Genomic DNA, 144,179 nt, shown 5'->3' with positions numbered 1-144,179 from the left:
GTCTATCTTTTAAACGAATGATTAATTAAGTATGGAACTGATGCCATTGGCTAGAGGGCTTAAAGAGCTTCATGTGGACACTTGAACCATTCAAATCGGACGACGGATGGCAAAATGGCGCACTCTGGAAGTTTGAAAGGCTGTCATGATAGCAATCTACTATCATGATAGTCGGTGCGCACCGCGGTGCATGGTTGTTGCACCGCAGCGCATTGGGCCTTCGAGGGACTTGTCCCTCTATGCCATCCGCCGCAGCAGATGGACCAGTATTTACTGGAAAATGGCTATTTTTGCCTAATTTTGATGTGGTTTGTTTCCCATGCTTCTATACTTGTTCTTAATTAATTTTTAACCATGGTTTGAGCTCAAACAATATTTTAGAAAAGGGTTTTCTTGGGATCCCAATGTTTTAAACTAATTATCTTTAAACCCTTGAGTTGTGCTAACTTCTTTAGAGGATTTTATTTAATCCTAGTTATCACAACAATGTGTGAGTGTTATCCTGGTAATGTCAAGGCGGATATTACATAATTAATATGATCACAAAAGAGAAATTCATTAAATAATAATGTGCATAATATAATAATTGGCCCTAAGGCACAATTTCCAACATTTTAAAGCTAGAAACACTTAAGGTAAGTATGCTAAACCGTATTCCTCCCCATCTCTTCCATATTTATGAGTTTTTGGTTTGATAGTGGGAAATGATTTTTGATTCATATAAGTTATGGATTCGAATTTATTAACTTAAATGAAGTTAAAGGGATTAGATTGTAGTATCTAAACCTAAAAATAATGAGTTTTTGAATTTTTGGTTAGTTACCCTCATAAATATCTGAAACTTTCATTAATAATGGTTGTTGGGGGAGTTGTGATGCCATAAATAAGAGTTTAATCATTCATTAATGTAATTAGGGACTAGAGAATCTAATGGGTAAGCCCAAAGGTGAAAATTAAGAATATTGGATATTTTAGAAGTAGAAGATAAAAGTTAAAATGTGTATGCTTAACCATATTGATGAATCTAATAATTTGTAGATTGTAGATTGAGCTCTTAAACACTAATTGAGCTTGGAAATTTAAGCTTGAAAGCTATAATATTGAAGGGTAAACCTTTGACCTTTCAAAGGTTTAAAGTAACTAGGGGAACTCTATTTTAGATAATTATATATTAATTGTATTGTGATGTAAGTGTTTGGAATGATAATGGTGTTTTATGAATGTGTATGACATGTTATGAATCTGTGTGTTTATGTGATTGTTTCAATTTAAACTACAAATGCAAAGAGATTACGAAATGAGCTTTGAGTTTATAATTATGATTAATTGATGTTGATAATGATTGAGAATGATGATGATAAATGTTTTATGATTGAAAATGAGAATACAAGTTTATGTGAAATGAGACTTGATGCTCACTTAGGTAGTGCATGGTCGTGAGCCCAACGTGTTGATTTATAATAATGAAATAATAAGATTGTGAAAAAAGTGAGCATCGAACATGGCATAATCAGTGGGTGGGAGTTTGCCTAGAGATTAGGAGTAGAAAAAAATCCTTAAGGAGCAATATGGGCTTTTTTCACTTTGGCACGAATAGACATACTTTTTACTGAAACAACAACACATCATTCGAGGGACCTAGAGACCTCCGATTCATGCGATCATGATAAGGATGGGAGTTTATCTATAGGAAGGAGTAGTAGAAGTCCATACGACATTTATTTCCTTAGTGCCTAGTAAGGTACAGCATTGGAGATTATCTCCCTAGTGCTTATGTGGGGTATAGTGTTAGAGATTTATGCTCTTTACCATCAATGTAATGTGGTGTTGGAGTAATGACACCTCGAATCTTGTGTGATAAGGGGAAAACATAGTTCAAAAGTGGCATAGGACACCTTTGGTAGAGTGATCTTACTACTGAAGGTGAGTACAGGCCATTGTGTATGTGCCCTTTATCCAATAAAGCCTTTGGTTTCAGTTGGGGTGATATAAAGGCTTAGATAGTAGAATGATCATGCTAGAGTGAAAATGACCTATGATTATGGGAATGTTTATGTCTGAATATTTTAAAATAGTGTTTTTACATATATAAACTTTACTTGCTTTTAGTTGTGCGTGTTAATTGATAGTTGTGAATTGTTCTCTTATTGAATTTTTGTCTCATCCCGTGGTTACATTTAATAGGTGGAGGCTTCGATAGGGGCAAAGGGAAGGAAGGGACTATTAAGGATTGAAGAGCATAGTTTGCATAGCTCTTCCCATTTCTTTTTTTGGTATGGTAATAAATTTTTTTGTTAATTATGTCAACTTAGGATCATATGTCATTTTGTAGTCACTTGCATGAGAATTTGTATAAGTGTATGTATCTCAGCCTAGAGCGTTGTATTTGTGATGAAATGATTGTGAGAGGTTGAGATATTAGTGTAAGTGGCATGTTTGTATTGTTTATATGTTGAATTGGCCAAAATGATATTTATGGTGAATTATAGACCCCCTTTGAATTTATTATGGAATTAGGGTTTTAGTGGCCAATTTGTGTTTAGATTGTTATTGATATGATATAATTAGTCTATCATGTGGTGTGTGGTCAATTTGAGTTGGTCCAAGTAATTCCAAAGCTATTGGCACTAGGTTGAAAATCTTGGACACTCTTGTGTGTGTTTTAAATTGGAAACGGACCAATTTGAGTTCGGGTGTCCAACTTTTAAATGGTTGAGTATTTAAGTGTGAGACCAGTACCGATAGTTAGAAGGCTCAAAGAGCCATGTGTGGATACTTGAACTGCTTGAATTGGATGTCTAATAGCAAAATGACGTACTCTGGAAGTAGGCTGGAGGAACTGTAATGACAATTGCTATCATGACAATAGGAGCGTGCCATAACGCGCTGCGCAAAGAGGATAGGGTTCCTCTATGCCATCCACTATGGCAGATGATACATTTTTGGAGATTTTCTAAAATATTCTTTTAATGTTTTAAATGATTGTTTTTAGTCTCTGTACTTTCGATACATTGTTTAAATTATTTTAAACTATTGTTTGAACTCAAATGTATTTTCAAAAAGGGTTTTCTTATCCAATTATTTAAACTAGTTATTTCTAAACACTTGGATTGTGATTACTTTACTTATGAATTTTAATTAATCCTGGTTATCATAGTAGTGTCATTAGAGTGTTGTTCTGGTAATGTTAAAGCAGACATTACACTAATCCTGAGGTCTAGCATGGTCTTTGTAATCAAAATCTTTAGAATTATGGTTTCTCGAAATTGCCCTTCACAATTAGGTCCTATCGAGCATGCCAAAAACTATGTTAGCTCAGTTTACGAGGAATAGATCGAAGCATTAAGCTCCTTAGAGGTATGTCAGGCATGTCAAATGAGTGTGTCCTCAAAAAATGTGATTTGGATTAAATGATCAAGTGGATTCCTAAGGTCCTTTACCACAATTTCCTCAAAGAGTCAAGTGCATACAAGAAATAAAGAGTACGCCAAGTGACGCGAAAGACTTGAGTATATTAGTGATGAATTAATACAATGGGTGCCCTATGGAGACAGATGCAAACTAGCCTAAGAAGATGAGGTTGCATAGATAAAGTAATTTACACTGAGTAAAGTTGGTTGATGTAAGGCTAGGATTGGTGTTTTGTGTTGGGCAAGTCTTACATTAGTTTGGCAGAGGGTCAAGCCTCTTTTTGTCATGCACTCATCACTTATTTATAGAAAAATGATAATGGCACTCTCCTTTGAATTTGAGTCTAGGTGTCAAAAGGAGAAAATAACTGTTCACGCCATTAAATCACCAAAGGTATGCTGAGAAACTCAGAGAAAGGACATAGGCCCTGTTTGGTACAAAGAAATGAGACGGTGGAATTGGGATTGAGACTGAGACTAAATAATCCCACTTTTTTATGTTTGGTATGAAGTAATGCATGATCCAATGCCAATACCAATCCCACCTTTCATGGGATTACCTAATACCACCTCCCTTATGGTATTGCAAAATCAATCTCGGGTTTAATTTTTACAAGACAAAAATGCCCTCCAACCTCACTAGCTATTCATCGGTTATCCCCCTCTCTTTCGATTTGCTATGCCATTCCCTCCTCCGTTCTTAACATGCCTTCAAATCTAGATCACATCTCTGCCCCTTCTGATCCAAATCTAGATCACATCTTCGACCCTGCTTATGCATATATGTAGATCGCGTCTTCGTCCCATCAAATCCAGATCCAAATCAAGTCTCTGGCCCTGCTTGCACAAATATCTAGATTGTGTGGCAGAACGAGAGGCAGAGATGGAGCGACCCTCTAGGGAGTCAGAGACAGAGGGAGTTTGATGATGATGTTGCAAAGGCTCAGACTTGTTCATCGCATATGGTGTTAGCAACAGAGATGAAGGGAGTTTGAGTACGATATGCAGATGCTCGGATTTGTTTATTAAATATACCATGGAGACAGAGACAGAGGGGGTTCAAGCTGCCCTGCTCATGCTCGAATTCGTGGTTCGTGCATATATCCAAATCGCACATGGGTAAAGTGGAAGGAAGAAGAAGAGGATATTTGTGTCTTTTTAGCAATTTTTTTGTTTAATCCCAGTTTTATTTTTTTTAATCTTATGACATACCAAACATCATTTTAAAATTTATTCCCCTCCCAAACCCATATTTAATCCCAATCCCAATTCCATTCTTATTCCCTTAAAATGCAATACCTTGTACCAAACAAGGCCATAATGGACAAGACTGCATCATTGAATACCTAAATGTGACATTCTACTTACAATAGAGAAATCAGTTTGCTATTAGGTTGCATCCCTCTTCAGATTAGACTGGGCTTCGACTACTTACCTCCTTAAGTCCAATATCCTACTTTTGGTCCAAACACCTCTCATGTCTATTTCTGAGTAATTTTGTTAGGTCTTTAGACTATGGTTTCTTATTTAGGGTGACTTTAGCCTTTAGATCCAAATTGTGTTGGTGTTTTGATGTTATATAAGTGTTGTCTTGATTGTTTTGATGTTGTTTATGGCAATAGGATGGTTAATCTGAAAATCCTAGACTAAAGGGTTTATGATTAATGATAATTTGGATTTTTAGGGTTTAAATTCATGATTTAGAAGATTAATGAGGTTCAGTATGACTAAGTTTGATGATCAAATTATAAGGAAAGTATTTAGGTTAATGAGATTAATTAACCTAACCCTAGGATTAGAGTGTGATTAGCATTTAAGAACTTGTATTGGCAATAATTAGAATTTTATTAATGATAATTATTATTGTATAATGTATAGATTGTGGTGTTGGCACCGTTTGAGGTGAGAAATTGCTTGTTTGTGGAAATCTACTTGCTAAGGGCAAAGCTAACCATTACTTTTATGTTGTGATGTGTGTTGTGTTATTAGTTATGTGTGATTTTTCATGGAAAATAATTGTTTTTTTGGAAATATATGTTTTTAAAAGGTGTATAATAATTGTTTAGAAAATATATTGCTAAAAGGATAAAAAATTATATATGATTATATTTAGTATGAAATAAATTGTTTAGAAGCATGATAAATTGTCTGGATTCATATTTGTTTGGAAAAATTCTTATACGTTCTATTTGGATATTATTTAGGAATTTTATTGTCTGGAAATGCATTGTGCCATGTGATTCACCCTCATTGGACCTAATATATGGCTTGTCAAGGCTTAAAATAGTGATCCTTTAGCCGAGTGAATGGTACCAAAAATAGACTACAATCTAGAGAAGGGAGGATATAAGGTTGGCATCATGCATTATTATATGATTTGTTGAATTGTTTAGAATACATGTTTGGAAATTGTTTTACATGCCTCACTTAACAATCCATGATTAGTTGCATGACATGCATCATTGCACATTAGTATTAGTTACCAGGATCTCTGTGTTTCATTCCCTATTGTTAACAATTTTTTAGGGAAGGGTTCAACTAGAGAAGCACCAAAGGCATAGTTGTAAAAGTGCCTAAGAGGGGGGATGAATTGAGCTAAATAATATTTAAAAAATTTTGCATAATAAAAGAAATGAGTTTGGGAACAATATCACCAAATATATAGAGAGGGAAAGAGAGAATCTTTGTATGAGTGTATATCCTGAATCAACTCCAATTACATAAGCCTACATCCAATCCTCAAGTCACATTTGAAATTTTCTTCACTTACTTTACCAAGATAATTCTTACTCTATCAAGATTAATTTAAGCTCTTAGTTACCTCACTATAATCCAAGCTCCCTCTTACAAAGGTAATGTGATAACCTTCTTAAGCTCTTTAAGCTTAAGTTCTTTATTTCAAGTATGAAAAATATGAATACAACTCTTGTCATAAACTCTCTCTAAGAGTGAATATACAATGAATGAAGCTCACAAATAATGAATATGATCATAGTAGGTAGGTAACAAATTAAATGCCTAAGATCGTGCAATTACTACTTTTTTGTGTACGTCTTTACAAATATGCCTATCTATAGTTGGAGATAATTAAAAATCTATTAGACACATTTAATTAGACATTAGACTCTTTGTCTTCTTTCCTGACGAGCTTCTCTAGAAATAAGACAATAAAATATTGCTTTACAGTAGAGTTGCATGCTCACAACAAGTAAAGAAAATAATGGCTATATGCATTTAATGCTCTGACAAAAGGTAAGGAGGTTAATATCAGTAGAGCTAAATGTAATGAGGTAGAATTGATAAATGTTCAATCTTTATCTAAGGTTATGTTTAAAACATTTTTAGATAGGTAATATGTCAATCATAGCACTTAAAAATTGAAAAGAATAGGAAATAAGTGAGACTCGAAGCTCACAAGTTGTGAAACCTCAAACGGAGCATGTTTCTCTATGGTAGTACCTATTTAGGTATTCACAATACTTAGAAATGAAAATCTAATAATGAATGCTCAAATTAACATGGGTGTTAGAAGAAATAGCACCAGAAAAAGGAACGAGTAAACTTAAGGTTCAATGCTAATAAGCAAGGTCAATACCTATAAAGAGGTCAAGTAAAAAATAAAGATTAGTATGGGTATTGTCAATCATAATATTGGTATTAATGATAAAGAGAGACAAACTAAGGTAGTGCCGATGTAAATAGAATTCTAAAAGGGTATAGAGATAATGGTACTGATATTAAGGAGAATAGTACTAGTGTAAAAGAACAAAAATGCTTCTAAGAGTCTTATACTAATGTAGAAGGTTAGTATCCTAAAAATAAGACCATAACCATGAAAGCAACTAAATAACTTCTTAAGTAACCAATATATGAAATGAGATAATCTCAAGAATGATTTTGAGAAAAATCAAATGCTTAACTTAAAGGGAATCTCATAAAAATAGAACTTAGAAGATTTGGAGTTTCATACTTATACCGGTATAGGCAAAATAGCATGGATATAAGAACATAGAAGAATTAGAAGTCAGAGTTTAATGCATATAAGTCTAATTACCCTATAAATTCCTTAATTGCCATTAAATTTCCCTATTAAATAAAATCTTTTCTATTTTTCAATTATCAAAACTAGGGTTCAATAATAGTTTGATGTATGTGGAAACCATTATGTCAATTTACACATTAAAACTATAATGACTTCTATCATTATTTGACTCTAAACCTTACTGACCAACTAGCTTTTACAATTAAGGATCAATTGGCTACAAATAAATAAACCAAATTCTAGAAAAAATTTATATGGATTGTGAGATCTGAAAAATCATTTGGAAGAGATAATACTCAAATATAATTAAAACCAAAGAAAGATATGAAGAAATGTAGATACAAAGTTAAGCATTTAAAACAAATTCAAACTACGGTAAAATAGACACTTTAAAAGTCTAGGTGTATCTGCTATGGTTAAAAGTACATTCCACCAAGGCTAACTAACACATAAACCACAGCCAACCACATTATACAATCTGCTATAGCTAAATGCATATTTGCCACAACCCAAGGCATAAAGGCCTTTCAATCATCGCCAGTAGCCACTTCCGCTGCAGCACGCAAGTGATGATTACACAAAATATGTTGCAGTAAGCTTAAACTTCCTAGGAACCTAATTGATTACTCAAACCCCTAATTATGGTAATTCAAATGCCTACATGCAAATAAATTAAAGATTTATCTAATGGTATTGGTTACAACGCATACCGACACCAAACGAGGATCCTATAACACTTAGTACTAATAAGCCTTAATTCAAAGACAGCTACCAAGTGTCTCCCCTTAAACCATTAACTCTACCAGTCAACAAACATAATTTCTCATGCATAACATACTATGATAATAATCCATATGCCAAAGTATATAAATTAATCATGTCATGCATTTGCATGTTAGGCCTCTTTCAAAAAATGTAAGGCCACCAACAAAAATGCCCAAGTCTCACAAACAAGGCTCTCATACAAATGAAATCATAGTTTAGACATACAATTATCCTATATTGGCAAAACATAATCCATCATTACACAAAATCAAGTACTAGAGATTATACAATAGAGTCTTTAGTGTTTGGCCTTTAAGGCTTCCCCTTTTCCCTTAGCCTTCTCATTTCTTGAAAAACATTAAGTAACAAAAGTGAGATTAAATAATCTCAATAACCAAGAAATCTAATCAAAGTACATTAAAGTGTGGCAAAAAATGCATGTAGGCAATTTATATTACATAAGTCAAACAAGACATTAACAATAATATATCACAAGATAGCATGTCACATGATCAATGCAACAGCCTTATATCCCTCTATCTATCTTTTGACTAAACCAATGGGCTAATAACTTGCATAGGTCTAGTCTATATGACTAGATTAGCCTCACTCTTCAATTATGAGGAGTCACCTAAGTAAAGGCTCTCGCACTCACTCTTGGATTAAGTTTCCCTTACTTGAATTTCAGGGTGTGATAAGTGTCCAACCCACATTGTCCAATCTAGGATCGGTGATATTGAGTATCATGCTTGATCCATGCCATACCCATAGGTTGTTAATAATACTAAGCACATTAATAATGAAATCATGCCATATAACTATGTGCAAACTCAGTAAAGGCCACACTGTGTGGATTTACTATTTTAACCTTTTACTTCTCTAAGGTGAACTCCTACCTTTTATGTTCATGCAAGTTCAATCCTCATATGTAAATCTAAACCCATGCATATCATAACAATTCGTCATCGTCATCGTCATCATCATCATCATCATCATAATTTCCAAAACTTACATGCCCATTATAATTCATATGATAGCATAATCAAAACAATTCATCATATTAATATAACCAACTCAGCCAATCCAAGCCTACAAATCATCAATATTGCATGGCATCTATATAATCATAATCATCAAACATGTGATCACAATTAGGCATGCTTAACATTCATATAATTCATAATTCATAAATTCATTGGCAAGTCCATGTTACTCATTTCAAGCCATTGATAACATAGCATAAATTGTGGTTGTAGACATTATGATATATAATAGTTAAATTTTCAGTCACCTCGACTCCTAAGTTTACCACCCAAAGAGTGTAACCTTAGATTTTGAAGGGAGCTTCCCACTGAATCAAGCTTTAGAACATTATGGTCTACACGCAAGCGTCATAAAATAACATTGATGACTAGTCATCATTGATTAATCCTTAATCATGATTAAGGCCTAAGAATCCCATTATTCATGATTAAGCATAATCGATCCTAAAATTAACTTTTATCAATTTATCTAACTTTCATGAAGTTTAATAGTCATTGCAAGCTACCCTCATTAACTTAAACTTACTTATTTAAGATTAGGGTTAACTCTAAACCCCTTATTAATGGCATTTAAAGCTACCAACTACCAAAAGTCAAGTGAAAGAGCATTAGTTAACCCCCCATACACTGCATTTAAGTCATTAAAGTGACTGTAACATAACCCTAAAGTTTGAATAGCACTTTCCCATCATCAAAAATATGACATAGATGCAATAAGAGTTAGGAGGAGAGAAAAAGCCATCACAATGATCTAGAGGCCCCAAAATACTCCAACAATGCCTCCTATGTGAAACCCTAGTAGAGTACCACCTAGACTTTTAGATTCTCGCTCAAAAAATCTTCTCTTCTGTGTTTTCAAACCATAGATAAGAGATTTAAATTTTTGACACATCTACCATGACGAACTACACCATTTGCCACCATGGATGGCCTAAAATGAGCAGCTTCACTTAAGCCCATTAATTTGGGCTTAAAACAGCCCAATAACTCCCTAAGCTGTATTTCACACCTTATATAAGGCCCAATAAGCCCAAATGGCCATCCAAACTCTATACTTTATTTCTAATTACCCTAATTAACTAATTAATTTTTTAATTAATTAGTCTACCCTTGAATTAAAGGTTGGGATGTTATAAAAACACTAATCAATCAATTACAAGTCCCAATATGCACATCTCTAACTAAAATTAGCTAGTTCTAGCCAACCCTAACTCATCCTTCTCATTATCTTCATAACCCAACCATTACCAACTTTTATTAACTCTATCTAACTTCTATTAAGTTAAATAATGTCAATTTATGGTCCATTTCACTTCCAAACATCCATTTAATACGTAGGGTTTGCATAAATTCGAACACCCAACCATCTAACACCATAAAATCTCTAATCTTAGGTTTGGAAACTTAAATTAACTATCTATAGCTCCATTAAGGCTAATGGGGTCAGTTGTAACCTTAGAAGAGGTGAAATCATCATCTTCCACTTCCCAAGAATGCAAAAGAACATATGAGAAGGAAAGAGAGTAGTTAGGAGAAGCATTCCAGGTGATTTCAAGCTTAGATGGCCTCTTAGATAGTAAAAATCTAAAACCCTAGCAGAGAAATGCTATTATTCCTACTTTTCTCCCATTTTCCCTTTTTGTTTTTAGCTCTCAATCACATAACTTAAATTCTGATTTTTGTCTCGTCCGCCATGTCGTATGGTGTGTCCACCTCGGCAGATGACAAGGTGGTCTCAAATCTGAGTTTTCATCCTCTAATTAGGCTTGGTTTGCCCAATCCACTTCTTAGCCTCAATCCCAAGGTTGCCAATCCGGAAATACCTTTAACTTAATTAATTCAAAATTTATTACTTTACCCCTCATTATTATAATTAATCCCAAATTAAATTTGTTGAGATGTTACACATGAGGCAAATAAAAACATATTTCTAGAAGCAAAAAAGACAAAATTTTCCTTTAAGTAACTTGATGATTCTGAGTTGGGCTTTTCAGGAAAAAAAATATACCATTTTATTTCAAAAATTTATATACTTGATTAATTTTCAAAATAGGATGACAAATTTTGAAGAAAAAATAATCAACCCAAAAAGCCTGATGCATCTAATTTTGAATTTTTAGGAAAAATGTACCTTGTTATTTTGAAACTTACATGCTTAGTTAATTTTCAGAATAGAAAAACAAGTTTTTCATAAAAACTAGTTAGCCAAGGGCGTAATGCACCTGATTTTGGTTTTTAAGGAAAAATGTACCATTTTATACTAAAAACTATACATGCTTGGTTAGTTTTTAAAATAGGTTGACAAGTTTTCAAGAAAATTCTCCAACGATATTCAAATAGTGAAATGATGACAATGGAAGCATATTGCAAACTATTGAAGAGAATTGAAGTCTCAAAAAGAACCAGAGATGGAAGACTTTTGCACATACTTGCAAACTTGTGGAAAAAAGTCGCGCAAATCGTGGAAGATTTTTATGAAGACAATGGAAGACTATTGCAAACTATTAAAGCCTGTTGAAAACTCTCGAAGAGAATCAAGGATGAAAGACTTTAGCATATAATTGCAAACTCATAAAAGAAAGTTGCAAATACATGCAAATACTGGAATATTTTTGAAGACAATGGAAGGCTATTGCAGACTATTCAAGAGTGTTAAATATTCTTGAACAGGACTAGGGATAGAAGACCTTTACAAATATTTGCAAACTCATGGAAAAAAGATGCAAATACGTGTAGAACATGGATGATTTTTTAAGACAACGAAAGATTATTGCAAACGATTGAGGTGTTAAACACTCTCAAAGTGCGAACCAAGAATAAAAGACGTTTGTGGATTTTCAAGAAAATCAAAACTTCCATTCGAAAAATTCATGTCACCTATGCCATTTTTAGAATAAAAGCTAATCATTTCTTGAAAAATTATCCATTATTGAGGACATTTATGTCTTTTTCTCTTCTTATTTTATTTTTTCTATACAAGCTAGCAAAATGCAAAATAACTAATACTCCCACAGATTAATGAAGAGACCAAAAAATAATGAGGCATCTGGACCCAAAATGAATGAAATGCAAAATGAAAAAAGAATCAGCCATTGAACTTGTATCCACACAAATCTATTTATAATAAGTATTTGGCTGATATTGAAGGGATTTCTGAATTTAAACTTTAAATCAAATGAAAATCTAAATTAAAACTCAAACTAAATAATCGATTGAAAAATCTTGATATAATATAAATTCAAATTCAAATATGAATAGATTTTATACCATTTTTATAAGTAGATTTTTTATTCTTTATTATCTAACTATATATAATAGAATAATATGGTTAATTCATATTTTTGGTTTATATAATATATTTCCGGAATATAGATGAGATGAATTCAAGAAAGATAATATATATATATATATATATAATATCAATTAATTTTATTTTCCAAACCAAACCTATCAAAAAATAAATTAATTACTCCCTCCGTTCAAAAGTGTAAGGCATTTTTAATCAAATCTCATTTTCCAATAAAGTAGTTACCTATTTTCAAACTAACCCTATCTTTTCATATTTATTCCTATTAAATACCCTACAACAAATATAAAGTCATTTATTAATATGGGCACTTTTAAAAAAAAAGGTAATGATTATACCTCAAATGACTAAAAATATCTTACATTTTTTAACAGAGAGAGTATATTTTATTACTATGGAAAAATGTAAAATAAAATAATTTGATTACTCCTTTTTAAATAATTCGATATGAATTTCAAGGAGATAGTTAGAGAAAAATAATATATATATATATATATATATAGCTAGTAACCACTCATTTATTATATGTGTATGTGTGAGAATGTATTTTAGTTGACAATATAATTTTTAAACTCAAATAAATATAGAAAGGAGAATATTCCTTTTCAATATTTTAGTTAACAATATAATTTTTTAACTCCAAGAAATGTAGAAAGAAGAATGTTCCTTTCCAAGCCCAGAATCTTTTGTCTAACTGAAAAAATGCATGACTTTTGGCCAAAAAAAAAACGAAAGAAAAAAATGTATGATTTATTGTAGAGGGATAATGCTACTTTTAGTCCTAATACTTCGCTTGAATTTTATTATAGGATTAATATATAATTCAAACTCTAAACTATAGGTCTATAAGAAATTTGAATCCTATGCTAGCAATTAATACATTTTGAATCTTGAACAATTAAACTTGGGGCGTCCTTGCCTCCACTATTAATTTGGTCCTAATGTCAATTAATAAAAGGATTAAATGGCAATTTATACCCTAAACTATAGATTCAAAGAGAATTTCAACCCTAAACTCATATTTGGTATAGTTTGAACTGTCAATAATTAAATTTGGATCAATCTCACCCCACCGTTAATTCAGAATTAATGTATGTTTGCTTTAAGCATAGGGTGACCCATGCTTCTTTATATCTAATACCATTAATCTTGCCCTTATCTTGCTTCTTCTCTTTCTCTCTATCTCTAACACATGCTTCTTGTTCATAGCTAATGGTAAATCGTGAAATCCATAAGGAGCTGGAAGTGTATATATAAGATTCTTAACTATTAATCGAACTTCACAACAAATTAAATTAAAATCAGCACAAACACTTATGATTCAAACTACCAATATTAGAAATCAATCTCTGGTTGCTAAATTAAGAGAAAATAAATTATAAAAAAACCTCTCATAGGTATCTATGAACTCGGCTCCTTTCAAAGCAATCAAAATGTCACAAGCTAGTGCAATCATAGATCCAACCATCATACCAAATCCTCTAACGTCACCCTTAAAGACATCTTCCATCATGGTTACCCAAGCCAGACAATATGATTACTTGCACCAAATCATCCCCGTCCATCCTCTTGAATGCTTGGGATAGGTTAGCCATCATTAACCTAGGCAATGAGTTTAGAGAACCAGGTTAATTGATCATGATCAAAGCAATAATGTTTGGCTTCCATTAGATGAGTATTAGCTTCTTCTTTGTTGATGAAGACACTAGCAAGCCTTGAATTCATACATTCAAAAGTGTTCAAAAGAGTGTGAATCAAGATTATTGTTGGAGGATTTTTCCATGAGGTTGTTGTGAGGGAGGAATTTCCACATAAGGGTCTCATAGAGAAAGGGAGAGGAGGAAGACGCCACTTGGGAATGTAAAGAGGCATAGATGCGCGTGCGTGCGCGCACACACACAAAGAGAGAGAGAGAGAGAGAGAGAGAGAGATCAAATGCCACTTATCTAGGCCCACAATTAAATTAATGAGTGTTTGTACCATTTTAATAGTTGAGACCAAATTGTCCCAAGTTTAATTGTTTAGGGTTTAAAATATACCAAAATGAGTTTAAAGTTCGAATTGCCTTTGGACCTAAAATTTAGGGTTCAAATTGCCATTAGGCAAAGATCTTGTTAACAAATGTTAGAACCAAATTAATGATGGGGGTGAGGATGCCCCCCAAATTTGATTGTTCATGGCCCAAATATATTCATTACAAATATAAAGTTCAAATCACTTCTGGACCTATAATTCAAGGTGCAAATTGCATGCTAACCCTTTATTATAAATCCCTTTACTTTCTCTATAACTAATGACAGAGCTATGTACAATTAAGGGGGCAAATGCACCTCCTCACATGGAGAAAAATTACATGATGATATGTAAAAACTATAATCTTGCACCCCTAGTTTTAGAATTTTGAACCCTCTAAACTTATTTAAAAAATATTTTGGTTCAAAAACTTTTTAAATAAATAACATTTTACCTCAAATTCCATAAATTTAAACAAAAAAATTTTATACTCATTATACATATTTAAAATAATGGATCTAAAAGTTGTTTATTTTATAGTAAAAATCCAAGCACAACAAATTAAGTTGTTCTTTTGGGTAATAGTTTTTTTATTTTATTTTTCAAACTTTTTTTTATTTTATTTTTCAAACTAAGCTCTATATCAGCATTCTCAACACATTTTTTCCCAAATAAAAATATGCATAATTTTACTCATGTTTTTTTGGCCTAATGTAAATATTTTTTAAAATTATTATATTATTTTTAAATTGAGTTGCCTCGCACGCTTGTCCTGGCTCCACCACTATTTGTAACCAAGGTTGGTCCCTATAGTTTTAAAGGGACATTGATGTAACACAAATGGTGTTAATATTGTTAATGTGTCCACTAGTACCTCAAGAAATTCTTAAGTATACTGGGTGCGCCATATTATTTATAATCTATCCAATAAAAATAATTAATTTTAATATTAATGATAGTAGAAAGAGAAAAAAAATTGAATATACATTCTGGTATAAGAATAAAAATTAATTAAAATAATATCACATAAGGTTTTATTTGAATGATTTAAGAAATTTTAATTGGATAGACATGGCATCGATGTTACTAAGGGCATTATGATATATTAAATGGGTCTTAAGTTGAACTTTTGAATAAGCAAAATAAAAATTAAAAAAGTCACATTAGATTAAAAAAAATGCTTAGCTTAAACACTCAACAAAAGTATTGTATTATAGATTATACATTAAATTTTTTAAACAGATTATTTATATTCGAAAAAGGGACACATAGTACAATTTGAAGTATTCAAAAAGGATGTGATTGAAATTTTTTGAAATCATCAAAAGATCTAAATATTTAAACACAGATTCTATTTTATAAATTTTTAAATAAATAAATATTAATTTAAATTCAAATATATATATATATATATTAATACTTTATTATATCAAGCTTAATTTTTAGAAATCATTAGGATAGATCAAAATTTTCAGAAATCAATGGGAGAAATTGAAAATTTTAAACACAATTTTTTTAAAATTTTTAAGTAGATAGATATTAATTTAAATTTAAATAAATAGATATTTTTAGAAAATATCTTCCACAACACATCATATTATATTAATAAAATATAATTTTAGAACTGTAGGAAAATATAAAATTATTTAATTAGTCCCTTTTAAATGATTTGATTTGAATTTCAAGAAGATTTTATATATATATATATATATATTTAAATGTATGCATATATTCCGATAACTATGCCTTTATATTATATATATATATATAAAATTTTATTTTTCAAATCAAACTTATCAAGAAATAATTAAAATTAATTTTTTATGTGAAAAATAATAAACCATTTCGAACCTAACTCCAAATTTAAATACTCTATTACGCACGCGCATATATAATAAATCATCTTGAATCTAATTCCAAACCTAAATTTAAAACATAAAATCACTAGAAAATTATTCTGAAACACATAATTGTAACATTTTTAAAAATTCACGTGGCATTTATAAGTAACATTTTACCCTACTTTTATATGTATATATATAATGATAATTAATTTTTATATTTAATGCGATAAAAAAGTTATCATTAAAGTTAATCAATTTTCTTGACATATTCCATCAATATTAATAAATTGTATAATCTGATAAAAAATATTTTTCATCTAAAATGAAAACGTTAAAAAATACGGTATGTTTGTTTTGTCTTCACATGCTTGTATAGACTTTAAAAAGTTACTGGATGGTTGAAATTATGTCCAGAGAAGCCTTTCAGTTCAAAAAAGTTAAATTAGATAGGTTAACAGTTTTTTTTTTTAATTGCATGATTCGGATGCTAAATATTATATATTTAATATATTTTTATTCAATTAAATCAGGACAAGTAAAAATGAATAGAATTAATAATATTAATAATAGAGCTTGTTATATAAGAAATAATTTATAAAAAATTCACATGTCCTGATTTAATTAGAAATAAGTATATTAAATATTTATATTAAGCATATAAATTTTTTTTTCTATTTTTTAATGTAACATCTAATTTTGAAGAAGGCTTATATGATTTTTAAATAGTGAAAAGATAACTAGAATTGAAACAAACGTATTCTAATTTTATCAAAAAAGAATCTTAATGACTAAATTTTTTAACCAAATCGTCTGGACTAAATTACAAAAATTATAACTATAATAACTCAATACTTTAAATGTTAAAATTCATTTCAATCAGTATAAGAATAAAGTGTTTTAGTCAGTCAAAGGAAGGATAAATTAGTTTTATTATTATTTTTTTCGAAGTTATATCATTCACTGACTTTAATTTTTGTTTAGCATTTATAAAATATTTTTACCAAAATTTTTCAAATCCTTGCAATTTCACCAAACCAATTCTTAAAAAAAAAACTGCATTATTCTCAAGAAAAGAAATCATTTTATATTAAAAAAAGAACTAGGGTACCAAGAAAAACGCATAAATAACAATAATAATAACATTAGCTTTATTTATTAAGACCAAAAAGCGTCACCCCCCTCCTCGCTCCCGCATATCACGTGCGGTGCACGTGGGAGTGCATTATTCTGGCTGGACTTGCTGTTTCATCATCACCATCTCCTTCTGCCTCCGGAGCTCCAGCACCTTTCGGTGAGAGTTCGAGTGCTGACTCAGCACGAACGTCGGGCTAGCTGCGGGTCGGTATTCGGGTACCAACCGACCCGACTTATACCTCACTCCGCACGCGTTGCACAGCGTCTTGGGTCCTAGTGGTCCGCTTCGCCATTGCGGGGTTTTCTCTGATGCACAGTGGGTGCACCTGCGCACACCTGATCCCTCTCCCGACGACGACGACCCGCCGTTTGCCTCGGCTGCTTTGAGTCTTGATTTCCCACGGGCTGCTCTCGAACGCTTGCTTTGATTAGCTTTTCCGCTAAACGACGTGTCGGAATGCAGAACACAGGAACCCACCACCGTCTCATCCGTCGTAACCGGTAAGTCATGAAAGTAATTGTCCGAGAATTGCGAGAGCCATTCCAGCTCCGCTACGTCATTGTTCTGAGAACAAGGAAAGAGAGTTAAGACACAATGCAAAAGAAATCCAGAAACTCATCCATTCCAGACTCAATAGATCAGACAAAGGAGTTTCAGTTTCCATCAAATGAGTTTATCATTGAATTCTAATTACTAAATTGATCATCCACAGAGCGATAAAAACTAGAACTGAGAATTGTGTTGTACATACGGGGATACATAGATCGACGGCGGGGTCGACGGAAGGGAGGGGAGGGAAATCGTTGAAGTAGGTGGAGGAGGAGGGGGAGAAGGACGAGGGTTGGTGGTGGTGGTGGTGGTGAAATGGGTTTTGTGGTGAAGAGAGCAGTGGCTGGTGGCGGAGAAAACTAGCGGCGGCGGAGAAGGAGGAGGAGGACGTGAGGTCTACGTCGGAGAGGTAGAGAAGGTCGTCGATGGAAAGGGAGTTCGAAACATACATATCCATAGACGGCCGTCCGACGAAGAAATCTGAGAGGGCGTGTGGTGTGAGTCTTGCTCCTCTGTGTGGCTTTCTCAGATCTCAAAGCACCGAGAAGAAGAGAGAGGAAGAGAGGCGGAGGCGTGGAGGGTTTTAAATTAATAACGCAAACGAGCATGGGATGGGGACGAGAGCACGTGCGAGGAGAGAGAGTGAAGTGGACTTTTGGAAAGGATAGAGAAGGGAGGATGAATGAATGACAAAGCAAATTTTGAAGGGAGAATCACACCTAATACTCCCATAATTGATAAAATGACACCTAAAATTCAATATAATCTAAATTTATACAGGTTCAAAAGCCTCAAATACAAATATATTTTTTTCTGAAAAGGCGCATTTACTCTCAAGTATGGATCATGTAAAACATTGTATTGTTCATGTAGATATATTGTCATGTTCTTTAATGATATTGTGTTAACCCATACATTATTGTTGCTCTTCACCACACGGATTATATATATAGTAAATAGATATTGTATTGTTTATATATGAATTTTTTCATGTTCTTTATGAATATTCTATTAGACATATACTTAAAAAATCTATACATTATTGTTCAGCTTAACCATATAAATTATACTCCCTCCATTAAAAAATGTAAAACATTTTTTGAGGAGTTGAATGTTCAAAAATGTAAGGTATTTTTAATCTTTTGAGGTATAATCATTGCCTTTTTTTCAAAAATATCCCCATTAATGGTGACTTTATATTTATTATAGGGTAGTTAATAGGGATAAATATAAAAAGATATGATTAGTTTAAAAATAAATAAAAACTTTATTGAAAAATGAGATTCGATTAAAAATAATTTATATTTTTAAACAGAGAGAATATATAATAAATGAACATTGTGTGATTTGCACATAGACATTGACATGTTTTTTTACAGACATTATGTTACATATACAACTGCAAAACTTATATATTTGGGAAAAATGCGTCTTTTCTCGAAAAGACGTATTTGCATTTGGGATTAGGTCTCCTAAAATTTTGAGTCTTAAGTGCAATTTTTTCCATTTTGTAGCCCTTAGGTGCGATTGTCTCTATTTTGAATCTAAAATAAAAAGATTAAATTAATATATATATATATATATATATTTTCTAAAATACCATTTAAGGGTGAGAGGATTTTTAAATCTTAACTGATTATTATTTGTTAAATATTCTTAGTAATTTTTTTAATTTTCATTGAAAAGATTTATTGCCTCTGATAAGATATAATGACATCATATAATAATTCATATAGCCAATCTCATTATATTATTCACAAATACTCTTTCAGCAATGATTGTAAATTTGAAAAAAATTATTGAGTGTCAAATTTCTGTAAATAAATAAATTCACAAGTTTGTTTTGCAAGATAAAATTGATAAGTTTGTTTTTTAATATTTCATGTTCAATTCTAAAAATTTTGTCACAAATCATTGTAAAGTTAATGGCAGATTTTAGAAAATGAATGTTAAATCCCTACAACTAGATGGCTCTAGATTTTTCTTTTCGATCTTTCAAATTTATAATGATTCATTGTATAGAATGATTTCAATTTGTATTTACCAAATTTAACATGAAATATTAAAACAACCAATTGTTATTTTGTTAATTCATTCATCAATAATTGCAAAGATTTAAAACACAACACACACACACACACATTCATAAATCTATAAGTAACAATAAAACAGCTTGTAATTAATCTTCGAAAAATATTCTAAAACACCAATCATTGGTGGAAAAAACTTTATTAGCAAGTATTTCAGTAATTAGAATTCCATTAATTTGGTTGTTTTTAGTCCCCAGGTAACTCTCCCAAGAGATAGTTGCAAAGTGGAGGGGGTGGAGAGTCTTCCATTTTCAATATAAAGATGTTAGCTTTCAACTCAACATATTTCTTTGGAAAAATTACATTTAATTAAGGACTATTGGAGCTCGTTAATTAAGAAGAAAGACTAAATAATTCTGAATTTATTTTGCAAAGCCAAAGAACCTAAATTAAATTTTGCCAGTGACGATGGGAAAAAATGAATATTTTTAGTAGATAAAATATAATGGATATTTTGATCTTTTTAAAATAAATTAAGTTTAATTACATTCACATTCGATGATCCTGCAGAGCAAATTTAGAATTGTAAAGTCCTTTTTCAAAATTAATGAGCTCAAATAATCCTTAGATGCAATCTGCCCTATTTCTTTTATGCTTTGAGAATAAATATAAATACAACTAATTCTCCTGGATATTTTATAATTCATTTACATTAATTTAAAATCAATATGCGTCTATGATGTACAATAACAAATCAAATAGGAAAAACTTATATATTTGGTCTGCTTATTTTTAATCAAATTTAAGGTGTGAATTTTTTATATATTATTTATTATATAAAAATTTGTTATTAATATTATTGACCACTTTAAAATACACTTATTTTAATTTAATTAGATACAAGTGTATTATACAAATATATAAGATTAAGTACCTAGATCTTTTCATATGATATAATGTGTTGGAAATGACATAATTTTAAAATTTTAGGATTAGTAAAGGAAATATATTATTTAAAAAAATAATATAAATATATTCATAAATAACATTAAAAAGTCTATAATTATAAGTTGATGAATTGTCTCGGAACATCCTAGAAAACAAATTAAGGATACAAATATGTTAGGATCACTTTATCAAAACAAATGTTAGGGTATGAATTCAATACATATAATACACATATCTCACACACACGCATGCATGCATTTATGTATAATGTTTTGAATGAAAGATATTTTCAATAAATATAATACGCGTATCTCATATATGTGCATATACAAATGTTAAAACACAAATATCCTTTTTTCAGGTTTAGGAGGTTTGATTACGAAAGATATTTTCAGAAATTATTAAAACATTTTTTTGGAATGAAAAATTATAAAAACATTTGAAAACTACGACTTTCTATGATTTTACTTTGGAACTTATACATCCTAAGTTTTCTTGAGAGGTCATACTATTTTTTGAACCATGTAAAAATAACTCAGTTTCCAGAAAGTTCTTTTTTTCTTCTTATCTCTACTTTCTCAATACAAATCGATATCTTAATTAAAAGCTAGAAAGACAGTTGTAAGTTAGTAATATTTTGCTTAATTGTAATATATTGCTTAATTGAGATAAGTGTTAAATCTCTACAGTTGTTTGAAATATTAAATAAATCTTTTTAATTTTTCACGTTAAAAATTAAAAACATCGGTTACGTGCTTTTTGTAAAAATTAGATGAGTCAACCTAAATAGAATAGAAAATTACAATAAATAAAAATCATAAATAAATTATAAACGATTAGATCATATTGAACACCTTCCTTCAAACTCAAGATGTCCTTGAATTTATAACAGCTTGTAGCAAATATGAATAAGTGATTGTTAAATATAATCTAATTATAATCAGATAACACTTAACACTTTTTATATATCAATGTCAAATAATTTTATAAGTTCTGCGTAAAATTTCTAAACGTACATATATTAGTTAAATATTTTTTTATCATTCTTTTATGTTAAAATTGAAATATCGTTTCTACTAATTTTTATATATGTGACAAAATTTAGGTCAGCATGAAATTTGTGTGTGTCTATACACGTGCATGTACATGCAGTAGTCTAGTAGTTAAACAAATGTTTTCAATATTCCTTGTTTCAAGTTGAAAAGTTGTCAACAATGTAGTGGTTATGCTATGGTTTCTTATCTCATAAAAAAAAAAAAATTATACTTCAGTTTTAAATTTCAAAAATAATGAAAAAAACAACTTGTTCAATAATGTCTATTCTTATTGGGAGTTCACGCTTATTTTTCGCAGTTTACTATTGATTATATAGTAACTTGCAACGAGTCTTCTTGATTTAACATTAGACATTTTGTGGAGAAGGGTAATTAAGTAATTTGATTTATACGTTTAATTATTAAGGACATTTTTACATAGGAAAATTGAATAACATCTATTATTTATACATAAGCAGAGTTAGCTGTGATCAATGTTGTTCCTGCGATTCTACAATTTAGGATGTCCTCCTTATGATTATATAAAGAAATAGTAAAAAAAGATAAGAAAAATTATAAATCATTTATAATTTATTTGCAAGAATAAAAATATATAAAGTAGGTTTCATCCTTCCATTTTTTTGCGGGCATGAATAACATAAATATTTTCATAAATATCAAATAACACTCGATAATATTAATTTAAAATTGATTTCAAAACCATTATCTTAAACCAACGATCTTGATCCGTTAGACGTAGAGGGGAAGTACCATTAGTGGACGTAGGCATTCAGGTTCGCTTCAAAAGGTTTGGTAATCGCTAATTGATTAGAAGATTATGGGATTAATTTAAAAAATTTATTCTATGTATTTTGTTTTGAAAAGGTTGTAGTTACTTAAGATACTAATATCGAAATATATTAATATAACTATTTTGTTTTACATGATTATAACTTAATTATTAAGATTAAATAAATATTAAGATTAATATTTCATGTAACTAATTAAGAATTTTGTTAGTATTTTGTACTTTCAATTTGTATAATTCCATTACATGTTTTTAGAGTCAATAATCTTCTATTTTAAATTAGAATTTTTTATGATAAACCTTTGGTTAAAGCATATTTTTGAAATAATAGCTTACTCAACCACAATGACCAAACTTTACCATGATAATTAGAAAGTAACCAATCTCAGTTATCTAACCATAATAGGGAAAACTTAACTGCACTTGAAAATAACTAACCATAGTAGAAAAGAAAAGAACTTAGTTTAAAAGTCTATTATAGTTAACGAGATTTAATTTACAATATTAAAACCAAAATTTATAAACGCTGGTATGACATAAAAAGTTAAACCGATCTTTCAAAAGATACTATGGTTGAAAAGTATACAAGTAACACCTTTTTAAAAGAGAAAGTGAAAATCTAGGATCCCAAATTTAGAAATTCATTTTCTAAATCCAAACATTTATTAAATAACATCTTATTAGAGTTTACAAGCAATTGGAATATGAGGTACTATCACAATTCAAAAATATTGAAAAATAGAGTTTAAAAGATCATTTTTCAAGAAAATGGCACATCCAAGATGGCTTACTAGATATATGCCATGGCTGACAGTATAGAGGTTGTCTACTATGGCCAAGACTTAGTGTGTCGTGGCTAGTGAGGATTTGTGCTATGTAACATCCAACAAAACTTAACCCTTAATTAGCTAAGTAAATGAGGTTAATTAAATAAATTAATATGGTGTGTGATTATATAGAGCTAATGAATGTTATGTGTTGTAATATCAGCCCTGAGATTGAGTTCGGAGTGAAGTCGAACTACCCGAACATCAAAAAGTGAGAAAAACAAAGGGAAATGACTGTGTTTCACATGCTGAGGTGCATGAGCCATCAAAGCACGAAGATCCCTCTCTGTACTACATGCCATGGCTCATGGTACATACGCCACAGTACGTGGTTGCATTTCTGTAGAGATAAGTACGCAAAACAAATATAAAATAGAGGAGAAACAAAAGAGGAAATAAGGAGCAAGTGAAAACCTTTACTAGGGCTTGAGATTTGGAAGCATTTGGAGTATTTTGAGACTTTCAAACATTAAAGGTAAGATTACTAAGCTCTTTCCCCCTCTTCCTCTTTGCAATTTCTTAATGTTGGGAGTTAGGGTTTGTTTGAGAAAGATAATTTTTGATCCATAAAGGGTATGAATTCGAACCCATTGACTTTTGTTTAGATTATTTAAACTTAGCATTTATGGTATTGTGAATTTTGATAGTTAAGGACTAATAAATACTCAAAATTCCACCATAAATGAGGTGGTTGGAGTAATGTGAAGCCATTAATGGCTAGTTGGAAGTTTAATAAAGTTAATGTGAGTTAAAGGAAGCTAATAAACCCTATAAATACTCTTGTATATGAGGACATTAAGTTGTGAGAGTTGAAAATGTTGATTTAGATAATAAAAATTATCCTAGAAAGTAAGGCTGCACAAAGACCGAATAGGACCAGGTTTATAGCAAACTCGATGCCTGATCTTGACCAAAACTGTAATGTCTGCCTTGACATTACTAAGATAACACTAACACGCTATTGTGATAACCCGGATTAATTAAAATCTCAAGTAAAAGTCATCACAATCCAAGGGTTTAAAAGTAATTAATTTAAAATATTGGGATCCCAAAAAAACCCTCTTTGAAAAATCATTTGAGCTCAAACTATGATTAAAAATAAATCAAATAAGATAACGGAAGCATGGGAATCAAACCACATTTGAAAATAAGAAGAAGAAAATTGAAATTTCTTCATAAACTAGCTCATGTGCCATGGCACAGGCCATACCCGCTGTAGTGGAAGGCACAGAGGGACGAGTCCCTCAGAAAGCATTGTTGCACCGCGGCGTGCGCCTACTATCATGACAGTAAATTGCTATCATGATAACACTCTAAACTTTTAGAGTTCACCGTTTCATCATCCGACATCTAATTTGAGTGATTCAAGTATCCACACGAAGCTTTATGAGCCCTCTAACTAATGACACCGGTCTCACACCCAAATGATCATCCATTAAAAATATGAACACCCAAACCCAAGATGATTTGTTTTCACCTTAAAACACAATCAAGGGTGTCCAATCGACACCACTAAGTGCCACTAGCCCTGGAGTCACTTTGACAACCTCAAATGAACCACACACAACATATATGGCTAGTCATATCACACAAATAACCATTAACACTCAAAATGACCACCAAACCCCTATTTTCAACAATATAAAAGGGTGGATAAAATTCAACATAAATCTCATTTGGTCATTCAACATATAGTTAATGCAATAAATCACTTGTATAAGTATCTTGGCCATTTACACTTAATCACAAGCATCACAATTTTAGGCCGGGATATGCACACATCACATAGAGTTTCATACAAGTGATAGTGAAACAATGTAATGATCCTGAGTTGGAATAACATCATAACATATTCATTACAAAACCTAAAAAGAGGAAAGAGAAGAGCTATACAATGATGCTCTTCACTCTTTAGTCACCCATTTCTTTCCCTTGCTCCTACTGGAGCCCTCACCTATAAAATATAACTATAGGGTGAAATAAACATCTCAGTAATAGAATAATTCTCTACTATTAATTAATGTGCACAACCAAAAGCGAGAAAAGCTTATATACTTTCAAAATACTCTTTTAGCATATTCAATATATCCTTTCTATAAACACAAGTCATCTACCACTAACATGATTATTCGACCATCTAAATTTTATACTATACACTAATATTTTTTAAATTATATTAAATTAATTCATTATCTCAATCCCCTGAAAGACAAGTAAAACAAGTAATTGAGTCATCTACTCAAACTCCTGATTCATTATTCCAGCCTTATAGTCCAAAAAAAATCGGTCTAATAATTCCTTTTACTGAAATAGTAAAAGAAGCCCGAAAGTCTAAAGCCCAAATAGTAACAAGAACACCTCAAAATGGTACTTTCACTTCTACCTTTTCTAGGAGAAGAAGTCCAAACCTAGTAACTTCACCATCCTTTAAGATGTTAGACTAGTATAATTATTTTAAACTTCTCATCAATAAGACCAACCATTTGCTCTTCCTAATACCAATAACATTAAATATGTTTCTCATTATTCTTTCAACAAAGTCATTGTTTATCCAAACACTAACCCTGATCTTGTAAAAACCTTGTACAATTATAGCCTTATTCACTCTATATATCCTTCTAATGATATGTCAGAAATATCAAAACTCCCAGAGTCAATTAAGGAAGCTGCCAAAGATTATTTTGAAATAGTAACTCAATACTGAGTCTTCATTCGGTGTTATTCAACTATAGCAGAAATAACTCCTGACAAATTCTATCATCCAATTAATTTGATTAAGTTCGGAATAACAAGAAAACCATTTGAGTATGAGCAAGAAGAAAAAGAAGATATTATTAATGATGAAGATATCAGATACAAGATCTCCATTATCAGAGCCCAAGAAGTACATATAATTTTCTAGGAGCTCAATAGGACAGCAATGGCAGAAGAAGAACAATGGACATATTTCACTGGCCCAACATGTATTTTCTCAGTAGGAAAAAATAGCAAAAATTCAAGAAGCTTCAACAATTGGTACCAAAGACTGAAAAATAATTTGATGGATAATGATGAAGGGACAGAAGAAAATATGTCAAGTATTGTCAGAATATGCTATCCATAAATGTAAATATTGTGATGAAAAAAGAGAAGCTGACAGAGACTATGAAGATCCTTCTATCAACATGAATATTCTAAATTAGCTTGCTGACAAGCAAAAGAAGACTGAAGAGGATGGAAGAAGAAAAAGTCAAAAAGACTAAGAGCTAAAAAGAAGCCTAAACCTATATTGTATCTTATAATAATTACTTTGACTTTCCATTTTGTCAAAAAGTCTAAGAAGTCTAAGTCTACCTTTCTCATTTTGTCAAAAGTAGTTTTGTTTTCTTGTAATTATTAGAGTTAAAATTAACCAAGGTTATGTAACCATGGTTGAAATGCCAACTCTATATAAAACCATGTAATCTCTGAAGCAACACACAGCTGAGAACCTTAGAGCTTTCTTGAGCACTTGAGTTCTCTGCCTTCTTGTAACCTTGCCCTCTTACCATTAATAAAAGAATTATGTTCATTTATTTCCTCCTTTGCAAGTATTGAAGATTAAAAGGTATGGCTGAGTAATTTCTTTTTAGGGGTTAAGGGGGATTATTATCTAATACTTAACAAAAGTTTTGGATTTCCGTAATGATCCTGTAAGGGGAATTACTGGTTATATGGTGCTATGGTTACACCTCCAGTAGGAAACGAAGGAAGGCTATGCTATGCTAGTTTGAAGGAAGTAAATCTGTAAAAGGTCTATAGCTAGGCTTTAGAAATTGTCCACTTGTTAATCTCAGTATGAAAGAGGACTGAGAACCTTTCATGTTCTACTATGACCCGGATCAATATCGGTCAAACCCTGTAGCAATACATAGTCAGCTGTTTCAGTTATGGTAGGGGATTGGGATAATGGACCCTTAGATTTCTCTAAGTCCTCCACTTTACTTGTCAAAATATTCACCTCATTTTTAAGATGAGAAACTGATTTAGATAATAATTGCATATTTGCATTTAGTTGTCCGGCAAGAAGAGTCATATTCATCTCCAGAATATTTACCTTCATAATTACTTGGTCTAGTGGGGTCATCATTGGTCCTGTAAGTGAACCACCACCACTACTATTTGTCATCATATTGGTCTCTCTTCTATTTGGCTCCATCTAGACAAATAATCAGCAATAATATTATTTTTTCCTTTAATATATTCAATTTCATAATCATAATAAGACATATCTGATTGTCATTTTATTAACATCTTATTACATAATTGAGTTGTCTTTATTCCTTTATTTAACCAATGTTTTACTTAAGTATTATCAGTTCTTATAATGAATCTAGTATTAATAATAAATAATTCAAACTTTTGTACAGCTTTTACTATTGCTAAAAATTCTTTCCAGTTTGAATAATATCTAGTTTGAGAATCGTTAAATTTTCCACTTGCTATCTAGTTATTACTTCTTCTTCCTTTTCATTAATGTGATATAAAGCTACCCCACAATAATTTTCACTAGCATCTGTATATCTCATCCATATTACATTATTATTTATTGGAATAGTTAATTTAGGTAGATTTTGACATAAAGTTTTATCTGGTTCACTATTTTTTCTTTTTCTTTATCCCATATCCATATTGTCTTTTCTCCAGCTAATTTACTTATTTTTGCTGTTAATTTTGATAAGTTTAGAATATAGTTTCTAGCCTGATTTACTAGTCCTAAAAATGATTGAAGTTCTTTTTTATTTTTAATTTCCTCAAATTTCAATATTTTCTTACTAATATGTTCTTGTAATTCTATTCTATTATTAGTTATGTACTGTCCTAAAAATCATATTCTTTCTTTTCTTAATTCAGCTTTTTTAGGTGATATGTTTAATCCTTTTTCTTCCATAAGATTTATAAATTGTTCTAAATGTTTTTCATGTTCTTCTTTATCCTTTGAGAATATCAAAATATCGTCTATATATATGACAGCAAAATTTTTTATTAGTAATAATAATTTTGTCACATATTCTTGAAATATACTAGGGCTATTATGAAATCTCATAGGTAATACATTCCATTCATACAGTCCTTCAGATGTACTAAAAGCAATATATTTTTTATTCTCTTCTAATTTTATTTGAAAAAATCCAGATTTGCAATCAAACTTACTAAATATATTTTTCCTCTTATTAGATTAAATAACAAATCTATTTTTGGTATTGGATATCTATTTCTTATTGCTAATTTATTTAATTTTTTATAGTTTATGACTAATCTTGATTTTTCTCTTTTTTCTTCATTATGTTTTACTACAATCACAACAGGTGATGAATATTCAAATCTACTTTCTCTTGTTAAATCATATTGTTTCATTTCATTAATGTGCATTATGAATTCTTTTTTATCATTTTCTGTCCATGGGTATAGTTTACAATTTATTTCTTTACTGTAATCTCTTAATTCTATTTTTGCCAAAGGTTTAGATTTTTTCCCAATGAACTAAAGGATTATCACTATAATTTTCCATTAATCTTTGTTCAATTGTTTTAATTTCTTTTGCAGTATTTAACAGTTTTATTGAATTTATAACTTTATTATTATACAAAGGTTTTTTATTTGGTAGAAATTGCACTTCATATCATTCTGCTTTCTTTTGAAATTTTTCATCTCTTCTACTATAAGATTTAGTTACTCTTACTCCCCATGCTTAGTGTTTACAAAGTATTATTAATATTATTGCTTTTTCAAACATATGTAAAAGATAATATTGTTCAATAAAATCTATTCCTAATATTACATCACATGAATTACCATTATATTGATTTAATTTTCTTATTTTTAATTCATATTCTCCTATTTGTACCATAATTTCTCTTGCTTCTAATTCAATACAATTAATTTCTTGTCCTACCCCTTGCATTCTTAATACTTTATTTTTCTTTTTCCATAATTCATTTGTTAATACATTTGCTTTTGCTATTGAAATATTTGCTCCTGTGTCGACTAAAGCATGATATTTTTTAAATCTATATTTGTGATAATTAAATTTTACCAATATGTAATATAATTGTCATATCAATTTTATTTTTTGGATTACTATTATTTGATGATTAATATTTATCATAATTTTTTCTTCTTGTATTCTCCATGATTTTACTTGTTCAAAAAAATCTTTTCCTAGGATTATTTTACATTGATTATTATTATCATCTATTACCTAGAATTTTACAGTTAAAACATCTCTTTCATTTATTCTTATTGAAGATATTATTTTATTTCCTTCATTTGTTACTTCAAGATTATTATTTGTTAATCCTAATTGTATTGTACTTTTTTGCTCTCTTGGGTCTACTAAGGACATTACATCTATCCAATTAGCATTTTGTTTACTTGTATAACTATATAGTTATTGTTTTCTATTGGTGTCTTTGGTCTTATTGATTCTAAGTCTGAACTTATAGGTCTTTCAGTTCTAAATCTTAACAATAATCTTTCTTGTCTAGACATTCCCCTACTTGTATTGGGTCTTGGCTCAAAACTAAAACTTCTTCTAATAGTAGGTTGATTTATATTTATATTTAATGTTAATGTACTTATTCTTAATGTTCTTTGTCCTATATTGTCATTGGTTATCAGGCTCCTTGAATTATTTTCATTTTCATAATATCCTATTGTATTATCTAATTTTAATCTTAATTATTCAGGTATTGTTATTCTGGTTGGGTCTAATTCTATTTCTTATAATACAGGCATAAAATGTTTGTCAACTTACCTTCATTTCTTTTATAAATCTTATGTTCATTTGTAAATACTAATCCTATCATAGCAGTTATACTTATTGTTCTTGATCCTGATAATAATTTTATTCTTCCTAATTTATGATATATTAATAAAGTCTTATTTATATTTTCATCAGCTCTTGAAATACAAAAGTTAATGTTTACTGTAAATTTTAGTTTTTGATATATTAAATTTTCAATTAATATCTTTAAAATACTATCTTCAACACTACTTATTATTCTTCCATCAATTATTAATAATTATATTGGTGAATTTCTTCATTCTTGAAAATAAGCTTTTACTAATAATTGTACTCCAACAATATATATTTCTGTTACTTCATCTTTAAATAATAATTTATTAATTTCAGCATCTATTAAAGCTTTACTTATTAAAGATATTCTCCATATTCCTTCAATTTACTTATTAAAGGTATTCTCAATACTTCTTCAATTAATGTTAATTCTATAGGGTGTTTTTTTTCTAATACTACACATGCATATTTTTCTTGTTTCTTAGACTTCACAAGTTTTCCTACTTTATTCATAAAACTTTCATTTTTTAATTCTTCATGTTTTAAATTTAATTTTGAATCTGTTATTTTTTTATATTGTTTTTGATTAAAAGTCATTCTTTTTTGAACTATTCCTTCCTTTGCACGTACAACTTCTTCATATTCATTTTGATTACTACTTTCAAGTTCATCTTTTAATCTATTCATCATATACATATAACTTATTTCTTCTTCTTCAAATTCACTTTCACTGACTATTTTTAATTTATAAATTTTTATTTTTAAATTATCTAATTCATTTTCTATTTCAGATAATTCTTCATCATATCCTATAAGTTCTAAATTTTCTTTATATGCTTCTTCCATTATTTTCATAATTTTCTTATCTTTTTTATTTGGACAGTTAGGTGATATGTGTCCTAATTCTCCACAATTATAACATTTACATTTTTAAGGTCTTTTATTATAATTTATTCTTATTTTTCCTTTTCTCTTAAAGAATTTTCTTGATTTATATTTATTATGTTTTTTATAATATTTTTCTTTAGGATATCTTTTGAATTTTATTTTGAATTTTATTTTCTTCTTTTTCTTTCCATATTTTTCTGGTTTATATCCCCATTTATGTCCTTTCATTATTTCTCCACATCTTAATATTGTTTTGCTAGTTTTATGATATTTCATATTTCTCCATACAGTTCTACATTTATCGGCTATATATTTTCTTAAAAATAATTCTCTTCTTCCTGTAGTATTTATCTTATTTAAAACATTTATTGGACCTTGTCTTGTATCATCTATTATTTCATCTCCTTCTGAGGTTACTTTATAAGTGTCATAATAATCTTCTAATATTGTATCTGATATTAATTTTGGTAGTTTTCTATAAAATAAATCTAAATAGAATTTTTCTTCTTTTAAATCTTCTAATCATGCTTCATAATAATATTTTTATATTCACATATAAAAGCATTTAAATATTCTGGTTCTAATGAACATAATTCTATTTCATGTAATATTTTTATTGCTTGTTTTTGTTGACTCATTTCATTTATATCCATACTTATTCCTCCAAATTTATTTAATAATGTTTTTATATATTTATCTATTAACATAGCATAATATTCTCTTTTACTATGATAACTTTTATCTAATCTTCTAAATTTTTCTCTATATTCTTGAGTTTTTTTTCCACCAATTTTTTACATTTTCTAAAAATGTTGCTTCTATCAACATATTTACAGTATTTATATCTACATTTTTTCCTATTAATGCTATTAATGTATCTTTTCCCCATTCTTCTATTACTTCAATATTGTTTAAATTATAATCTAAATTTAACCATATTCTTGAATTTGATATTTATTTACTTTCATATTGTGCTAAAGGTGTGGGTGTAAATTCATTATTTTTGAGTATCTTGAATGTAGCCTGAAAAGGTATATTATTACATTATTTTTTTATTTAAATTTATAAAATCTATTTCATAATATTGTTCTCTTTCATCTAATTCCATCATCCTTTCATCTCTATGTTCTTCAGATATTTTACTTGATTCTACATTTCTATTATTATAAGATGGATCATCTAAATTTGGTGCTACAAAATTTTGATGTATTCCATATGGTTATTGGTCATGAATTACTATTTGTGAATTTTGCATATTTATAAATCCTTCTTCAAAATTATTATTTATCATATGTTTATATTCTTATTTTATTTTTTCTAATTCTTCTCTTTCTTCTATTTCTTCAATTTGTAATAATTTTTAAAATTCTATTTTCAATTCTTCAGATTGACTTTCTAATTCACTTTCTGTGTCATTTATTGTTTGTGCCATATTTATTTTTGCATTATTTTTAAGTTTTGGTTTATTTTTCTTTCTGGATTTATAATTATAATTTCCTAACATTATTTCTGTAGCTTTATTTGTACTCTCTCATTCTTCTTCATCTATTTCATTTTCTCCTCTTAATTCTCTTTCTATTTCTTCTTCTAGTTTTTGTTTTATTTCTTTATCTTTTTTCTTTGCATAATTTGTTCCATTTTCTCTATCAAATATCTGTAATTCTAATTTTTTTTATTTGCGCATGTATAAACTATAGATTATTATTCATTATCTCTTGTCCTTTCTTTATTTTTTTTTTGTTTCTATTCTCGTTTGTCTTATATTTTTATGCATATCTTGTTTTCTTATTTTTTTTCTTCATTTATAATTTGTTCATCTTCAACTATTCTCATCATATTTATTTGTGACCATTCATCTTCTAATTTATTATGAGGGTTTATTCCTAAATATTTCATTATTCTATAAATATTATGACTTATCATACTTTGCTCAGTTCTTAGTCTTTCTGTATCATGTTTTATTTCATCTAATTTTCATTACATTCTTTCTTTATTTCATATATTTTTTGTTCTAAAGGTTTTGTATATTCTTTAAATCTTTTCATTTTTTCTCTAAGACTTTCTTTTTCTAACATTATTTGTACTTCTTTTGGTAACATATTTATTATCTCTTTTTCATTAAAAAAAAGTTCTAAATCTTTTATATTTTCATTTATATAACAATCTAATTGTTTCATTAAAAACATATTTGTCTAGTGTGCCTAATTACTTATACTATCTCCTTCTCCTCCTAATAAAAAATGTACTAAAATACATGCTAAATTTTCTACTGGTATATAAAAACTTTCTGAAATTTTATTTTACTCTATTTCATACATTTTTGGTTCAATTGTTTTTATGATATTCATTATGGAACATTTTCTAATACTTCTATTATTGAAAAGCATATACTTAGAAAAATTAAAAATCTTCTTTGATTTCTTTTTGTTATTGGGGTCATATAATATATCCTAGTTTCTCTTCCTATATATTCATTTATTGTTACTATTATTCCTATTCTTGTTTCTATGCCTTCTAGATCTTGTTGCATTAACCAAGTTAAAAAATATTGTAAACATTATTTGAATGAAAGAGAACAATATTATAAAACGATTTTATAAATTCAAATAAAAAATGTAATAATATACCTTTTCAGGCTACATTCAATATACCCAAAAATAATGAATTTACCCCCACACCTTTAGCACAATATGAAAGTAAACAAATATAAAATTCAGGAATATGATTAAATTTAGATTATAATTTAAACAATATTGAAGTAATAGAAGAATGGGGAAAAGATACATTAATAGTATTAATACAAAAAAATATAGATATAAATACTGCAAATATGTTAATAGAAGCAACATTTTTAGGAAATGTAAAAAGTTGATGGAATAAAAAAACTCAAGAATATAGAGAAAAATTTAAAAGATTAAATAAAAGTTATCATAGTAAAAGAGAATATTATGCTATGTTAATAGATAAATATATAAAAACATTAAATGAATTTGGAGGAATAAATATGAATATAAATGAAATGAGTAAACAAAAACAAGCAATAAAAATATTACATGAAATAGAATTATGTTCATTAAAACCAGAATATTTAAATGCTTTTATATGTGAATATAAAAAAATATTATTATGAAGCAGGATTAGAGGATTTAAAAGAAGAAAGATTATATTTAGACTTATTTTATAAAAAACTACCAAAATTAATATCAGATACAATATTAGAAGATTATTATGACACTTATAAAGTAACCTCAGAAGGAGATGAAATAATAGATGATACAAGACAAGGTCCAATAAATGTTTTAAATAAGATAGATACTATAAGAAGAAGAGAATTATTTTTAAGAAAAATATATAACCGATAAATGTAGAACTGTATGGAGAAATATGAAATATTATAAAACTAACAAAACAATATTAAGATGTGGAGAAATAATGAAATGACATAAACGAGGATATAAACCAGAAAAATATGGAAAGAAAAAGAAGAAAATAAAATTCAAAATAAAATTCAAAAGATATCCTAAAGAAAAATATTATAAAAACCATAGTAAGTATAAACCAAGAAAGTTCTTCAAGAGAAAAGGAAAAAGAAGAATAAATTATAATAAAAGACTTAAAAAATGTAAATGTTATAATTGTGGAGAATTAGGACACATATCACCTAATTGCCTAAATAAAAAGGATAAGAAAATTATAAAAATAATGGAAGAAGCATATAAAGAAAATTTAAAACCTATAGGATATGATGAAGAATTATTTGAAATAGAAAATGAATTAAATAATTCAAAAACAAAAATTTATAATTTAAAAATAGTCAATAAAAGTGAATTTGAAAATAGTGAATCTGAAGAAGAAGAAATAGGTTATATGTATATGATGAATAGATTAAAAGATGAACTTAAAAATAGTAATCAAAATGAATATGATGAATATGAAGAAGTTGTAAGTGCAGAGGAAGGAATAGTTCAAAAAATAATTACTTTTAATCAAAAACAATATGAAAAGATAAGAAATTCAAAATTAAATTTAAAACCTGAAGGATTAAAAAAATGAAAGTTTTATGAATAAAGTAGGAAAACTTGTGAAGTCTTAGAAATAAGAAAAATATGCATGTGTAGTATTAGAAAAGAAACACCCTATAAAATCAACATTAACTAAAGGAGTATTGAAAATACCTTTAATAAGTAAATTGAAGGAATATGGAGAATACCTTTAATAAGTAAAGCTTTAATAGATGCTGAGATTAATAAATTATCATTTAAAGATGAAGTAACAGAAATATATATTGCTGGAGTACAATTATTAGTAAAAGCTTATTTGCAAGAAAGAAGAAATTCACCAATAGAATTATTAATAATTGATAGAAGAATAATAAATAGTGTTGAAAATAGTATTTTAAGAATATTAACTGAAAATCTAATATATCAAAAACTAAAATTTACAATAAACACTAACTTTTGCATTTCAAAAGCTGATAAAAATATGAATAAAACTTTATTAATATATCATAAATTAGGAGGAATAAAATTATTACCAGGATCAAGAACAATAAATATAACTACTATGATAGAATTAGTATTTACAAATGAACATAAAATTTATAAAAGAAATAAAGGTAAATTAACAATTGACAAAAATGATATTAAGAGAAAGATAATATGAACTTCTTAATCCCTAAAGTTTATTGTTGTTTAACTCAGTTACTTGTTTTCCTGCTTTCCCTATCTGTCTACTTGCTTTTCTTATCTGTTGCTTTAAATAGTCTAAATATTTTGAACATAATTTTTTAGAAATTAAACAACACACATTTAAAAGTCTAATAATAAAATTTAATTCTTGGTTAAAAAAGAGTTCATTTTTTATAAATACACAAACATAACAATTAAAGAAAAATAAAAAATATCATAAATTTTATACTATACACTAATATTTATTAAATTATATTAAATTAATTTTAAAATAAATTAAAATTAATAATAATATATTGCATGTAGAATCAGGTGAGCAGGTCATTGACTTCAAACACATGTTCCACCAAATTAATAATAATAATAATAATATAGGGCTTAAAAGGCAGCTCGGGCCCGAGCCTTTTTTTACAGGGCTTATCAAGGCCAAACCCTCAAACTCGAGTACTTTAAAAAAGAAATTCATTTTCAAAGCCCAAACCCTTATTTAAACAGAACCTCCAAACCTGACCCTTATTCCCAGCTTTAGATAATGGCAAAAAGTTCTGCAATCACAGGTGGTGCATTAACAAGTTTGTAACTAAATCCTTGAACCTAAATTCCCTATTTATCCTAAATGGAACCCTCACACCTGCTGCTCCTATTACTAAGCACAAATCCATTGACTTCCAGCTTAAAGGCATCGGTTCTTCTCAAATGATTGTTGTTTGGTAGTTTTCTATCATATGAAAGGAAAGTTGCCATCTTATGGAGGTCTAAATCCAAAGCTCTAAGGAAACTAGAGTGGGCTATGAGATGAAAATGAGTAGTATCAAAATCAAAGGCTTTCTTGCATCTACCCACCTAAATATCCCAATAAATATACCCAAATAAAATAGCCTGGTTCACCTTTTTAGTGAAGTTCTTGCATGCTTCCCTCTACATATTCCATTTTAGCTAATCCACACTAGTAACGTTAGCCAAAGAATTCCAACATTCCTCTCTAACAACATCTTTTCACTTGTCTAGAGAGTTCAAATAGTCATGGATAAGGTACATTGAATCTTCAATGGCTTCGCAACCAAAAGAACAATTCTCCTCGATCATAAAGCCTCTCTATAAAAACCACCTAAAAGGGAGATACTTTGGACTAATTAAAAAATTAAAACAATTTAAGTAGATATAATTATAAAGGAAGAATGATATTACCAAATAAAGCTAGGAGAAGAGAGGAGAGGCTTTGCATAGAGTGCTTATCCTGGTTCAATTTTAACCACTTGAATTTACCTCCAGTCTCTAAGATACACTTGAAATTTTTTACTAACTCCACCGAGATTAAGCCAAAATCTTGGTTCCCACAGTACAATTCAAACTCTTCCTTAAGTCTATAACTCTTTCCCTTACAAAGATGATTACTAAACCTCTTAAGCTCCTCGAACTTAAGCTACTCTATTTCAAAAGTGAAATATAAAGATAACAAGTAAATTCAATAATGAATCACTACTGTAATAAAACTCTCTCTTAGAGTGAATATACAATCAATGAAGCTTTCAAAATAATGAATGTATCAGCATAAGGTTGATAGAAAATTAATGCATGTTGTTGGTTCAGTAACTTCTCTTCTTCTCCGCCTCATAAATGAGTTGTATTTATAGTTGATCTTAGAAATAAATATATTAAACTCATAAATTAGCTATTAGCGTCTTCATCTTCACTACTCTATAATTTATACCCTTTAAGGCAATAAAACAGTACTTTTCCTGCGAGTTTATGTGTTACTAGCCTCATAAAAGAAATAACGACTATATGTATTAAATATTCTAACAAAAAGTTAAAAGGATTGAGACATAGGATAATTTTGATATAGGTATGAGAAAATATCAAATGAGAAAAGTGTTAATTCAAACCTTTGATTGTGTCTAAAAGAATTAAAGGCAGGTAGAATAATGAACACAACTGAAAGGAACAAAAAGGATTAAGGATTGAATGAGATAAAATTGAACAAAAGATACTCTGTTTTGGTATGCGAAAAATAGAGCAAAAAACTTCAACTTCATATCACAATAAAGAGCTTGATACCGGTATGAGAATAAACATGAAACAAAGGAAAGATTAAATCTCATACGAGCAGGAATGAACATACACCCAAGTGAAAATCATAAAGCACGTTGAGGGAAAGTAATTCATACAAGTATGAATAAGTTCACATAGGTATGAAGACATTTGATATAGCTATGAAGTAGTTCATATTAGTACAAAAAATTTAAATGGGAGTAACAAACAGTGATGATGATATTGATATGAAGAAACTTAAAAGAACAAAAGACAGTTTCATAGCAGTATGGCCAACAAAGAGGGAGTATGAGATCCTTGATACCAGTGTGAAGTAGTTCATACCGATATGAACAAAAAAAACTTAGTATGAAGAAATTTTAATACACATTAGCCACAAACTGATCTTGTTCAAGGATATTTGAGATAAATTGAATACTTATCTCGAGACATAAAATGACAAGGGATATAGATTAAGATGAAAATTAGAGATTTAAGCTTACACTCCAAATTTTCTTTAGTCTTCAAATGCAAAATCATCTGCAAAATAAATACTTCTCCATTTTATAATCATCAAAACTAGAGTTCAACACTCTTTTCATCCACAACTCATATGTGAGTCCTTCCATGTGCAAAGAGCCACATGAAGGATTTTATCTTTTCCAAGATAGGCCTCCTCCACGACATCTTCCAAATACTATTAGCTCTCCCATTTGTACTCGCAGATAAAAAAGAGTAGGCTTATTTAACAATAAAATTACCATCTGTTGATGGTTTCCAATAGTATTTGTCCTCTTCTCTCTCCTCACTAGGCGGGGGGCATGGGTTAGATACAAAACTGTGTTCAACGAGAACCAAGAGCTTAGTTGTTCAACATTCCACTACCCCCACTGATTCACATAATCCGAGACTTTCTCATTTTTATCTATATATTACTCCGGACTAGCAACTAATTCAATTAAAAGGACATTTAGCAATGACCAATTTTGAAACTAGAAATTAGTAGACTTACCATTCCGAATTTTCTTTCCCACTCTTCTTTGAACTTTTCCCAAACTTCATAGATACCCCTCCATGTGAAAGATGAGTTTTGTTTCTTCATAACATAAGACATACTTTCCTTACCGCATTTGTACTTTCTTCTTAAAACTTTAACCCATAATGCTTTTCATTGCACATTAAATTCCAGCAAAGTTTCATCAAAAAAAGCTTTATTTTGTCTTCGAAAGGCCTTGATCCCCAACCCACCCTCCTTTTTTTCTCGAGTAATCTCATCCAACGCAATCAGATGAATTTTCCTAGTAACCTCATCTTCTCCCCAAAGGAGTTTCGACTACTTTCTATCTCTTGAAAAGGCATTTTAGGAGGGTCATTGTTTGCATGTGATAGGATGGGAGGCTAGAAAGGATTGCTCCAATCAAAGTTATTCTAACAGCTATATTCAAGAATCTACCCTTCCCACTAGACAACCTCCTTTGAGTTTTTTTGAGGATTGGGATGATTAAAACATAAGATGCCTTTTTATAGATGAGGGGTATTCCCAAGAATTTACCAGGATCACTTGTCAAGCCAACACCCAATTTGCAACTAAGCTTATAAGCTCTTGAAAAGAGAATAGATTTTGAGAAGCAAACCTTTGTTTTAGTTTTGTTTATTTTTTCTCTAGAGGCTTCATAGAAAAGATTAAAGGCATGGAAGTATAGTATCAACTTGCACAGATGAAGCTTCACCAAACAACACCAAGTCATCAGCAAAAATAGGTGGGAGATCCTTGGACCCCTAGTAACAAGTTGGACAAGTTTCCAATCTGTTTCATCCACTGCATCATTAATGACAAGATTCAATCTTTCCATGCATAGAGTAAAGATATATGGGGAAATAGGATCTCTTTGTCTCACTCCCCTTAAAGGTTTGAGCACCTTTGCTAGGCTTCCATTCCAAAGCACTTGCATTGATAAGCTTTTAACATAGGCCATAATAATTTTGCAAAGAGACTCAGATAAACCAATTCATTGCAAGGTATCATTGATAAAATCCCATTCTAAGTACTCATACGCTTTTTTAAGGTCAACTTTAATCGCCATCATTCCTTTTTTTTTTTGTCAACTTCATAGAATGTATGACTTCTTGAGCAATGATAATGTTGTCACTACTTTGTCTACCAGCAATAAAGTTGCATTGGCACATACCTACTAGCTTACCCATAATGTTCCTTAGTCTCCAACTCAAGACTTTAGACAAAATCTTATAACTTTCATTATAGGGTGAAATAGGCCTAAAGTCCTTTATGGTCTCCAAAACATCAACTTTAAGAATTAGCATAAGATGAGTACCATTAATTTCATCTACAAACAAAAGGTGGCCAAGAGCTTCTTAATTAAGGAATAAAATCCCTACCAATGATGTGCCAATAATCCTAATAAAAGAAAGCATGTATCTCATCTTGTCTAGGAGCTTTGAAAGATCCCAGATCAAAAGTAACCTCCTTAATTTCCTCATTGCTCACCTCATGATGAAGTTCTTCCAATTCTAATATGTTAAGTTAGGGTAATTGGTGTCTAGTATTCAACAAATTACTCAACTCTGTATGACATGTAAAGAAAGTTCTATAGTAATTGGCTACCATTTTCTCAAGCTCCTCTTGGTCGAATATCCACCCATCATTTTCATTTCTCAACCCTTCAATCCTTTTTTGTCTTCTAGCAATAGTGGATGCATGAAAAACTTTACTATTTTTATCCCCCCAATATGAGCCAGCTATATCTCGATTTTTGGTACCAAATGAGCTCCTCTTAGGTAAGGACCTTATTATACTCCTTCCACAAGTTCTTTTCCAATTAAGCCAATAAAGGATTATCCTGACGCCAACCCTATCCACTCCTTGGATTTTTTTCAATAAACCATTTTTCTTAACTATTAACTTTCCCACCTTATGTTGATTCCAATCTGTGACAGACAATCTTCCCATTCCAATCCCCAAACGATCACATGTTTCTAACCACTTCATCAAAACCCTCTTCTAAGATCCATGCAACTTCGCATCAAAAAGTTAGAGTGCCCCTCCTCTATGGTTCTAGCCAATCTGTACTCACAAGGATTGTTCTATGATCAAAGCAAACCTAGGTAGATGGTGAACCAAAGTTCTAAGAAAAGGGTTTGCCTAAAAGTTATTCATAAGGGCCTAGTCAATTCTCTCCTTAGGTAGATTCCTTTCCCATGTATATCATTCCCCAACACAATCCACAACTTGCAAACAAGATCTCTAAACACAGTTATTAAATTGAAGTATGTATGAGACATTTGGCTCAACACCTCCACATTTATCTCTTATTGAGAGATAAGCATTAAAGTCACTAATAGCTAACAAGGCTCCAATCATACCTTTGCTAAGATTGATTAAATCTTCCCAAAGAATTTGTCTAGCATGAGGATTTGGTTTAACATAAATTCTTGTAACCCAGACAATCTTATTAGAACAAATTTCTTTAACCTGTACGTGAATATAATGGGTAGTCGATGCCACATATATGATAAAATAGCCCTCATCATTCCAAAGAATCCAGATACCCCTCAGAAAAGTAGTGGACTCAACCCGAATCTAGTAACTAAAGCCTAACTTATCACAAATTCAATTTGCTTGACTACCACAAACGCAGGTTTCAACAAGAATCAAGAAACTCACATTCCTCCCTCTCAATAAGTCTTTTATGCTTCTACTAAAATTTTTGAGGATGTGCCTCTACAATTCCACGCAACAATATTGATAGAAACTAATAGAAAAAGGGGACAACTATCAGAATCTAACGATTCACCCACCTCTACACCATAATTTTCCATCACAAGATATTTACCTACTCTTGCTTGTGTTTCATGATATACTTCGTTCTGATGATTACAAAACGAGAAAGTTTTGTTGCTTGTGTGGATTATAAAATCAAGAGAATGGCAAAACCATCAAGAGAGCAAAGGATTAAGAGAGCATGAGAATACCTAATGTTAATAAGTTTATTATTTATGCTTTCTCTTAGTTCAATTGCTAAAAATCATTTTTGAGAGCTTGTATTTGCATATAGAAAGTAGAATACAATTAAAGACAAGTCATAGCCTCAAACATCAAGATCTTAACTTAGAAAATATTTTAGAAAGCATTTCATACTCTTTTCATATACTTGTTGGGAAATTTGGAATTTGAGGGGGGCGGAGTCTTCAATGCTGAAGAGGCTGATGTGTGTATTGATGCTAAGAGAGTTTTGCAAAAAGCAATGGTGGATGCGCATTGTATGGCTCAGGTTAACAATAGAAGAGAGATGAGATGATTTGCTTGTTGAGCTCAAGATGTTGCCGGGGATAGTCTTAGTGCTTGTGGTGGGATTGTGAAGGGAACAAATTAGACCTATGTTTGGTTTCTGCAATAGTTTTTACCTTCTTGCCCACCAACCATTGCAAAATTGTATGGTCTTATGAAGAGTCTTAAGATATGTTGGGGGAGAGAGGATTTTGAAAGATCAAAGCTTATTGTAACTACACAGGCAGTTAATCTTATTTTGTGATAATTTTCCCACCACCATCTATTCAAAGGTGTCACCAAATCCACTTTTGATTTGTTACATAAAGGCTGGCTAGTTTATGTAAACCTAATTAATAGAGATTCAAATAGTATTATTGATCTTCTTTCTAAGAGAGGTCATAGTATTTCCAATGATCTTGCAATCTTTGATCAATACTCACCACCTTTTATTACTATGTAAGGTGGAAAATGATGAAGGATTTCTGTTCGTTTGTTTCTTGTATTTGTTTGTTTCTTGTATTTCTTTGTTTGAGTATTAATAGATTTTATTTGTACTACAACAACAACAACAACAACAACAACAAACCTTTATCCCATTAGGTGGGGTCGGCTACATGGATTGCAAGACGCCATTGTGCTATATCATTTATCAAGCTTTTAGAAATATTATTAATTAAAAGATCGCGTTCAATAACTTCCAAAAGTGTTCTCTTAGGCCTTCCTCTACCTCTCTTAATCGGACTCAAAGTTATATGTTCCACTCTTCTCACTGGTGCCTCCCTTGGTCTTCTTTGTACATGCCCAAATCATCTCAGCTGATTTTCTACCATTTTTTCCTTAATAGGTGTCACCCTCACTTTTTCGCGTATGTGCTCATTTCGAATTTTATCTTTACGTGTATGTCCGCACATCCATTGTAACATTCTCATCTCTGCTACTCCAACTTTATGCTCTTGCTGTCCCGTTAAAACCAAGCATTCACTACTATATAACATTGCCGGTCTGATAGCAGTGCGATAAAACTTTCCTTTAAGTTTATTAAGCACCTTACGATCGCAAATAACTCCTTTAACTTTTCTCCAATTAAACCACCCAGCTTGAATTCTATGTGAAATATCTCCACTGATTTTGCCATCATTTTGAATAATGGCTCCCAAATATCTAAACTTTTCCACTTGAGGTATAATTTGATCTCCCAATTTCACTTCCAAATTATTGTCAAATAGTCCTTTACCAAATTTACAATATAAATATTTCGTCTTATTTTTACTCAGACGAAAACCTTTCCACTCCAATGTCCTCCTCCATAACTCAAGTTTACAATTAACCTCTCCTCTTGTCTCTGCTATAAGAACTATATCATCCGCGAAGAGCATACATTTTGAAATTTCCCCTTGAATATGTTCCGTCAAAACATTTAAGATCAAGTTGAACAAATAAGGACTCAGAGATGATCCCTGATGTAATCCAATCTTTATAGGAAAATCCTTTGTTTGACCACTAGGCATTCTTATACTAGTTTTTACCCCCTCATACATATCTCGTATGGCTTTAATATAAGCAATCCGTACTCCCTTTTTTCTAACGCTTTCCAAAGCACTTCTCTTGGTATACGGTCATAAGCTTTTTTCAAATCAATAAAAACCATGTGTAGATCTTTATCTTTACAACGATACTTTTCCATTAATCTCCTTAGTAGATAAATCACCTCTGTAGTTGATCTACCTGGCATAAAACCAAACTGATTCTCAGAAATACTTGTCTCCAATCTCAACCTGTGCTCAATTACTTTCTCCCACAATTTCATTGTGTGGCTCATGAGCTTAATCCCTCTATAGTTAGTACAATTCTGAATATCTCCTTTATTTTTATTTGTACTAAAAAAATATAAAAAAGAAAGAAAGAGAGAAAGCATTTCATGGTGTTTCATGTCTATTGTTGCGAGAAATAGCTAGTGACATGTGATTTAGTTGAAATGCCTTACAATACCTTTGTACCCGTTGAACCCATTCTCGCAAGAACTAGATGGTGTTATGGCAAGAACTAGACTTCTAAAATGGCATCCTATTCTATTTGCTCATTCATGGGTGAATCAATTTGATTCATGCAAGAATTGAGCTCCAAAATGATGCTTGGTTGTGCCCAACTACATCACGCGAGAAGTGGAGTGACAATGGTAACCTTGAATATAGACTTCTAATTCTCGCAAGAAGTAGGAGTATTGCTCATGAGAATAAGAGTTCCAATAACAACTTGAGTTCTACCCAATCAAGTTCTCACAAGAACTAATTGTTTCACACGAGAAGTAGTTTATCCTTTTGAAATTCTCAAGTTTACATTAGAGAGCTTATAAAAACCCTTGAACACTTCATGAAAAATCCTAAGTCTTGTGTTCCAAAATTTGTCCAACAATTCTCGCAAGAATTGAATCCTACCCATGCAAGAACAAGCAACTAGAGAGGTCATTACCTCTATTATCCAATTCTCGCAAGAACTAGAGTAAGCCATTGTGTGAACTAGTTGTCTAGCGAGAAGCCTGTGTTTCTATCTACCTCATTCACACAAGAACCAGGTTGCATTTTCACAAGTAGATTGAGCTTTATATAAGAAATATAATAAGAAATGGATTTGGATTTGAATTAAATCCAACTCCATAATTTTTAACGTATCCAAATAAGGGATTTGATTCAAATCAAAATCTCCATAAATCCAAACACACCTTTAGAGTTATTGGAATGAACGAGGACTCGTAAAAAAAATCCACATGGCAATATATGATTGGGAAACCTGAAATTAAGTAGCTAAGAGTAAATAATTTTATTTTTCCTCTTTTTTGGTATCTTAAAGGAGTTAGATTATGTTCAGCATGTGGTGATGAAAATTATTGTTTCCTATGTTTGTGAAGACTGAAGAGGTTCATAGGTTATAGCATATTCATGACAAAGATGGAAAATATATAATTCTGGCTTGGCTATCTAGTCTGACATGTAAATACAAAGATATGCTTGGTTGAACCAATCCTTTTTTCTTGCACAAAAATCAAGACATATGATACATCCTAATTTGCATTACCATAGTTTTTCATTACATGTTTTTAATCAAAAGCACGAGTGAGATTTTTCATTCATGAATTCGTTTTCATTTCATTTCTTTTTTTTTTTCATTTCATTCTATTTTGCAAACTAAACAGGCTCTAGGCTAGTTATAAGCTATTATTATATTGTTGACTAAGAAGTATGCTATTTTTTCCTCTTTTATAATCCATTTTAAAAATCACTTCACCTGAACCATTTTATTTCTTGAAGAATGTGAATGCAGGAGGAGCAAATGAACTGAAAACACATTTGACAAAATCTGATCCTCATTTTTTAAGTCAATAATGTAGTTACCACACCCAAAAAAAAAACATGATTAATAATTTGAGATTGCGTAGGTATGGTTGAATAACCTACCAAGCATAAGGATATTTGCCAATCAATATCAATGGCATCTCATGCATATAACCTTTTGAATCAAGATTGATCATTCTCACTTCCATAAAAACCAGTTTTCAGAGTCACTACTTCTAAGTAATTACTATAATCATAACAATCAATAAAGTAGTGGTTTCATAACTTACTGTTCCATTCCATCATTTATAATTTTGATCAGTACCAGCAATCCACCACTTCCTCTTGATCTGGTTTCTGCCACTCCTTTGGGGGGCCTGAGGTCTTTGGGTGGCCATGAAAAGCATCCTTCCCAGGTTTTGCTATTTCAACATAAATCTTCCGCCCATCTAATACCTATAGATATAAAAGCCAGAACATTTAAGAGCTTGTTTAATTTTTTTATTTTTTTAATATCTTCTGTTTCTCGTTTTCACTATCATTGAGAACTAAAAATGTGACTGAAAATGGGTTTGGTAGATTTTTTAGTGCTTCTGCAAAATGACCTAGCCATCTTATACAGTTTTACAAGAAAAGTGAAAATGTTTCAAAATCAAGTCAGAAGCCATTATAACTTGGCGGGAGGAAGTGATAAAAGACAATTTGAGGTTCATTTGGCTTAGGAGAGCCTCTACTCTCTTTAAAACTAGACAATCCCTTTTCATGGCAAAATGATGGAGAAAGAGGATCTTCCCCCACCCCCAACCTCACATTTGAGAGGCCAGAACTCTTCTCACCAGTCTCAATTTCCATACTACAGCGTCCCCTCTCTCAGGACAAAGGGGAAGATTTAAAGACCCACAAAGTTGCACAAGACTGAACATACTCCTAACTGCACCTAATCCCTATTTTTAAAGACCTAATTTTCATTATTTCGTAAACTAAAATGAGGAAGAATAGTAAGAAAATCAAACCTTTTGATCCATGTTTTCTATTGCAAGCATTGCATCATCTTGAGAGGTGTACTGAATAAAAGCATATCCCTTAGATCTTTTTGTGGTATCTTTAACAACTTTAACTGCCAAAAAATAAAAAGGAAATAACATGACTCCAGATGGACACTTTAAAAGTACTGAAAATTGATAGAGTAGTATTAAAACTCGAGACATACCATCAGCTATCTCGCCAAAGTTGGAAAATTCCTTCTCAAGAATAGTCTCACCAGAGGAATATGATAAATCTGGCCCAAAAATATGTTAGAAGTTGGTATAAACAAACTAAGTGGAAAAAAAAATTTGCCCATGACATCTGGATGTTAGGCTGGGAGAATAATCAGTAGGACTGTATGAACAGAATACTAATATTCATGGACTACAAACATTTTAGAAGAATGTCTGCCAAACAATCCATTAGAAAAAGAGACTGAAAATTAATAAAATTAATTTGAATATAATTGGATCAATTGATGCTGTAGGAGATGAAAACATGTTGGAATGCTGCAAGAGAAGTGGTAGATATTATCGTCAAACACAATTTATTACACTAGACATCATCTTTTATGAGGTGATGTGGTGTGCAAGAAGCAAAGGCTTCCAGAGGTTGATGTCAGCCAGTTTATCACAAAACCCTTCACAGACTGTAGGTCTAATGGAGGAATACACTAATCACAACTCACAAGCAGGAAACAGTCACAGTTCCTATGCATTTGAGAGGCACGGGCTCCCTCAATAAACTAAACAGAATCTTCTCTACCTCTCTCTGCAAACCTACGCCCTTTCTACATCCCACCCATTCTCTCACCTCTAACAGCCATGCACAAAATACCTCAATTGCCCTTCACTGGATTCTCGGGCTTCTCTCTAAAATAAGTGAACTGAGGCCCATGTCCAGCAGTTAGCACCTGAGAAGACTCAAACTGATATTACAAACCAATATTTTGGAAAAGATCAGGATATGTGCCTTAGAGCCAAGAGAAATAGACAACTATTAGACCCCCATCTCCCAATATGTTTGAAACCAATAATTCTAGTACAAATGCCAACGAGAACAAGAGCAAGAATGAAAATGAAGATGACTGCTCTATTTTTGTATAAGGTATTTCTTCTTAACGCTACTCCTCCCTTACCAGAAGATTTGTTCCAAAAGTTTGGACCCATCAAGAGTGATGGTATCCAAATCAAAACCAAAAAGTATTCAGCTTTGGCTTTGTGGAGTTTGAAGCGGCAAGTATTGTGTTGCTCTTGAGATGTGTTAGATCAGCTTCCCCCGGACAGTTTTTGAACACTTTGGGAATTTGGAAACTTTCAAACACATCCTAAAAAGGTGAAACCAAGAGACAATCACATGCTGTTCATGAGGAAAATCTACATCCTCAGTCTTCTGGTTTGTGTTTTAACAAAAGCCACCAAGATGGCACTTCTCAAGTGAGTTCTCATGGTTGTATTCCCATACAAATAATCCTAATTGAAACAATAATTCAAAAAGGGTCGAATCTCCAGAATGAAAATTAATAGGTCCTTAACTCTCCTCCCTCCAATTCTAAATATAACACCTAATCAACTAATTCATGGAAATTAAGAAAATCGGTTAAGTTGGTTTTTTTCCATTACTATGTAAAAAATATGCATCCCTTTACCTAAAATACCTCTTTTTCGTGAGGATATTGAATGTAGGAGACAAGGAGAATGAGAAAAACTATGAATTAATAAGAATAATGTGGGGGGGAAAATCCCTCCGATCCTAAATGTAGAAGCTTGATTTGGTCCTAAATATAAGATTTAAATCTATTGTCTCCCAACTTAATATTTTTCCCCAAACTACCCCCATTAATTGCACATATTAAAAGGGATTTTGTTAGAGGGAAGAAGATAGACGAGAAAAAATCGGCTAGAGGGACAAGACACGATATATATTCTACCCTAGACACGTGCCATAAGAAATGAGGGTCCTAGACTGTCAATACTATCCTAAGATTCAGCAATAATTAGAAAACACAGCAACATAATGCATAAAAACGATAAAGCCCTCTATAAAAGCAGTAACATATAACAATACTCTCCCCCTAAAAAGCATCCTTGTCCACAAGGATAGTGGTAGAAGTTGGAGCATCAATGTTGAAGTGTGGAAATTGGTTTTTGATAGCTGAGAGGTCTTCCCAAGTGGCATCTTCCGGTTGAGAGAATTTCCAGCGAACCAAAACTTGTATCACTGGTAGATTATGGTGCTTAATGAGCTTGCAGCCCAATATTTCCTCTAGTTCCAGCATAAACTGACCCTGCTCATCCACTGAAGGCAAGGTAGGACTGGTGGGTACAGTAGGGGTAACATATTTTTTTAGCAAAGAGACATAAAAAACCGGATGCACCCTAGTGGTAAGAGGGAGATCCAGCTCATATGCAACCGCACCTATTCGCTTTACTACCTTGAAGGGTCCAAAGTAGCATGCAACCAACTTATGCAAGGGAGAATTGTTCAAAAGGTTCTTCCTAAAGGGGTGCAACTTAAGAAAGACCGTGTTCTCCTCAGCAAACTTGCGTTCAGATCTGTGTTTGTTGGCTTGCTAGACGGTTCGGTGTTGAGCCTTCAATAAGTGCTGTTTCAGGAGTTGGACGGTAAGCTCCCTAGAAATACAAGTTCTGTCAACTACCTCATTAGGAGAATCTCCAGCAATGTAGGGCAGATGAGTTGAGAGTGGAACCCCATATACGGCTTCAAAGGGAGACATCCCAATTGAAGAATGGAAAGTGGTATTGTACCATAACTCAGCTAAGGGCAGCCATTTGACCTATTGTTTTGGAAAATCACCCATCATACAAGGAAGGTAACACTCCAAGCAACGATTGAGCATTTCGGTTTGACCATTGGTTTGGGGATGGTAAGCCAAGGAAAACTGTAGTTAGACCCCATATAAACAAAAGAGCTCTTTCCAAAACTTGCCACAGAAAATGGGATCCCTGTCGAACGCAACTGACTTAGGAAAGCCATGTAACTTAGCAACATTATCCATCAAGAGATTGGCCACATCCACGGCAATAAACGGGTGTTTAAGAGTAATGTGTCCCAAACCAGAATCACAGCAAAGAGTAATAAATAAGACAGCAACAGCAATTAATATGAGAGGAAAATACTTAGGTTTTGATATTAATGAGATGAATAACCGAATCAGATGTACATGGGAACTCTGATTCTGGCCCAAAACCCTATTTCCCCTAGAAGATGATAAAACACTCTAGCAACACAGATTACAAGCTTCCATACAAGAGTCTCACTCCCATTGGCATTCGAGAGGCCAATCTCTCCTTACTATTCCAGTCTCCTTCTTCTTCTTCTTAGCCCTCCCTTCCTAAACAAAAGACTACTAATACCTTCAGTGACTGACACATCGCCCATACTACCCAAAAGATCCCAATCATTACAAAAGATCACAAAATACTGTTCCTTACGGCTATGGACTGAAGGGTAAACTTCTAGACTGGTTCAAGTATTTCCACTAGAGTTATTCTTCCCCTTTGACTTCCTCTGATATGTCTTAAGAAAATAACGGGCCCTATCATCACCCTCCCCTAAGAGCTCCACCTTGTCCTCAAGGGGAAAAGTTGGAAACTGTGTGCAAATTGTTTCTGCACATTCCCAAGAGTTCTCAAATTCAGGTAAGCCTTGCCATTTAACCAACACTTCTCGCTGTCCATTCATAAGCCGGCGCACCTTCCTAATATCTTGAGGCTGCACTTGTAATTCAAACTCATTAGAAAGCATCGGAGGGATGGTAGGCTGTGCCATAGCAGCTGAAACCGTTTGCTTGAGCTGAGAAACATGAAATACAGGGTGAATGCGGGCGGTGGTTGGAAGTTCCAGCTTGTAGGCCACTGTTCCGATCTTCTCAAGAACCTTGAAAGGTCCATAAAAACGTGGGCTGAGCTTCTCATTGCTCCTCTTGGCTAAGGTCTTTAGTCGATAAGGGCGAAGCTTCACATAAACAAAGTCCCCAATCTCAAATTGCACGTCCCGGCGATGCTTATCAGCTTGGGCCTTCATTTTACTTTGAGCCTTAGCTAAATTGTCCCTTAATTGTTCAATGATCTGATTTCGAGCTTGAATCTGTTCATTCACATCTTCCACAACTGAAGGTTCGCCACTAAATTTCAGAAATATGGGTGGATCCCGGCCATATACCGCCTTGAAAGGTGTCATGCCAGCCGCACTGTGGAATGAAGTATTGTACCAATATTCCGCCCAAGACAACCATTTAGCCCATTGAGTTGGTTTTTCATTAGCAAAACAGCGCAAGTAAGTCTCCAAACTCCTATTTAATACTTCCGTCTGTCCATCCGTTTCCGGATGATACGATGAGCTAAGGCAAAGTTGGGTTCCAGCTTGCTTGAACAATTCTTGCCAAAATTGGCTAATAAAAATTCTGTCTTGATCTGAAACTATGGTTTTAGGGAAACCATGCAACTTCACAACCTCATTCACAAACTTTTCAGCAACATCTTTTGCAGAAAAAGGGTGGGCAAGAGTGAAAAAATGAGCATATTTGGTGAGTCTATCCACTACCACTAGAATGGTGTCTTCCCTTTTGGATTTAGGAAGCCCGGTAATGAAATCCATGCTAATGTCTTCCCAAATGTTTTGAGGAATGGTCAACGGCTGTAACAGACCAGCAGGAGTTAGCGCTTGATATTTATTCTTTTGACAAATCTCACAACTCGCCACATATTGCTGAACATCCCTTTTAATTCCTTCCCAATACACCACATTGGATAGCCTCTTGTAGGTGCGTAAGTAGCCCGAATGCCCCCCTATTGGAGAATCATGATATTCCTTCAATAACAAGGGAATTCTGGTGGAATTTTTTGGTAAGACTAACCTCTCTTTATAGTGTAGGCAGCCATGAACTAAGCTGTACCCTTCCACCCCAGTTTTATCAGTTAGGAGTTGCTGTAGAATTTTGCTCAGTTTCGGGTCTGCTTGCACCTCCTTCTCCCATTCTTCCACATCATTATATTGCCATAATGAGAACCCCATTAGTTCTAGTGATTCTTCTCGTCTGGATAGGGCATCAGCAGCCCTATTCTCTTTTCCGGGCTTGTAAATAATCTCAAACTTGAAGCCCATTAATTTTGACACGCATTTCTGCTGGTTCTCATCAACCACTCTCTGCTCCAGCAAGTACTTTAGTGCTTTTTGATCTGTACGGATGATAAATTTATGCCCCCAAAGGTAATGGCGCCATTTTTTAACTGCCATAACAATAGCCATGAGCTCTCTTTCATAAATAGAGCATTGTTGGGCTCTATGTGAGAGCTTTTGGCTAAAATATGCCACTGGTCTGCCTTGTTGCATCAAAACTGCCCCTATTCCGGTACCAGACGCATCAGTCTCAAGCTCAAAAGGAATGGTAAAATCGGGCATTGCGAGCACGGGTAGTGAAGTCATGGCAGTTTTGAGCTGTTCAAATGCCTTTTCCGCTTCCACTGACCACTTGAAAGAATCCTTTTTAAGTAAATCAGTAAGGGGGCTAGCAATCTTCCCATAGTTCTTGACAAATCGACGATAATACCCGGTCAGCCCAAGGAAACCCCTCAAAGACTTCACATTCTTAGGCTTTGGCCATTTCATCATGCTCTCTATCTTAGCGGGATCAGCTTGAACTCCTTCTCTTGATATCAGATGCCCCAAGTATTCAATCTTGGGTTGTATGAAACTACATTTCTTCAAATTAATCACAAGCTGGTTTTCCTTTAAGATAGCAAATACATTCTCCAAATGCTTTAAATGAGTGGTTAAGTCATCACTATATATGAGAATGTCATCAAAAAATACCAATACAAACTTGCGTAAATACTCCCTGAATACCTCATTCATCAAGGATTGGAATGTTGAGGGAGCGTTGGTTAATCCAAAGGGCATCACCTTGAACTCATAATGTCCTTCATGTGTTCTGAATGCTGTTTTGTGTTCATCCCCAGCCTTAATCCGAATTTGGTGGTATCCAGACTTCAAATCCAGCTTGGAGAAAATTTTGGCTCCCTTCAATTCATCCAATAGTTCATCTATGGCTGGAATAGGAAATTTATCCGAGATTGTAATTTTGTTTAAGGCCCTATAATCAACACAAAACCTCCAACTTCCATCTTTCTTCCTGACCAACAACACTGGACTTGAGTAGGGGCTGTTGCTTGGCTGAATAATTCCAGCCTGTAACATGTCCTTCACCAAACCTTCTATTTCGTTTTTTTGCATATGGGGGTATCGATAGGGCCTTATGTTCGGTGGCTGCTCTCCAGGTTTAATAAGAATAGCATGATCTTGTGGACGGGCTGGAGGCAGGCCTTCAATAACTTAGTAGACAGTAGGATATTTCTCCAATAACTCCTGAATTTCAGGAGAGAAAATGAAAGTACTTTCATTGCTGCCCGTGAGCCCACTATATTCAATTAGAAACCCCTCTCCTTTCTTTCCTACAGAGCGAATTAGTGACCTGAAAGTAGCTTGAGCCCGAGTGAGAGATGGATCACCCTGTAAGCAAATTCTCTTTTCTTTCTTGCCAATCTTCATTGTTAACTCGCTCCAATTGACCTTCACATCCCCCAGGGATTTCAACCACTCCATTCCCAAGACTGCATCAACCCCTTTCAACGTGAAAGGATAGAAGGTTTGAATGATTTGGTACCCCTGGACACTCAAACAAAGGTCCTTACACCTTTTCCTCCCTTTTACAACAAACCCATCACCCACTGTAACTGTATATTCAGAAATCTCATCAAAAGGTAATTTCAATTTACTCTGTAGATTTTCAGCTATGAAGTTATGGGTAGCGCCACTGTCAACCAGAATTATCACTTCAGTGCCTCCGATCCTCCCTTTAACCTTCATAGTGTGATTATCGCCGAATCCTCCCATGGAATTGAGAGATAATTCCATCTGTGCCCCTTCATCAGCATTTTCGAATTCCCCTCCTTCAAGTTCAGCCTCTGCGTCATCTTCCTCTCTCTCCTTTTCTGCCCCCATCTCCATTATCAGTACCTGAAGGTTCTTGTTTTTGCACTGGTGGGTCGGGCTGTATTTATCTCCATACTTGAAACACAGTCCTAACTCACGTCGCCTTGCAATCTCAGCGTCAGAGAGTCGTCGTGAGTTTCCTGTCCTCTTCGTCGACAATCCCCAATTCGAAATGCTCGCAGCCTTGGAATGCTCTGTTTTCGTATCCGTTTTCTTCGAATTTTCGGCAGCTGAAGACGTTGCAGTGTGCGTGTTGCGATTCCCTTCAGTCACGTGCGCAACTCGTGTGGAATAAATGGGTTGAAGCGTTTCGGGTTTGGGCCCAAACTGAGGACGTTGGGTTCGGGTGATCCGGGTTTCTCTACAATCTCCAAGTATCCAATTCCTCTCCTCTATACACACCGCCATCTCCATCAGCTCTCGCAGTGTCGGAGTTTTCGTTAACTTCAACTCAGCTCTGATCTCTGGTTTTAACCCAGAACGGAACGCACCGATCAAGCATTCTTCAGAGGCCTCCTTCAGCGGCGCAGATAAGAGCTCGAATTCTTCAACAAATTCCAGTACCGTCCTGTCCTGTTTGGATGTGAACAATCGCTCATATTCCCCCCCTGGCTGAGAAGAGTGAAACCTGCGTAGCAGCTCACTCTTGAACTCCGTCCAGTGACTCAGAGGTATCCTGGTCTCCAGCCATTGGTACCAGTTTAATGCCTTTCCCTCAAGACATACCACCACAGCCTCAAGCTTATCTCGTTCTGCAATGGAGTTAACATGGAAATATCTCTCCACCCGAAAAAGCCATCCTAGCGGGTCCTCGCCGGAAAAAACAGGTAATTCTAACTTTCTATATTTGCTCCCGTCTGTATCACCGCCTGGGTTGCTCACTGAAACCTCCTCATGACCTTCCTGTTCGTTTGCACGTGGCCCGGTTATCTTCTTCTCTATTTGCACCAAGGCATCATTAATAGTCTTCAATGTTTCTTTAATACCGTTTACATCTCGGGTCAATACCCCAACCGTTTCCTTCAGTTCCTGTACCTCCAGATCAGCATACTGGACCCTTTCCGCCATATCTCCTTACACACCACACCCAGAGATTGTACCTGCTCTGATGCCAAATAATGTGTCCCAAACCAGAATCACAGCAAAGAGTAATAAATAAGACAGCAACAGCAATTAATATGAGAGGAAAATACTTAGGTTTTGATATTAATGAGATGAATAACCGAATCAGATGTACATGGGAACTCTGATTCTGGCCCAAAACCCTATTTCCCCTAGAAGATGATAAAACACTCTAGCAACACAGATTACAAGCTTCCATACAAGAGTCTCACTCCCATTGGCATTCGAGAGGCCAATCTCTCCTTACTATTCCAGTCTCCTTCTTCTTCTTCTTAGCCCTCCCTTCCTAAACAAAAGACTACTAATACCTTCAGTGACTGACACATCGCCCATACTACCCAAAAGATCCCAATCATTACAAAAGATCACAAAATACTGTTCCTTACGGCTATGGACTGAAGGGTAAACTTCTAGACTGGTTCAAGTATTTCCACTAGAGTTATTCTTCCCCTTTGACTTCCTCTGATATGTCTTAAGAAAATAACGGGCCCTATCAAAGAGCCATAAAGTGAGCTGCCTTAGATAACCTGTCAACCACTACTAAAATAGTAGTTTTAGGGTAAGACTTGAGGAGGTCACTAATAAAATCCATGGAAAGCTCGGACCAAACAGGATTAGGTATGGGCAAGGGTTGGAGAAGCCCTCGTGAAGCTATTAGTTCAGGCTTAAAATGCTAGCACGTCGTGCATTGAAGCACATAATTACAAACATCCTTCTCCATGCCCTTCCAGTAAAAGAAGGAAGCAAGCCTTTTGTAAGTAGGATTCATACCTAAATGCCCACCTACGCCATCAGCAGGAAAAAATTTGAGCAAATCAGCCTGAAGGCCACAGTCAGCCCCCACGACCAGCTTACTTTGCCTTTTTAGTAAATGATGCTTCCAAGTGTACTTAGGTTTAGACAAAGGATCAGCCTCTAAGGACTTAATTAGATGCTGTAAATTGTCGTCTACAAGCCAAGACTCACGCGCTCTCTCATACAATGGAGAGATAGGCATAGAAATAGCCAAACAAAACCCATCGGAGCATCTGGATAAGGCATCAGCTGCTGTATTGTCGCTGCCCTTACGGTAAACGATCTCATAGTCCAATCCCCAAAGCTTATGGAGCCACTTACACTGTTCTTGACACAAATCACGTTGCTCTAAAGGGTGTTTCAATGGTAAATGATCTGTTTTAATAATAAATTTACGGCCTCAGAGATAAGAACGCCATTATTTAACAACAAACACAATGGCTAACAACTCACGTTCGTAAGCTGATAATTGCCTCTTAAGGGTGGATAGTACCTTACTAGCAAAGGTGATAAGGTGGCCATTCTAAGACAAGATAGCCCCCATTCCATGTCCCGAAGCATCAATTTCGATAACAAAGTCTCACTAAAGTTGGGAAGAGCAAGCACTGGAGGGGAAATCATAGCGCTTTTGAGAGACTCAAAAGCAGATTGAACCCAAGAAGTCCACACAAAGCGTTCATTCTTCTTCAACAACTTAGTCAAAGGACTACTAATAGAACCATAGTTTTTGACAAACCGTCTATAATAACCCGTAAGTCCAAGAAACCCCCACAACTCTTTAACGGAAGATGGAACTGGCCAAAAAGCAATAGCATCCAGCTTCCTCGGATCAGCTTGTACACCATCAACAGTAATAACATGGCCCAAATAATCAATCTCTCTGGCAACAAAAGTACACTTTGAGGCCTCAACAAAAAGGTGATGCTACCGTAAGATTGTCAAAGCTTCTTTCAAATGCTCTAAATGCAATGTCCAATGCTTACTATAAACCAAAATGTCATCAAATAAAACCAGGATAAATCGATGCAAAAATGGCTTGAAAGCTGAATTCATTAAACCCTGGAAGGTGGCAGGAGCATTAGTAAGACCAAATGGCATTACCATAAATTCATACAACCCTTCATGAGTGCAGAAGGCAGTTTTAGGAATGTCAGCTTCATGCATCCGTATTTGGTAATACCCTGCTCGCAGATCCAGCTTGGAGAAAAATTGTGCCTCGATCAATTCATCCAAAAGTTCCTCAATGATTGGAATCGAGAATCTATTTTTAATCGTGGCTTCATTCAATCGTCTATAGTCAACACAGAAATGCCATGCACCATCTTTCTTTTGGACTAAAACAACGAGAGCTGCAAAAGAACTATTGCTGGCCCAGATAATCCCATTGTTGAGCATTTACTGGACTTGCTTCTTAATCTCATTTTTCTGTACAGGGCCATATCGATAAGGTTTGCAAGTGATGGGTTGATTTATTTTGAGAGGAATAGCGTGATCAAATGAACGAGTGGGGGAAGGGTAGAGGGTTCAACAAATACATCTTGGAAAGAAGCTAAAAGATCTTGCAACTGTGGCTGTTAACTGCTCAAGAGAGATGAGTTCAATGGAAGTTGAACTTGTAGGTGATGAGGGGCATGAATCAAGTAGAGATGATCAGCAGTAAGCACCGTACCCCATGAGATGGTGACTGGAGAATTAGAGTCCTGTGGGTTGTACCCCAAACCCTTCAATTCGATCAAATTGCCATCCTTATAAAATTCAAATAATTTTGCAACCATATCCATAGTGAATCTGCCCAAGGTTTTAAGCCACTGGGCTCCCAAAATCAACTCATAACCTCCGATTTTCACAACCAAAAAATTAGAAGAGAAAAAAGAATCACCCATTTCTCATTCTAAATCCGAGCAGTGTTTTGTAATGAGTAGTTGTTAAGTGTCAGCCACAGTAATTCGAACACCTTGTTTCTCTTGAACATGCAACCTAAGGCGTTTAGCTAGACCAGAATCGATTACATTATGTGTGCTGCCTATATCAATTAGAATAATAATCCCCTGATGTTTAACACGGCCAACAAGTCGCAAAGTGGAAGTGCCAGCTTTAAAGTGCCAGCTTTACCTTCAACAGCATTAATAGTGCCCAGAGGCTCGTCAGACTCAACAGATTCCTAGGCATCTTCGAAAGCATCTAAATCATCCTCCACAAGGCAAAGACTTAGGAATCCTTACACTTATGTGAACTACTGTACTTATCACCACACCAATTGAAGAGGCCTTTGTGTCTGCGATCGTCCATTTCCTGTTTGGATAAAGCCATGGAGGGCTTTAAGGAGGCCGATTGCCCGAGATTGGACGAAAGTTGTGTTCTGGGCTTATCCACAGTTCGGCCCATAAAAGAAGCAGTCATAGGAGTTGGGTCTAATTTAAAACCTAAAGAAAAAGAGGAAACTCGAAGTCCTGTAGCTGATTGAGATAGTGAAGATTGAGAAGGTAAAAACCTTCGAGAAACATGAGGAGTGTTTTCATGAATCGCTCGAATTGTGGCGAGTTGGTGTCTAGCTAACTTCATCGCAGTGGTCAGGGATTTCGGTTGAAAGCTGAGGACTCCTTGCTGTACGTCATCCTGAAGACCCCCGATAAAGCAATTCATCACTGCCTCTTCAGATAAATGCACTTCTATCAGTAATTCATCAAATTTTTCTTCATATTCTTCTATAGAAGCCTTCATTTGAAGCTTTTTAAAAGCTATCATGGGAATGTCATCATTTACATCACCAAATTTTAGCCTCCATTTCTTTAAAATAGTCATCCCAAGAAAGTTCAGAAAGTGGGCGTTGTTTCACAAAAGCTAAATGCCATGTTAATGCTCATTTTTCTAGATGAATGCTCAAAAGCCGGATTCAGTGTTCAATAGGTGTTTCATCCACAGCAAAGAATTGACAACAGCAATAAGACCACCCTCGAAAGTCTGTACCGTCAAACTTGGGAAACTCTACTCTGGTATGTTTAGTTGGAACCAAATAAGGTTGGGTGGGTGTCAGAAGAATGCCCTGAAAAGAGCCAAACAAAGGTGGTGGTATGGAAATGCAAGGAAGGGAAACGACGGCAAAAGGAGTGGCTAGCCGAGAGAATCATGGGGGTGGAGGAATAGCAAGAGTTAGTAGAGGTGTTGGTGTGTTCACAGAAGGAGTGTGGGATGGTTCACCGGTTTCAAGGGTAACAGGATGAGGTGGTAGAGTAGTAATCATGGAAAGCTTAGCTAATATATCAGTCATTTGGCTCGATAACTGATTCATGGTCTGCTTTATCTCGGAAATCTCCTGGGAATGTTTGTCCAAAGTTTGTTACGTGCTTTGAACCAATGCTAATTTCATTTCCAGGCAGTGTTCAAGATCACCCACGCGCTCGGTAGAGGATCGCATCTCTGGCGAACCCATGGCTAGAGAGACGGCTATGATACCTTAATGTTAGAGGGAAGAAGAAGATAGAGGAGAAAAGACTAATTCATTTCATAAAATCGGCTAGAGGGACAAGACACGATATATATTCTACCCTAGACACGTGCCATAAGAAATGAAGGTCCTATACTGTCAATACCATCCTAAGATTCACCAATAATTAGAAAACACAGCAACATAATGCATAAAGACAATAAAGCCCTCTATAAAAGCAGTAACATATAACAGATTTCAATCTTTAGTAGTAATGTCCAATGTAAATGACTAAAAGGGGTATTTTAGGGAAACCAACACATTTTTCACAAATATTTTTCACAAATAACTTCAATAATTTTCTTAATCTCTATAAATTAATTATCTAACTCCCACATTTAGAACTAGATGGAGTATTAAATAAGAGATACAAAGAAGATTGAGATCCTATATTTAGGACCAAAACGAATCCCTCAACTAGGTCTTATATTTAGGACCCAAGGGAGTATAAAGAAAATGGCTGCGAAGGAAAATCAGAAAAGTATCAGCAACCTTATAAGCAGGCTATGTATCATTGCACATTGATATCAGGAGTATTTACGTTTCTTCATCCAAGCAGAAAATCATGTTAAATTAGTAATTGTGATTAAGGAAGCATGTGGTATTGCTGCATGCAATTTTCTCTTCTAGCAATCCCCTCCTCACTCACTCCTTGAAACATGTGAGATAACGGACACCTCTTCAGTAAGCAAAGAACTCAACTCCCTTACAAATGACAAATTCTTCAATACATCACAGTAGAGCTCAAAATTGACAGTTTTATATAACAAAAAATGCATTCACATATTGGAATCATCCAAAAAATAAAAAAAAGTAACCAACACGAACATATGATCAAACACAACAGAGATTCATGTATTTTCCTGTGAAAGCTGAGTATTCTTTCTTTGGTTTAAAAGATACATGCGTATGAAGACACCTCCATATATCTATCTATGCTAATAATTCCAATCAATTGAGAACGGCTTCAGAAACACCTTCACCAGCTTGCGTCCCTGGTCGCTTGCTGGCGAGGAGAATTCTCAGCGGCAATGTCACCTGTTCAAGACGCAGTATCTGAGAGACACCGTCAGCTATAAAATTCTGTTTGATTGTTTGCTGCAATTCCAACATAATTGAAAGTACACGCCCCTAACAAAATTCCCCTACAATTGGGTCGGCTCACATCTACTTTTATCTTTTTACTTTTTTGCATCAATTTGGCTATTTCCATGTTTAGTTCCCAAACAACCCCCCTATCGCTGAGATATACCCTTAACACTCGACTACGAGCTCCAAAGATTCAGAAGCCTATATATTCTGCCAAAAAAGGAAAAACATGGTATACCAATAAATTTGCTATCATCCATGAACGAATGAATAACATAAAAATTCTCAGTTCTCAATCGTACAAACTGGCAAGTACTCAGTCAACACTCAACATAGTTCCATGAAAGCTAAACCAGAGATGGGCATAAATAAATCAGACAAAGGTAAGCATCAAATAAAGAAACATGGCATTACTTTTAACCACAATTTTGCTTGCGAGCGGGTAGTCATGGAGAGATGCTCTGAGCTTGAGAGGAAAAGAATAAGTTGACCTGGATTCGGATGCTCTTACGGTGGCTAAACGGAAGGCGAAGACGGAGGAAAACGCAGTCGTGGTAAGCATCGCGAACGGGGACTCAGAAAGCGAAGAGCATGGCCTAGGCTGAGTATCCACAGACCCTCGAGCCGGCGGCAGGAAACAGCATCAACCCCTGGCTAAGTGGTAATTGAATTATCATCGAGTTTTGTCTAGAACGGGAACTCTCGATCCCTCAATTTTCTATAATAATAATAACAATAACAATAATAATAATAATAATAATAATAATAATATTTTTAAAAAAATAATAATAAAATTTTTTTAAATTATATAAATAATAATGTGATTCCTCAAAATATTATAATATCAATAAAGTTTTTAAATATCTTTTTTCTTAATAATTTTTTTAGAGAAAAGATCATTTTATCCTTACTAAAAATAACAAACCTCAACCACAATTTTTGTTTAACGAATCACAACTTTTATTTTGTAAATCATAAGAATTAAATAAAAAATCATAACTTGTTCTTTATCATTATATTATTAAAAAATAAGCCACAATCATAAATTTTGTTTAAAGAATAATAATTTTTGTTCTATAAATTACAAGAGTTGAACAAAAAATCACAATTTATCAAGTGTAATTTCTATTATTAAAAATAAATTCTCAAAATAACAAACCCCATTTACAACTTTTGTTTAAAAAATCACAATTTTTCTTCAAAGAATCATAGCAATTGAACAAAAAATTATAATTTGTCAATAAGGATAAAACAATCTTTTCGTTAAAAAAGTTATCAACATAGATGTCCCTAGGGGCTTCATTGATATTATGATATTTTGAAAAATCAAATTATCATTTACATAATTTGGAAGAATTTTATTATCATTTTCCCTAATATTTTTGATAAAATAATAATAATAATAATAATTTTAACTATAATAACTGCTTGTCTTTTTAAAAAAATTGAGAAAATAATAGTACAATCCCCCTTATTATATAAAGGATAAAGGGGCAAAAATATCTACAAATTAGTCAATCAGAGGTGCTCAATATTCTAAAGTGAGGAAAAGAGTAAAAATACCCATAACATTACATGAGTAGATGCAAAAGTGATCGAACTATTAACTTTGACCTAATGCCATTAACTTTGACTAATAAATGTTGCCTGTATATGCCATGTGTCAGCCTTTGCTGTTAGTGGACTACTAAAGGGATAAAAATATTCATGAAGTCATTGACTAGGAGCAAAAATATCCATAATGTTATTAGATGTAAAAATGATCAATCCATCAAATCCCTTAAATATTAACTGTTTAGCTGATACATAAGCAGAAGTTGACCATTTTTTTGCTGACACAAATAAAAAATATTCTCAGATGAAATTCTCTGGAGGTTAATCAATTATTATATGAATATTATGTGAGAAAATATTGTTTTCATCGATTATCAAATTAAGTCGTTTGTTTCTTTGCAGCAGTGGCGAAAACCATTTGAAAATTTTAAACCTATCATGAATGAAATTGCTTACAATTGTAACAATGTTCTTAAGGTAACGCGACGTAGGAGGTGTGCTCAATCTCAATCTTCAAATGTGTACAACAAATCTCACTATGTTGAATATCAAGTTTTGCAAAGAAAAAAAATGAGTGGAAAGGGAGAAAGGAAGGGAGCGAGATATGTGACGATGGGAAAAAACCATGTGATATAAATTTTGACAGATTGGTTACTAATTATGGGTACTCATATAATGATTGATTAATATTTGTAAAAATTCACTTGGGGATATTTTTGGTCTATATCAGCAAAAAATAGTCAACTTATGCTTAGATATCAGCTAAACAGTCAATATTTAAGGGATTTGATAAATTTGTTACTTTTACATTAACTCTAGTAACGTTATGGTATTTTTGCTTCTGGCTAACAACTTCGTGGGTATTTTTGTCCTTTCATTAGTCCACGTCAGCAAAGGTGGACACATAGCATGCACGGTCAATATTTAACGATTAAAATTAATGGTATTAGGTAAAGTTAACGGTTTGTCACTTTTGCACCTCCTCATATAGCATTATGGGTATTTTTATCATTTTCCTTACTTTAGGATATTGAGTGTCCCTGACTGATCACTTTGTGGGTATATTTGCTCCTTTACCTATATATAAACGACAATTAGACCCTCAAAATAATATAATTTTACTAAAGTCTCCATGAACTTAGATGTCAATAAATTTAAATTGAAAAGACTATTTTACTCTCATTGAAATTTGTGATTTCTTGTTCAATTCTTGTAATTTTTTAAATAAAAATTTTTATTCCTTAAACAAAAGCTATGATGAGAGTTTGTTATTTTGATAACTTATTTTTCAATAACAGAAATTACTTTTGACAAGTTGTGATTTTTTGTTTAACTTTTGTAATTCATATAACAAAAGTTGTTATTCCTTAAATAAAAATTGTGATCAAGGCTTATTTTTTAATAATAGAAATTACATTTACTAAGTTGTGATTTCTTATTTAATTCTTATGATTTATAAAATAAAAGTTATTATTCTTTAAGAAAAAGTTATAATTAGAGTTTGTTATTTTCAATAAAGGCAAAATGGTTATTCTACTCTAAAATTTATTGACATAGAATTTCCTAGGAACTTTTGTGGACTTATGACATTTTAAAAGATCATATTATTATTTATATAATTTGAGAGATTTTATTATTATTTTTCAAAAAATAAAATTCTATTGATCCTTTTTTAAAATTATTCTTCCAATGATAATAATAGTGTGAGTCTATAACTATATATATGAAATAAATGACAATCTAATCCGTCAAAATGTCATAATTCTACTAGAAATTTTTAGAATTTATTTTTTAATAAATTTTAAAGTAAAAAGACTATTTTATCCGTATTGAAAATAACAAGCCCCAATAACAACTTTTGCTTAAAGAATAAAAAATTTTATTCTGTGAATAACAATAATTGAACAAGAAATTATAACTTGTCAAATGTTATTTTTGTTATTAAAAAACAAACCCTGCTTATAATTATTGCTTAAAAAATAACAATTTTTATTATGTGAATTGCACAAATTAAACAAGAAATTTCAACTTATCAAGTATAATTTTTATTATTGAAAAATAAGTTTTCAAAATAGCAAATCTCAATCCCAACTTTTGTTTAAGGAATAACAACATTTATTTAAAGAATAGCAAGAATTGAATAAAAAATATAACTTATCAATAATGGTAAAATAATTTTTTTTAATTTAAAATTTATTAATATAGAAGTCCCTAAGAATTTCAGTGAAATTATAACTGGACTAAATTGTCATTTATATAATTTAGAAGATTTTATTATTATTTTTTCTTATTTTTTTTTACTCTATCCATCCAATTATGATATTTATATCTTAAGGATGTAATTGAGTTTCTAAATAGAACAAATAATTGTTCACCTCCATCGTAATATTTTTGTTACTATGCCCGATTATTAGGTTGAAAATATTGTTTTCTTTCATTTTCACTGGACTTTAATGTAATTATTTGTGGGTTATAATATTGTCAACAAAAAAATATTTATATTTAGGATGATGACAATTTGGATATGGTTTATATTTTAGCTTTGTATTTATATTATTCTATTTAGACTTTGAATCTTAGTGTTAATATTATTTTAGACATTTACTTTTGGTCCTTTAAAATTTATACATGCATTGAAAAATTTAAATTAAAAAAAAATACATGCGAACTCTTGGATCCAACTTTGAGCCCTAGCAATTAATGCTTGATTTTAAAAAAATGAGAAAGTTAAAATATAATGGCCTATGGCTTGATCACAAGTTCACAGCTGACCTATTTTAGCAACTTTAATTTGAGGCAATGTTTAAATCTAATGTAGTACCAATGGATATCCTATAAGGATGAAGAAATTCAACAATAACAAATAAATAATAATAATACTTTTATAATATAAATTAATAAAATGTTTTTTATAAAATAAATTTTATTATAAAAAAATTATATACTTAGTCATATATATTTAAGATGTTTGTTAAAAATTAAATAAAGATATGCATATCTTTTATACGTAAAGTATTTAGTATATCACAATTAACAAACTCTTATTATTCATATTATCAACACATTAAAATATATTTATTTTAATTTGATAGAATAAAAGTACACTAAATTTAGTTTTAAAATTAATTTTATGTGATAGATTAGATTTAATAACTAATATGATATGAGAGAATATCATATCAGTTATATAATTTAAATTTATAAGATAAATTTAAATTAGATATGGTATCATGAATTAAATTTATGTGATAAATTTAATTAAATTTTCATTGGCTCATTAAAGGAAGACTAAAACTCTAATCTATATAAATGATAGATAAGGGAGCGTGCTTCCCTAGTGAGAGTCAGAAAGAGTCCTAACAGTCAGACATTTTAAGAGCCACAAAACATCCTAGAGAAAATGAAAAATGACGTTCAAAGACAAACGAACGTTGGGAGCACTAGCATGCTGTTCGAGTTAGAGAGCTATTCTTGTGGATACCTATAAAGGGAGAAGATCTATATTGTTGGCTCCTAAGATCTAAATTCTTGTGCGGAACATGCGTGGAATTTAAAACTTAATAAATAACTATTCTATCTACCTTAACTTAAACGAGTTTATTCGGTGTATGTCGGGATATGGATTTTAAATTTTAATCTTTTGTTACGCCTCCCTATCCAACACATCATAGGTCTCTTAGAGAAGGATCACAGTTAGATCTTAAGGATCACATTAGACCCAAAAAGAGCTCAGTGAAATAGTTTAATTTCTAACTAGGCTAAAAAGGAAAGATAAGAAAAGTGAGTAAAAGTAATAGCTGATCTATGACCAAATGGTAATTATTAATGTTCAAGGGTAATTATATGTAATTAAATATAATAAGATTATAAGAAAGTACCCAGAGTTAAAAATGCATAAGATTAACATTAACCTAGAAATGTTAAGCTCAACCAGGTATAAAATATAATTTATGAAAGTTCGGGTATTAAAGTGTAATTATAAAAAATTACTCAAAATTTAGGAAAAATTAAAGAAAATTAGTATATGAAAGGAACAAATATTTAGAGGAATTATACCTACTTTTTTGGTTAGGAATTGCTTAAAAAAGTTACTTTACAATTTAAATTGCATTGGGTCTCATCTTTTCCAATAACCATTTAGCTTTACACTTCATATCACTACTGTGCTGGAGGTATGTAGAGTAAGTTAACAGGTCATTAAACCTTCTAATGAACTCCTCCTCATCGAGATCTCCCTGCTTGAAAGTGTGGAATTCTTCTTTTTCGGTTCTGAACGAGATTGGGAAGTACTGATTGAAGAAAACTTTCTTGAATTCATCCCAACTTAACCGAATATCACCCGAAGGCCTTATAGATTCCCACCACCTCTTAGCAGCATTAACCAGTTGCACCATGGCTAGAATGACTTTTTACTTAGTGATGTAGATCACCACCTTAAAGATGGTTTCCAATCACTCGATCCATAATTTTGCTTCCCCCTTTCTCATGTTGCTATCAAACGTCGGCAGGTTGAACTGAATGAAAGTTTTCCAAGTACGATCAATTGATAGATCAGTGCCAGGAACTTCTTACCTGCTACCCAAATCATGAGATGGTCCACGTCTACTCTGTGCTTCCTCATGCACTGGAATATCTTGAGCCTCAACTCTTTCTTCTTGTTCTCCACCTCTCAGGATCGTATCATGATCCCTAACTATCTGCCTTATATCGACCACCATATCTTTGAGCTCCTTTAGTAGCTCATCCCTTCTATCTCTCTGTGGTTAAACAGGTTGAATTTCTGACTCCCATTCCTCCTCAACCACTCGTCTAAACACAACACTTCTAGCACGAGTGCTTCTCTTTATACTATACTATTTTCGCCCCTCCTAAGGACGAAAATAAAAAACATATAGGACATTAGGGAAAGAGTAGTGTGATGAACAATTGTAAGTTGCCATATCTCTAAATAAATACATCAGACAATCTCAACAATCAGTCCCAAAACTTGAGAAACTGATACCAAAATGTAACCCTTCCCTATATTCACCAAATACAGGAAAAGATTAACTAAATTACTACACACATAAATTACCACAAAAATCAAATATGTTATTTGAAAAGTTTGGGCTTAAGACTCGTTCTACAAACCTATTGAAATCACAACACATTTGAGTAATACACAGCGGAAGCAATTCACATGCATTTATAACACCAATTGCATGCATTATAAATAAAGAAGTCAAGTTAAAATAGGGTAAGCGTTGTAGCATGTGTAATGCCCTCACTGACATTACCATACACTCCACTACAAAATTGCTAATTACTTTGAATATTTGAGTTGAAAACATTGGGATCCCAATAAAAGATTTTCAAAAAACATTTTATAATCACTTGGGTTATTCCACCCCATACACAATTACATATACAATGGAAACATTTAAACTTGGTGCATCAAAGGTTAAGAAAACATGTGCATTACTTTAAAAACAAAGTGAAAATTTGCACAATGCACTCTGGCTCGTGTCACATACACTACGGCATATAAACATAAAGGCCACAGTCGCACGTTCTGTGCCATGTGCCACGGTATGCGAGTACATGCGCCGCGTCACATACACCTGAATTTGTTATAAAATGGCAGTTTCTGATACAAAATTCAGATGTGCGCCATTTTCACATACGAAGTCCGATTGGGATGATTCAAGTGCCCACACGAAGCTTGTTTCGAAATCTAACTAATGACACTAGTTTCATCCTAATTCGATATTTGTATCAAAAATTAGACACTAAAGTGCACTTTGACCATTTTCTGTCAAATTTTTGTTACTTAAGTGTCTCAATTCGAAACCACTTGTCATTAGCCATTTTTTAGGCCTTGACCATATCTAAATGGACAAAATACACCTAATTGACCATACCTACACATAATATAACACACATACACAAATTTGGCCGGTAAATTGCCTATTTCTCCTTTTGGGCTAAATTCATATTTCTTTTCTTTAATCTCATATATGGCTAAAACACTGCAAATGATCTCCACCCATCTCAAATACACATATCACTACATCCATCCACTAGCCTTTTCAGTCATTTCATCATTCACACATATACAAGGGCTAAGGAGTTTAAGATCACAAAAAATATACCATAATCATACTTGATGCATATGTACAAATCCTATGGCAACATATACAGCTACAAAACTAATATCAACTAAATTCATTACACCATTTCTTACAAAAATTTAGGCAAGAGATGTCAACTCAGCCTATATCCTTTCCCTTTAACCTACTAGTTCTAGAACCTGAAAAATGTAAATAACTACGAGTGAGGTAAAAATATTAGTAATGATATATAGCTCATTAAATGTCTATTACCACAAATAACCATGTTAAAGTAACTGAAAACATCATATAGCACATATATATAACATATCAATACTAAATTATCTTTTTTGCATATAAATCACATTTCAAACACTTTTACACCACAACATGATCAACTATCCACCAATTCTCCAAAGCTCCCCAACACGAAATCATAGGCTCTCCTAAATCAGTCACTTGTTGACCCAAGCTCACTTTCGATGGTAGAAACACCCAGCCAAAGGTAATCTAACCCACTTACAGATTATGGTTTTCCTCTTCACATACTTGTGATAAGGGTGTCGTTGACTCCTAACTGCACCCTAATGGGCACTAGGGAGTTCCCAGACTGTCTGGATGTCCTATGGTAATAGTCACATAATATGCTGTACCGGATTACCCATGATAACAGCATGTAAAATGCTGCATCGGATGTCCCATGGTGCCAGCCTGACAATATGGATTTTTCACTCATATGTTTCCACACACACACAACCCCACATATCCTGGGTGAACTCCCACCCCTATGATCATGCTCTTTCATAACTTTCACTACTTATACACCTTTCCACTACATACATACATATATATATACTTTCATATTATATATATATAGATATATCCATTAAAATCAATAACTTTTCAAATTCATTTCACAATGCATAGTTCATGCTAAAACTCATAAATTCACAATTTAACATTTAACATTCACTTCTACACAGTTATAATAGTTAATAAACATAATAAACTATATGGTTATCTCAACCCTTCTGTTCGTTAAAAAGAGTTACCCGTGTAACTTCAACCCTATTCAAGCTCCTCTCTTGTAATTCGTGTGTCACACACTAGAATCTACACAGAATTGGCATTCAGAGTCAATTCCTCTATTAACTAAAAGTGCCGATTATCACAACTAAACACTTAATTGCTATCAAATCCACATTTCACACCTGATTATGCATATTACCACTGATCACTACTCATTTTAAGGTTTAACAATTTTTAGCAATTTTCTCTCACTACTCTCTCTAGATTAAGGCAATTCTTGTCTAAAGCTTCAAAACTTTATCGTGTCGACTTAAACAAGTTACAAAATACTAGTTTAACTCTAAAGAACTTTTTTATTACTATTGGGTAAGAAATCAACTCCTTAAAACTCTTGAATTCATTTTCTCATTGGTTAAAACTAAGAGAAAATAGGATAGATTCAGAGGTTAAGACAGTACGTCATTTACCTGATAAGTAACGAATCGGAAACACCGTCCTTGCTCCTGATTTTGGTTGCCCTAACACACCCTTGGTTCTTCTCCACGCCTGATCTCTTTTCTCTGGTTCTCCCTTTTGTTTGCCATGAGCTGGACACGTCCGATTAATCTGATTTTTGCTCTATGCGCCGCAGCGCATCTATCACCCGCTGCGGTGTGTGGCACTGTAAGGAAAATCCTCACTATGCTCACACGCTCTGCTTCGGGACCCCGCTCTTCTACTCATATCTGTTCATATAACATCCCAATGAGTCAATATATCACTTCACTACTCAGAATTCTAATCCCTACTATTAAATCACTAACTCATCCTTAAGTAGTCATTAACACAGGGTTAGAAATTCAAAATATTACAGCGTGCAGTACATATGCCACGGCATGTGGCACATAGCTACAAGCCTAACCTTCTGTGTCATGCGCCACGATGTGAGATGCCATGCACCATGATGTGCCAATCTAAATTTTTGGCTCTCATTTAATAGCAAAAATGATGAACTTCTTGTGTGTGCCGTTTTCACATACGACGTCTGATCGAAGTGATTCAAGTGTCCACATAAAGCTTATCTCATAAACTAGCTAATGAGATAGGTTAGGACATAATTTAATAGTCCGATCAAAATTTGAACACTCAGGATGTAAAAAGTCACTTTTTCAAATATTTTCACGTACCTAAGCACTCAAATCGATCCATTTGTCTTATTAGACCACAAAAGGCCTTAAACTAAATCTAAACAGACCTAACACATCTGATTTACTACATTTCATCACATATATACATGTATATCAAAATTCGACTATTCAACAGCCCATTTTCTATAAATCACAATTTAACATAACTCAGCCTACTTAACCCATTTCACCACCAACATCACATCTATCCATATTCATATTATAGTCACAACTCAATCTTCGTCCTAAATTAATCATTTCCTCATAATTTCATACATGGGCTAAGATTTAGTAAAACTCATGACATCCATAATACATATACAACCAAATCTTAGCTCTTGATTCTCATTTCATCACATATATATACAATTAGGCTAAGATTTCACAAAATCAATACATTTCTCTACTTCACTACTTAAAGCATGCATGTAATTCCTATAACAACTCATTTACATATATATATATATATACATATATATATATATATATACACACAAGTTAGTTCATTACACAAAACTCTAAGCTAACTCGGTTTCAATAACTCTAAGTCGGTCCTAACTCTTTTTCCTTACCCTGATCATAGCTTTGTCCTATAAAAATGTAACCATGGGGGTGAGATAAAAATCTCAGTAATAAAATAACTCACTACTGCTTACTATCCCGTGTAACTATATGGAAACATAGCATAATATATCATCAAACATAACACATATCATAAATTTCATTTCAAATCATCCATACAAATCATCCCATTTTTTTACCAGTTATTTCATCACTTTTACCACTATAATCATCACTTTTCACCACTTTTTCACTCATAGCATGATATGGATGATTTGAAATCACAGGCTTGCTTTAGACTAATATACAATCTCATTAGCCTTGAGCTCACTTTTAATAGTAAAATCACCCGCCAAAGGTGTTTTATCTCACTTTTAGACTATGGTTTCCCTTAATACACACAATGGGGTGTCATTGACTCTAACATTGTATCATACAAACATTAAGGAGTTTAAATTTCTAACATCGCACCTCAATAGGCACTGAGGAGATCATCTCCAACACTATACCTTAAAAGGCACTAAGGAGGTATAATTCTCTAATATCACACCTCGTCGAGTAATAAGAAGAATATGCCATGTGATCTTATCATCACACTCCATACGAGTGAACTCCTAGCCCCATGATCATGCTTTTCAAACCAATTATAAGTTCCCATTTACTACTTTATATGCTTTCTCATACATAACATATATATATAAATATACATACCATATGAAATCATATATTTCAATAATTTTATTCGGTCAAAAGCCATTTCATGCAACATTCATAAAATTTCATAAATCATGTTTTGTTTAAAACCATTTCATGCACTAAATAGCATACTAACACACAGTTACAACAAATAATCAAACAAAAAAAGTTATTTGGTTACCTTAACCCTTCTGTTACTAGAAAGGTTACTTGTGGATTTTAACTATCACTATAGCTCATCACAAGCTTCTTTTCTCAACTTACACACGCAATTTTTCAATCTAAACACAATTGGCACAATTTAATCAATTAGTCAAATTTGACCAAAAGTAAATAATTACTACTTATGGCTATATTTTGCTATCTATCCTTTTTTTATTTATTCATTCTTGGTTTATTACTACTCAATTACTACTTTACATCACCTCAATTAGTCTCATTTTACCCAAACACAATTTTCACCTAAAAATCTCAATGAATTAAGGCCAAATTAAGCCTTAAAGCTCTATTGTTCAATTCTAAACTAGTTGCAAAGCTCTAATTTAACTTTCGAGAACATTTTTTATTATTGGGCAAACACCAAACCTATTAAATTTCACCGATTCAATTTCTTTATAACTCATATTCAGAGAAATTTGGACAGAATGGAAGGTATGGGTTATACATAGTTTACCCAATAAGTTACTGATTAGAAGTACCTTCTATAGCTCGAAAATAGCTTGCCCTAGCATACTCTTCACTCTTCTCTTCCCCCTTTTGTGTGTTTTAATTTTCTCCCTTTTGAAATTCATGAAATTTCACGACTTAAGGGGTCATTTTCTAGTCTATGCACCACGATGCAAGCAGCATATGTTGCGGCACGTGGTACAGTGAGAAGAATTCTCGCTACATGTACATACTTCGACCTAAAACGCAATCTTGTCACCCGTACCTACTCATTTAACATCCCAAAAACACAATTTATTAACTAATTATCCAACTCTATGATCCTTTACTACTTATCAATTTATCCCTGATTAACAGCTAATTATAAGATTAAGAAATTAGGATGTTACAATATTTATGCTTGTATGATGATATATAAAATTTATGTGCTTAATTATATGAATCATAATTGAGTATTTGAAGTTCTTTTTTTAAATGTTCTCTAGTCTATGTATGATGTAAGAATCATGGAGCATAAACATATTATATATTTAGTTTTAAAGTTATGAAATGCAAGCATATGTTGTGTATAAAGGTTTTACCTTGTATGTTTGTTTGAAAGGTATTGTTTAGTATTAAAATTCTATCAAATCTCACTCTCACTGACTAACCATGCTAGGTTATAAGCATCCAAATTAAGAGTTTGATCATAAAAGCAAAGGTAAGTGAATGAAGAGATGATTTCCTAAGGCTTCATTTGGCTAAAAGGTGAAAATTGTATAAGTAATTCCATGAGCTATGTTAATTCATGATTTATCCTTGGCACGTATAAGTGATATGTGGTGATGTATGATGACTAATTTATAGTTGTAATTAATCTAGCCTTGAAATTCTATTTTTAATATGCATGATTGGTATTGTCCAGATTAGGCTCTTTTCAAAGAAAGGTTACTATTTCATTATTAATCATATGGTAAGTAAAGTTAATGCTCATGAGAGTTTTAATGAAAAACTAGACATGTAAAGATTTCGAACAAGTCCTAAACTAGGTCATTTGGATAAGTAAAGCTTGAATTATGAATTTTTCAAATTATAGAACACAATCAAGTCTAAAAATAGAGCAGTATTGGAAAATGAATTAACTATACCATTAGGACTGTACAAAGTTTAAAAATGTATTTTTAATCATGTAAAGGACTTTAAGAGCTTTCAAGATAATTTTAAAGTATTCTCATACAATTTTTCCAAATTTAGTTATAATTTTTCAAAATTCAGCAAAAATTCTAGCTTTCCAAATGAATAGTAACTCGACACTCATTTGCAAATTTTAATTCATAGGCTTCAATTTTTCGTTTTGCTTAAACCATATCACTTCTAATTGTGTAGGAAAAGTGCTGAAAGTGAGGATTTAACATCTTGAAAGATTTCTTCTAAGTTGTACTAACACCTATGCTATTTGATAGCACCATTTCTGTTCTTTTGCTTTGTCTTTCATGAAGTTCATTAATACTTGTGTTATTTTGTTAGCACCTGCACTATCAACCTTCCTTAAGAAAATCTCTTTATTTCTATAAAATGAAAAAGATCATTGTCATTTACAAAGAGCTTTACTCTGGTATTAACAGCAACACCTGTGCTATTTTCATCATAGCATTGGTACTGATTTCAATAGTACTAGTACTAATCGAAGTTTCATGATTTATTTTATATTCTCAATCTTAAACTCTTGGAAACACTTTTCTTTTATATTCTTTTCATCTACAAACAATTGTTTTCATTCAATAATCTTCTTAAAATCTTTCTAAACACAGTTGTTACTTGGATCAAACTCTTTATGATTCATTCTTGTCTTGTAACATTTATGCTAAAATGCCACATTGGTATAAACCTTCACCTACTTCTATTAGAGCATTTAATGTTATAGTCATTATCTTGTCTAAAGAAAGAACATCTGCCACAAAATATTGTTTCATTGCTTTATTCACCTGAACAACTTAAAGAAGCTTAGATATCTAGAAAAACTCAGAGAAAAGAAGAAGTCATGTGCAATTGACTTCCAACAAGAAGAATTATCGTCGAACGGATCATTTATAATTCTCAACTATAAATAGACTCATTTATCAGGAATAAAGATAGAGAACAGTAAAACTAACAAGAACAAAGTTCTATCATTAATTCGCATTCAATTTTTATCAACTTCCAGTGAAACAATGTGAGTTTCATAGATTACATATCCACTCGTAGAGAGAGTTTATAACAATAATAGTTTATTCTTGAACATACTCTATTTGTCCCCATTTTTTTATTATCTAAATAGAGGAACTTAAACTTAGAGAACTTAAGGGGTTTTGCTTTTACCTTTGTAAGGGGGTAGATTCAGACTTACTGAGAAGTCTGTTAATGTACTAAGGCAATTAAGAGTCCAATTCAATCTTAGTGATATAGTTGAAAATCTCAAGAGGTTTTTAGGGACTAGATATAGACTCAAGTGGTAAGAGCCAAACTAAGATAAATCATCTGTGCAAACTCTTCTCTTTCATCTCTTGTGTTTGGTGATATCATTCCTATACTTCTCTTATTATTTATGCAAATTTCATTTCAAATTTTAATTAGCTCAATTCACCCTTTCTTGGGGTCATTTACATTTATAACCAAAATTAATATGCAATGATGTATGTGATGCAATCAATCATACAATTGCTAAGTGTAATGTTTACTAAAACATTACCAGAACATAGCACACAAAACCATTATGATAACCAAGATTATATATTAGGTTACCATAACAAACAAGGGATTAAAATTAAGTTCTAAAGTTGGATCCTAAGAAATCCTTTTTGAAAATATGTTTGAGCTTAAATAGTAATTCAAAACATGTAAAAAGAAATAATGAAAGCATGGGAACATGAATCAATACATACAATAAGGGAAAGAGGGTGAATTGGACATCATCCAAAATGCACTATCTGTTTCAGCAGATAGCATAGAGAGGGAAGTCCCCTTATTATGTAATATGCCGCAACACACCCCTACTGTCATGATAGTAATTTGCTGTCATGATAGAACATTGGAACTAACTTTCAAAATGTATTGTTTCGCCATTCGACGATTGATTTAAGGGATTCAAGTGTCCACAAGTAGCTTTTGAGCCACCTATCCATTAGCACCAATGTAAGAACCAAAAGACTAAAAGCTAAAGTCTCCCTTACTAAACCATATTTAACTCCAAGTCATGGCAATCTAGGATTTAATCCTTAAAGGATTACCAAATTGTAAAATTTTATAAAAAGAGCATTTCTCGAATCCTTTTGAAAAGAATCCCAAATTCAACATGTCGAATATCAAACATTGTTTAATAATCTCCAATTGGAGTTTTGAAAGTAAAGCAGAAGCATGGAAATCAATTGGGACCCAAAATAATAAGTTTTAAAACTCAAAAACAAATTTTGTGTAGAAAATGACATGCGTACTGCGGCTTGTCTTCTTTGTGCCATGCACCGCAGCGCATCGCATGAATTTGACAATATTAGTGTTGTCATTTAACAACACAAGGAGCAAACTTCCGACGCATCCTAAATCTCCATCCAACATCCGTTTGAGGTGATTTTGGTATTTGCACAGAGCTTTCTCATAGCTCTAGCCAATGACACTGGTTTCTTACTTAAACTCATTTTCCATAAAAAGTTGGACATCAAAACCCATTTTGATCACTTTTTCACAAAATTTCACAAAGGGCCGTCCCAACTCAACTACTCGTGCCAATAGCTCACACCAACCATCCGGCCATACTCACTAGATTCTAATTGACCCATGCAAAGCACTACACACAATCAAAAACATTTATATCATAAAATCACCACTTAACCCCGATTTTCACAAAATATAAAGAGGGAAGAAATATTGCGCAAAATCATCAATTTCATCCCAAATCTTTCAAAATATGTATATTCTACTTGTACAAGTATTTTGGCCCTATTTATGGGTTTACAACCAAAACTCACTAACCCAAGGCACACAATACACTAGTTATATACAAAATCATGCAAGTAGTGCATAAATCATGTCAAATGATCCTAGTTGGAAATTACATCAACAAATAACATGAAAGTAACAAAAAGGGGTATAAAGAAGATTACTTCACAATCTTAGGCCTCTGTGTGTTTTCTCTTATTTGAATTCGATGAGCTAAGTCCTGAAAATATTGAGAATTGAACGGTGATCAATAACCAAGTTTCACTGAATCTATACAGTTGCATATCAATTGTTAATAGATGCAAATAAGCAAATATCACAAATAAACACTCAACCACGGTTCACAAAACTAACAACCATATGACTGAGCTTACCACAACACACTTTATTATATTATTTCACAAAACATAACATGGGGTTGCAAAAATAACAACCATGCACCCTCAACACATATCGAACCACAAAACTAACAACTATGTGACCAGACTTATATGCTTGATCATATGCCAACCTTATATCCGTCTATTACTCTGACACGAAATCGATGGTTATCATATGGCTATGTCCTTTATGAATTAACCCAGCCTTTCACTTGTGAGGAGCTACTAGGCTAGGGTGAACTCACTCACTTATATAATCCAGTTTCCCCCAATACTAACAATCATGGGCTGTCATGCCCCTAATCTAGCCTCCTCATGAATTGATAGAGACTGTTAGGTCCAAGTCCCTCGTAAAACAAGTGGGATAGTCTTGAATCAATCATGGGACAAGGGTTAGTTCTCAATTCCAACGGTCGGTGCCAAAGTTAGTTCTCAATTCCAACAGTTGATGCTAAGACTAGTTCTCGATTCCAACGATCATTGTTAATACCGCATGGATTTCAACTAATCTACTCCTCTCCTTAGGCAAACTCCTACCAATAATCATGCTATACATATTTCTCGCTTAATATGCATTTCAAATAATAATTTTATGGCAAACAATCTCACATACTCATATTAGATCACTCCACACATTCAACATATTACATAACATAAATCTCCACTTTTGTAACAACATGCAACAAGTAAATTTTAAATCACAAGTAAGTGGCATAATCAACATTTGCTTTCTCAAAATCATTTCACATGTCAAACATTGCCAATATGCATCATACATTTAAATCATTAATCACATTTCACAAACAAAATTAACATTCAATCATAAAAGTTAAGTTTTCCCTAGTTACCTCAAACTTTTGAGAGGTCAATGGTTTACCCCTCACTATACCAACTTCTCAAAGCTTTAACAAGATTGAATGGTACTAAATGATTCACACTACAATCATAAGCAAGAATATCATTACAATCTCACTCTAATGGAAATATCAACATTGATTCCACCTTTCTTCTATTCTACCAATCCCATAAATCTCTACCCATTCATATCCAATAAGCTCTTTAGGTTCTATTAATGCATATTATCACTAATAATACCTCAAACCATCATCAATGTACATAAACCTCTCCCAACTACCATATTTATGTTAATTTTTGGATATTAAATGCTCTCATAGACTAACCACTTCTAAAATCATCAATATGGTGTTCCAATATCTTAAATAACTCCCATTATACTCATTTTAACCAATGGAATCGAATCCATACTCTTATAGACCAAAAATCCATCTTCTAACTCAAATCTTACAATAAATCATCATAAATGAGGGAGAGAAAGGAAGAATAAGGCATCATAAACTTACCTTAGGTGTTTAGGAGCTTCAAAACGTCAAAAATGGAAGCCAATACCGTGCCCTAGCAAAGCCTAAGTCCAGCTCTTCGTTTTCCTCTCCTCCTCTTCTATTTTCGCACGCAAAATGTATCTAATTTATTAGATTTTTGCCTATGCGCCGTGGCACATGTTGCCCTTTACTACGGCGTATGGCACAGAAGAGCCCGTTGCATTCAAATTCATCTTTGTGCACCATAACAGACTGATTACACACTACGGCATGTGGCACAGAAGATAATTCTTTACTTTTTCTTCTTCTTTCCTTACCCGGGTGGCCCGCCATCAATTCGAACCCACTTTTAGGGCTAAAATCACAACAATTTCACCAAGTTAAACTCCTCTAGTGACACACCTCATTAACTCACTAATTACCCTCATTAAGTTAATAAATCAAGATTAAATTTTCCCAGATGTTATAACTAATCTCACCACAAAATTCTTTACCATTAAAAAGTTAGACACTTAAGCATAAAATGACCCTTTTTTTTAAAAAAAAACTCACTCTAAGGTCTCCAAAAACCACTAGCCAAGTGCCAATAGCCTTAGGACCATTTAAACTAACTTAAATGGACCACAATATACCTAATTGATCAATCATACATCAACACATACATTACGAAGACAATTTGGCCATTAAACCCCAATTTCATAATAATTAAAGAGTATAGGCATAATTGCACATAATAATACTGTAACACTTGCCCTGAGTGTTATCCAAAAATCACATAATTCAAAAAAATAAGTGTGGTTAAGGAGTTGATCCTCTAACCAACTTAAGAAATAAATCATTTAAAACCTTAAAAAAATTTATAGGTTCTATCTATAGCGCACAAAAACAAGCTAGATGAAAGTAGAATAAAAAGATGCTGTCATGACAGCAATTGACAGCCCTCTTGGGCCAACTTCCAGGAGCTGCCGTTCCATCATTTGATCTCCAATCGAAGTGATTTTAAAGCTCACACATCACATTCAAAGGGTATTATAAGTGTACCAAATTTTAAAAAGATCTAACGGTTGGATTAAAAATTAGACATGTTAAAAGATGGGCTATTTTTGTTCACCTTCGGACTAACTTCCAGAGTACATCATTTCATCATCTGACCTCCGATTGGAGTGATTCTAAAGCTCACATGTCACTTTTAAATAGTAATATTAGCATACCAAATTTTGGAAAGATCTAACGGATGGATTAAATTTCGTGCATGTTGTAACATTATCAATTATTGCTGTCATGATAGCACTTTTGCTGTCATGACAACTCCTCCAGACCAAATTTCAGAGTGTTCCGTTTCTCTGTCCAATATTTGATCAATGTGATTCCAAGCTCACACGAAACTTATAAAAGGTTTTACTTGTGACCTAAATTTTAAAGAAATCTAACGGTCGGATTAAAATTTGGACACCCGAATGTAAAAGTGCAGTTTTTTGATAAAAACCATTTTCAAAATTGTCCAAATACTAATGGTCACAAACTTGTGGGAACACTTTGGACACGTCAAATAGGATTAAAAACACCTGATAGAACATTTAAATGATAGAAAAACCCTTTATACCAAAATTTGACCACCCGGGTGCCATTTCTCAAAATGGACTCTAAACTTCCAAAATGCACAAATCACACAAGAGTGGCCAAAAACTATTCCAAATATCATATACATATATGAATACACACGCTAAACATTTTCACTTGGCTCAGAGATTTCTGTGGGGCCCACACACCTACTCTCTCTATCCAAGGTATATGTTTGCCCATAACACACCATTTGCAATGCAACCATTTTGTATTTGCTTGTAGAATCACATATATACCAAAATAAATATTTACTTGTAGTGAAAACTTGGTCTACTAAATAAATCCATCAAAACCACACACCATAGCCAATTTAATTAGCCACAAGTCTACAAGCAGATAAAAATTCATACACAAGCCATACAATCCACACATACTCATGCACATACACATAATCATATCCTACTGGCACCCTAATCCTAAATACATTACAATAGATTTGCACAAAAGAAAGGGGTTGCAGTTCTTACAGTTCATAAAGAACCCCTAGCTCTGCTCCTTTCCCCGTCCTCCACTGGTTCTTTCGCTTGGACCTAAAATATTGAAAAGAAAGGGGTGAAACAACCACAGTCTCAGTAACAAAGAAATCTACATTGATTATTACAAAGCAAGCCATAATCAAATAAACGAATAATAAATTCAACATAGTATATAATTTAGCCATTTAAAATGCATGAATGCATCACCTAGACCGGTATGGCCTTTCATGACCAACATAATGCCCCCTGGTACTCTCTAACTCGCAGGTAAACCTTATACCTACTTGTACCTCTACAGGCACAAAGCATAATCTAAGGCATGATCTAATCCATCAAACCGCCTATGCCTATTCGATGTGAATCCTGAGCAGTTAAAGCTAACTCCCTCTCAGAGCCAACCCGACTTACTCTCCATATGAGGGCTACCTTAGCCTAGGCACTCAACCTCACACTTCATAGGTCGAATTCCCTTTCCCACTGAGAGGTGTCGAACACTCAACACACTAACCACTTTAGTGCACTGAGCCCACAATACGTAAGGCAACACTAAGTACTGGTAGTGTGCCATAGAATATCAAAAGTCGACACCTTCTCATTGGTGAACTCCCACAGAGATCATGCTTTTTATTCGTGTCTATCTTTCCTGAGTATTGACCACTTCAACACTCTAAGGTAGTATAACATTTATAAACCTCCCTTAAACGGTTCCTTAGTCTATCTAATGTACCTTACTTAGTTACACTTCCTTAAGTGCAACTTCTATTCTTTATGATTACAATACATGCAACAAATCTCGTTTCCATAAAAACATTGTTGTTAAACAATTAGAAAATATATTTGCACTATAATCAAAGTAGTACCCTATAACCCCTTATAAAGCACATTTAATCTTTTAAAACATGTAATGTATGATAGCTAATAATATTTATTCAAAAATAGCTAAAACAAAGTAATAAGAAATATAAATTCCCCTGTTACCTCAACCCTTTGGTACCAAAAGGGTTCCTCTTGTACAAAATAGGGCTCAGCTTGTTCCTTAACTTCCGAACAAATTCCACCAACAATTCCTACAATATATAAGTGATCCACATCACTTATCATGTCAAATAGCATTAATGAAGACTATAATTCATACCACACAACTTGGGTCAATAAGTCATAATCCATCCTAATGGTTCATATATTAAACCAACCATTCATATAGTATCACTTAACCACCAAAACCATTTATTAGCCATCACTAGGCTAATTTTCAATTTATATAATTTTTAATCAATTAAAAGCCTTCACTTAGTGTCACCAACTTTCACCATTAGCCCTTATAATGAAAACCAAACCTTAATTTAAATCTTATTAGGCTCAAATAACAAAATTATAACTAAATCAATAGGCTTAAACTATTGAGGAGCAAAACCCAATCTCTCAGGGTTTAATTTGTGTCAAAAACACCTCTTTTCATCCAATTATCCACTCAAAATATTAGATCATTATATAGAAACTCAAAACATCCTCCCTAGGATCCAAAGAAACAAAAGCTCATAAGAATAAAGCCTTTAGGATCAAAATCTAGAAATTTTCTCTTCCAAAAATTGAAGAAAATCAAGAGGAAGGGAAGAGGATTGAAGTAGGGAGTTTACCTATCGCGTAGCCGAGCTCGCAACGACCGCAAAGCCTCCTAGATCCGAGCCTAACTCCCTCTCTTTCTCCTTTCTTCTTCCTCTCTCTCTCTCACGCGTTCGTTTCCTTCTTTCTTTTCAGTTTCTGTGTTCTTTTGCTCTTTAAATTGCTGATCTAATGCCTTGAGAAAAATTACAAGAAATGGCCCAACATTTTTTATTATAGCACAAAAGGCCGGGTCAACTTTGGTAATTTTTTCCATAGTTAAAAATCAAATAAAACCAAACTTTTGCTAAGAAAAATTCAAACTATAGACCTCTATCAAATTATTCTAAATTTTAATTTAATTATTAATATTTTATTTTATTTTATTTTTTTAAAATAAATTCGAGTCTTAAAATTTTTAGGATGTTACAAATACCATAACCATCCATATAAATACAATCATCACAATAACGATACTTGCACTAGTATTTCGATCAAAATAATATAATTCATCAGGCAAGTGCACTAAACAATATACATGTCCTAAGTTGGCATAATTCATAAATCATTCATTACACAAAATACCCTAAAGGAGAGAGAGCTATACAATTCCAATCTCCTCAGTTCTTGATAGTATCTTCCTTCTGTTTGCCCCTATTGGAGACTTTACATATAAAAATATAACCATAGGGGTGAAACAGTGTTTCAGTAACTAAGTAATCTAATCTATTCACAAGAATACAAGAATAGCATATGAGTGTGTGAAGTGACAATATGAAACAATTATCAGATACATAAAAGCACATGACTACAATATTCCATCTCATATAATGCATGATCAATACTCTTCACCTTATACCCTTTTTATTTTCTCTAACTAAATCTATGAGCTAACAACACAATAGAGCCTAGTCCATGTGACTGGACTAGCCCAAGCTCACCAATCATGAGATGTAGCCTTAACCAAAGATGCATTCCCCTATTTTGGACAAAATATTCCCCCTTTCTCGACTATTTATAGTGTCGTATGCCCAATCTATTTTCAAGATAGTATTAAGACTTTTAAACAAGAAAGACTGTGCAACAGGCACCCATGGTGCTAATATACCAGATTGATTTCATACAATATTCCGTAACAACTCTAGGGTGAACTCCTATCCTTTCACAATAATCATGCTTATAGAATACCAATGATACATATCATAATCGTAGGAAATGATCATAAAACACATACTAGCATTCCAAATTTATATCTAATTTTACAATGATTTACAAACAAATATAATTAGGTTTCAAAAATAGAAATAATACAATAGTTTAACACCACTTCAAATAAGTTTATAAAAAACGAAAACTCAAGTAAATCACTATTTTCACAATAGATTGTACACATACTTTCACAAAACTCATAATCAATCAAATACACAGTAAAATAACTAGATTATTTAGTTACCTTAATCCTTTTGTCACAAAAAGGGTTATCATAGCAATTTAATTACCCTTATAAATTTTGCTAACTCAAAAATGCTTGATCAATATCTAATCTATAAGATTAAACAATAATAATTAATTTACAACTCTAATTAGCCACATTTTAGGCTAAATTTGTGTACCACACTACCGAAATCCCATCTTTGCCAACATCAACACCTACAACACAATTCATCATTCTCATCTAGCATCCATAGGCCTAATAACACCAAAACACTAGCCACATTATCCCTAAAACTAAAATTCCCACTAAAGGGTTCGTCCAAATCCTAGCTCAAAATTCTAATTCATTATAAAATCCTTAAACCAAAATTTATAAACTTGATTTAACTCCTCAAGACTCCAACTAAGGCAAAACCCAACGGAGAACGACAACAACATCTAAACCTAGCCAACAACCTCAGAAATTCAAATGTAGAGGAAGGGGAGAGGAAAGAACACTTAACGCAAGGTGTTGCTGCATTTGAATGCCTCCCTAATGCTCAAAAGATAAAGTCCTGGCAGAGAAAACCTCCTCCTCCCTCACCCTTTATGTTTCTCTTCTATTTCTCCCTCTATTTAGCTCATGCATACGATCTGATTATGTCATGTTATCACACATCCGTCGCTACACATGGTACGTCCGCCATGGTGGATGGCACAATGAGGCTTGAACAAATTTTAGGCCTCACTCTGTGCTCGGTCCGCTTGAACTCCAATCTAGCCTACTTTTAGCTATTTAATGAGCTAATAACCTCATTAGTAGTCTAAAAACATCATTAATTTATTAATTTATTAAACATTAAGTGGACAAAGTTGAACTAGGATAAAATGTCTATGTAAAGCTTTTCTTCCCTTCATTCAGGTTTATTTTATAATATCGTTCCTTACTTATCTTTATTTTTACATTACTTGCTTTAAATTTTAATTAGCCCAATTCATCTCTCCTTTTAGGTGGGTTTTCCAAAGGCTAGTGTTCGTGTGCAAAGGACTTTGAACACAACTCATCCACCTGTGGATGAAAGCAAGATCTTTATAAATTTAGAAATTCCCCTATTTAGAGTAAATAAAGAAGAATTACTCTTTGATTCACAAATTTCTTGAGTTAAAAATATTTGGGTTGTTACATTGACCCTTAAGGTCCTCTAAAATTAAACTTATGGCAAGAAAATAATTGTGGGTAGTCCCTTCACATTGAATCTTTTATTTCTCATGTAGCATCCTCTAAAATTAAACCTTTCCAAATAACCTTCAACAACCTAACAGTTTTATTTTTGAGTTTTTTCTCTTTCACATTTTCAATTCTCACTGTTTCCACCATAAAAGATAGATCAGGTTGCAACTAAACCTTTGCATATTCAAGCATGTGGTAAGGGTCTGGTTGGTTCCTTTTCAATTGAGATACATAAAATACATCATGAATCCTTGAAAGATTTGGCAGTAAGGCAATTCGATAAGTAACTGAACCTACTCTCTATAATACCTCAAAAGGCCCCATGAATTTGGAGGTGAGTTTTTTAGACCAAATTGTCCTTCCAACACTTATTATTGGGGTTACCTTAAGAAAAACATGATCTCCCACTTTAAACTCTAGTTTTTGAGCTATAAGCCATCTCTATCAAATCAAATCAATTTGTTGAGTCGTTTGATTTACTAAATTTAGACCCAAAAGACTTCTCCCTCCTAAGTCCATCCAGCATAACAAGGACCTACACTTCCTCCCTTAGAGTGCCTTATAAAGGGCCATTTTAATATTGGTATGATAGCCCTTAGTAGAGTTACATGCTCCTTTTACCACATGGCTATAGGTTTAGTAGTTTAGAGATATGCATCTTACCACGTAGTAATAAAGGATAAAACATAATTAATATCAACAATACAGTCCAACCAGGATCGTATAATAAATGTATATCAATTTCAATTCCATAACATATATAACCTTCTATGATTATGATAATATTCATATATCCACTTGTCATATTTAATTATCAACATTAATTTTTATATATTTATAATGGTTGGTGATTAAGAATGAAAATAATTAAACCCAAAGTTACTTCTATCCTTTACATTAGAATAGAATACGCAACCAAAGACCAAACCAAATGCCCATAACAAATTCAGCACCCAACCACAAATATATGTAGCCTACAAGTTTAAACATCATCCTCAAAACTCCATCACAATCAACTATTATAATTTTTAGCATTTTAAATATTTTCCCAAGTACCAAATCTCAAGTTGAAAATGGAAAACCAAATCAATTCCAAACTTCATCAAATTTTAAACATACCTTCCTTGGAATCCAAAAATTCTAACCCAAATAGTAATTTAGTCAAAACATCACCTAATTGCTCAGTACAAAAATTCCTAAAAAATTTGAATTAATCAAACCATAAATCCAAATTTATCCCAAAAATTCAAATTTATCCTCAAACTTAATAATAAAAGCTTAGGGTTTAACCCAAAATCTCTAGATTCAAAATCCAACCAGTCCAAGTCCCAAATAACCAGCACATCTATATTTCTAGTTTTATATTAACCTTAATAAACCTCAAATTAACATAATCCTCTCATTAAAAACTCATACTAAAAATTAAAAATCCCTGTGAATTCCCACCCACGAGCTCCTAGGTCTCATTAGGGGTGCTTCACACAGTCTTTGAACAAGAAGGCAAGAATTGAGAGCATACCCAACGTCACCATTCCAATATACATGGCAATTGAGACCTTCTTTGTGGGCTTGTTCATTAGTGTTGTTACTATCATATTCAAAACTATTGCCCCATCAAAACTTGCCAATGGTGTTTGATTATGATCTGACGTTGGTCCCATAGGATCCTCATGAAAGATAGGATTGTCGAGAAGATTGGGGTGCACGATGGCGGTTGTGGTGGCGACTTGATGGTGGTTGGTGGTGGAGTAAAATCCTTCAGGAACAATTGTTAGTGCAAAATTTTTCTCGCCTTAAATTCATGGAAAGTTTTGAAGCTCATGGTCAGTCCGCTCTACACTTTTATCTTAACCAAACACTAATGGTTGGTCCCCTCTATCGTATGATTTTGTGTGATTAATGGAGAACAAGGAGCAAGAGATGGGTTTGTTTTCCTTTTGTGACAGGGAATTTGGTAATTAGATATAAAAAGTTATTTATATTGAAGGACTTTGTGTGATTATATAGCTATTTGACAATTTCACAGGCTTTACCCTAAAAAAAAAAGTGATTAAGGCTCTTTTATGTTACTGTGTCCCAAGTTACATGCATTTCTTTCTCAATATAATTAATTATTCTCAAATTCATAAACAATTGAGTTTAGGAGAATATGTTGTTATTTTTCTAAACTCAATCATCACTAAATCTGTAAGTAATTAATTAGAGAAAATGACAATAAAATCTCTTCAAATTATTTAAATGACAAGCTGATCTTTCGAAATGTCATAATTCTACTGAAGTTTTTAGAGACCTTTATGTTAATAAATTTTAAATTAAAAAAATTATTTTACCCTTATTGACAAGTTGTAATTTCTTATTTAATTCTTGTGATTCTTTAAATAAAGTTGTTATTTCTTAAACAAAAGTTGTAATTGAGGTTTGTTATTTTAATTTTTTTTTCAATAATATAAATTATACTTGATAAATTGTGATTTTTTGTTTAACTTTTGTGATTCATAAAAAACAAATTTGCTATTCCTTAAGTAAAACTTGTGATTGGGGCTTTTTTTTAATAACAAACGTTATATTTGATAAGTTATAATTTTTTATTTAACTCTCACAATTTACAAAATAAAATTTATTATTTTTTAAACAAAAATTGTGATTATGACTTATGATTAGTAATAAGTGTAAAATGATCATTTTATTTTAAAATTTATTAACATAGATATCTTTAAGTACTTTAGTGAAATTATAATATTTTGAGAGATTAGATTATTATTTATATAATTTAAAAATATTTTATTATCATTTTTTTAATTAATTATGTGAAGTGAAACCTTAAATTAATGGATAATTATATTGAAGTCTCAATAAAAGTTAATTTCAATCAGATTGTATGTGGCATTTGATTGTAATTTTCCCCTAAATTAATCCCCTCTCCCTCTTTCCCCTGGTGCGTTTTCGGGCTGGACTCATAACGTCTGCATTTTCATTTCGCGCGTGTTGCTCAGGGGACCCCTCTACCCTGGCAGCGGCTTGTCGTCGTCTTCTTCTCCGGCGTGTCCTTCGCTATTCTCTTCTTCGTCGACTCAAGGTTAGTTCTTCTTCTTCTTCCACATTTTTCTATTCGATTTCCTGCTTTCTGCCATGATTTCGAGTTGTTTAAGCCTTGAACTGATTAATAAGTAATCGATCGTGTTATGTCGTTTAACGGTGCCGTCTAACCCGCCTATCTAGCAATTCGTTGTTTCTTTAATCAATTAGTTTCTGTTCTTTTAATTGGTCATTGCTCATAAAGCTGCAAAATTTTCTTGTATTCGTTTAACGGAGATCACAATGTAGCCACTCCAGACCCCAAGAAAGTCCTGTTGCAGCATACCCCAACCCGTGACAATCTGTAGCTAAAATAAGGCACCTCACATGTTGGTAATGTATTAAAAATAGTTTGCTATCATATGGGGTCAAATACTCCCATTATGTGATTAGTTTACTTTTTTTCCCCGGAACTGAGATTAGTTTACAGAAAGCATAACATTTATAGTTGAAGGATAAGGTTAATATATATATATATATATATATATTTTTAATTGAAGGGAAAACGAGGGAAGATATTTACCTACCCTCTGTTTGAAACTTTAGTGAAAATACTAGGGAAATAAATTATTAGTTCTATATTTTGGAAGTAAAGAAAGGGAGTTTAAGGCTACGTCTAATACAGGGGCAGTTGGGAATTTTTCTCTCCGTCTGAAGTGTTGCTCATTTCCGGTGGAATTGTGTATAAAAACTTGCAACATAACAGTAGGGTATTCTAAACGCTCTATTCTTTTGAAGGAATAGTGATTAAGCCGATGTGATTGTTTACTGCGGAGAAGAAGCATCCAAATCTATAAAATTTACTTTGTGCAAATGTTTCTGTGAACTTTAGTATACTGTGTATTTCTTGGTCATGAACGTTCTGTAATACATTATTAATTATGGATTAAGTTAGCTCTCTTCATTTTAGTCTTTCATCTCTTTATGCTGCTTGGATATGCATGACTAATGCTTCTTGACAGTTTTTGATTGAGATAGAAATTATAGTTTGGTTTCGATTTATTAATGTTTTTGGATTCAAAATATCACTTTGGTAGTTGCATTTGTTGCGTAGTGACATTTCTTGCTTTGGTTTAGGAGTACAATTTCACTCAATTATTGTTGTTATGCTGATAGTTCATTCTCACTGAGTTATTACTTTTTGCATATCAATTACATCTTTGTTTTCTCTGTGGTTTTGGCTTGTTATATAGATAAGCAACCATAATAGGGAAGGAACAATGAAGGATATTGAGGGAGAAATTATGGATTTTGAGTATGAAGTTAGAAAGTTGATTAATTTTGAAGTAGCAAATGGAGGTCCTATGAACTTAAATCATGTGCTACAAGATTGAGAACGTCGTAGGTGTATATGTATTGTACAACTTGTTTGTATGATTGTACATGCAATTTATTTGTTGGGAGAGATGTCAAGACTAGTTAATAAGCCTATAAGTTGATGGTAATATTCAAAGAGAGAGCATGAAGAGAATATTCATGCAAAAATTACAAGATATGGAACAATGTCGTGATGTTCTTCACATGGGACCACAAGCATTTATGCAATTATTAAAATACATATTTTAACAACTAATTTGATTTTAAATTGATTTGGCTATGTTAATTTTAATATAATTTCTGCTTTCAATTTTTTTTTTTTTACAAAGATAATGAAACATGATATATTATGATATTAGGACATTATAGTTATTATAATATCTGTACATTTTCTTCTCTTTTTTTTCCTGTCCATCCAAATAGGAGGAGTAATAACTTTTTCTTTCCAGTTTTCTCTTCTCTCTATTTTCTCTCTTTCCATTTCTTTCCTCTCAACTTTTCTTCCTATCCAAACGAAGGGTAAAATTAAGCATAACCCCAACAAAAACACAATCTCCTAGTAAGAAGTAGAGGATAAGCATTTTGTCATTGGATGCCATTCACCTTTGTAAGCCTTGCGTGGTTGTTCTTGGGCAAGTAGTGAAGAAGGTTATAACCCTAGGGCTTTGTCTACTCTGAATATTAGGTGAGATTGATGTGCTCCCTCCGTTCCTATTTGTATGACACATTCTAGAAGTAATTTTTGATCCAAAAATATAGGACACTTTGTAATAACTAAACTGCTTTTTTCAATTTTTTTTCTTTCGTGATTAGCGTGAAGGTTATACAAAAGAGTTATAGAAGAAGATAGAGAGGGAATCGAGAGAAGAATAGGAAGAATAGAAGGGTTGAAGGAGAAGAGATTGAGAGATATTAGAGAGAAAAGAGATGCTAAGAACTCTGATTTCATTAATCTATCATCATGCCTTTTAATTCAGACGCTAAGGTTTTTATATAAGGACTTATAGGAACCAAATGGCTAACCTAACGGCTAAGTCACCCTTACTAACTAATGTCAATATTATAAAATCATAACAATACCCTCCCCTTCAAAAGATCCTTGACCTCAAGGATCATGTACAACAAAATGTGGAAATTTTTGTTGGAATTGATACAATGGCATCCATGATGCTTCTTCATTAGGTAGTTGTCTCCATTTGACCAATATTTCAGTAGTAATCCACCCCCACTTCCTCCCAACCCGTTTCTGCAGAATACTATTAGGTTCTGCAACTGATAGTAATTCTGGCCAATCCAAAGGTGGATGTCATTGCTTCACTTTAGGATTAGGGCAAAGCTTTAAAAGGGACACATGAAAAGTAGGATGGATCCTAGAGTCAGGTGGCAGTTCAAGCTCATACGCAATGGCTCCTATTCTTTCCAGCACCTTGTAAGGACCAAAAAACCAAGATGCTAATTTTTGGGAACCCCTCACAGCTGTAGACAACTGTCTATAGGGTTGTAGTTTGAGGAAAACCCACTGTCCCACCATAAACTCACGATCAGTCCTATGAGTATCAGCTTTTTGCTTCATTATGTTGGTAGCATGATGTAAATGATGCTTTAAAATCTTTAACATTTCTTCCCTTGCAATAAAAGACTTGTCTAGCACATCCAAATCAGCATTGAGTAAAATAAGGACAATGGATAGGAGGATTCTGACCATATAAAAGTTCATATGAAGTAGCCTTTGTTGCTATATGATAAGTAGGGTTTTACCAGCACTCAGCTTGTGACGACCACTTGCTCCATTCCTTGGGTTGTTCCCAACACATGCATTTTAAATAGGTTTCAAGGCACCTATTAGGTACTTCCGATTATCCATCCATTGGAGGATGATAGGCTGTAGAGAGATGTTGTTGAATACCTAAGATTTGTAGAAACTCCTTCCAAAAACCACTTACAAAAATTGGGTCACGATCACTTATAATCTTAGCTGGTGCACCATGCAATTTATAAATACAATCCATAAAAATATGTGCTAATAAAGATGCTGAATAAGGATGAGTAAGAGGAATAAAATGGGCATGCTTACTCAACCTATCTATTAAGACCCATATTGTATCCTTATCATGAGACCTAGGGAGTCCTTCAATGAAATTCATGGTAATACTCTCCTAAATTCTGCTTGATATGGGAAGAGGTCGTAACAGACCAGGTGATCCTATAGCTTCATATTTACATCTAGCACATGTCACAATGCTTAGCAAAATCTGTCACGTCATTAATTAGCCTTTTCCACCAAAATAGACCCTTAGTTCTGTGATAATTTGCTTGTACACTTGAATGTCCCTCTTGTGCACTAGCATGAAGCCATTCCACAATTTGTTGCTGTAAATTCAAATCATTTCCTACCACTAACTTCCCCTTCCTTCTGAGCAAACTACCATCCCATGAAAAATGACCCCAGATTCCATTATTTTCTTGCATCTTCTTCTGTATGTCTGAAATCACAGCATCATTTTGCCAGCTCCTTTTGGTTTTCTCAAGTAATTGTGGCAAAGAAGTATCTAAGACCATCTGCATCAGTTGCTGTTTTGGCACTCTAGAAAGAGCTTCAGCGGCAGAATTTTCATTTCCCTTGTTATATTGTATCTCAAAGTCAAATCCTGCTAACTTAGTAACCCAAAACATCTGAAAAGATGTATTTAATTTCTGTTCAAGCAAGTATTTCAAACTTCTTTGATCTGACCTGATTATAAACCTTTGCCGTTCCAAATATTGGTGCCAATACTGTACTGCTAATACCACAGCGATTAACTCCTTCTCATATATAGAAATTTTTTGATGCCTATCAGCTAACCCTTTGCTAAAATAAGCAATAGGTTGACCCTCTTGCATCAAGACAGCACCCACACCCACTCCACGCACATTAGTTTCTACTACAAATTGTTTAGTAAAATCTGGAAGTCTAAGCATTGGAGCAGTCATCAAAATTTGTTTAAGGTGGTTGAAGGACACAGCAGCTTCCTGGGACCATAGAAATCCAATATTTTTAAGAAGGGTTAGAGGTTTAGTCACAACTCCATTTCCCTTGACAAACTGCCTGTAGTACCCTGCCAACCTTAAAAATTTTCTCAATTGTTTGATATTTTGAGGCTCTGGCCAATCAGCCACTGCTTGAACCTTCTTTGGATCAGTCCTGACTATATCTCCTCCAATTAAATGCCCTAGGTCTTCCACTTCAGTTGCAGCAAAGGAACATTTACTTTTTTTAATAAAATACTGATGCTGCCTTGGTATTGAAAAAACCTGTTCTAAGTGATGCACATGTTCCACAGTGTTAGCACTATAAATCAAAATATCATTAAAAAAAAAAAACTAAAACAAACCTTAAAAATGGTGTGAAAATGCTATTCATTGCTCCTTGAAAAGTGGCTGGAGCGTTGGTCAAGCCAAATGGCATAACCAGCCACTCAAAGTGTTCACTGTGGGTCTTCAATGCAGTCTTGCGAACATCTTCTGGCACCATCCAGATGTGATGATATTCGGCCCTTAAATCCAATTTTCTAAACCACCTAGCTCCACTTAGCTCATCAAATAGGTCCTTAACTAATGGGATGGGATATTGGTTTTTAATAGTTTGTTTGTTCAACTCCCTATAATCTATACACATTCGCCATCTGCCATCTTTTTTCTTGACTAGCACTTTAGGAGTTGAGAAAGGCGAAACGCTTTCCTGTATGACCCCATTTTTAAGAAGATCTCCCATGAGTTGTTCAATGACATCCTTCTGTGCTGTTAGATATCAATATGGTTTCAAGTTAATAGGGTTGGTGCCTTCTTTCAAACAGTTGGATGATTGTGACCTTCTTTGAATGGTGGTAAACCTTGAGGTTCTTTAAACAAATCAGAAAAATCCTCTAAAATAGCAAAAATCTCATTTGGAGATCTTGTAGCTGTTTGAACCAAAAAGCATTGCCAATCTTCTTGTTGACTAGCTATGCATGCAGTAAATACATTTGATCTTTTAAACTACTACTGAACTCCAAATGCTTAGGTTGAACCATCTTCCACTGATTAGGAACATTAGCTTGCAATTTACATAATTTCCCTTCATACCAAAAGAACATGGTGAGAGTTTCGTAGTTCCAAAAAGCATTTTTGATGCTTTTCAACCAATGCAACCCCAATATCATGTCATAAGAATGCAGCTCTAAAATTTTAAAATCCAAAATAAAATCCAACTCTTGCATACGCCATTTGAAATTTTCCCAAACCCCATGCACCTTTAATTTTCTTCCATCAGCAACTTCTACCCAAGACTCATGGGTATCAATAGGTTGCCAACCCAGTTTGCTTGCTAACTCCAAGTTTAGAAAATCATGCGTGCTCCCACTATCAATGAGGATCAGAAGTTGCTTCTTGCCAGAATGGCCCACTAGTCTCATCGATGAAGCACTTTCAATTCCTTTCATGGCATATAGGGAGATTAAAGGAGTTTCTTCTTCATCAACTCTTCCCTTGTCTTGTTCACAGGTTGAGGCTTCTTTTGGAATTTCTAGCAACTCAATATACTGTAGTTGCATCTTCTAGTGTTGAGGACACTTATGATCACGGGAGAATTTTTTGTGACAATAGAAAGCATCTTCAGCTATTGAGAGAAATTTCAGGTAATTGGATGTACTTTTTAGAGCAGTGTTTAATGAAAAAGCTAAAGAAAGACTTTTGAGAAGTAGATGTAGCCTTTCCCTTTGACTAGGTCCCACTATTCAACAAATCATTTTTATACGGTGTCTAGGTTTGTTGTGAAGATAGTGACGAGGCACTCGAAGACACAGACACCTTGATAGAAGCCTTAACACTTGTCTTCTTCTCGGCTTGCCTTTACAAAGTTATTTCCTGCATGTGGGCCAATAATCTTGCTTCTTGAAGAGCTCTTGGTTTTAAGAGCCTAATAGGCCCTGCATATTCTTCCAATAGCCCTTCCATACATGCTTTAGCTAGCAATTCTTGTGAAAAATCTAGTTTACAGGCCACATTGTCAAACGCGTCATTAAAATTAGCTAGGGACCCCTTTTGTCGCAGTCTCATCAGATCTCTAAGAGGTGTCTTGTGAATGGGTTCGAAATGCTGTTTAAGAGCTTCCACATACTTGTCCCACGTGGGGTTTATACCGAACCAAGTTCTTTCCATAGAGTTATGCCATGCCCAGGCCTTTTCGTCCAAAGGAACTAACGCCATTTTCACTTTGTCTTCTTCTAGGGTATCATCTAATTCGAAGTAATGTTCGCATTTTCTGACTCATCCTGAAACATCAGAATGAGAGAACTTTAGAAAGTCCATATTTGTGAATTGGGTAGGCCTCCAATAGTCTTCACGATGACGATGGTCTTCTTCATGTGTGCAATGATGACCATTTCTACCTTGCCTATGACGTCGATCTCCGTTGATTGATTCTTCCTCTCGGTCACGCATCAATAGTTGAATTTGGTTTGACAGACCTATAACTTGATCACTAAGCATGTTGACGGCGTCTAACTTGGTGAGTCTTTGCTCAACTTTATGCAATCTTTCTTCCGTTTCTTGCTGAATTTGGTTTCTTGTTTTTACCATAAAATGTAGAATGAGTAGAAGGGAAAGAGGGTGGCTGAGGAGCGTTAGATTTGATGCCACTATTGTAGGATTATAAGATTTAGAAAGTTATAGAAGAAGGTAGAGAGGGAATTGAGAGAAGAACAGGAAGAAAAGAAGGGTTGAAGGAGAAGAGATTAAGAGATATTAGGGAGAAAAGAGATACTGAGAACTCTAATTTCATTAATCTGTCATCATGCCTTTTAATTTAGATGCTAAGGTTTTTATATAAGGACTTATAGGAACCCATCGGCTAACCTAACGGCTAAGTCAACCTAACTAACTAATGTCAACATTATAAAATCATAACAGTATTAAATGTAATTGCATAATGACTTGAAGTCAAGGGTAAAAATGAAAATTCATGTCTTTTTTTTATAATATTAGAAAAGGAAAATTGACTTTTCAAGATGTGTGAAACAGTACTACTACAAGGACTAGAGGGAGTATGTTCCTCTGGCTTTGAATCTAGATTTGAATTTGTTCCTTGCATCATCTATTTCTTGCGTGGTTGTTCTTGCTTTGTTTTAAATTTTTCACTTTAATTTGGCCTTGAATCTGGTCGTGTAATTGTTTAAATATTTATGCTTTTGAATTTGGGAATATTTACAGATTGACTTTAATATTGTTTACAAGTTTTGCTTGAATGGTGTGTAATTAGCTATTACACTTCTACCTATGCTTTTGATTGTGGTGTTTTGCAATGTTGGACTTGTTGCGTATTGGCATTTTGTTTATTAGTCTCTTCATATTATCACCAATTTATAAAATTCTCAAGGCAATTGCGATGCATGATCTTGTAAATGACTTGGCTTGAGTTGTGTCCAAGTAGCTAGGACAAAAATTAAAAGGGTATTATATTAACTATGCATATTTCAAAGATTTCAGTGGGGGCAGATGGCCCCACTGAATGCAATATAGGTTCACTTAAGGTGTTGATGTTAATGAACTCTTAGTTTTGCTAGTCTCCCAATTAAGTGTGTTGTTCTTATGACAGTGAAATTTGTCGTGGTAGAACTGGGAATGCTTGAAATTCAGGTCAATTTATTTGTGAAATTTTGATCATTTAGATTTTGATAAAAATATGTGAAGTGATTTTGTAGCACATAGGTCGAAAACTCTTGTCTAATTGATCCGAGGTATGTATACAGATTTATACGTGAGAGAAGACAATCAAATCTCCAAGAAATAAGGAGACTGAATTAGGAGAAGATATTCGAGAATAAATTACCTAAAAAATCTCTATTTTCCCTACCCACGGTATCCCTTTTAATAATAAACAATATTTACATTAAATATAATAAAACAAGGTCAACCACACTCCTCCTCAAGTTGGATCGTAGATACTAATCATGTCCAACTTGCTTATACAACTATCAAATGCTGGTTTGTGTAATCTTTTGGTGAGTACGTCAGTGGCTTGGAGTTTTGTTGGTATGTAGACGAGGTACACAACTCCTTCTTCAACCTTTCCCTTATAAAATGTCTATCAATTTCCACATGCTTGGATCTTTCATGTTGAACTGGATTTAGTGCCATACTTATGGCAGCTTTGTTATCACAATACAACTTTAGTGCAGGATCAGTCCTGACATATATTTCATCCAGTACTCGCCTTACCCATAGTACCTCTGATATACCTTGAGCCAACACCCTTAGTTTTGATTCTGCACTACTCTTTGAGACCACTCTTTGCTTTTGACTCTTCCAGGAAACTAGATTTCCCCATACAAATGAGCAGTAGCCTGATGTTGATCTCTTATCCTTGTATGCTCCTCCTCAATCTGCATACATCTGTGTAAATTTCTGTTGATCATAGGTTTTGCTTCTTGAACAATAACCCTTTGCCTGGTGTCCCCTTCAAGTACCTTAGGATTCTGTATGCAGCTTCCATATGCCTTTCTCTAGGGTCACACATATACTGGCTTGCAACACTTACTGCAAAAGCTATGTTTGGTCGAGTATGAGAGAGATAAATTAGTTTCCCAACTAGCTTTTGGTATCTCTCTTTCTCCACAGGTCCATTCTTCTCTTCTTATTCACAATCATCCTCCTTAGATTCAACTTCATCTTCTTCATTTTCTGTATCTTTCTTCAGTTTCTTCCTTTCCTCTTCACAACAATGGGTGTCTCTGTAGGTTTACACCCCAACATTCCTGTCTTGATAAGTAAATCGAGAATATATTTTCTTTGAGACACATAAATCTCTTTCTGTGATCTTGCAACCTCCATGCCTAGAAAGTATTTCAAGTTACTAAGATCTTTCACTTCAAATTCCTTTCCAAGAGCCTTCTTTACTCTATCTACCTCTTCCCTATAGTCACTTGTGACAATTATATCATCAACACATACAATGAGAATACACCTCTTACCACCTTCCATTTTTACAAACATCGTGTGATCAGACAGTCTACCCTTCAATCTTCAAGACTTTCGAGAATTTGTCAAACTAGGCCCGCGGTGATTGTTTTAGGCCATACAAAGGCTTGAGCTTACACACTTGATTATTCTTTCTTGCCTCAAAACCTAGAGGTAGTGTCATAAAGACTTCTTCCTTAAGGTCACCATTTAGGAAGGCATTTTTAATATCTAGCTGATGGGGAGGCCAATCTAGATTTACAGCCACAGAGATCAGGATTCTGATGGTATTAAGCTCGGCCACAGGGGCAAAAGTTTCTTTGTAGTCCAAGCCATATGTTTGAGTGAACCCTTTTGCCACTAATCGTGCCTTTAATTTGTCCAACTTACGTGTGGCATCATTCTTTAGGGTGAACACCCACTTACAGGCCACAACTCTTTTCCCTTTTGGTAGCTCTATGATTTGCCATGTGCCATTTTTTGTTAAAGCATTCATCTCCTCCACCACAGCATTCTTCCAATTTGGTATGCTAAGAGCTTCATATACATCATTGGGAATCTTTACTTTGTCAAGGTTAGTTACAAAATTGTGGAATTGTGAGGATAGAGTCTGATAACTCACAAACCTTTGGATGGGATGCTGTATGCAAGTTCTAAGTTATTTTTTGAGGGCTATAGGTAAATTTGCCTCCACTTTTTCATCTTTAGGAGCCTCTTGTGGTTTAGATTCTGGTTATGCTTCAGGTATAACAGTCTCCCTTTCTCGCCATTTCTTCCTTGAGTAGACTATTGGTGTCTTTTCCAGTTTTTAGTGCAATCTGAAAGACTTTTTACTTCAGCTTTTGAGTTTTGGCCTAGGAGATTCGATCCTGAATTCGGTGGGCTGTTGGTTTAAGAGTTCAGACTCTATTTGAGGGTTTGTTGGTGCAAGAATGAAGGGATCAGAATCATGAATGGTGGTGAATTCTTTACCCCTTTGCCTCTCACTTTCCAAAGACTGAAAGTCACTCCCTCTCTCCCCCTGACTTGAAGTATTTGGGTAAAAGGACTCATGCTCAACAAAGGTAACATCTCTGCTTATGTAAAGCCTTTTGTTATGAGGATCAAAGCATTTATACCCTTTTTGTGTAGAGGAATAACCAAGAAAGATACATTTGACGGCTTTAGGGTCCAGCTTTTGGGAATGATGGGAGTGAACATAAGTGGAACAACCAAAAATTTTAAGTGGTAGGTTGGTGTCAAGATGAGTAATGGAGTGAGATTCTTTTAATTTCTCAAGAGGTGTGGTAAATGAGAGGACATGACTTGGCATGTGGTTGATTAAATATGTAGTGGTAAGGATTGCATCGCCCCAAAAATATTTGGGGACATTATAAGTAAATAGCAAAGCATGTGCAACTTCTAAGAGATGTTTGTTTTTCTGTTCTACAATACCATTTCATTGGGGAGTGTTAGGACAGGTACTTTTATGGACAATTCCATATTCTGTTAGGAACAGATCCATGATTTTATTGAAGTATTCAGTACCATTGTCAGTATGGAGAACTTGGATTTGTGGTGTCAAACTAGTTTTTTATCATTGTGTAAAATTGAGAAAAGACAGAAGGCACGGTGGATTTATCTTGTAGTAAGTAGACCCAACACATTCTAGTATGGTCATCAATAAATGTAATGAACCATTTAGTATTTGTATGATTAGCAATACGAGCAGGACCCCACAAGTCACTATGAATAATGGAAAAAGGATGGGTAGATTTATATTCAACAGGTTTGAACACATATTTGTGATGTTTAGCAAGCTCACATTTAGCACAGTGAAATGAAGAAGTTTTATTAACTTGAAATTCAGGAAACAAATGACACAAGTACTGAAAATTTGGATGATCCATTCTTCTATGCCATAACATAAGATCATTAAAGTCTTTATTTACAGAAGTAGATGCAACATGGCATTGGATTCGAGACTAAGACTACTCACAGTTGATTCATTAAGATAGTAGAGACCGTTATGCTCCTTAGCACTGCCAATCGTCTTCCCTGATAAGGGGTCCTAAAAAATACTAAGTAGAATAGAAATGAGCCCAACAATTTGCCTCTTTAGTCAACTTACTTATAGAGAATGAGTTACAAGCCAAGTAAGGTACATGTAAAACATGATTTAGTTTCATAACTTCATAAATAACCACACTTCCTATTCCTGCTATTGACGAGGAAGACCCATTAGTTGTACTCACTGTTTCATTCCCAGCACTAAGAACATAGGTATTGAATAATTTAGCATCTGAGGTCATATGATCAGTTGCCCCAATATCAACAATCCATTTGGAGTTACTATTAAAAGTAAGCAAGGCACATTTACTTTTGTGAGCCACGGATGCAGTATGATTCAGTTTTTGGTTTTTCTCATTCTTCTGCAACACACTGAGCATCTCAAATAGCTTACCTAGTTGTTCCTTATCAATTTTAGATATTGAATTTGGTTTATTTGGTGGTACATCATGAGAAGTTTGGTAACTTCATTGCTTGCCTTTCTTCGGCTTCTAATCGGTTGGCTTTCCATGTATATCCCAACAAGTTTCACTGATATGCCCAATCTTCTTGCAATGTCCACAAGTAACCCTCCCTTTTTGGTTCTTCTGGCTCGAATCAGTGCCCTTGCTCACAAGTGCAGCAGTGTCTAGGGAAGAAGTTGGTGCTCCAGGAGTCATTACCTTGTATCTTGACGCCTCACGACATACCTCTGAGAATACTTCTCTAGTGGATGGGAGTGGTATATGGCTCAGAACTCATCCCCGAACATCATCCAGAGATTGATTTAGTCCCGTGAGGAACTAAAGTACACATTCATTCTCCACTTGTTCCTTTTAATGGGTTGCATCATTACTGCTAGACCATTCCACTTTTGTCATCAAGTCTAATTCTTGCCATATGGTATTTAGCTCCAGCTAGAAAGTCGTGACATCACGTTCTCCCTATTGTAGCGACCATGCCTTTGTTTTAAGCTTGTATATTTGTGCCAAATCCTTCCCATTAGAGTGTGAATCTCGCACAGCTTGCCAGATTTCATGAGCTGACGGAAGAAATATGAAGCTCTATTGAATTTTCGGAATCATGGCATTGATTGGCCATGATGACACCAATGAATTTTCGGTATGCCATTGTTGTAGCTCCTTCATACTGGACTCTTCTGGAGTTTTTGATGAGCCATCAAGGTAACCCATCTTTCCTTGGCCTCCAATCGCAAGTTGCATAGCCTGTTCCCACACACGATAATTCGTGCCATTGAGTTTTATAGTAACCATGAGCATCGATGATCCATTATGACCAGTGATTGACCTGAGAGGACCATCAGCCTTGTCTGGATCGATTTGCGAGGACCCGTCACTCTTCGACATTGGAGAAGTGTGAATTGGGTGCAACTCATGCGACTTGTCTTTGGTGCCTTTTGTCTCTGAGTTTTCGGCGTTGATGCTTACTAGTGGCTCTGATACCATGTAGCAAATAGGTTGAAAACTCTTGGCTAATTGATCCTGAGTATGTATAAAGATTTATACATGAGAGAAGACGATCAAATCTCCAAGAAATAAGGAGACTGAATCAGGAGAGGATATCTGGGAATAAATTACCTAAAAAATTCTCTATTTTCACTACCCACAGTATCCCCTTTAATAATAAACAATATTTACATTAAATATAATAAAACAAGTCAACCACAGATTTACTCAATTCTAGTCACTGGAAAACATGGACTTTAATATTTTTGACAATTTTTTTTTCAAACAATCATGTTGACATTCTTGCAGTAATGCAATTTTGTTGTTTACTTCAATTGACAAGATTTTCTTCAACTGTATGCATTAAGGTCATGAGGTCTGTATTAGCAATTGAAATTGCTACACTGTCGTTTGGCATTTTGTACCCCGTTCTCTAATATTTCCAATTTAGCTGGAAAGAAGTGCATTCACATTCTGTTGTTTGGGGAACTTTTTTGGAAATATAATGGGGGAATTTTCAAGTATATGCTGTTAAATATATGTGAATTGCATCAGTCAAGCATTTGGAAACAGGATTTATATTTTGTAAATAATTTTATTGTCTGGACCGAATTTGTATGATATATTAATATGAAAGTTGTATGCATTCCTCTTTGATTGCCACTTCCCATAAAAACTTGGCAGTAGGTTATATTTTAAATTGTTCTTTCTGCTTTTGGGACCAGAATCCAGATCAATTCAAGTTTGAATATTCCTGATTTGATATGCTTAATGGGTTGTGTGATCAAATGTGTATGATTGGGTTCGGTTGGAGCAGTGAGGCTCAGACCTAGGTCAAATCCATTGTCATCCCTAGTTTATGTTGCTACTCTCTTACCACTTTCAGTTACACTTTCCAGTTTATATATGTACTATGATTGTATGGTGTTTTTTCATTCACTTTTGGTTTTTCTGTTAACCAGTAATACCACAAAGAACATGGTTTTGCCAAATGCATCTGAGGACTTGTCAACAGAAATGGAAGTTGATGCATATAGACGCCTCTTTCCATTGCAGTATTATGAGCGTCATCTTGTTGAATCTATTAGGCCTGATGGCAGACCACTCGGAAGGGCCAGAGATACAACTATAGCTCTTGGTTAGCTGCTTCCTTTGTTTACTTACAATCTCTGTGTCTTCTGCTTATTAATTACTTCATGTTTTTAACAAAGTGAAGGCTGTTAACTTCCTTCATCAGGGGCTGTTGCATCTGCTAATGGATCAGCCCTTGTTAAGATCGGATCAACTGTTAGTCACTCTGTCTCTACTGTTCTTGATGTCTTTGTTTATTGAGGTTATCATTTTTATTGTTTAATGCACTTCAATCACATAATTCATTAATTTCACAGACTATGTTGGCTGCTATTAAAATGGAAGTTATGACTCCCACCATGGAGTCCCCAGATGAGGGCTGTATAGGTGGGCCATCATTTGCTGGTCAACTTGGACAGTTTTTGCCCCCTTCTTATTGATTCATGTGCGTTAATTTCTGTCATTTCAGCCATTGATTTCCACATGCCCCCAATTTGTTCTCCTATTGTGAGGCCAGGCAGGCCAGCTGAGGTAGCACCAGTTGTGTCAAAGCAGTTGTCTGACACTATTTCAAGGCAAGCTTCTCATTTTAAAAGAGCTCTATGCTTATTTGTAATTATGATCTGTCACTTTGTTAGGTTTGGTTAATTTGGATTCTGCATGAAGTTAACATTTACAAAGTCTCCCTCCCCCTCCTTTTTTGTGTTTAAAATAACAAGAAAATATGAAGAAAACGTTTTTAGTTAGTGAAAAGCTTGAATGACATGCTTTAACGAAGTTGTGAAGTTTTGAAGAACAAGAGTAGACATTTAATATATATAGGATTGCAGTAGGATTTCACAAATTTGGCCAAGTTGATTCAATTTCAATCTGTCAACTATATTGTACTACAAATATGTTGGTCTTTTGTGCTAGCCTTGTAATTCTTAAATGCATCAAGGTTCTTTTTCTCAATTTAATCTATAGAGATTTCTTGTCCCATCTAAGTCTATTCCACTCCCATCCACGGCATGACTGCATTTCTTTAAATCTTACTGTGTTGGTGTTTTGTTATTTTGTTGAGGATTGATGACAATCTACATATTAATAATTTGGGGCGTTCTTATCTGACAAATTGGATTCCTGTTAACATCACCTCTTTTGTTCTTGTTGACATTTTTATTTTTATAGCTCTGGCATGGTTGATGTGAAAGAATTGTCCTTAGTCAGTGGAAAAGCTGCATGGATGGCATACTTGGTAAGCTCTTAGTTTTTATTGTTTGGATGACCATGGTCAAGTGACAGGGGTACCCATCTTTATCATACAGGATGTTTACTGTTTGGATGCTGATGGTGCTATTTATGATGCTGCTTTACTTTCAGCAACTGCTGCCTTATCTCATTGTAAGTGTTTCATCTTCTGTGTTATTTGGTCATACTGTGAACCTTTCAGAAGTTAGATCAGATTGTGACTTTTCTACTTTGTTCGTAAAGAATTCATGTATTTCTATGGACCTTCTTGTAAACTGCTAATTAAATATACCTGAACTATTAACTTAGCTGTGATGCATCTTATACAAGTTTCCATGGCTGGCAGTGCAAATTCCTGCCGTTTCTATGAATGATGATGGCAAAATAGTGCTGATGTCTGAGGAAGATGGAGAGAAGTTGGCACGAGAGGCAGTGAATAAGGAAAAGAGGAAGCTTACATTAAGAAGCATTCCATTCTCATTAACATGCATACTTTACAAGAACTACATCTTGGCTGACCCTACTGCAGAAGAAGAATCCATCATGGAAACTCAGGTGACCATAGTTTTGGATTCATCCAGTCAACTGATATCTCTATACAAGCCTGGTGGATCAGTTCTTGCTTATACGCCAGCTATTCAGGTTTGTTTACACTTTGTTTCCAAAAACTGAAATTTCATATGGCATCGATGAACCAATGTTAGATGAACCACCCCATTATGTTTTGGATGTTACCAATTACAAGTATTATCCTATCTGAAATTAATCAGATCTAAGAGCATGGAGTATTTTGCATTGTGAAAACCGCCAATTGCATCTTGTTTTGTCCTTAAGATTGGAATAAGACAAAGTAGACCTGAATTTATCAAAAGTTATGTAGTACCACGATTGATTCCCAAGGTAAATAATTGCCTTACAAGTAACTGAGATAAAAGATTTCTGATCTAATGTATTTGTATTGTTTCCTTAACAAGTTATTGTGGATGTTCATTTCATTTGGGCCATTAAAATGATGGTACATACTACATAGATGATTTTAGAGACATTTGTTGAAATAGGAGTTAAATGGTGATTGATGTGGTTTCAGGATTGTGTGGCACTGACCAGGCAACGAGTAAAGGAGCTGCAGAGCATCTTAGATGAAGCAAATTCTGCTATGGAGGTTGAGTAGATTGGTTTGGGCATTTGTTTCTGTTTTTAGTTCTTTGTACATTGTAGATCGTTTTAACGGCAGCTTTCTTGATTCTCTGATTTCAACTTCTATAACAAACCAGTTTTTTTACCCCCTGAAGAACAGGTTTTTCAAAGTTTTGGCTGATGTAGTCTTGTTTTGTATGATTTTAATTATATGCTGCTTTATACTTGTAATAGTTTTATGAAATGTTACTTCTGCAATAGGGAAAATTACAATTAAGGATGTATGAACATCGGTAATTATTTATGACCACAAACTGCTGAAATTGAATTTCAAGATCATTGTCTATTTTTGCAGTTTAAAAGATAATGTTTCGACTAAAACACTTGTCTGAAATGCACATTTATTCATTTATTTTTAGAGCTATTTTAGTCACTCATAACAATAATTTGTAAACTGTGCAGAAAAGGATCTTGGTTCTTAAATTCAATTTCAAAATTTCTTGGTCCTTAATGATTATTTCAGATTTTCGCAGGTCTCTATTTGTGAGTTTTCCTTTGAAATATGTCCTGAAAAGAGGAGTCAATTGTTCCTTGACGCTTGGGGCAGTGTTGGGTACGTGTAGAAGAGATTTGGTGGAAAAAAATGAGGCATAGTATTTTTCTAGTTGAGTTTAGCGAATGGCAAAGTGAGAGAGTTTTCCCATTCTCATCACCATTCTTGAATCGGCAAGATTCAAGCACTTCAGTCTTATATTTAGGTTTTCATTTATGTAGGTAAATTTTTAAAATTTTATATTTAAAATCTCACATTTAAAATTTATAGATTCTAATTTAGTTATTTCAATGATATAAAAAATTTCAAATTATAATATTAAAATATGTTGTTTGGATTTTAAATAAAATTTTAAATTTTATGTTTGAATTTAAAGGTAATTTGGATGAAATCGATGGTTTGGTCCTAGTCAAAGTTGACGATCCAGTCTCGATTAGGGGTGGCAATATGATCTTGGTCGACTTTAGCTTTCCAAACTCAACCAATGTTAGTGGTTTACTCTTGATCGGCAATGATAGTTTGGTTTTGGTCAACATTGATGGTTTGATACTAGAAAATGTCTAAGGATTAGTACGAGACGATTACAGTAGTCTAAGAGCTGTGGATTGGGCTTGGATAACAACACCAGGACATTCCTTGTTAATAGCAATGTTTGACGTCGGATGATGAAGGCAGATGAATCAAAGATGGTGATCTCAAATTAGTCCCAGATGGTGATGGTAGCGGTGAATTGGCACAAGTTGGATGTAATGGACTGGCATCGGACGATGGTAGTAGACCAACACCAAATGATGGCACTAGATCAACATCAAATGATGACAACGACGACAAACCGGCATTGGGTGACAAAGGATGGTTGTCTTAGATGATGTTGCCAGTATTCCAGTCCTTTTTGTCACTAGTAGTCCAGTCCTTTTTGTTGCCAGTAGTCCAGTCATAGTCAAAAGTTGGTTAGTCGGTCTCGATTGTCCCCAGCAGTACAATCTTGTTGGCGCCAACTATTCGATCTTGATTTGCCTCAATTGTTTCATCCCAATCAAAGGTGGTAGTTTGGTCTCGATTAGTGCTAATAGTTCTGTCCTTGCCACAGTCGATCGTTAGGTCCAAGTCGATGTTGCAGTCTATTCTTGATCAATACCGGCGGTGTGTCTTAGTCCTTGTCAGTGATCTGATCCAAATTGATTTTATTCGTGTGATCCAAGTCAAAGTTAGCCGTTTGATCTCGGTCAGTGCTGATGGTTCGGTTCCAATCAACTTTGGCCATCAAGTCTTGGTTGACGCTGACAACCTAATCTTGGTCGTTGTTGACATTTTGGTCTTGATCATCGCTTGTGGCCCTGATGGATAGAGCTGATAATTTGCGTAGGTCAGGCTTATTGGTTAGGCTCAATTTGGGTTGAGCTTAAAGTATCATACTTGCTACAAAAAGCCAATATAGTCAAGCTTGGCTTTAACTTTTTTTGGCTAGGTTCGGCTGGCTTGTTGGACTTGGCCAAAATTATCGACTCTACATACATAGAGTGAAATTTTAGGGGTCGAGTTTATTCAGGTTAGGCTCAATTCAGGCCAAACTTATTCAAATCAAGCTTAAAGTGTCACACTCTCTTAAAAAAAGCTCAGTCCAATGCATTTTCGGGCGGGTTTGAGTTGGCTTATTGGGCTTGACTTGAATTACTAGCTCTATTGATGGATGTTAGTGATAGGCAATGATGTCGAAGTCGATAAGGTTGTGAAGTTGATGAACGAATGTGAAGGAAGAGATAGACTTCCATTGAAATTTGAAATAATAGAAATTTAAAAAGGATTTAAAATTACAAAAGGATTCAAGTAAGATTTGGATTTGACCCCAAATCTAAATCCACACATTTTTAATTACCCAAACAATGTATTTAACTCAAATTCAAATCCAAATTCACATACATCCAAACATAACATTATTTATCTTAGTGATAGTCTAATAGTTTTATAAAATATTAAATTTTAACCGTTGAGTTTTTAATTCAAGAATGAGGATGGGATGAGGAGAAGAAAAAGAGAGAAATAATGAGATCCAAATCCATAATCAACAGCATTTTAAAGTTTCAACATTAATTATTTCCTCAATCTCAACACACTTTAATCAGTCGCAATATCACATTGCAAGTCTAATAACAAACAACTCAACTCAAAATCTTAATAAGCTAAAGTTCCATTTAAATTTCAACACAAAATCAAATTGATAAATTCGAGGTCTTCAACTGCAAGACCCCATAACCCAAGTAATCCAGCTTCCAGCAATTAACATATGCAACATCCTGTGGGAACAATCATCTTTAATCTAGAGAGAGAGAGAGAGAGAGAGGAAATCATAATATTTATATATCATTATATAAACTAGAGCACTACCTATTTCAATAACTTCTAATTTGAAAAATGTAATATCGTGAACAGCCCACCTATTTCTCTTTATTTTGTTTATGTTCATGGACAATAACTTGAACATGTGCCAAAATGCTACTACATACTTCATACTCTTGCATGGTTCACCATTCACCTAATATTTGTTTTTTCGATTGGGCTTTCATTATTAGTTTTTCACGTATTTGTTCTTTCACAGTAACTCTTGGTTGTTCAATGTCTGGAAATTCTGACTTTCGGTTTAGGATGAGAAAATGTAGTAATATTATTCTTTGTTCTTCCCACGTTGCCTCCAGAGCGGTAATTCTTATATAATGTGCTCTTGTCTTTTTTCCTGGATGATTTAATTTCCGTATGAGATGCCGACCTCCATAACGTTCTGTCTCTGGATTTTTCAGTTTTGAATATACTGATTTCACGATAAATAAAACATCTCTCATACACACAAGATTCATTTTATTTAAAATAATATTTATTATCAAAAACTCAAATTTGTAAAACCTTTACCATGATAGAAAATAAAAATGAATGACATTTTTTCAAATACTACCATGGTAATAAAAAAACTTATCATGATAGAAAAAACAAAACTAATAATTTAAAATCTTATCATGATAGAAAAGAGTCTACCATAGTAATTAAGAGATAAACGATTATTTAAAAACATACTATGATAATTTTTTTCGTATAATAAAACCTTTTATAAACATTAACTACTATGATAATAAAAGAGCTACACAAATCCAAATAGATCCACCATGGTATTTAACCAAAACAAATTTATCTAATTAGAGGTACCATAATGGGATGCCATTTAAAAAAGTCCTTAAAACTTTATAATAAAGATATAAAACATTTTAAATAGCGGAGCACACAATTCCTAGGCTTACAATTCTCCAAAACAAGTTTTTCAATAAATTAGCTAATAGCTTTAGTTTTAGACTATGACACCTCAAAATTATCAAGTTTCCTTTAACACCTTTTTATATACTTTTTAAGTTTTTCAAACCTTAACCAAAGCTAAGAGCTAAGGTATAGCTGCGAATACGGGCAAGCCTAGCCCTTATAGGCTTGGCTCTTAAAGGCCTGACCCTTGAGCCTAGTTATATATTTTTATTTTCTTTTTTGAGGCCTGGCCCTTATATAAAGGGCTCAGGGTCGGGCCTGAAAGCCTTGTTAAAAAAAATAAAAAATTAAAATAAAATTAAATATTATAAATTAATTAAAATATTTTAAAATTTAAAAAATTAAAATTCACACAATATTTTAAAAATTAAACAACATATTTAGAAATCTAAAAAATACACATTCATAAATCCAAATCTAAATCCTCCTTGTCCTCATCATCTACGAATAAAACATTATATCCCTCGGATGTAAGTGTATTTGTTGAAGATGGAAGTGAAAATTTAATGTCAATTACCTTTACAATTTCTTCTTCATCACCTACAATAAATATTAACCAAATCATATCATTATCAATCAAATATATATATGTATGTGTATATATATATATATATATATATAAAATAATCAAGCTTATCAAGGCTTGGAGGGCTGCTCGGGCCCGAGCTCTTTTTCACAGGGCTGATCAGGGTTAGGCTCTCAAGCCCGGTTTCTTTAAAAAAAATAATTTTCAAAGCCTGAACTCTTATTTAAACAGGACCTATAAGCCCAACCCTTTAGACCCGGCTTTTATTCCCGGCTCTAACTAAGTTGTGGTAATATTTGACCATACAACACACATCATATAACACTGGCATAAATACAAAGCACAAAATAATCTCATAGTCAGGTTCTAGTTACCCAACACATTTATACTAAAAATTCCAAATATGTAATCATAACATAAATTTTCAAAAATCAATTTAAGACCATGAGGGGTAGACATAAGTCCCGTGATGTAATTTGATCCTTCTCCTCTTTACTTGGGGCCAGATCCAATAGGTGGCCGTGACAAGTGATCTTTGTGCCACAAGCTGTGGTGGATGTACAATAAGCTGTGAAAGATGTGATAAGTGTATATTTTATAATTAAATAGGTTTAGGTTTTAGTTTATATTTGATTAAATTTATTAAGGTTGCATGCCTATTTAATTAATATTCATAGATTTTTCTCATGTGACTTAATTATAAAATAAAAAGAGATTTTGATGGACAATCTATTCACATTTTCTTTTATTTATTTTTTTAGGGAATTTGTAAAAGAAGATGAGCCTGAAAGATACAATATATATTTATATATACACAAATTGAAGAGTTCGGATATGGGACGCAAATGACGAATTCAAAGGGGGAAAAACAAAGAAAGCAAGAGGAGATCGGTACGATGCGCAAGATTGGATTCAAATAACAAATCTGATTAAATCCAATTACAAAGATAAATAGATAAAATAATATTTTAAAATTTTACAAGAACGATGAAGTACAAATGCAGTTTAACTATAAATACTTCCCTTCATTAAGAAGGAAGTCATCCAATCACTTATTTGAGTATTTCAAAATTTTTTTTTGAGATATTTAGAACTCGTAGAAGTATTTTAAAGGCTGAAAGTGAGATCATTGAGGAATTCTATAAATTATAACAATTTTTTTTTACTCCTTAATTTTTTCTGTGATCATTTTTCATGATTAGGATTTTAGAATGATGTTATTTGATTTTATTATGTGTTTCTAAATTATTTAGTTGGGGTAGGGATATAACCCAACTGGAGAGCTAGTTTTTTATTTTCTTTATTTTGACTCTTTACATTATATTTATGAATATTTTTTCTTTTTTCAATTATATTTATTTTTCATACCCTTCATGTTAATTTTATGACTGATCATCATTTAATCAAATCTATAGATAATCTTGATGGATTGAGAGGTGAATAGAGAACCTAGATCTAGAAAAATAGACATAAATAATTAGGCTAGGGATAGTTTTAAAAATTTGTGTTAACTTAAACTATAGCTTCACAGTATAATTAATTATTTGGGTGTCGTGGGAAAGAAATCAACACTAAGGGACTCATAATTCGAGAGAATATTAAAACACTTTATGAATAGTAGTCATTATAATTGATTAGAATCAACTCAAGGGGTAGAAACTAATAACCTATAGGGTGAATCCTAAATCCCAACACCTCAAGTGATTGTGTTTTTCTCATCAATGTTTTCTTGACTTATTTTTATTCTCATTAAATTATGCATTTTATCTACTTATCTCAAACTATTAATTATTTAAATCAGTAAAAGCACAACTTTTTTGGAGGTTTGACACCTGAAATACTCAAGATAATTTATTATTGTGATTTAATACACTTGTGGGAGTGATCAAGACGTGCTTGTTTGCTAAAATGTTTGTTTTACCCTTGTTTTGTCCTGTTTTAAAAGCTCAACTCTTTTCTCATATTTTTACAAACTTTTATACTTTGATTTTAAGTATTTTCAAGTGTACATCATTAATCTTTTTCAAATGATTTTGGGATACCATTGTTTTTAATATTTCAAATTCAATTATGAAAATTAACCTTAGCCAAGGCTGATCTTTAGCTTTATTGATTGATTTAATTAATTGAGTTTATGATTGGTTAATGATGGAGGTCATTACAAATTTGGTATTAAATTCTCGAGTTTTAAGAGCTGATGCTTGTGAGTCGTCGCATTAAACATTAAGCATGCAGACGGCAATATGTATTCTTTATATTTCCCTTTTAGTCTGATTAGCCTTTGTATTAATCATTTTGACTTTCTTGTGATAACTTTCATCCTTAGCAGGGAGAACAGGAAAAAACAATAAGGTCCAAACCACAGAAATACCATCACCATCCCAAGGAAATAGCAATTTTCTTAGGTGATTGGGGGATGAGGTGATGGATCTAAAGAAAATAGTTTGTGAGCATGTGAAAGAGATTCCTAGGGTGAAGCATCCTAGGAGCATCAGTGGCGGAAATGTTAGAGCAGTTGGCAAGGAACAAAACCCCATTACTTCTACCGCTAGGAAGACTAGTTTTTCCTGCCAGAAGTGAGGGTGGAAGCACAAGGGAACTTGTGCTAAGTGCAAGATGTGTAGTGGAGGGCATCCGGGGAGATGTTGGAAATGCCTTAAGTGTGGGAAGTTTGTGCATAAAGTGAAATGTTGCCCGGAGAAGCTAGTCCCTCGAGTGGATAAGCTTACCATCTCGTGGAGAATGTTCTTACCTCTTAGTAATACTTCTGGTGTTATAATATTATCTTGTTAGAGATGTGGCACTTTGTTTTAATTCCTGAGTAAAAGAAGCAAAAATGATACGTGTACTTTACATTGTGTGCCTTGTGCGATTAAATATATGAGCAAGGAAGGGAAAGTCAATCTTAATGAAAATGTTCTTAATTGGAAGATGAAGGAATTATTTGAGAAATAAGAATGATATATGTGACTTATACCTAAATTAACTTGGTCTTCATGGGAAGTTGGTCGGAAAAGTTAATAAATACTTTCCTCTATAAAGGAAGAGGTCTAGACTCGTAGTGTGGTATGAAATAATGTAGTTAACAAGATGAAGAATTGGAAGACTTATAAACTGTAGTAAAAGTGGAGCATGTGAATCTGAGTTAGAAATATAAGTCTTGTATACATTAAGTTGTTGAGATAATTGAAGTGTATTAATTTGTTAATGGGTGATGTGACTATCTAGACACTAATGGTGGGACATACATAATGAATGTAGAGAGGAGATATAATAAAATATATTAACGAGATGATGAGAATGAATTTTAAATGGGAAGGTATTATGTAAATCAGACTCCTTGCTTTGAATAATATAAATCCCTCTCAGTAAGAAACTAGTGCAACACATAACATGATTAAAAGGAAAGTTAAATGTTAAAAAAAATTGTGGCAATGGCATAATCTTTTTATACTGTAAACCATAATTAAATTAATGCTTATCTATTGAAACTGCTTTGGAATGCTGTGCCATTTGAGGGTTTGAATTGTTTCCTATTCTGGATTGAGTTTAGGTTATTGAAAGCTGATTAGCATGTTGATTGTTGATGAACTACTATACATTGGTTGCTTTGCCTTTTCTAGCATGCTAATTGTTGTTGCTGATGAAATTGGTTACACTATTCTAATATGTGGTGATGGCACGAGCATGATTCATTGGATTCATTAGTTTAGCATGATAATTGGATCCTTTACAAGTATGCTTGGTTGCCTTGGAAATTGAAATGATTTGGTTTGACTTTTCAAGAATATCTGTGTTTTAAAACTTTCTGTACGTGTAATGCGCTTGTAGGAAACAAAAGAAAATAAACAAATTTGTATGATGTTGATGTTAAATAAATGGCTCGTTCATGCTTTATACTAAATGGATAGCACGCGCGGAAACTTTAAAATTGTATTCAATATTAATCCTAGATGTAATCACACTTGAAAGTGCATTTAAATTGTGTGATTGTCCGCTTAGAGGCATAGATGTAATAGCCACTATGAGGTCTATGGGTAGAAGACTGAGTCTTTAGTGTGGCAATAACAAATGGTGACTTGTACATAGTAGGAATTGGTTTAACTGTGTCACTCGAATTTCTTTTTCTTTTACTTAAATTATAGGAGTTGGATGAGAGATAATATTGCAAGGATTATTGTGAACCAAAATGAATGGTAATAACTTTGGATCATAATGTAAGGATAGCTGTGAGATACATGTATTAAACTGGAGTACATTGTACTTTTTGGACCATCGTAAATTATAAGAGTATATGATTCAGCAGAATTAGTTTGTACTGAGGAGACATGCTAGGAAAAATGATTGTGGTTATAAGTGGACAACCTCGTGACTAAGGGTTAATATTGGAGAGAGAATTTCGTTGGTGTAAAAGTCGTGACTATTGGGTAACAGTGCCTTGAGCAAAATAAGTTTTTAGTAAGAATGAGGATTGACAAGAGAGAATAGTATGACGTATTAGAATTGAGGCTGCAGAGAAATTGTACAAGGAATCAGCCTAGTGAGAGGATCAAGTGTGTTTTCTAGATAAGTGTAATGATTCTTATAGCCTTCGGATTTATGACATTAAGGAACCTCTGTAACGAATGATGGTTACAGTAGTAATAGAAGCTCACGAGAGAGATTAAAACGAAGCATGTGAATTGTAATGTGTGGCCTGTTAGGGTACATGGGTAGCAGTAGAAATAATACAAATGAATCAAGTAACTTGAACTTGGAATAGTGTATAGGAACGTTTGAATGAATTAATTTATAGATTAGGGTGACTGGAATGAGTTAGGTGAATTAATTTGTATGAATAGTTGGTTATGCCTTTTGGTTTAACCAATGCACCTAATACATTTATGGTATTAATGAACCATGTTTTTAGGAATTTTATAGGCAAGTTTGTTGTGGTTTATTTTGATGATATTTTGATTTATAGAAAATCTTTGACTAATCATATGAATCATCTTAAGATTGTTCTTGATATCTTGAGTGAATATAAGCTTTATGCTAATTTCCAAAAATGTTTCTTTTATGTGGATTCTATTATGTTTCTTGTTTTTTTTTTTGGTTGGATCCTAGGGAAGTTTTGTAGATGAAGACAAGGTCAAGGTTATATGTGAATGGCCAACCCCAAAGAATGGAAGTAACATGAGGAGTTTCCATGGCTTAGCAAGTTTTTATAGGAGATTTGTTAAAGATTTCTCTAATATTGATGCCCCTCTTAATGAATTTGTTAAAAAGAATGTAATTTTTAATGGGGAGAAGAGAGGGCTTTCCAAACCCCAATGAATTTGTTAAAGTTTCCATGCCCCTTTACTTGTGTTGCCTAATTTTTCTTAAATTTTTTGAAATTGAATGTGATGCTTCTAGAATTGGTATAGGTGCTATTTTGATGTAGGATTCTAAGCCTATAACTTATTTCAATGAGAAGTTAAGTGGCGTAGCTTTGAATTACTCCACCTATGATAAGGAGTTGTATGTTTTGAAATGGCCTTAGAAATGTGGAAAAATTACTTATAGTCAAAGGAATTCATATTCATTTTGATAAGGAAATCTTGAAATTTCTTAAGTCTCAAGGAAAAACTAAATAAGAGACATGCTTGTTGGTTGAAATTTATTAAGACATTTCCTTATATGATTAAGCATAAGCAAGATAAAGAGAAGATGTTTGCTGATGCCCTATCCAAGAGGTATACCTTACTTTCCTATTTGCATGCTCAATTACTTAGATTTGAGGTTTTAAAAATTCTTTATAAATCTAATTCTGATTTTGGCAAAATTTGGAAATATTGTGAAAATTATGGGTTAGGTGATTTCTTTAGATTTGATGGATTTCTTTTTAAGAAAAATAAATTGTGCATTTCTATTTACTCCATGCTTGAGTTACTTACAAAGGAGGTATATGGTGGATGTTTGATGAGACATTTTAGTGTTAAGAAAACCCTAGATATTTTGTCTGAGCATTTTTTTTAGCCGCACATGCAAAAATATGTCATATTTATTTTTAATAAATGCATGAAATGTAGGCAAGCAAATTCTAAGGTCTAACCTCATGGACTTTATTTCCTTTTTCCTGTCCCTTCTCATTTGGAGCATATCTTCATGAATTTTGTGATTGGATTGCCTAAATCTTTATAGGAAAAGATTCTATATTTGTTGTTATTGACAAATTCTCTAAGATGGCACACACTATTATTTGTGTTAAAATTAATGATGCTGTTAACATTGTTGATTTATTCTTTAAGGAGATTGTTAAATTACATGGATCGCCTAAGACTATTGTGAGTAATAGGGATGTGAAGTTTCTTAGTCATTTTTTGCGCACATTATGGAATAAATTAGGGATTAAGTTACTCTTTTTTGCAACTGCCCATCCACAAATTGATGGTCAAATTAAGGTGGTCAACAAAATTATGACCACTCTACTGAGAGCTATAATTCAAAAGAATTTGAAGAATTGGGTGACCCAGTTGCCTCACATTGAATTTGCTTATAATAGGATTGTTCATTCTTCTACTTCTTATTTTATTTTGAAATTGTTTATGGTTTTAATCTTTTATCTCCCACTGATGTTATACCTTTACCTTTTTCTGAACATGATAACATTGATGGTAAAAGAAAAGCTGAGTTTGTGTACAACCTACATGCCAAGGTGAAAGCTAACATTGAGAGGAATAATGAGCAATATGCCAGGAAAGCTAATAAAGGCAGAAGACATGTGATCTTTGAACCTAGAGATTGGGTTTGGGTGTATTTAAGAAAAGAAAGATTTCCTAGTCAAAGGAAATCGAAACTTTAAGCTTGAGGAGATGGACTTTTCCAATTTTTAGAAAAAAATTAATGAAAATGCTTACAAAATTAATTTGCCTAGCTCTTATGGCAATGTTTATGCCACATTTCATTTTTTTATTTATCTTTATATAATTTTGTAGATTCAAGGACAAATCCTTTCCAATTAGGAGAGAATGATGGACCCCAAGGCACTGATGGCACTGATGACATGGAATTGATTGCAAGGAAGTTTGGAGATGGTGTGCAAGCTCAAAAAGAAAACATAGGTGTGAAGGAAGAAGCTCAAGGAGTCTAACTATTCAAGTCTAATATGCAAAAGACGCACTATGACACGTTGGAGACCCAATGACAAGAGCCTAGACTAAAGCTGTAAAGCAAGCCTTATTCTCTCTTGTGCAAGAGATCTAAGAGCTAGAGCCCACTTGGAACACGTTCCTTAAGCCAAAGAAGACTCCTTAGGTGTGTTCAATGTTCTAAAGATCTAAATCTAAGAAGGCCTAAGTCTAAGTGGTTAAAACCTTAGTACTAATGGCTTGATTTCCTGGCAATATGGAAGTCAACATTCAATTAGATTTGAAGCATAAAGGGGTGGGATTCTCCCTTGATTTGAAGTTCCCTTGATTGCTCCAATTTGATTACTATTTGGTTTCCTATTTTTGTAAGACTTGATTTGATTCCTTTTCTTTAGGTTTGAGATATTAGTTTATTATTTCATTTCAGTCTTAGTTTCTTATTTTGGAATCTAGTCAAAATTAGGTTTAATTATATTATTTTTAAATAATGTAATCCCATGATTTTAAGATGCATAATCTCTAAGTCATATGGCTGAAATTATATTATTATTGTCCAACTAGGGTTTGAATTAGGGTTTTTGAGTCTTCTTAAGTTGCTTATATATAGGTTTGCATTTCTACATTGTAACCTAAGTTTGATTTGAATAATAAGAGTATTTCTTATTTTTAGAGTTTATAACTCTTGTGAGCTTAGAGCTTGTGGTGGCATCTTGTGTTGAATACAAACATGATCAAGAGCTTGATCAACTCTTATGATGTCTTTAAATGTTAAGATTGCTAGAGACAAGTGCTCTAGAGGATCTTTTCCTCAATTTCTATTTTTTTTGTCTTCGTCTTCTTCATTTCTTGTGTTGATTTGTGTTTCAAGATTCTGTTCTTAACTAGCACTGTTCTACTTCCACATCCCCTATAAACTAAGATAGTTAAGGTTATTGCTATTATTGTTATTATTATTATTGATATGGTTATTATTTATTGTGATTTTTATTATGTCACTATTGAAGACACATTTCAACATTAATTGAGCATTAAGAAAATATTTGTTTTACAAGTTAGATTGGAAGTGAGTTTAGAGCTTGGTAGCTAGTCGAGAGCTTATGGATGGACAGATTCTTGGGTTGTGAATCATAGAAGCTAAGGAGGTTTTAGTAGTGTCTTGATTGAGTTTTGTGTAGGGTGAATTGCTGGCAAGACCAAGTTTTATATACAACATCCATTGGGTCAGACCACCCAATGTGGCTGCAATGTGAGACTTGGTAGCATTCTTATTTAAAGGGAAATGCTTAAATTATGGACCTAATAGTTGAAATAGGTGATCTTTTAGGAGATAATAGATGAATAGACAAGTCCAATTGCTAGTGATAAGAGTCAACTTTGTTAGGCCAAAAGAGTTTGATCGAGTAGAGTATCATAATGATGTTAAGCATTAATAAAGAGGATTAATTTATCAAAGTTGTGTAGCAAAATTTGTTGGAGGTAATTGTAACATCTTGATTTTTTAACTTAGAAATTTGTGTGTTTAAGAAGGGTAATTTGATCAAAATAAGAGATTTATGAATTAATAATGTTTATAGGACTCTAATAAAGTTTTTAGACAGCTTGGAGAATGAGTTAAGATAGTGTACGGGTCAACTGGGTTTGAGAGGGTGGCTAAAATAGCATATGGCACTTGCTGTGCCATGTGTCCCGATGCATGCACCTTACGCCGCGATGCATGGCCAAATTCTAGCTTAAACTAGATGCGAGATATGTCTGATTTCAAAAGAGAGAAAAGAAAGAAATGTGAGAGAGAGAGAGAGAGAGAAAGAGAAAGAGAGAGAAAGGCAAAGGAGGAGGACTTAGGGTTTGCTAGGGCTTCATCTTGGGGGCATTTCAAGAGCATTTTAAGCAAGAATCACCATTGGGTAAGCTTCCTATTCCTCTTCTTCCTCCTTTATGCAAAATTTCTATGGACTTAGGTATATTGGGGCTTGATTTTGTCTCTCCTTGGGTTTTGGCCAAACCCATTGACTTAGTTAAGGTTTTGGAGAGTTAAATCAAGCATCTAAACCTAGGTATATGGATTGTGTAGTGATTTGAAATTTTTAGTTAGGGTTTGGATAAACCCTAAGTGAAATTTGGGAGTTTTGGAATAATATGGGTAAAGAATTTGTGTCATTAGTGTGTTTGGGTGTTAAATGAAATTAATAGAGGGTGTTAGAAGTGTTGGTGGTGTTAAAATGGGATTTTGGGTATAATGAGTACCCAAAATTTAGTGATTAAGTGGTTTAATTATAGAAATAATTGATGGTTATCGTTAAATCATGTAGATTATATATTGCTCGTGTATTGTTACGTGTGTGGAACTTGTGGAGCACATATTTAGATCATGGTAACCCATTTTGTGACAAAAGGGTTGAGGTAATTGAATAATTTACTCTATTTAATTAAGTATGTAACTATTTATAAGTGAATACATAACCTTGCCAACTTGTGTTTGAAAGTTGCATATTGCGAAATGAATTCGTTGTGCATGAGAAATGATTTTCAGAATGATAAAATTATGAAAGTTTCCTGATATGAGTAATTTATGGCTTTGATATAAGTATGCGATATTTATGTAAAGTGTAAACATGATCATGTTATAGGGTGAGAGTTTACCTGTAGGAAGGAGTGGTAGAAGTTCATATGGCATTCATCTCCTTAGTGCCTAGTAAGGTGTGGTGTTAGAGATTATCTCTTTAGTACCCATGTGGGGTGCAGTGTTAGAAATTTCCACTCCTTACCATTAATGTGATGTAGTGTTAGAGTAATGACACCCTAAATGACACATGATAGGAAAAACCATAGTCTAGAGGTAGGATATAACACCTTTGGCTGGGTGATCCTACCAGTGAAGTTGTGCTCGGGCCAATCTGTGTGTGAGTTTGGTCCAATAGAGCTTTTGGGTTTAGTCGGGGTGATATGAGGTTTGGATGGTAGAATGATTATGTTAGTGTGGAAAAAACTTGTGAACACAAAGTGATTCTATTTGAATATGTTAAATGGTGTTTCTTTATATATATATAAGCTTTACTTGTTTATAGTTGTGCATGTTAATTGATAGTTCTGAATTATTTTGTTATTGAGATATTTATCTTACCTTATGGTTTTATTTAATAAGAGGCGGGTTAGGTAGTGACAAAGGGAAGGAAGGGACTATCGAGGATTGAAGAGCTTTACTTGTATAGCTCTTTCCCTTTCTATTTTAGTATTGTAATGGATTAGTATTAATTATGCCAACTTAGGATCACGTATTGTTTTGTAATCACTTGTATAAGAATTGTCATGTATGGGTGGGTATCTCAACCTAGAATGATATATCTGTATTGAAATTGTTGTGAAAGATTGAAATATTAATGCAAGTGATATGTTTGTGTTGTTGATGTGTTGGATTGGCCAAAATAATATTTATGATGAATTATAGACACCCTTTTAAATTCGTTATGGAATTAGGGTTTTGGTGGTCAATTTGTGTTTAGACTGTTATTGATATGCTATGATTAGTATCAAGTTGTGTGTTGTCCATTTGAGTTGGTTCAAGTGATCTCAAGGCTATTGGCACTAGGTTGTGGGTTTTGGACACCCTTGTGTGAGTTTTGAATTCAAAACGAACTAGTTTAATTTTGAATGTCCAACTTTTAACTAGTTGAGTATTTTTATATGAGACTAGTGCTAATAACTAGAGGGTTCATAGAGCTACATATGGACACTTGAATCATTCAAATCGAACGTCAGATGATGAAACAACATATTCTAGAAGTTGGCAGGGGAGCCATCATGAAAGCGAAAATGTCATGATAATAAGGATGTATTGTGGTACAAGACAGGTGCTTTGCGGCGCATTGCATAGAGGAGAATGTGGTTCCTCGATGGGGCCTTTTATAGAAATTTTTCATATTGTCCATTGTTGCATTTAAAGTGTTGAAATTGGTTTCTATGCTTTCACCACCTTATTTAACTTGTTTTAAACCCTGGTTTGAGCTCAAACATTTTCAAAAAATTTAAAATTTAATTAATCATTTTCTAATATTTAAACTAATCATTTGCTAAACTCTTGTGTGGTGATAATCTTATGTAAAAAATTTAATTAATCTTGATTATCATAATGGTATTATTAGAGTGTTGTTCTAATGATGTCAAGGTGGGCATTACGATAATGGCTTATAGCATTATATTTAGTTTAAGTTTTGCTGATAAAAAATATAAATTAGTTAACTATAGTTATACTTAATTATTTTTATATATATAGTAGTTAACTATTACTTTGGAATAAGTGCTTTAACATGTTTTTACCTATATTGTTTCATATTACATGAGATTTAAAAAAATAATTTATATGTATAAAAGTTATTTTATATTATCATATTTTTTCTTATCTTAAAATGATTACACATCCAAGAGTATTCAAAGCATTATTTTCATAACTTTGATATTTACAAATTATAAGAGTTTTCATATGCATGACATTACAGCCTTTATATTTACTCTCATGCATATTAATATTTGAATTAACTATTGTGTTCATATCATATCATTAAAGATTGTCTAAAGTAAAGATAATAGTGAGCATAAAGAAGAAGAAAATTGAAGTTGTTATTAGCATATTACAGTCAAGATTGAAGAACATAAAGATGAAGAGAAGGATGATTGAAGAAGAGTTTAAGAAGAATTAAGACATTCATATAAGCTTGGATGTGCCCTGGAAGCCTTAGACTTGATAAGTATAATATCCTCAGGCTAGAAGTCTTTATGTTAAACTCATTAATTTAGAGATAAAGTATTGGCATATTTGATTACATTGCGTTCATGTCCCTCGTCCCTCGGGAATGGCAAATTGACCATGCTTGTTTGGGGTCACTAATTTCCTATTAAGGATGGTATGTGGAATGTCTTCAACATTACCATAATTCACCATTGATTTTCACCATATAATTGCACACAATTGAAATTGGAATGCATTATGTATTGTCCAATTCAATTCAATAAAAAATGGTTTAAAAAGAAATGATAAATTGAAATGTTTAAAATCACTGGGATTCTGTTAACCAATTTTATAAGTTGTTTGAGATCAAACAAAGTAGTTTAAAATCATAACAAAAGTGTAGAAATCAAGAAAACAACCAATATAAATTTATAGATAAAAAATAAGATACTTGCTAAAATAGGGCTATGTATTGCAGCACATGGCACAAAGAGGTTATACCTCACTTTATACCATGTGCCGCGACGCACATGCCCTACTTTAGAGTAAGCTATTTTCACATCCAACATCCAATTTAAGTGATTCAAGTGCCCACACGAAGCTTATTTAATAATCTAACTAATAGAATGAGTTTGGTTTTGATTCAATAGTGCATTCAAAATTTAGACACTTAGATGCATAAAGATAGTTTTAAACCATTTTTCTCACATTTAAATGCTTAGATTCACACCCCTGTGCTATTAGGCACTTTTAACCTTGAATTAAGTCCAATGGACTTAGTAACACTTGATTGAACACACAACATCACATTTCATCTACGAATATAAGATTTGGCTATCTGAGTCCTTAAGTTCACAATAGGGCCATTTATAATTAATCATATACACACATATCCAATGGCCAAATCATCTTAACACTAATCACATATATATAAATGACACAATTTCACCACATGATTGCAATATCACCATATGTATAACTATTACTACTATATTACAATATCTATACACCTGTATAAGTATTTTAGCCTTATCACTACAAATTTTCACCACAATTCATCACATAATCATATTCGGGCTAAAATACATTCATAAATGCTATCATACAGGTGTATATGAAAAAATATAATGCATTTTTAGTTGGCAACTCTAAATTTGCTTTATATATAAATATGTACACATGATCAAAATGAGTTTAGCCAATACAATAAACAATGATTGGATAACTAATCTGTGCCTAACTCCTTCTCTTGTCCCTTCTCAATATCAAAACCTATAAAATATAAATCACGGAGTGAGATAATAGTCTCAATAACCATAGTGATCTATATTATTGATTAACAAATAAAGCTATAACAAGTGAGATGAAAATATTACATATAAACATATTTATAACTATAATATATATTCCATGTAACACCACAAAATTATCCATGACCCAATCTATCCAAACCTCTAGTACTCCTGACTAAACTTGTAGGCTACTCTGTAAGACCAAACCACATGTTTGGTCCAGCTCACCTTCCATGATAGGACTATATGGCTAAAGGCATCCTAAACCACTTTTAGACTACAGGCTCCTCTTATTTTAAGAGATTATGGTATTGTTACTCAAACTTTGCATCCGATGAATATAAAGAAGCGTAGTCTCTAACTTTACACCCATAAAAGGACAAAGAAGAGTAACTCCTTAACACTGTAACCTTTTGGGTACTCATGAGAGTATAAGTTGCATCAGGCATTCTGAGTTGACAGTAATACCATAAGGATTTAATCTCCACTATTTCTACTAGAATGCATTGAACCTTGATTTTGATGATAACAAAATAAGATAAGTTTGTGTCTTACAAGTTGAATAAATATAGATTAATGGCTTGTAAGGAAATTCATATTCATTGCCTTAAAAATCAATCTTTCATCCTTATTTTCATATAAATGTGCTTATTCCTAAATAGCCATGAAAGAACTTATACAATCTTGAATTCTTTCTTATTTGTTTCTCTCTTTGAAGTTAAGTATTTGACTTGATTTTAATTCCTTAAGGACCTTGTTGGATTATATGTTTTGATAATTACAAAACCAAGAGAAGAGGTATTTATTATATGTGTAAATAAATAAAGAATTATGGATGAAGATAAAACCTTAAGAGAAGATGAAGAGCCATAGGATAAGTCATTTACTTCTCTTAGATTCAATGTAAAAACTTTGAGATATTAATTACATTTTATTATCATTAAAATAGATGCATCATATTTAACTCATAAGTCTTATTTATGCAAATTAAGACTCATATTAATACTATCAAGTGTGCAAGTTATATCATTTTACCTTGTAGTGGTTCATAGAAGTTTGGTTTTTTACTGTCGCGATATCATACATGATTCTGTATGATCACTTGTGTGATTTAGCAAGTTAGGCACACCAACTAACATTTCATGCAAGAATCAAGAAGTGATCCACGTGTGATTTGTCACTTGTATTTGTGTGATGCTTTGACATTGTTTTGTGTTCCAAATCATGCAAGCAAGCCTTTGGTTCGCACACAAGATTTGTTAAGTTGTGTTTAATTGCATTTCTTCAAGAGCCATTTCATGTGTGAGAGAATATGGTAACCATGCGTGATTTTACATTAGTTCTCTTGAACGCACTTTGCCAAAATTGAGTCTTAAGTCTTTTCAAGCCTTATCAAGATGTACACAAGAAATAACACTAATAGCTAGTAGCACTGTTCTAACAATTTGTCAACTGCTAAAACTATATATGTAATAGAATTCAAGTCTGAACAAGAACTCTTGATCCTTGAGCAAACTTTTCTTTATCTAAGCATTTGAAAAGCTTTCAAATTGTGCTTAAATATATAGCATTCATTCATTATTCTTGAAAATAATTGTGAAAAAGTTCTCACAAGTTTATAAGCTTTCAACTGTATTTTATCTACTCTTTAAGAGAGTTTTTCTATGAAAGTTTATCTTATTCTTTTGAAATTTTGAAAAGGTGTTTTTTAAGTGTTTATAACAACTTATTGGATTGTAGCAAGGTTTGTTAAATTCAAGACTAGTTAAGTCTTGTGAGTTGTATTGTGATGGCAAGCACTTATTAAAGCTTTTTATTTTAGTTGAAAATCTCAAGTGTGATCTTGAGGACTAGATATAGGCCATGTTTTGGCTGAATTAGGATAAATCTTATATGTTTCATCTCTCTTTCCTTTATACTTAAGTTCTTCACTCCTTGAATTTTTGAAAATCTTTAAGTGTCATCTAATTCACCCCCCTCTTGGATGCCAACATATCCAATAGACCTTTGTATTGATTGAAGGGTAGCTCAAGAAAATTAGAATCAAAATTCAAATATGAGAAGCCTCTGTCACTTTCTGGAAAATCGATCCTTATTCTGGAACAAGCATCACTATTCTCGAAATAGCTTATTCCTTTGCTTTGTTCTTATTTATGAGTATTCTCCCTCCACTTATTTAGAAATACCTTAATATGAAATTTCCATCTTTATTTCAAAATAGCATATCCTTGAGATGTCTCTCTTATTCCCAAATATCTTCATGTTAGGTAGCCTATTACAGCTTATTTTGAAATAGTGCATGTTCCTTTATAAGTTATTTCCATTCCATTTCACATAAATTCATTCTCAAAAATAGCTTGTTTAGGAATAACTCTCACTTATTACCAAATAAAGAACCTCGAATCAATGCATACAAAAACATCTTTCGATAAAATATTCATACTTCAAAATAGCTTTCTCTGCCTCATTGATGTGCTGGTTCAAATTTGAAATAGATTCACCTGTTCTGAAATAAGCTTGAATATTCATACTCTATTTTTCATGAAAGAAATAGGGGCTTTTCAAAACTCTCTCAATCTCTTTTCTTTCCATCTCTTGAGAGTTATATGTGTTATATAATTTTTATACAATCATTCTAAACACATTCTTAGGATGATTGAGCTTTCTTTGATCTTAATCAAAATTTTTTTATTCCCAAATAGCTTTATTATTCCGAAGGAGCCTCTCACCTACCTTGTCAAAATATTTAATACAAAGAGATATTACTTTCCTTGCTGTAAAGCATTGTTACGTTGCCTTGTTTAGGAGAATGCTTAGATAAATAAGAAGAAAGAAGATGATAACTCTAATGACTATATTCAAAAGTACAATGGATCATTTATGAAGCCCAACTATAAATAAGAGAATTTATGAAGATGAAAAACAACAAACGCACACAAATGAGCTCAATCTATTCTTACTTATCGTTTACTAACTTTCTAAGATTATATTTATTACTTGAGAGCTTCATTGATTATGTATTAATTCTTAGAGAGATTATTTGACAGTAGTAGTTCATTCTTGAACCTACTCTATTTATTCTTGTTTTTCTGACTTGAAACAAAGGTTCTTAAACTCGAGGAGTTTAAAAGGGTTATACTATTACCTTTGTAAGGGGAAGTGATTTAGACTCTAGTGTGAGTCTGAGATTATACTGTGGCTACTAAGACTTAGTAAAGTTAGTGGAGAAAATCTCAAGTGGTACTTCAGGATTGGATGTAAGTTCAAGTGGTTGGAACTGAATTAGGTTAAACAACTCTACAAACTTTTCTCCCTTACTCTCTGTGATTGTGTTACTGGTCTAACTCATCTCTTTATTTTTAAATTATTAGTTAAATTTTTATAAAGCCCTATTCACCTCCCTCTTAGGCAAACTTTCAAGATGAACTCCTACCCTTAACATGTACCACATAAATCACAACAATTGATCCATATTTGAGTTTTCACATGTTTATTACATATAAAGTAAACATGCTATTGTTTTCTTTTCAAAAACATTTCAACTTTATAAAATGTATATTAACATACATTTATAATCTACCTTATGCACACAACTCGTAAACAACTTAATAAGTTACTAAATAATATAAACTATATGGTCACCTCAATCTTTTGGTCATGAAAAGGCTTACCCATGGTTTATAATTATTGGGATCACCTCTTGAATTACCATGAAGTCCCACACACCTCAATCTTCAACAACCAATACCACACATTAATTTCTTATTAATAAAAATACTTTTCACAATATAATTATCCAATTTTCTCCATTTCTTATTAATATTTCTGCCTTGAAACATCTAATGACTTATTTCTTTTGATGTCTCTTGACAACCTAGGATGAATTTGAATCTTAAACTTATTCCATTGATATTAGGAAAACAAGAGACATGAACTAAGCTAACGTCCCAAAAATGCTCAAAAATTTTCAAAATGACCAAAATACCCTTAGGCTAAGAATGAACCCTAAATTATTCTCAAGACCTAGAAATGCCTAATTATGCAAGAATTAATCCTCTAAGAATGCAATAATGCAAAAATATCATCTTAAAATGTATGCAAATAATGCAATATGTCACTCCCATTCTCTTTTTTCTAATAGACATCATCCTAACCTCCTTCACATCCTGTCACCTTTGGATTTTTAGCTTCTAATATGTTGTTTAACTGTAAACTCCTATTAGCTGACCATCTCCACCAAGGTACATCAATATTCCGATCTCCCAGTCTCCTCACCTCTCTCATTTTCTCATTGATAGAATTTGGTAAATACACACTAAACTTGTTCCAAACCTATACATCTAAAGGGTAGATATGGTCTGTTACTAGCACCTCTAGTTCTTCTGTAGCACTATTGTACTGACATGCTTGAGGGGCTCGTCGTGGTAGGGTTAATCAACAATCCTACTAGAACCGTATTCTTCTTTCAACCCTAAGCTGCCATGCCACACCCTTCATTGTCTCTTCCTATACTAAATTCCCTTCCAGGTTCTCAACCCCCCATTATGTTTCAACAGAATGTAAAATATACTCATCACACTTGTACTTTTCACGCATGAACTGTACTGACAAAGCACTTCTACATTTGATCAAATTCCATTTGAGTTTCATCGTAAAAGCTAGGTTTTGTAACTAAGCATGTCTAGGGCCAAAACCCCCATTCTCCTTCTTGTAGCAGACATTATCCCAAGCTCCTTTATGTTCTGTCGCCTCTTGATTTTTCAGTTTTCAGTATGCTAATTTCATGGTAAACTCCTCATTAGCCACACATCTCGACTAAGGTACATCTATATTGCCATGCCCTAACCTCCTAACATCACTAATTTTCTCCAGGACAAAACTTAGGGAAAACTTGCTTCAATCCCATGCAACTGAAGTGGAGATATAATCTTTCATCAGCACCTCATATTCCTCTGTGGGCAATGCTGTACATATATGCTTAAAGAGCTCAACGTGGTGGGGTAACCAACAATGCAGCTAGAACTGTATTCTTCTTCCAAACCCAAGCCGTAATGCCATGCCTTTCATTGTCTATTCCTAGAATTAATTCCCTTCCAAGTTCTCAATCCCCTGTTTGTTTCATTAGTACGCAGAATATCCTCACCATACTTCAACTTTTCACACATGAAGCATCCCTATGTTTGATCAAACTCCATCCAAGTTTCATCATGAAAACTAGGCTTTGAAACTTAGCACTTATAAGACAAAAACCCCCCCTTCCCTTTTCCCTTCTTTTAACAAATCATCCCAACCTCCTCTATGTTCTAACTCCCCTAGATTTTCTAGTTTTCAATATGCTGATTTCACTTTAAACTGCCCATTAGCTGACCATCTCTAACGAGGTACATCAATATTTCCGTCTCCCAACCTCCTCACATTAGTAATTTTCTCAGGCACATAATTCAGTAAAAATCCATTGAATTTGCTCCAATCCCATGCACCCAATGGAAAGGTATAATCTGTTACTAGCGCCTCCAATTCTTATGTGGGCACTGCATCATTGACATGCTTGATGAACTCATCATGGTGGGATAACCAACAATCACACTAGAACTGTGTTCTTCCGTTCCCAAGCCACCATGCTACACCCTTCATTGTTTTCTTCACAGACATAAATCCTATCCACATTCTCAATCGTCACAACATCTTCCAAGTTCCCTCTCTTCTTGATTTTTTAGTTTCTTATTTTCTAATTTCATGGTAAACTCTCCATTTGCCACCCATTTCCACCAAGGTACATCCTTGATGAATTTGAAGGAATTCTTGATGACGATTAAAAAAAAAAAAAATCCTACAAAATCCTTTATCTTTTCACGCCAATCTACAAATTCCTTTATCAGTGAGTTGATATGGAGTAGGAGCACAGATGGCAACTATGAAGGGTGTTTTTGGATTTCAATTGAAAAAAAATTGAATAATATGATTGTTTTTTAATATATATGATTATGTTTTAATGCGATTATGTTTCAATATTATATTCTAAAATTTATTTTAACAAAATTGAATATGTTTGGATAATTATAAGCAAAATAAATTTTAAATATTCAAGTTACCTACAATAAATGACATTATTTTTTAAGATAAAGGAGTAAAAATATTTATAAAATGGTCAGCCAAGGGCATCTAGTAACCTAAAATGAGAAAAATGGCATAAATACTTATAATATTACATGAATGGATGCAAAAATAACCAAACCATTAACTGTACCCTAACATCATTAGTTTTCAATGTTAAATGTTGATTGTGCATGCCACGTGTCAATCTTTGTTAACATGGAATAAAAAATGGGCAAAAACACCCTTTAAATCATAAGCCAGGAACATCCAGTAGCCTAAAGTAAGGAAAAAAAAAAGTAAAATACCCATAACATTTTCACAATTGGTGCAAAAATGATCAATTCATCAAATATTTTAAATGTTGACCATTTAACTAACACCTAAATAGAAGTTGACCATTTTCTCATTAACATGGACAAAAAAATATTTCCAAGTGAAATTTTAGAGGTTAATCTGTCATTATATGAATATCATGTAAAAAAATGTCATTTTGACTGAATATTAAATTAAATCGCTTGCTTTTTTGCAACAATGACGAAAATCATTTGAAAATTTTGAACCTATCATAAATGAAATTACTTAAAGTTGTGAAAATTTTGAACCTATCATAAATGAAATTACTTAAAGTTGTGACAATATTTTTAAGATGAGACTACCTAGGAGGTATGCTTAGGTTTTAAAGATAATAAAAATGAGTGAAGAAAGAGGGAGAAAAGGGTAGGATATGTGACAATGAAAAAAAAAAACTATGTGACATGAATTTTGACAAATTGATCATTATTGCACTTACTATAATAACATTATGAATATTCATATGATAATTGATTAACCTTTGTAAAAATTTATCTAGGAATAAATTTTGTCTGCATTGATGAAAAAGTAGTCAACTTTTACTTAGATGTCAGTTAAATAATCAACATTTAAGAGATTTGATAGATTGATCATTTTTATACCAACACTAATAATGTTATTAGTATTTTTATCTTTTTGTCTCACTTTAGGCTACTGGATACTCCTGGCTGATGACTTCATGAATATTTTTGCTCCCTTTTTAATCCATGTTAACAAATACTAACATATGACATGAATACTTAGTATTTAACAACATAAACTAATGACATTGAGGCAAAGTTAATACTTTGATCACTTCTACATCTACTCATTTAATGTTATAGGTATTTATGTCATTTTTTTTCTCAATTTAAACTATTGGGTGCTCCAGCCTCACCACTTTGCGAGTATTTTTTTTCCTTTATCCTATTTTTTAAAACGTAAAAATGGATAAAATTATATATAATATTATCTAATTTTTTGAACTCTAATTAATTATTCTTATTTATAATGATATCTTTATGTATCTCTATTCATGAAATAATTTATTTTATCGTTATCTTTAAAGTTTTATGATATCTAATTGTATGTCAATATTGTTCTGTTATTCTCTTCTCTCTTATTTTTAGTAGTCTAAGAAATCTGCACAATCAGCCATCATGACACTAAATTCTTCAAAAAATCTATGCTTCATTTAAGAGATTGTCGTTCTCTTACTTCTACTACATCTAGTTATTATCATAAGCAGCTCAAATTAACTTCTAAATTTATTTAAAATATTTCTTCTACTCTGATTTATGTTTAAAATTTAAAACAAATATGGTAAGCATCTTCTAAAAAGGTTTTTTTTTTTCTTTTTCAAGAAATAAACACCTTTTCCACGGAAGAAAAGCTTAAGCGAATAGGCCTAGGCCTAATAAGTCAAATTTCCTTTTTCTTCCCATTAAAATTGAATATAACGTTAATAACTAGTATAAAAAATACACCATGAAGGAGCTCTAAAAATACGCCTCAACATTTTCAATTTATATGAATACTTGTCTTCTATTTAGCGTACATGTAATGCACGGGAGGATTTGATCTTAAATGAGAATAATTATTTTGATTTCAAATATATATTGTAAAATTAAGTTCTATCAAATTGCATTGTGAAGGATTATTTTATTTTTTTATTTTGATCATTAACACCTAAAGCCTTTATGTTATAGCCATTATCATTGAGATTGTATTTTACCAACGTTCACAATTATATTTTTTTATTACAGAAATAACAAGAGAATTAATCAATGTACAGGAATAATAGTATAATATCTTTTATATATTATAAATCTTACGTAGTTCACAGTATCATGCATGGCAGTCATATTTCATAAGCTAATTTTTTTTTGGATAAGCTTCAGAATGCTAAAAACCACAGAAAAATTTCTTAACCTATATATGAACCATAAAACACATGAAAATGGTGCACCATTCAATACTTCAATAATATAAACAGCGACAAAATACACAAACTTAAAATGAAAAAAATCAAAATTATTCTGAATACCATCATGGTACTTTAATAATGAAGGAAATGCGTTTGCATTTGATTTAGAATTGGTACAATGATCTTCAATAGTAGACTATTTAATCAAAGAACAATAAATATATTCTCTAAACAGTTCCAAATATGTGCATCATAATTCCCTTGGTTCAGAAAAAATCCTCCCAATTAAGATAGACTACAATTTTCCCAGCGAACAATTCATTTATAAGTAAAACAGGGGAGAATGAATAGTCCAAAACCAATAATATTATAAACTAACGTAGATTTCTTTAACTATGTAGAATGTGTCTGATTTATTCAAAATCATTCATCAGTTTAAAGAAGACTCACCAGCAACCACCCGTCTGAATTCATTATATGCATATTTTCCCAGACTACCAAGCAGAACAATGACTTTAAAGAACATAACGCACCAAAAAAGATGCAGATTCAATTGGCAATCCATAATTCCAAATAACAGAAAAGCTATTGCCAATGCCTGTGGACTCTCATGAGAAACTGCATTTATTAAACTACATTTAAGGGGCCAAATATGCATTTGATAAGTCTGAATGTTGAATATTTGAGAATAAAATAGGACATCAAATGCCAAAAAACATAAAAGAATTATAGGTAGGTTAAATATGACAGTTAAATGTCGAAATTAAGATGGTTGAGGTCAGACCTCCATCTTCGTCACAAGCTCATTGGCTACAGGAGCAAAGGTAATTGTATTTCGGGCACCTAAAGCCTTTTCAACACTACTGTCAAATAAGGCAAGAAAACAGTTATAGTAACCATCAACAAAAATGGTATACAGTTAACATTTTTTATCAGCAGGCTAATCAGTTCTTAAGAATTGAAATTTAGAGGATCCAACTACCTGCTTTGATAGAGATAAGCTTCTACATTCAAGTCTTTGGCATCAAAACTTGCCTAAGAATAACCATATTTTACTCATTCTCATATTTTTGTTTGTTTTCAGAAGGAAAGCGCACTAAAATAACATTCATTTGAAAAATTATGCTATGGTGACATGATAGATCAAGATAAGTTTATGGGTTTTTTCTGTCAAGTTGATCCAATGACAAGTTTAAGTGAAAGCAAAATGTGCTCATCAACAAGCCACAAAGCTCAAAAAGCAGATAAATTAATACCTTCAAATTTTCCTGCCTCTCCACAAGCTTCTTTCTTGCTTGGGAATCAGCAGCAGAAGCATCCTAAAATTAGTCAACAAATGAAACATATTTTTCTTCTATAATAACGAAATATATCAAAATTTAGTTTGTTGAAATTTATTTATCATGACGAATCTGGTTGAAGATGCAGTATAACTTGTTTGGGTATTTTTTCCTCCTTTAAATCCTTTAACAATACCCTCCACAATCCCTGGTGCGGTGCTCTGTGCCAACGTAAGTAAGCTTCTTCATTTTTTGGAGGAAAAAAAAAATTGTAACAATGGCACCTAAGGAATTTCATTTAAAAAAAAAAAGGTGCTTACAAATTATGATAATAGAAAATATTTCCAGAAAATCCCCACCGGGGGGTGGGGAGCAGAACAATTCGAACCTGCTTTTTCGTCAAATTTGAAGAGAATCTGAAGGCAGCATCTGCAAGAACTGTATCATGGAAACAAGGCAGATTCTCTAGACACCTACAAAACAAGAGTATTGTACATTCTCTTTTTAATCAGAAGTCTACACTTTTTGTCTCTTCATCACAGAATAACTAACATACCTTAATTCGTTTTCAACATCTAATAATGAGATGAAGGTCAACTCATAACCATTTGCCTGAAAGTTGTCAACATAAGATGCCTAAGTAAGTAAATATTTGACCAGAAAAAACTGAAATGCACTATCTTATCTAAAATAGTTAAAAGGGCAAAAAGCAAATTAATGTTTTAGTCCTTTTCCTCTGTATTAAGCAAAGTCACAGTCATACACTAAACTTGCAACTGAGAGCGCCCACACGGCAATTGATTGATTATATAAACTTGTCCAAGTGTCTTATATCCCTGATTGACATCTTTGTTGGCTACTTTCACAAACCAAAAGGGCATCAAGAAGGTCAGATGGCTTTTGTAAAAGTAGCCAAAACAACATTGTTTTGGGATTGTAATACATCTGGGCAAGTTCATATCACCAATTAATGACTATATGAGTTCTTGTTTATGCTACATTATCAACTTTGATAGGTGATCCTTGCTTGGGGGACCTTTTTAGTAATGGTAAAAAACTTCAAAGAAATAAATTGAGGCTCTACTTCTAGAGAAAGTCACTGCAAAGGGATAATCTTTTGAAGACTAAATCATTAATTTACGCTGTAAAAAGAAAGGAATCCTAAACAAATCTGCTGGTTCTAAACACCACTATACGAGTGCAATACTCCATTGTCATCAGAATACATGGTTTTGTCCATATTCACTTCATAATTCCATCTTAAAATGGACGATAAGGAGCTTTCCTGTACCAATTCCAAGTTTGACAAGTGTAAGCATGATCAATTTTGTAATCCTACTAAAAGCATTCTTATAGAATAAAAAAATAAATATGGTGATTCCACCTGATTTCAAATGTTCCAGTCTGAAGCAACAATAGCCTAGAAAATTTGTCATCTTTCTTTGAAGTTGCAGTCCGACAACAAGGCTTAGAAAGTTAAACCTTATTGGCTGTATTCTTAAGAATATATCATAAATAATTAAAAAAACAAAGTAGCTTTCTTAAAGAATTGTAACTTCATTATAGATGTATTTGGCTAATGGGTATAGGACCTGCATCAACGATTTTGCAGAGAATAAACGCATGAATTCTCACAGCAGAGGAGAACTAATAGATCCATCAAAAAATCTGAGCATGTGGTTTCTGTCGAAGAAAGCTCATCCTCAATTGGATTCACCCTGGTTGAATTACTGCCTGGCACATGCTCATTGGTATCAGCAATATCCTTCAAGGACTGCTCCAGCTGCTTGTCTTTTGGCACTTCAGGGCTTAACTGGAGCACAAAAATCTTCAAGACTTTCCATCGATATGATGCTAACAGCAACAAAAGCAAAAATATAAAACAGTGTTGTGGATGAAACTTGTACTTGCCTATAATATACATAGAAAATGCTGTTGATTCCTTTAGGTAGTGTTTGGTTGGAGGGGAGGGGAGGGGAAATCCCTCCAAAGCCTCCCCACCAAATTGGGGGGATCCCCCCCTCCCCCTCCTTCTCCCCCTCCCTCCCCTCCCCTCCCCTCCAACCAAACAAAGCCTAAAGTGTAATGGCCAATTACAGATCATTTCACTAGTACCACTGTCAATTACATTAACCTTTCCATCCTGGGATATGACACATACTATTTCTTCAAGAAAATTGCCTGTAGTTTTATTTAGTTGCTTTGGACTATTCATGGCAATATAAATGACTGATTGATCTTTCCAAGCCATTGAAATCACTGGAGAGCTAGAGGAAGGAACACCATCAACTAAGAACAAAACTGCCAATGAAGTCATATCACAGAAAGCAACTTACCAAGGCAAATGATCCAGGATTTACTGAAAAATCAGACGGTTCCAACGACTACAAACTACACAACAGAAAAGGGGATGTGAATCAACAAGTTGACAGTAATACCCACACGACCAAGCGTTAATTCTTGCCTGCAAAAGGAAAATAGTGAGAATAAGCGATAGTTAATTCATATATTTAGAAGTTATCTTGTTACCCCCATAAGTTAAGAGCAAGAATCTATATTTTTCCAAAAGAAAAATGGATAAGAATGATCACACACAATCAAAGTACAAACTTAACACCTCCAAAAAGTAACAGACAAGGAAGAACATGATCAAGTACAACCCAAGAAAGGAAAGTAAAAAGAAAATAAAGTGTTGACCCACGTGGACAACAGAAAATTACCCTGCCTCATGCCCATAAGGATTTCCTGCCAATGAATTTTGCCCACCACAGTTGCTAGTGGAAGAAACTGAATCGCCAAGCAGTTACTGCCACATCTAATATTTTAACACTCTAAGTATGCCATCTAATAAAAGAAGCAGTCAATGCAGCACTTTCAAAGTACTTACAGTGCAAAACCTTTTGCTGCCCTTTAAAACACAACTCTTTATGTTCTTTGAGAAACAGTGAAATCCTTTTCTTTATGTTTGTAATGTGCCATACTTAGTTGATATAGATAAGGAGATATCAATCACTAATTGGTTCAAGACTATTCTAGTTGAAACTTTACTTAAATCGTGTTCTAAGAACCTTAGTAAGATCTCAACCTTTACCCTTCTTGTTTCTTTCTTTTACTTAACTTAGTGCAGTTATTACTCTCTAAGTCCCACCACGCATCGCACAACTTAAATCATAAGTGTTTTTATGAACACCATTACAATCATCCTTAGCATTAACATACAATTTATGCCATATACCATATTGCCTTAGAAATGTTGTCAAAATATTGGTGAACTAAATGTCCCCTATAAGTCTATACATAACTAGCCAAAAAGATTGCACTCTCATAAGTCACCCATCTATACCTTTGCTTTTCCCTTGTTGGTCCCACTTGTGCTTGAAATGTTAGTTAGAGAGAGTGAGAATTGGGGAATCTCAGTACCAACTAAACCACTCATGCATTTAAAACATGTTATACCTTTCATAAACATCAAAGAAAAACCATGTCTATAAACATCATAATCATAGCACAGAAATACACATTGGCCAAGGAACCAGCAGAACATCATCATCACTATAACCATACATGGCAAATACTTCATCTTAACATGCTCATAAATAAATAGATTGGACTGAGTCAATAAACAGATTGGACTTAAAATGTCATAAACTTTCTCATCAAAATCCAATTGGAGGGCTGAGTCAATAAACAGATTGGATTGCCACCGTATTTACAAGCCCAATCATAAAGTAGTATTTCAAGGCACCATAAGGTAAAACACAAATATTGTAAGATCATGAAAGCTATTCTGAAACAAAAACAAACAAACAAAAAGAGGAAAGTATATGCATATCACGGTTCTTGCATTGTAAAATGAAAGAAAATGCATATCAGCTCAGTTGAAAACCATGCTCTTGCTGGTAGATTCCCAAGTTAAGCCACCCCTGCCTGAAGTAAGTGTTGCAAATCAAGCCCATGATAACATCAGAATAGCCAGAAGGTGCACCATGAATGTACGGGATAATAGGCACACCCAACACTACATGTGCTCTATAATATATAGAATGAAGACCGCAAATGAAGGACAATGAAAGAGTTTTGGGGAGGGGGGCGACTGAATGATCTGGGCAGAGCCAGGAACCCAGATTCTCAGAAATGAGGGGAAAATTGGAACAGAAAAAAGACCTCCCATACCCAGTGAATGAGCAAGGCTAGAGAAAGAGATGAGGATAAGAGAGGGAAATTCATCTTCAAATTTGAATATAGCTGATATGCAGATGAGGACGGGTTTCCTTTTAACAAGAGAAAAAAAGACTTTGGATGGCTTAGTGGCAAATAGGTGGAAAAGTTGCATAGAATACCTCTCAGTTCTTATGAAATAATAATGCTCCTGTTTTCCTTTAAACCACCTTTCAGAAGAGGAAAAAGGGGAGATTGTCTTGCCCATTGCAAGCATGTGATCAAGTCATCTGCATAACCGCATCAGCCATCAAGGCATGAACTTAATGTGCATCATGACTGACAGGCCTTGACCATTTTCTATTGTAATGCCACTCAAATGTCTATGGTTCTGTAACTTGTCACTGTATGGCATACTCTGGAGCTGAAATATGGAGCTAACTGCCTCCTTTGATACATGCAGCAAATTGAGATAGAATTAATGTCGAAAATCCTTAATTTGATCCATAATCCACACTTCCAGTCTTGAGTAACCATGCTTCTTACAAGCATCAAGGGCCATGGTTAACATTGGAATTGAAGGCTCAATGGGCAATGTCTTCAAAAAGTTTTCAAGTTCATCCATGTATCCATGTCGGCTGTAGAGTTGAATCATGCAGTTAAAGTGCTCCAACCGAGGCAAGATACAAAACTCATTGCTCATTGACTTGAAGCATTGGGTACCAAACTCAACAAGGCCTTCTTCTATACAAGCAGACAGGATACCCTGAATGGTCACATGGTCTGGTTGGGTGCCTTCCTCCACCATTATCCTAAACAATTCAAGGGCTTCCTGATATCTATGATTGTGACAACACCCAAATATTATGCAATTCCAAATAACCACATCTCTAAAGTTTGCCCCTTTAAAAACCTCAAAAGCATGCTCAAGAGAATGAAATCTACAATACATGAATATCAAAGCAGTTATAATAATAGTATCCATCTCAATTACATGTCTAATAATATATCCATGAATTTGTTTACCATGGTGAACTGCAGAGGTATTTGCACAAGCCATCAAAAGGGTTGCAACTGTATATTTATTTGGTTTTGTTTCCCACTGCATCTCTAAGAACATTGTCAAGGCTAGCTCACCTAATTGATGGTGAGCATAGCTAGTCAACAAGGAATTCCAAGAAACCATGTCACGCCAGTAACTCATTTGGCTAAACCAAACTCTAGCACTATTCAACATCCCACATTTACCATACATGTCAAGAAGGGCATTGCTAACCATAAGGTTGGTGTGGTAACCATGTCGATAGATATAACCATGAACCTGCTTTCCCATTTCATGATCTGAAAGTCCAGTAGATAAGTTTAAAATCAAGCTTACTGTGACATGATCCAATGACTTAGTATCAACAACCATCAAATATACAAAATCCAATGCCTCTACATATTCAGAGGAACGGATATATCCTGCAAACATTGCATTCCATGAGATCACATTACGTTCAGGCATCTCATCAAACAATTTCCTTGCCTCTTGGGTTTTCCCACTCATTGCATATCCTGATACAATTGAAGTCCAAGTGACCAAATCTTTTGAGCCAAGCTGATTAAAAATCCTAGCACCATCATCCAGTTCACCACACTTCACATACATGTTAATAAGAGAGCTTGAGACAATATAATCCTCTTGAAAACCTAGTTTTGCAATAATTCCATGTATTTGCATTCCCTCGTTTAGTGCATATATACTAGAACAAGCAACAAGGGCATTAGAGAGTATAAAGTTGAATGGCTTGATTGCAGCAGAGAGCATCCGTGAAAACATCTTAATGGCTTCCCTACCATCACCATTATCTAGATACCGCCTCACAATCACATTCCAAGTGATGGCATTAGGATTTTCAATCTCATTGAACATTTTACGGGCATCACACATAACCCGACACTTAGCATAAACGTCAACCAGGGAACTCCCCAGAACAACATTCCTATCAAAACCACATTTTGTTATAAGTCCATGAATCTGCCTTGAGAGATGAAGCTCAGAGGCTGCAGCACAAGAACCAAGAATACTGGCAAATGTGATATTATTTGCATAAATTCCCAACCTATTCATGCATTGGAATAATGACAATGCCTCATCTGGGAAAGCCCCCTGCGCATAGGCCGTGATCATTGCATTCCAAGACCCTCCATCTCTTTGAGGCATTTCCTCAAACAGCTCCCTGGCATCATTCAAAGAACAACATTTGCCGTACGTTTCTATCGCTCGGTTAAGAAGAAAGACCGGTGGGGTAGGAGAGAAAGTGACCAAATGAGACTCGAGCTTCCGAGCCTCAACAATGGCTCGACGATAGGAACATATCTGGAAGAGATGAGCATACAGGGAATACGGGAAAAGTTCAGGGAAAGCGAAGAGGACTGACACGGCTTTTCGTAGACGACCTGCTCTGAGGTAAGTGAAGATTGAGTTTATTGCTTTTTGGACACCCGGGGGCTCAGCTTGTACCTTGAGATCTCGGTTGTGAAGGAATTGGCTGAGTGCGGAGGGAGGAGTCTCACCCATGCAGTAGACAATGACGGCTTGATATTCGGATTTTCAAGACTCAGAACTTTAAACGGATGACTGCAATTTCCCATGGCATGCTATTCTATAGTGCTCAAAAAGCTTCCATGGCACTCTCGCTGATCCCCACGTTCCAGCTTTCGTCAACACGTTATTCTATACAGAACAAACTCTTATTATTACAGTTCGACAGAACAAATTCACCAGTTTCCAACTTGTTTTCCTTTGGACTAAGTGCTTCCACCAAATCATTACGATGAATAATAAATTTCTCTGTATTAAATTAGTAATCCCTTTACCCATTTGATATTGAAATAAATGCATTTAAAATTAAAAAAAAAGAATAAGGAGAAGGCATTCACAATACTGGGATTCAATCATTGATACAAAAATCAGAACAAGAAGGAAAGCATTCACAATACTGGGATTCGATCATTGACAGAGGAAAAAAATCAGAGCTAACATGAACAGCAGAAGCAAGAAATTCAGAACTACAACTTAAGCAGAAAGCATTCAAAGCACTGAATTCAATCATTTCCGGATCTCAGAACAAAAATCAAACCAGCAAACGCAAACACGAACAGAAGAAGTGTAAAGAAGAGTAAGTCAATCCTTGAGAGCAATTCTAAAGAAGCAGCGAAACGAACAGCCAAGTGAACTCACTTTCGAAGGCGAAAACGAGAAGCGGCGAAGGGAAAGAGACGCCAACGTGCCGTGTTCTGCTCTCTCAGCCGAAGAGATGATGAAGACGGGAAGCGCTGAAGCTGTGCAGCGTTCGATTCTACGAATGGCGAAGAATGACATAAGTATAAGCAAAATCGACCGCTGTTTCTTTTCAAATGAGTAATGACCTTTATCGACAAGCACTTTAATAATACTTGAAGTCGATATATTAAAATACTTTTAATTTTAATATTTTCTTTTACCAATCTTTTAATTTTAATGTTAAATTATCATTATTTTTATTTGTAATTGAAATAATTTTAATTAGTGAAATGATTAAAAGCACGCTCATGAAGAAGATTAATTATAAATAAATAGAAGAATGATATTAAAGTTTTAAAATAATTAATTTATAACAATTAAGTCTCAACCAAATTTTCTAAAAAAATTATTTATAAATATTGAATCTGACAATTACAAATCCAATTTTTTTAATTATAAATAAAATAATTAAATTGAAATATAACTAGTAATTTATAGTTGAAAGTGTAATTATTTTAAAAAAAAATTATCAAGAATTTAATTTTTATAAACTTTTAATATTAAGATTCTAATGTCATTCTCCCATTATAAATTTAAAAATATTATTTATGAATATATAAAAAATTAATTATAGATAGATAGGTAGTTTTATAAATATATACATTTTTATTTATAAATTTTAAAAAAGTTACTTATAAATTTTTGAAAAGCTAATGGTAAATAAATATGAATATATTTATTCATATTTTTAATTTTATATATAAGTAGTCATAAATATAAGATGGTCCTTAAATTATTATTTTATAATTAAAACTATTTATATTTATTCGTGATTGACATTTGACGAGTGATTATTTAAATTTACAAATGATGATACATAAAATTTACAAAAATATATATATATATATATATATATTCCACCTGAACATTTGTAGACTTTGATATAAAAAAAAGACTAAAAAAAGTAAATTGTAATAGTACTTCCCTCAAATTAATAAAATGTACTCCTATGATTATTTTTATATAGTATTGAAATAAAATTAATTTTAATAATATTTATATAATATTTTATTTTTTCTATATCCATGTTTATCTTTTTATTTTTAACGTCATTACATTACATTATATTATATTATATTTATATATAAAAGTAGTATAAAAGGCTACATATGAATGTAGCATCTTCATTTTTTAATTTTACTGCAATTCTATATATTAAGATGTCTTTCTTACAATTGTATGCATTAAATTTAAATTTAGAGTTAAGTGTAGAGTGATTTATTATTTTTATATGTATATAAAATAGAGCATTCATATTCAAAGCTAGGCTCAGGATGATTTATCATTTTTATATGTATTAAAAAATTAACTTTTATCTGTTTAAAATTCAAATCTAGTCATATTTAAATTTAAATTAATATCTATATTTTTAAACATTTTAAATATCACCCTAAATATTTGTTGAAAATTAAGGTTCATACGTCGAGTGTATATATATAATCCAAATTGGATCATTTAAAAAAGAGTAATCAATTTATTGTTTATATTTGGGGGATCCAGTTTGGAAAATAAATAATAAAATATATAGATCTATCTAATGGAAATTTAAATTAATATTTAATTATGGGATAATTTTATAATATTTTCATTTATGTTCAAACTTTTTTAACATTTTCTCATTTACCTCATTAGATTATGTAATCAATTTATCTTATTTAATTTGAAAAAATACATCATGTTGCTCGTCTAAAAATACAGATTTACAACTCAATTGTTTTGAAATTCAAAAGTTGTCTGGATTTTAATAACTGCACATATTTTAATGAACAACAATTTTATTGATTCGATTTATAGGCTGATTCACATATTTGATTTATATTTATTTAAGTTCAAAAAATGATATTGTATTCATATATGGGGCTTTTGTAGATATAACTCATATTGTAGGACCAAACTAAAAAAATAATTCAACATTTATTATATTTTATATTATGACTGATTTATTATATTTCTCAATGATATATTGTTGTATATCAATGATAAAACATTTATAAATTTTAAATTTTAAATTATAAACTCCTTATATATCAATGATAAACTTTTTATATATCAATGTGAACTGGCCATACTCCCAAATTTTTAAAAATTTTGTTCATATTTTTTTGTTACAAGATTTTTTTTTTGGCCAATAGTCCAATTTAGCCTTTATATTTTGACGTGTTCCTTTCTATAATATTATGTGGTAAATATTTTTAAAAAAGATATACACAATAATATTTTTAAATTATGTTTTGTTTATATTTTGAAATGTCCAGATTTAAAAATAAATGAATAAAATATTTAGAGAGACTTCGGAAAATAAAATGTATTTAATTAATTTAAGTAAAAGCTATTCTGGGAAAATAAGAATTCAAGGCATATAAAAAAGAAATCAAATCGGTTTTGTCAATAAAGGGATTATACATATACCGTCCTATTTTGGCCAACAAAATATAGGTACGGAACTATATATATTAAACGCGATTTAAGAGTTAGGGCTCTTTTGAATTTTAGATAGAAAAAATTTATTAATATAATTAATTTTGAGTATAACTGATTATATAATGTGATATATAATTAATTTATAAAATTAATTAACAAGATTAATTTTAATCAAAATTAAAAAAATAGAATTAAAAAGTAAAATTAAAAATAACATAAAATCGTGATTTATATCCAAACGCCCATTTTGCATGTTAAAATTAATTATAAATTCAAAATCTTATTTTTCTTAAAATATTTAAATGCTCATTATATATGTCAAAATCAATTATGATCCTAAAAGCCTGATTTTCTTTAAAATTATCTAAACATCCCTGTTTATTAAATGAACCCAAATAAAATATTTGATATATTATTTATTTATATATATATACACACACATAATAAAGGAGTGGCTACAGTTGTATATCTTTTATTTCTTTTAAACTATATTTAATATAAATTATAATTATTCAAAACTTAAATTATTATAAAATATAATTAATTTACACTAGTATTTATTTGAATATAGTAAAACCTAATTATTTTTTAGGTTGGATTTTAATTTCATCTATTTTTTGAAGTATATAATCTGAACAATAAATATTCTTAACCATATTATTATATCATTATATAATTAGATAATAGATAATAAATAATCTACTTATTCAAAAAGTGAATTATCATAAAATCTATTTAAATTTAAATTTAAATTATATTGAAATCATAAATCAATTATATACATTAATATTAACAAGAATACTTGCTTCAGTTTTAATTAGTTATTTTGTTTCAATTTGAATTTAAATTTTATTTCATTAAAAATTCAAATTCAAAATTCCTCTACTATCAACTCAAGCATTAATTATAAATAGAGATGACCAAATTCATCTTGTAACATCTTAAAAATTAACCCCTTGATTATCAACTTAATTATGGGTAATTAAGTAAGATTTATGTGGTATGTAGTTAGAAAGGGCTAATGAGTGTTTTGGTTTTGATTTTAACTATAAATTTAGGCCTAAAGTGAAATTGGGTCACTTAGACATCAAAAGTGGAGAAAATCAAAGAAAAAAGTTTCTATACCACATGTCATAGCGTGTGTCATGGCACATAAAACTAGAAAATATGAAATAGCCTTCTTTGTATTACATGTCATAGCATGTGTGACATGCATTATGACACACAGCCTATTTTCTACAAAGATAAATTGTGACCTGACTCAAAAAACAAAGGGAAAATCATAAGAGTTAGAAGGAAAGAATGAAGAAAACAAAGAAAGCTTTGCTAGGGCTTCATTCTCAAGAGGATTGGAGGTTTTTTGAAGCTACTAAACCCGATGGGTAAGTCTCCTAACTTATTCTTTTTGCTTTCTAAACCATTTTCTTAAGTTTTTTGTTAGGGTTTGATAATGGGAGATGATTTTTGATTTATATAGATTATGGGTTCGAATCCATTTACTCAAATAGAGTTAATGGGATTGTTTGAGATATTTAAACCTAGAAATTATGGGTTTAGACATTAATAGTGGTTGTTAGCCATTAATGCCTAAAATGGGCAATAGATATTGGTCTTTAAAGTGGTTGGAACCATTAATGGTAAGTCAAGCATTCAATGAAGCTAATGGAAACTAAATAAAGTTAATAAACCCAATGTATAAGCTTGAATATAAGAGGCAAAGGTCTTGGGTTACTTACATGATGAAATTGAGAGTTGGAAGTATGTATGTGGTAATGTTGTTGAGTTTGGATTTGATTAATTGTGGACTAATTGTCCGTGCATTAATTTGAGCTTGAAAGCAAGTTATTGAGGGGTAAATTTCTGACCTCTTAAAGGTTTGAAATAACTAGAAGAAACCTATTTTGCATAGTTGTTTGTTAGTTGAATAAAAAATTTGTAAATGCATTTATTTATATAAATGATTGAAGTTCTGTTTGTGAATGCATGCCAAAGATTGTGTGAGGTTTTTACTAACCCAAATTTGAATATAAAGGTGGAGTTGAACTTATAATATTTGCATACTACCATTATGTGTAGTAATGAGAAGTAGATAAGTTATTGTGATGATTGTGTGATTGTGATAATTGAATGAAATGGTTGAGTATTGTGGAGAACATGAGATTGAGAATGTATGTTAAGTGTGATAAGTGAAAGTGATTGTGATGCCCACATGTGTTAATTAACTAATGACTGAAAATAGAAAGCTTTATGAATTACAAGCATGTGTTAACATATGTGTGAGCATGAGATATTACATGATCATTTAATAGGAGTTTATTTAAAGAGATGAATAGACAAAATCCATATGGTATTTTATGGCAACCTTTCAGTGCATAAAGGCTAGCCTTATCTCACTATTTGTTAAGGCATTTGAACCTACCTATCTCCATTTATTTGTCAAGAAAATTAACCTAGGGTTTATGACACCCTAGGGATTTGAGGATGTGAGAAGCTATGCTTTGAGAGTGAATGTAGTGATTTTTAATCAGGTTACTCCTCATAATTGGTGAGCTTGAGTAGTCTAATCATATGAACAGAGCCCTAATTGATATTATAGTCCATAGTTTCATTCAGAGAAAATAAGGAGGTTATAAGGAGAAATCGACCATGCATATTTTTATTCAACATGTCACATGGTTGATAAATTTGTGGCAAGTCATGATAGTAATTGTGTCAATGTCACATGGTTATCTATATTATGGCTATGTACATTGAGATTGTGGATTTTTGGCTATTATTACATGGTTGTATGTATTGTGATAATGTGTCTTATAATCTAATTTGTGAAAAATGAAAATAAGATAAATTATGAAATTATGACTATGTTATATATGATCATAAATTTTAAGTATTCAACTCTTATTTAAACATTTTTGTCAATTGATATGTAACTACATAGGATAAATGTACCTTAGCTATTGAGTGATTATACTCACTTCTCTTTTGTAATATTTTACAAACTTTAGCTCAGGTGCGGAAAGAGAAAAGGCTCCAAAGGCTTAAGAATTTAGTATTCCTACTATAAAGCCTCATAACCTCATTGTGTAATAGTTAAAATATTGCCAATTAAGAAATGCATATTGGTTGCACTTGCACTATGTGTCAAATTATGATTAAATGGTTATATTTTGAGCTTTAAGGTTAATGTGATAGTGTTTTGAATGATTCTAATAAGGTTAAAATATTAATACAAGTAGAGGGAACATTATCATATTATTGTAATTGAGACTAAATGATTATGCAATGTTAAAGCCTTCCCCTCTGTTTTTGGTATTATAGGGAGTGAGGAGTGAAAATTAGGAATTATTAAGGTTATATGTGCGTGGTGTATTGTACAGGTGGTCCTACATCTACTGAGTGTATTTTGGTTTTAGTAGTAGCTTTTGGCAGATACCCTTGAGTTGTAAAAAATTATAAAAAGTTATGAATATGCGTTTAGATATCTATCTCCCCTGAGTAAAATTATTTGGAAGTGAAACCCTATGCCATTAGCTAGTTTATGAAAAGAGCTTTCTGTAGATATCAAAATCACCTTATTTAGATGTTGGATGAAGAAATCGGGCAAATCAAAAGTTGCTCTCAGATGCTGTTATTAATAGCAAAATGCTATTTGATAATGTGCAACATGCTATGACATGTGGTATAAAGAGGGATAGTTTTGATCCATGTGTACATGCCGTGGCATGTCACTCT

General features: G+C 32.8%; 4 protein-coding genes across 25 annotated transcripts; 1 reads left to right on the top strand and 3 right to left on the bottom strand.

The window, feature by feature from the left end:
• Nucleotides 1-17,482: 17,482 nt before the first annotated feature.
• Nucleotides 17,483-18,671, bottom strand: LOC129288162 (GATA transcription factor 2). Its single transcript, XM_054924586.1, has 2 exons — nucleotides 18,311-18,671; nucleotides 17,483-18,123 (listed from the first exon to the last, which is right to left on the bottom strand). Exons 1-2 carry the CDS (start codon nucleotides 18,563-18,565, stop codon nucleotides 17,647-17,649), a joined length of 732 nt encoding a protein of 243 aa, XP_054780561.1. The 5' UTR covers nucleotides 18,566-18,671; the 3' UTR covers nucleotides 17,483-17,646.
• Nucleotides 18,672-25,409: 6,738 nt separating this feature from the next.
• On the bottom strand, nucleotides 25,410-60,994 carry LOC129288164 (organelle RRM domain-containing protein 6, chloroplastic). Of its 4 annotated transcripts, XR_008587940.1 has the most exons (7): nucleotides 60,741-60,994; nucleotides 47,007-47,075; nucleotides 46,810-46,913; nucleotides 46,087-46,252; nucleotides 38,035-45,254; nucleotides 27,831-27,932; nucleotides 25,410-25,709 (listed from the first exon to the last, which is right to left on the bottom strand). XR_008587940.1 is itself a non-coding variant. In XM_054924588.1 (5 exons), the coding sequence occupies exons 1-4, from the start codon at nucleotides 60,886-60,888 to the stop codon at nucleotides 46,115-46,117; spliced, it is 459 nt and encodes a 152-aa protein (XP_054780563.1). In that variant the 5' UTR covers nucleotides 60,889-60,994; the 3' UTR covers nucleotides 25,410-25,722; nucleotides 46,087-46,114. The 4 variants fall into 4 exon arrangements, 2 of the variants coding, with proteins under 2 accessions (XP_054780563.1, XP_054780562.1); XR_008587939.1 differs by lacking the exon at nucleotides 38,035-45,254; XM_054924588.1 differs by lacking the exons at nucleotides 27,831-27,932; nucleotides 38,035-45,254 and having other exon boundaries at nucleotides 25,410-25,722.
• Nucleotides 60,995-87,019: 26,025 nt separating this feature from the next.
• On the top strand, nucleotides 87,020-103,732 carry LOC129287968 (uncharacterized). Of its 2 annotated transcripts, XM_054924268.1 has the most exons (10): nucleotides 87,026-87,179; nucleotides 93,740-94,019; nucleotides 100,923-101,098; nucleotides 101,198-101,247; nucleotides 101,349-101,418; nucleotides 101,501-101,606; nucleotides 102,202-102,268; nucleotides 102,339-102,414; nucleotides 102,608-102,903; nucleotides 103,349-103,732. In XM_054924268.1, exons 3-10 carry the CDS (start codon nucleotides 100,939-100,941, stop codon nucleotides 103,430-103,432), a joined length of 909 nt encoding a protein of 302 aa, XP_054780243.1. In that variant the 5' UTR covers nucleotides 87,026-87,179; nucleotides 93,740-94,019; nucleotides 100,923-100,938; the 3' UTR covers nucleotides 103,433-103,732. The 2 variants fall into 2 exon arrangements, with proteins under 2 accessions (XP_054780242.1, XP_054780243.1); XM_054924267.1 differs by lacking the exon at nucleotides 93,740-94,019 and having other exon boundaries at nucleotides 87,020-87,179.
• A 26,139-nt stretch (nucleotides 103,733-129,871) lies between these two features.
• Nucleotides 129,872-138,078, bottom strand: LOC129287904 (pentatricopeptide repeat-containing protein At3g26540). 18 transcript variants are annotated; one of them, XM_054924184.1, is made up of 7 exons: nucleotides 137,925-138,078; nucleotides 133,261-137,417; nucleotides 132,877-133,004; nucleotides 131,097-132,394; nucleotides 130,929-131,013; nucleotides 130,517-130,579; nucleotides 129,872-130,123 (listed from the first exon to the last, which is right to left on the bottom strand). In XM_054924184.1, exon 2 carries the CDS (start codon nucleotides 137,259-137,261, stop codon nucleotides 135,177-135,179), a length of 2,085 nt encoding a protein of 694 aa, XP_054780159.1. In that variant the 5' UTR covers nucleotides 137,262-137,417; nucleotides 137,925-138,078; the 3' UTR covers nucleotides 129,872-130,123; nucleotides 130,517-130,579; nucleotides 130,929-131,013; nucleotides 131,097-132,394; nucleotides 132,877-133,004; nucleotides 133,261-135,176. The 18 variants fall into 18 exon arrangements, with proteins under 18 accessions (XP_054780159.1, XP_054780160.1, XP_054780161.1 ...); XM_054924185.1 differs by having other exon boundaries at nucleotides 129,872-130,120; XM_054924186.1 differs by having other exon boundaries at nucleotides 129,872-131,013; nucleotides 131,097-131,152; nucleotides 131,925-132,037; nucleotides 132,133-132,394.
• Nucleotides 138,079-144,179: the final 6,101 nt, after the last annotated feature.

Source organism: Prosopis cineraria, unplaced genomic scaffold (genome assembly GCF_029017545.1).
Source record: "Prosopis cineraria cultivar Desert tree isolate PC_DT_omini unplaced genomic scaffold, ASM2901754v1 PC12, whole genome shotgun sequence".
Taxonomy (NCBI): domain Eukaryota; kingdom Viridiplantae; phylum Streptophyta; class Magnoliopsida; order Fabales; family Fabaceae; genus Prosopis; species Prosopis cineraria.
The sequence above is the reverse complement of the archived record's forward strand: the minus strand, read 5'-3'. Positions and strand labels throughout refer to the sequence as shown.

Coding starts and splice junctions, on each gene's coding strand:
- LOC129287968 (XM_054924267.1), top strand. CDS start 100,939: ATGGTTTTGCCAAATGCATCTGAGGACTTGTCAACAGAAATGGAAGTT. Junction 102,269..102,338: donor CTGCATGGATGGCATACTTG/GTAAGCTCTTAG, acceptor TTTATCATACAG/GATGTTTACTGTTTGGATGC. Junction 102,415..102,607: donor AACTGCTGCCTTATCTCATT/GTAAGTGTTTCA, acceptor CATGGCTGGCAG/TGCAAATTCCTGCCGTTTCT.
- LOC129288164 (XM_054924588.1), bottom strand. CDS start 60,888: ATGCTTACCACGACTGCGTTTTCCTCCGTCTTCGCCTTCCGTTTAGCC. Junction 47,076..60,740: donor AAGCAAAATTGTGGTTAAAA/GTAATGCCATGT, acceptor TTTTTGGGCCAG/ATTTATCATATTCCTCTGGT. Junction 46,253..46,809: donor TAGAAAACATGGATCAAAAG/GTTTGATTTTCT, acceptor TTATATCTATAG/GTATTAGATGGGCGGAAGAT.
- LOC129287904 (XM_054924170.1), bottom strand. CDS start 137,261: ATGGGTGAGACTCCTCCCTCCGCACTCAGCCAATTCCTTCACAACCGA.
- LOC129288162 (XM_054924586.1), bottom strand. CDS start 18,565: ATGGATATGTATGTTTCGAACTCCCTTTCCATCGACGACCTTCTCTAC. Junction 18,124..18,310: donor CCGTCGATCTATGTATCCCC/GTATGTACAACA, acceptor CCTTGTTCTCAG/AACAATGACGTAGCGGAGCT.